The sequence below is a fragment of the Prionailurus bengalensis genome, chromosome B2 (genome assembly GCF_016509475.1).
Source record: "Prionailurus bengalensis isolate Pbe53 chromosome B2, Fcat_Pben_1.1_paternal_pri, whole genome shotgun sequence".
Lineage (NCBI taxonomy): Eukaryota > Metazoa > Chordata > Mammalia > Carnivora > Felidae > Prionailurus > Prionailurus bengalensis.
The window spans coordinates 70,240,272-70,384,450 of record NC_057349.1 but is presented as its reverse complement, the minus strand read 5'-3'; the positions used below and the strand labels follow the sequence as shown (position 1 = coordinate 70,384,450).

Sequence of the window (144,179 nt, the reverse complement as noted above, 5' to 3'; positions counted from 1 at the left end):
AGTATTTTGGGGGCTTGGGTAATAATGAATGCCATGAAATTACACTAGCAATCACTGCCATCTTTTTAGCCATAAAAAGCTTTCCACACAGTCTGACTTTAATCAAAACCTCATCATAACACTATTCCTCAGCTATGATAGGTCCTTATTTTACAGTTGAAAACTACGACTTAGAAGAGCTAAATAACTTCCCTAAGTCATCCACTATCAGAAAGAAGAGGGCTTCATCCCAGCATTGCATGAACTAAAAGCCCATATTCTTAATCCAAGAGTTACATTGAATTCATTGCTTCTCAATATATTTTATGAATGAAAAGTGCCAATTTAAGTTTTAAATAAGTAGCCTAATATATTGATCTAGTATGGGTATTTAAATGACAGCTCTTACTCAGGTATGCTCTTCCTTGGTACAGAGATCCACTTTTCTGTATCTCTGTTCTCCTTTCCCCATCCCTATCTTCTTAATCCAGACTTAAGTAGATAAAATATTTTCTAACCGAAGTTTTGACAAGGCTGTGTAGCATCTATTCAAGATTCTATAATTACCTAAGCTGCGTCTATGTATTATAATTTATGTTTTCATTGATAGGGAAAGCAATGCTTGTTTCTAAAAATTCAGAGGAATATATTTATTGGTTTTTAATGGCCTGCCATACAGATGATCATTGCTTACTTAGCATCTTTTCTATTCAATTATTATTAGGATATTTAGGTAATTTTCAGTGTGATAAATCAATGTTGAAAATATACTTATGTATAATTTTTGCATCTAATTATTTTCTTAGAAGTGGAATCACTTAGAGAATACAAATTCTTGGTGAATAGTTCTGCATACATATTTCCAAGTTGCTTTCAAAAAAGGGTGTACAATTTACATATTTACAGTCACATCATCAGTTGGTAAAAACATGGGTTTTACTATACTGGTACTCCTCCTCCTACTGCTATTACTGTTTAAAGAGGGTTGTTACTTTGATAGGCCACAAATGACATTTAGGTTACTTTATTCTTATAAAAGCAGAACAATTATTCATATGTTTAATGCCATATATGTTTTTTTCTTTTAAGCTATGATTTCATATCTTTGTCACATTTTCCATAGGGGTTTTAATGTCTTTTTTTTTTAACGTTTATTTATTTTTGGGACAGAGAGAGACAGAGCATGAACGGGGGAGGGGCAGAGAGAGAGGGAGACACAGAATCGGAAGCAGGCTCCAGGCTCTAAGCCATCAGCCCAGAGCCTGACGCAGGGCTGGAACTCACGGACCGTGAGATCGTGACCTAAGCTGAAGTTGGACGCTTAACCGACTGAGCCACCCAGGCGCCCCGGTTTTAATGTCTTTTATATTGATCTATAAGAGCTCTTTATATTTAAAAATTCTATTCCTGAGGCACATGGGTGGCTCAGTCAGTTGGGCATCTGACTTCAGCTCAGGTCAGGATTTTGCAGTTCATTATTTTAAGACCTACGTTGGGCTCTGTGCTGACAGCTCAGAGACTGGAGCCTGCTTCAGATTCTGTGTATTCCTCTCCCTCTGTTCCTCCCTCACTCATGCTCTGTCTGTATGTCTGTCTCTCTAAAATAAATCTAAAGAAATTTTAAAAAATAAAAAAAATAAAATGCCATTCCTTTGTTGTATCTGGTATATTCTCCTAGGTCTTTTTCTCAAGTTTCCAGATGATTACATTGGGAACCATTTCTACTCTCTGGAATTCATCTCCCCTCCAGTCTTCCTGTACCTTAGTTTTGGCTTTTATTAATTTTGTTTCATGCCTTCCCGTAATCTAAACCTCAGCATATTTCTTTCATCTGTTTATAACATAGATAGGAATAGGACATACTTTCATTACTTTCATGCAAACATGACCTCAGTTTTTGTCAATAACATTTCATACAAGACAATACTTTATTCATTCAGATTATGTTTTTAAGTTTATTTATTTATTATGAGAGATAGAAAGCACACATGTGCATGTGAGTAGAAGAGGGGCAGAAAGAGAGGTAGAGAGAGAATCCCAAGCAGGCTCCAAGCTGTTAGCACAGAGCCAGATGTAGGGCTTGATCTCACAAACCGTGAGATCATGACCTGTGCCAAAATCAAGAATAGGACACTTAACTGACTGAGCCACCCAGGTGCTCCATTAATTCAGATTATACTTCTTGTAGATTTATGTTAGTTCAGTGATTGGAAACAAGAGGAACTCATGTTTACTTTCTACTGTAACACCAAGAGCTATGCCCTTACCATTATTTTATTTAAACTTCACAGAAATATAATGAATTAGGTATTACTATTCCTTTTTCCCCCCAGATGTAAATGCTGAGTCTCAGAATGTTCAATAGCTTTCTGAGGCCTACAGGACTCCCTTTGAAGTTATCTGTTATCTTTATTATATTGCCTCTTTGCCCTGCAAATGAACAAAAGGCCAACTTTCTAATTAATAGTGTAGAACAATATTGTTCAAAGTATATTTAAATAGCTTTAGACATACCATTTTATTTAGTTTTTGAGCATTTTAAAAATACATTTTTTTCATAGAATTGTGTTAATACAAATATTTTATCGGTCAAATTAAGTCAGTCAAGAAATTAAAAAATATTTTAGTTTTGGGTGTTATATTTGGAAATATTAATATTAATTTACTTGGAAATACTCTGAATTCCAACTGAGTGGCTATAATCTCCTTGTCTAAATTAGTGAGCTCTCCCTCTGCCCCATGACTGAGTAGGAAGATCTGTCAAAACAATGGTTGAAATGTAAGGAAAACAAATATATTTTTGGAGGAGGATTAAATTCAAATTCTATCTCCCAAGCTATAATAAAATAATTGAAAAGTTTGGGAAAATGCTTAAAGGAATATGTCCCACATCCTTTGAGCTATATTCAATTTTTACGTAATTAGATGGCCTGGAGTCTACATTCCCCAGTAAATGGGAAGATGTTTCTTTGGGCTTTTCTCAATAACGTTAATTCTCTGGATTCACTAAGAGTGAAACCTACAAGGACTTAACTTTTCTCCATCTCTGAACCCATTCTCCATGGGAAGGGCATTGAAAATAATCTATGGTATTCCTTAAACTCATTAGAGTCTTTTGAAACTATTTTCAATCACCTTGAGGCACAGAACAATTGTACACGCTTGAAGAACATTGCTGCATCAATAAAAATATATCATTATAGTCCTATTAGGAAATAACTCTCTTTACTAAAATCTGATACAGAATCCCTAAGGATAAAATAGAATTTCAGGTGAGTTAAGATTAGTTTTAGTTAAGTTGGAGTTTTAATAGCTCTTAGTCCTATGCATGCAGGCACACAAGCATTTTCTAATTTTCAATAAGGAAGTTTATTTATATCTAGCTGTTTGGTTTTTTTTTTTTTTTACTGTTCTTGAAAGTTGATATGTTTCCTTAGAAAGCTAATAAAAAGAAACTAATGAGATCCTAATTTTAGAAATACATTTGATTTTTATTGGGTTATTCTGTGAAATATAAATTTGTTTATTCCATATGTTTTAATACTTATTCTCTCCTTTAATACTGAAATACAATGTTATATGAAAATATTTAAATGGTTCACAATATTTCTCTTTTCTCCTTAATACATGCAAATGATGCTATATCTTAGCATCCATGTAAATGACGGTTATAATTTATAAAATATTTTACAATTAAAGTCTCTCCAAGAGCAAAATAAAACACCCCATTAGATTTTATGAAAACATAAAGTGAAGCTAATAAAGTTCATAGATTGGGTCTGGATAAATGCCCATAAAACCATGGCACTTAATTATGGTTCAAATTCTTGTGTTCTGGTGGCAAATTTACCTCATTCTAATCTTAACTTCTTTTATTAATCAACACATCCCTGCCATATGTCAGGGACATTTTGACCCTCAGCATAATTAGGACCTATGAGACTTTAAAGCTTTGGGTTTTAATCTGAAAAGCTATTATCAAATTGCCCACCTGGGTAGCTTTCTGCATCCATTTTTGTTCCCAAAGTCTATTTCCTACATAGCAGATAGAATGAACTTTATAAATTTAAATCAGTCCAAAGCCCTCCCTCCTCAAAATTCTTCCAAGAGATTGCAGTTAGAATAAAATGACAAGTTTTTGCCATGGCCTATTGAATCACATATGATGCTGTTTCTTCCCATACCCCAATCTTCTTTTCCAACCACTCCTTTTGATTCACTCTTCTCCAGACACACTGACGTTCTGGCTCTTCTGCCAAACAGATCAAACTTTAGTCCATTCCTGGCCCTTTACACTTGCTGATGGACCTGATTTTTATCTACAGATAGTAGCTCACTCCCTTTCTTTGTTTAAGTTTCCGCTCCAGTATTACCTCCTTCAGGATGCTTTTCCTAACAACTCCACTGAAAACAGCCCTTGATTCTCCATCATACGTTTCCCCTTTCCCTGATTGATTACTGCCAGAAGTTATAATATTATTTATTTGTTTGCTTACTTATTGTTAGCTTCTCTCACTAGAATGCAGGCATCTTGAGGCAGGATCTTGATGACCACTATATGTCCAGAGCCTAGAACAATGTATGACATAGACACTCAGAGGTATCTGGTGAATGGAGGAATCATTCAATTTGAAATACACTGAGCAATGTTTCACTGTCCTGAATCCTAAACTGGTATTCTGGACCCTATTTCTTATCACTTCTTTAGAATACTCTGTCTCCTAACTACACCTTTAATGTGCCCTTTTTCAATATCTACTTCTTTATGATAAACTTCTTTTATCATTATCAGCTTCAATTATAATACTGTTTCCAGAACTTACTTTTTAAATGATATATTTATAAAAATCTTGTTTTCACAACTTTAGAGATAGTATGAAAAATTACCTCAGGGCTACTGTAAAAAATTATTGTGGATATTTATTTATTCTTATATTACTCAACTGCTCAACAGCATTTGGTATACTACATTCTTTTTGAAAACTTTCTTCCTTTAACTTTGACTTTAAACTACCCTCTTGATTTTCTTTCCATTTATTCAGCCCCTACATCTCTATTTCTGTCCAAATTCTAATGTTAGTGTGTCCCAAAGCTAACTTTGGCTCTCTTATGTTTTATTTTCCCTCTTCCTTCCCCTCATCGTTTCTCCCTTCCTTTCCTTCCACTCCCCTTTCTCTTCTTCTCTCTAATGTCGTTCATAAATAATTTAAACCACTTTCATTCTTTAAATAACTTCTATTTCCCAATATGCTCCAAAAGTTTATCTCTTTTTTTACTTTAGGTTAATAAATCCAACTGCTGACTTGATAGATGCACTTAGATGTATGAATCATTTTACTTATTCAAAATCAGATGCATATCTTGCTTTACTTGCTCAAAACAGTTTTGATTCCTTCCCTTCCTCTAACCCCAGTTATTTCCCTCTATTTTCTATTAGTAAATGACACCATCCTGCTTTCAGTTGCTCAAGCCAAAAATCTAGGTTTTACTCTTGATACCAGTCTTGGTATCAAGACTTGTTACCCATACCCAACTGAGAAGCAAGATTTTCATGTTCTACCTCCAAATTATATCTTCAACCATCCATCTACTTTTCTTCATCCCTTTCCACCCTACTGGAGAGTGAGTCTTCAAACTGGTCCCTCTATGTCCATTAATTTTTATTAATTTTTTTAATGTTTATTTATTTTTTTTTTAAATTTTTTTCAACGTTTATTTATTTTTGGGACAGAGAGAGACAGAGCATGAACGGGGGAGGGGCAGAGAGAGAGGGAGACACAGAATCGGAAACAGGCTCCAGGCTCTGAGCAATCAGCCCAGAGCCTGATGCGGGGCTCGAACTCACGGACCGTGAGATCGTGACCTGGCTGAAGTCGGACGCTTAACCGACTGCGCCACCCAGGTGCCCCGATGTTTATTTATTTTTGAGAGAGAAAGACAGAGCACGAGCAGGGGAGGGGCAGACAGAGAGAGGGAGACATAGAATCTGAAGCAGGTTCCAGGCACGGAGCTGTCAGCACAGAGCCCAACATGGGGCTTGAGTTCACAAAGCATGAGTTCATGACGTGAGCTGAAGTTAGAGGCTTAACTGACTGAGCCACCCAGGTGTCCCCTTCTATGCCCACTATTGGTCTACTATGAACCAACTTTCAAATATATTTTCCATCATGCAGCCAGAGCTTATACTTTTAATCCTGTTACTTTCTTGCCAAAAACATTTCAGTAGTTTCTCATTATAAGTGCAATAATACCAATTTTCTTAACATGGCCTACTAGACCCTTCACAGCTTGGCCTTCCTTACCTTTCTCAACCCATGTCTTACCATTTCCTCCTGGCTAATCATGCTCCAGTCTCTGTCATCTCCCTTCTTTTCTCAGATAAACCAGATTACAACTTTTCTTTCAGACTAGTTTTACTTGCTCTTCCCTTTGCCTGAGACGATTCTTTTTCTAGAACTTTAGATGGCTTGGTCCTTTTCAGCCTCATGTTAGCCTAACTTTCATCTTCTCAAGAGGTCTTTCAACCTAGCCTGTACCTCCTCCACCCAAATTCTTCTGTTATATCTCCCAACTTATTTCCTTTATTCCAATTGCACAATCTGAATTTTGCTTATTTATTACTGGTTACCTTGTTCATTGTCCATATTCTCTATAATCCTCATATCCATGAAGACAGAAAACACGTCTGTTTTGTTCACTATTGTGTCCCTGATGCTTAAAACATTGCCTGGATCATTCATTCAAATAATGAATGAAAGAAATGAGATAATATATATAATGTACTTGATATTGTGTTGGCAAATGGAAAATGGTCAATAAATGTTAACTTTTGTTATTGAAAATATTGTTCCTCTTTTACCCTATGACTTTAGTGTTGTACACTGGAGGATGGAATGTGTGTGTGTGTGTGTGTGTGTGCGTGTGTGTGTGTGTGTGTTTGTGTGTGTATTTGTGTGTGTGTGGTAGGGGAAGAGAGAGAGAGAGAGGAGATATTCTTGCTTTAACAAATGCTTAAAACAATTAATTAGATATCCTTCCCTCTTTGAGATGCCTGGGTGGCTCAGTCAGTTGAGCATCCTACTCTTGATTTTGGCTCAGATCATGATCTCAGGGTTCATGAGATCAAGCTCTGCATCAGGCTCTGCACTGACAGCATGAAGCCTGCTTGTGATTCTCTCTTTCCCTATCTCTCTGTGCCCCCCCCACTCTCTCTTGCTCTCTCAAAATAAATAAACATTAAAAAAATAAAAAAACTATCCTTCTCTTTTTGAAATAAGCCTAAGAGAGAGATGCTTTTAGCAGCTGTCTCAGAAGGAGGGGAACTACCTGGCCTTATTATAGTCTTCAGCCCTGGTAAATGTGGGTTGAGAGACAAGTATTTATGTATTAATTCACATATTTATTCAGTTTTGTTGAGTACCTATTATGGTCTCATGTCTACTTTGGCTCTGTGAAATGTAAAGTGAATCAATGCATCCCAACCTTCCAAGGTCATATTAAGGTGACTTGATAAATCACAAACTTCAGGAGCACGTGGGTGGCTCAGGTGATTAAGCATCTGACTTCAGCTCAGGTCATGAACTCACAGCTCATGAGTTTGAACCCCACATTGGGCTCAGCTGACAGCTCAGAGCCTGGAGCCCGCTATAGATTCTGTGTGTGTGTCTTTCTCTCTGCCCCTGCCCCGCTCATGCTCTATCTCTTTCTCTCTCAAAAATAAGCATTAAAAAATAAATGACAAACTTCAGAACACTAGATGAATAATGCACACAATAAAACAGACAATAAAGTGCAGAGGGAAAATGTGTTTCCCACGAATAATACCTGGCATGAGCTTTAAAGGTAAAGTGGAAAGGTTCTTGTGATGAACTTTTCAGATAATTCAGTAGATGTTTTAGGGAAAATTCTCTCCCAATATGCTCTTTTTTCCCCTGTATTCTCCTTTTTGGGATGATCATAGAACCCATCACCCAAGTGAGAAATCTACTCTCAGACAATGGCCAGACTGGGTTGACTCTATGTCCATTTAATTAATTCCCTTTCTTTGTATTTCTTTTTTTACTTCCTTTATTCAGCACTTGCTTCTCCAGTCAACCCTCCACTTTACTGTCACAGTTATTTTTCTAAAACAAAGACTTAATATGTCACTGTACTACTTAAATTCTTCAATATTGATTTCCTTTTTGTTTGTGTATGTGTTATGGCTTAGTTTGATGTCAGTTTGTACTTGCGTTATACTACTTCCTGTGATAGTAGGTCTTTTTACGCTGCCTTTTTCATCACTCTCTTCCTATGGAATCTTTGTTTTTCATGCCTGCTTTTTAGTACCTGCCACAGTCCATGGTGGTGCATACCAGGTCCCCTAGAGAAACCTTTGCCTTCCACTCTAATGCTCCCTACCCTAATCACTCTCTCTCCCTCACATTATGATGCTTTATGATCATCATAGATCCTAGCATCTTGGAAAATGTTTATTATTTATGCTTAATTATATAAGCTAGACTGGGGAATTGCAATTATGAAATACTATTCATTTCTTTGCTCTCAAATCCTAAAACCCTGTAGGCTCTTTCTGCTCCATCTCAGAGAGATTCCTCATCAAATCTCACAGCTTTTCCCATCTCACATAGGCATTAGAATAGTCTCATTTTTAATTGTCAAAAACCCCAGCGAAATCTTAATTTAAATTTCAGTTGTGTGTCCAGTTCAAAAATTCTCCCCATTTTCTCAGTTCAGACCTGAGCTTGGCTCATAAATATGTGCTTTGAGGGGGTAGGATTAGGATAAGACCTGCTCTTTTGCCATCTATCCTTAATTTGCTCTTATGCTTTCCTTCTCTTCTTGGTGCACTGCTTTGGTTCTGTTAGGACTACAGTTGGGATCATTGTCATTCTCTCTTGCCTGTCATACACACTCTGGATGGGTATGGATGTACTCAACCTGGCTCTTTTTCTGAGGTATATGTTCCATACTAGTTCCCAGAGTTACTCCATAGAATAAGCATTGGTTACCCACAGTTGTGGCTGGCTGGCTGGTCCATACTTTGATGACTGCCTTCTTTTCCCCGTCATCTCTCCTCACTTTTCTACCAGTGTTCTCTACACTTAGACAATCAGCTACTTACTCACATATTTGTCTCAGGATCTTTCTCTAGGGACAATGTTCATTAACCTTTTTTGTAAAAGACAAAATTGTAAATATTTCCAGCTTTGTGGATTATGTCATCTCTGTATCAACCACTCAACTCTGCGACTGTAAGCCCCAGAATAGCCATAGATAATATGAGAACAAGTGAGTGTGCCTGTGTTAAAAATTGTCAGAGAAATTATAAAACCACTTACTATAATGGTAAATTTGTCCTTTTCTTTCTGTAAGTCTATCAAATTTTTCTGTATATATGTTATTTTATTGGACTCATTGAAGTTTAGAACTGTAGTATCTTGTTGAACTAAGCCTCTTTTCATAGTGTAGTGTCCGTATCTATTTCTAATGATGTTTTCTGTCTTAAAGTCTGTATTAGCTGGTAAATACTGACCCCAGCTTTATTGTGCCTAATATTGGCTTGATATGTAAAAGATAATCTTCTGTCTTTTTACATCCATCATTTCTAGATCCTTATGTTTTATATATATGTTATGGACTAAATGTGTTGCTCCCAAATCCGTAATTGAAGCTCTATCCCGCAGTGTCATGGTATTTGGAGATGAGACTTTGTGAGTAATTAGGTTTAAATGAGATCATGAGGGTGTGGCCTTTATGAATGGGATTAATATCTTTGTAAGAAGAGGAAGAGAGACTGGAGCTCTGTCTCTCTCTCTCTTCCTCAGCCAAATGAGGATACAGCAAGAAAGCAGCTGTCTGCAAGTCTGAAAGACAGACTTCACCAGGAACCACATCTGGCAGCACCTTGATCTTAGACTTAGCCTCTAGAACTGTGAGATATAAATGTCTATTGTATATACCACTCAGTCTATGCATCCTTAGCTGACTAAGACAGTGTGCCCCTTATACACTACATATAATTGAGTGAAAAATTGTTTGAAATTCTCTGTAGTTTACTTGGCAAGACTTTTTAAAAATTTATTTTGATTACTGAAATACTTGCACACATTTTATTTTGTGATTTTCATTTTAATCCACTTCTTTATGCTTGTTTTCTCTTGCCTCTATAATTTTTTGATAGGCTACCTTTGTTTTCTTATTCATTTTTCTTATTCTGTTTCATAACTATATATATTTCTCTAAATAGTTATTTTTGAAATATTACCATACATATTTGAGTCTAAGTATTATATCAAAATCCTTCTCCCAAAGACACTTACACCCTGGAATATATAGACTCCAATCATCCTGTCCTGACTTATGTGGTATTACTGTCCATTATTTTTTGATAGTAAACAGTCTCAGTTTTTGACTATTTTATTCCAAATAATAGTTTCACAGGTTCACAGTTCTAGGTCAATTTATGTTTTTGATATTCCAGCGATATCATTCAACTGTCTTCTGATTCTGAGTAAGTAATTTAATCTCCCTAAAACTCAATATCTGTGATTCAATTAACAAAATAATCCAAACATAACCAGGGGTATTCATTCTAGGTCTCTCGGACAAAGAGTTTGCTAAGACCCAGGTCTCTCTTTATGTCAGTAGGAGCAGATACTCTGGGGACTAATGACAGGAGAGGCTGAGATATTTTAGGCCTCAAGATTTCTAGGGCCTGGAAGCTAAATTTCCAGACAACTTCTAAAAGCTGCTGGTACCCCAAATCAGACTGCACTTAAAACACAGTCTGATGATTTCCCCCTGACCCAACTGCTATATCATACATATCCTGTTAAAAGTAAAGAATGTGGAATCACACTTAGAGTTCAGCAGGGAATCCTGCTTGACAAGCCTTACCAAGAGGTAATGAACATATGGGAACCCATGCCTTTTTGTGCTAATTCTGGTCTTTTACATTTTCCCTTCACCCAATAAAGCATACTGCTTAGCCAATGCTGTATGGTTTTGCACAACTCATCTGAAACCCTAGTACATGATAAGTGGTCTAGTGGCACAACAGTTTCCTAATTTATATCATGGTAGTACCAATGCCATTTAGTTGGTGTAAAAGTTAAATGGCATGATACATGTTAAGTACTTGGTACATAGAAAGACTTAATAGTTGTTGGGTGTTATTTTTGTTATCAAAAATATGAAAGACCCTTTTATTGAATCCTCTTTAAAAGGTTTCTTCATTAATCATATATGGGAGTCTTTCCAAGGTGAATTTTTTTCTCCCCAGATATTCATATGTTGCTTAGAAACAATCACTGGTTTATTAGAGTAAAAAAGAAAATCAGCAATAGTTTCTAGACAACAGAGTCTGCTAACACTCTGCTGGATGAAAACACTTGCTTAAGAATTAATCTCTAATATTAATTATGAAATGCTTTAACAAACACAAAATGTGTAATAATTGTTTATTGTTTTTCATTTGAGAGAGTGCACCCACATCACAGAAGCAGAAAGAATCCGGAATTAATTAGCAATTGATCATGACAGCATGTCATCCTATACAACTTATACAACACCTGCCCTGATTATTTGTGAATCCGTGAAGGAGAACAAGCATAGCAAACTGGCATTTGACAAACAAGCCACCTAATTAAAAGGCTATCAGGGACAGCAAATGGAACAAAAACTAATCAGAAAAATACTGTTTGCTAAAAGTTGACAGATTATTACTACAAAGCAAAAATACTGGTGCATAAAATAACTTTATCTTTCAAACATTTGTTGTAGGGATAGCTTTCAGTGGAGGGCTCAGGGGCTAGTTCAGCAACTTAACCTATTCTTTTTAGTTCCTTGGGGTACATATGGAAGACCAGATGTCATTGCTGTCTCCAATTAATTTATAGGGTATCAGGGAGGCATGACTGAATATTAAGCAGTTAAAGATGTTATAGGAATGACGGGGTTCTTCAGGAAAACTTTTACAGTATTGATGACCCTTAAGATGCCTTTAAAAAAAAAGTATAGGAAAGATAAGTAGAAAGTAGATGGCAACTGTATATCGGAGTCTTTGTACATTTTTGTGATAGATGTTGTCTGATATTTGTGTGACGATGTGGGTGGGGCAGAGAAAGCCATAATCCTATCAGGGGTTTCAAAGCTTCCAGGATATGTATATTATATATATTTAATATATATATTTATATATATATTTAATATATATAAATGTATATAAATATATAATATATTTATAAATATATTATATATAAATATATATAACTATATAAAAATAAATATATATTATATATATTTTTTATATATATTAAAAAGGACATAATTTAATTCCAGTATAGGTAACATATGGTGTTAAACTAGTTTCAGGTGTACAATGTAGCAATTTAACAATTCTATATATTACTCAGTGCTCATCAGGGTAAGTGTGCTCTTATTCTCCTTCACCTATTTCACCCATCCTTCACCCACCTCCCTCTGGTAACTACCTGTTTGTTCTCTATATTTAGGAGTCTGTTTTTTGGTTTGTGACTCTTGGTTTGTGACTCTTTTTTTTCCCTTTTTCCATTTGTTTCTTAAATTACATATGAGTGATATCATATGGTATTCATCTTTCTCTGACTGACTTATTTTGCTTAGCATTATACTCTCTAGCTCCATCCATGTCATTGCAAATGGCAAGATTTCATTCTTTTTTGTGGCTGAGTAATATTCCGTTGTGTATATATATATATATATATATATATATATATATATACTATATCTTTCTTATTCATTCATCAGTTTATGGATACATGGGCTACTTCCATAATTTGGCTATTGTAAATAATGCTACCATAAACATATGGGTGCACAGATCCTTTTGAACAAGTGTTTTCATAGTCTTTGGGTAAATACCCAGTAGTGAAATTACTGGATTATAGAGTAGCTCTATTTTTTATTTTTTTAGGAACCTCCATACTGCCTTCCACAGTGGCTTCACCAGTTTGTATTTGCACCAACAGTGCACAAAGGTTCTTTTTTCCTCCACATCCTTACCAATATTTGTTTCTTGAGTTTTTATTTTATCCATTCTGACAGGTGTGAGGTGACATCTCACTGTGGTTTTGATTTGCATTTCCCTGATGATTACTGATGTTGAGTATCTTTTCATGTGTCTGTTGGTCATCTGTATGTCTTCTTTGGAGAAATGTCTGTTCATATCTTGTGCCTATTTTTAATTGGATTATTTGTTCTGTGTGTGTGTTGAGTTGTATAAGTTCTTTATATATTTTGGATACTAACCCTTTATTGGATGTGTCATTTGCCATTTGTCATTTGTCATGTCCCATTCTGTACATTGTCTTTTAATTTTGTTGATAGTTTCCTTTGCTGTGAAGAATCTTTTTATTTTGATATAATTTAAATAGTTCATTTTTGCTTTTGTTTCTCTTGCCTCAGGAGACATATATAGAAAAATGTTACAACAGATGTCAGAAATTACTGCCTGTGCTGTCTTCTAGGATTTTTTCTTTAGTTTTATCTCAGATCTCATGTAAGTCCTTAATCAATTTTGAATTTCTTTTTGTGAATGATGTAAGAAAGTGGTCCAGTTTCATTCTTTTACATGTAGCTAGCTGTCCAGTTTTCCCAACATCATTTGTTGAAAGGAGTTTTTCCCATTGCATATTCTTGCCTCTTTTGTCAAAGATTGATTGACCATGTAATAGTGGATTTTTTTCTGGGCTTCCTATCCTGTTCCATTGATATATGTGCCAATACCATACTGTTTTAATTACTACAGTTTGGTAGTATAAATTGAAATCTGAACCTGTGATACTTCAGCTTTGCTTCCTTTTTTTCAAGATGACATTGGCTATTCAGTGTCTTTGTGGTTCCATACAATTTTGTTTGTTCTAGTTCTGTGAAAAATGTTGTTGGTATTTTGATAAAGATTGCATTAATTTGTAGATTGTTTTGAGGAAGTATGAACATTTAATATTATTTGTTCTTTCAACCCTTGAGCGTGGAATATCTTTCCAGTTGTTTGTGTCATCTTGAATTTCTTTCATCAGTATTTTACAGTTTTCAGAGTACAGGGCTTTCACTTCTTTGGATAAGTTTATTCCTAGGTATCTTATTGTTTTTGGTCCAAGTGTAAATGGAATTGTTTTCTTAATTTCTCTTTTTGCTGCTTCATTATTAGTGTATAGAAATGTGACAGATCTGTACATTGATTTTGTATTATTTCCAGGTTATTTAATTTTTTCTATTGATAAAGCTCTTGATTCTGGTAATTTTTCCTAGGAAATTATTCTAAAGACTTCTTCTAAAAAATTTCTGGTAAACTAGTGCAAAATTTTAAGTTTATATATTTTAGTAGGTGAAGACAAAGCCAGTTATTCAGTATATTTTTGCAATCCTGGAAGTTTATATCATGGTTAGGTTCTTGAACAACTTCTTCCTTATTTTGAGCAGTGTGCCAAACCCAACATTCCCCAAGACATCTTGTGTCAAACATGATCTTGAATGGAGTTCAGAAATTAAGCCTCAGAAAAAATGAGAACATAAAAAGACACTTTAATGTCCTATATTGGCAATAGAACAAACAGATAAAGAGTATATGTGCTACTTGACATCAATGGTATACTTTTTTTAATAATAAAAAATGGATATTTGCCTTTGTCTTTTATATCAAGATGAATTCTCTTCTAAAAGAGAATTCTTAGTAACCCTTATCTGGTCTATGTTTGAATAAGCCCATTGGTGGCAAGGTCACTCCCTCTTCAAGAAGTTCATTCATTTTTATAGAAAATATATTGTAGAAGGTGGCCATGAAAGAAGGTGAATATGTATGTTAATGTAAATAGCAGTATGAGGTGATAGGAGAGAGGAACAGGCAAACTGTTACATCTTTCTAAAAGCATAAAAATGCAGAGTTCATAACTATAAACTTGGGAGTTCAATGTTAACCCTAAATAAAAATCTAGAAAATATTACTATAGAGATTCACTGGTATGAAAGTAAATTTAAGATTCTGAGCTTGGATCTAAATACTAGCTTTACAAATAAAGATAGAAAGATCTTTGGCAGCATATATATATGAAGGGGAAATTTTCTACTTGAAACTGAGAATAAGTTCAATATGATTTAACAGTATGGTTATCTGACAAAAGAGATGAAGCACTTTTAAATTTTTCTTTCAAGAGATAATTTTCCTTCTTAGAGAAGACAGAAACAATGGAATCTCTGTTTTCTTTATTATTCATCAAAATTATACCACTGACTTCAAGAAATTACTCTATCCTTTTCTCTATTAGCTTTGTTGTTATACACATCCATCTTAGGATGCATTAAAAGAAATATATCTAGAAAGGGGACATGATGGTCCCTCTGCTATCTGCTCTTACAGTATAGCGTTCAAATCATGCTTGGAGTACGGCATTCAATTTTGGAAACCAAATTATAAAAGCTACATGAACAAACTGTAAATATTTCAGAGAATGGTCAGGAATATGGAAGGACTTAAAATCCTGCTACACAAAAGATGGTGTAAAGAATTCTAGGTATTTAACTAAAAATTGTAGATATTGGGGAAATATATTAAATACATACAAATATGTTATATTCTGTCATGTGGGAAGCTATTTTGATTTGTTTGAGTAACCCACTGGATCAATGGTTGGAAGCTAAAAGTGATCGTTTTTCCTCAATTTAAGGAATAAAAATCTAAAATTCCAAATCATCTAGAAAGCAATGGCTTCTTTTATCAGTGGAGATGTTCAAGCACTGGGTTGACTGTAACTCACTAAGGATATTGTGTTAAAGATGGCCAACAGACACATGAAAAGATGCTTAACATCACTAATCATCAGGAAAGTACAAATCAAATGAGATATCACCTCACACCTATCAGAATAGCTAAAATCAACAACACAAAAAAGCACAGATATTGGCGAGGATATGGAGAAAGGGGAACCCTCTTGCACTGTTGGTGGAAATGAAAACTGGTGCAGCTACTCTGGAAAGCAGTATGGAAGTTCTTCAAAAAGTTAAAAATAAAACTACCTTATGTTCCAGCAATTGTACTACTTGGTATTTACCCAAAAGAATACAAAAATACTAATTTGAAGGAATATATGTACCCCAACGTTTATGGCAATATTCTCTACAATAGCAAAATTATGGAAACAGCCCAAGTGTCCACCAACTGACTGGTGATGGATAAGGAAGATATGGTATACATGTATTTCATTATGTTGCTCAGCCATAGAAAAGAATGAAATCTTGCCATTTGCAATGACATGGATGGAGCTAGAGAGTACTATGCTAAATTAAGTAAGTCAGAGAAATACAAATACCATATGATTTCACTTATATGTGGAATTTAAGAAACAAAGCAAATGAGCAAAGGGAAAAAAGAGAGAGGCAAACCAAGAAAGAGACTCTTAACTGTAGAGAACAAACTGATGGTTACCAGAGGGAGGTGGTAGGGGGATGGGTGAAATAGGTGATAGGGATTAAGGAGTGCACTTGTGATGAGCACTGAGTGTTGTATGGAGGTGTTGTATCACATATATTGTACACTTGAAATTAATATTACACTGGATGCTAACCAATTGGAATTTAAATAAAAACTTAAAAAAATAAGTGTTATGTTCAGAAGTGATGAATAGTTATCTTTTCTAATCTTGAAATTCTGTAGATGGTAAACAGCTTCATATATTAGTGTTCTTTTTTTTTTTAAACTGGACTACTACTGTCCAGATAATTGGACTACTCTCTTTAGTAAATCACATGATTTATTCCATAATTTATTCTCAGAGAGCTACCATTCTAAATAGAATAATCCCCTAATGTTTTGCTTTGGGATATAGTAACTTTAATTTAATAACCTAAACAAATACTAGGGTAATGTTTGCTAAAGCAAAAGAAGAAATGCATTTCCATTATGGCCGCTTACTAGGCCATGGTTGAAGCCTATTATGAATTTGATGCCATAGTTGGTGACATTTAATACGTCTGTATCAGTAGTTCTCAACCAGGGGTGACTTTGCACTCCTGGAGGCATTTGGCAACATCTGGAGATATTTTTGGTTGTCTCAATTGGAGGGGAGCTATTGACAACTGGTGGGTAAAGGCCAAGGGTGCTACTAAACATTTACAGTGCATAGATTGGTTTTCCACAACAGAGAATTAACTGGCTCAAAATGTCAGTGCCAGAATTTATAAATTCTGATCTATATAAGAGGGTTCTTCCTTCTGCCATCAAATTAGTTTCATTTCTTTATCCATAGATTCTTTTTATATCTGTCATATATTATTGTCTATATTTATTTATTCATTTATCCTGACAGGATGCATGGGTGGTCCAATGGTAGAATTTTCACCTGCCATTCATCCTGACAGGAAACACAAGTTTTCTGGATCAGAAAATAGACAAACTACTTCTCACAGAGCATCTTAGTGCCAGTTCCCCCACTTCCCCAGAGTGACATAATTAAGACCTGATGTACTTGCACATGCACTATAGGAGAGGAACACCAAAATTATGAATCTTAGAGCTTATGTAGAGTGACTGACACTCTATTTGTCCTCCCTCTGAAGATGCAGTGAGATTTGAGACAACAAAAGGAAATCAAAGGCATTCAAAATTGGCAAAGATGAAATCAAGCTTTCGCTTTTTGCAGATGACATGATATTATACATGGAAAATCCGATAGACTCCACCAAAAGTCTGCTAGAACTGATACAGGAATTCAGCAAAGTTGCAGGATACAAAATCAATGTACAGAAATCAGTTGCATTCTTATACACTAACAATGAAGCAACAGAAAGACAAATAAGGAAACTGATCCCATTCACAATTGCACCAAGAAGCATAAAATACCTAGGAATAAATCTAACCAAAGATGTAAAGGATCTGTATGCTGAAAACTATAGAAAGCTTCTGAAGGAAATTGAAGAAGATTTAAAGAAATGGAAAGACATTCCCTGCTCATGGATTGGAAGAATAAATATTGTCAAAATGTCAATACTACCCAAAGCTATCTACACCTTCAATGCAATCCCAATCAAAATTGCACCAGCATTCTTCTTGAAGCTAGAACAAGCAATCCTAAAATTGATATGGAACCACAAAAGGCCCCGAATAGCCAAAGGAATTTTGAAGAAGAAGACCAAAGCAGGAGGCATCACAATCCCAGACTTTAGCCTCTACTACAAAGCTGTCATCATCAAGACAGCATGGTACTGGCACCAAAACAGACACATAGACCAATGGAATAGAATAGAAACCCAGAACTAGACCCACAAACGTATGGCCAACTCATCTTTGACAAAGCAGGAAAGAACATCCAATGGAAAAAAGACAGCCTCTTTAACAAATGGTGCTGGGAGAACTGGACAGCAACATGCAGAAGGTTGAAACTAGACCACTTTCTCACACCATTCACAAAAATAAACTCAAAATGGATAAAGGACCTAAATGTGAGACAGGAAACCATCAAAACCTTAGAGGAGAAAGCAGGAAAAGACCTCTCTGACCTCAGCCGTAGCAATCTCTTACTCGACACATCCCCAAAGGCAAGGGAATTAAAAGCAAAAGTGAATTACTGGGACCTTATGAAGATCAAAAGCTTCTGCACAGCAAAGGAAACAACCAACAAAACTAAAAGGCAACCAACGGAATGGGAAAAGATATTCGCAAATGACATATCGGACAAAGGGCTAGTGTCCAAAATCTATAAAGAACTCACCAAACTCCACACCCGAAAAACAAATAACCCAGTGAAGAAATGGGCAGAAAACATGAATAGACACTTTTCTAAAGAAGACATCCGGATGGCCAACAGGCACATGAAAAGATGTTCAGCGTCGCTCCTTATCAGGGAAATACAAATCAAAACCACACTCAGGTATCACCTCACGCCAGTCAGAGTGGCCAAAATGAACAAATCAGGAGACTGTAGATGCTGACGAGGATGTGGAGAAACGGGAACCCTCTTGCACTGTTGGTGGGAATGCAAATTGGTACAGCTGCTCTGGAAAGCAGTGTGGAGGTTCCTCAGAAAATTAAAAATAGACCTACCCTATGACCCAGCAGTAGCACTGCTAGGAATTTACCCAAGGGATACACGAGTACTGATGCATAGGGCCACTTGTACCCCAATGTTCATAGCAGCACTCTCAACAATAGCCAAATTATGGAAAGAGCCTAAATGTCCATCAACTGATGAATGGATAAAGAAATTGTGGTTTATATACACAATGGAATACTACGTGGCAATGAGAAAAAATGAAATATGGCCTTTTGTAGCAACGTGGATGGAACTGGAGAGTGTGATGCTAAGTGAAATAAGCCATACAGAGAAAGACAGATACCATATGGTTTCACTCTTATGTGGATCCTGAGAAACTTAACAGGAACCCATGGGGGAGGGGAAGGAAAAAAAAAAGAGGTTAGAGTGGGAGAGAGCCAAAGCATAAGAGACTGTTAAAAACTGAGAACAAACTGAGGGTTGATGGGGGGTGGGAGGGAGGAGAGGGTGGGTGATGGGTATTGAGGAGGGCACCTTTTGGGATGAGCACTGGGTGTTGTATGGAAACCAATTTGTCAATAAATTTCATATATTAAAAAAAAAGATGCAGTGAGATTTTGCTGTAGAATGTAAACAATTCCTCTCTGGAGAGAGGAGGGGAAGATCTTATTTCACACTCCAAAAGGCAAATAAATGGCTTCAAGGAGAATTAACCAGAGGTCTCTATTTTTAAGGTCTCTATTCAGTTACCCTTTAATACAAGTTGCTAGCAATCTTTGCTCAGAAAGTTCTACTCATGGAGAAACATGAGAATATTTGTGAAGCATTGAACCCTGACATTATCCAGGAGTTTATTCCTTTTCTTGCCCTTCCTCATGTAATTCTCCTGGCACCCTCCACCAACCATGTCTCATTAGGGGGTTAGCATTATCTTGACCTCCTTTCTCATGATATTAAGGCATCTTGTGATGCTTAAATGGAACTATGGACTCTTGAATTTCCTTAACAAACAAAAACCATCCAAGCTAAGTTTGTGACTGTATTTATTATTTTATTTATTTATGTATGTATTTATTTATTTTAAAAATTTTAATGTTTATTTTTGAGAGGGAGAGAGAGAGAGAGAGAGAGCAGAGAGAGAGGGAGACACAGAATTGAAGCAGGCTCCATGCTCTGGGCTGTTAGCACAGAGCCTGATGTGGGGCTTGAACTCATGAACCATGAGATCATGACCTGAGCTGAAGTTGGACACTTAGCTGTGTGTCTGTCTGTATTTAATAGAAATCTGTGTGGCTTATTTCATTTGATCCATCAGGAAATGTAGTGAGTTTCATACATTTTGTTTTACTTCACTTTGGGCAATAGATACATTCCTGAAAAGTGTGAAAAATCAATTTTGTAAATTGAATAGTATAATTGCATGAAAAGAGCACTATGTTTAATGGAAATCTATGATGAATTCTTTTATGAAGTGATTTCCAATGTGAATAATGAATTCTCATTGCTATTCTTTTATGTTTTTGTGTAAGTTGGAATAAATTTTAAAAGTACTGTCTGTAAATATATCATAATAGTGGTGAGAGTAGGGTTTTTGTGGGATGTCATAGAATTTTTGAACCAACAGAAACAAATTATAACTTTAGAAATGGAAAAGGATTAGAAAGAGCATCATTTTTAGCAAGGTTGTTTGAATTTTCCTTCAAGTTTCATTATTTGTCTAAATATTGATGTTCAGGTCTAAAATCAACGAGTGAAAACTATTAAGCCAAATTTGAAAGCTTAAAAATTTTGTGAACTTTAAACTGAGTGATGTCTTGGGAATCACAAAGCACATAATGGAGAAGCAGGCATAAGCATTAACTGAACTGAATTAAGAAAAGTATTTAGATAATTTTTCAGAGGTATAACTGGTATACCCACTTATCTCTGTTTTTGTTGATTGTCTAATTTACATGTTGGCCTACATTAAACTTTTGTCACAAGAACACTTGGAACGAAATTCAGAGACTTGTCTCTGAATTTCTTTCCATTTGTCTGTCTTGGATGCTCTTAGTTTGGTACACTGAAAATGGTTCCATATCTTGTAATAGTTTTAATTGCTGTAGAACTGATAATATTTATAATTAAAGCAAAAGCTTTCTAACTTTGGGCAACTGTGCTACTCCATTGAAGAGAATCTTACTGCCTATGCATATCATTGTTCCAATCTTGCCTTATTTGCTACCTTATCTGTTTGATGGGGTGGGGGTTGGGGGGAGGCCTCTGCTGCTCAGCTTCATTCAGCAGTGTGTTCTGAAGGGCCCATGTTGTGTGGAGATTTATTTAAGACGGTCTCTTTGCAAGTTGTTGGATGTTTTGGAATAACACTAAAATACATACCTTTTAAAGATACAACCTTATGCTGTTTTGTTCCTTATATTACAGCAGTAATTTATTGCTATAGGACAGGATTCCTCTCTTAGCAATAAGCAAATAGCTATAAGGTTAATTATTTATTAAAGCACCCTAGGCAGGGAAAATTTGTGTGTTCCACAGAACTCTTTGCAGTTTTGGAAATTTAAGAAGTGGAGTTTCTGATGTTTTTCTCTTTCTTGACATTCATCTGTTCATCTCTTTCCAAACACATACAGAATATGCACAATTTAGGGTTCACAGGCACCTTGTATGCATTGTGTCATTTCATTCCCATTATAACCCAGTAGAATGAATATTCTTATCTCAGGGGGAAACATTACAGAGGCATTACCAGCTGGTTGCACACATTGCTATCTAGAACTGGGAAGTTCAGGAACAGCACAAAGAGCCTAGGGTGGTATCTTGGTTGCTGTTAGTGTTGGGTGTCCTCCTGGTGCAGACCTTAAAGGGGCAGAGTGGTGCATGGAGGCAGCTGAAGTGGTCAGGTCCATGGTGGGTGGGGGGAGGAGAGGAGGGCAGGATTAAAAAATACCCTTGACATAAACCAAGACTGGAATAGATGTAACTGAAGCCAATATACTACAACTAACTTAGTCATAGCTGAGGCCTTCAGCTTAGGGAATCTACACAGAGAGAACAAGCTTGTTGAGTTTGGAAACATGGGGTGTGGTGTGCACTGGTGAAGGGTGAGGATGTGGTAGTAGATTAGTAAAGGGCCAGCTCTTATAGGGCTTGGTGAGCCAGGGTAAGTGGTCAGGATTTTGTTCCAGATGTGACAAACCTCTGGAGGCTTTAGGTAGGTCATGAAAAGTTGTGATTTTCTTAGTATCCTTATCTATAAGGTAATAAGATATCCCATCTCAACATATATTCTATTTTTGTGAAAAATAATAATCTAGCATATAATAAATGCTCAATAAATGTATGTTTAATAATGGTAATGACCCTTTTTCTTAACAGTAACATACCAAAGAAGGTATAGAGCTAGTATTTTTGAGATTTAGAGAATGGGAAAAATATCAACTACTTTTAATATTCTACTGTATGTCTATATTATATAATTTAAGCTGCACTTCAACTTTCTGCAGTGGAAACTAACTTTTAAAGAAGTTAAGAAACTTGCCCACAAGGTCACAGTTGGTAAGGAGAGAGCAAGAATTTCAATTTCACTATTGGTCTTTCTGACTCCAAAGTTAATGCTCTTTCCTCTATGCCATGCTGCCACATGGAAAATGTATACCCTGTATTCTCTTGATGGTCTGAGGTTGTAGCAGATGATCCCTTATCAAGGGCCTTCTGGCTTTTATTGAGCCTGGATTTTATGAGCAGTTTGGCACATAAACTATAAATTACAAAACGGTCTGCAGTAATTTGTTCTGGGCATTGCCATATTTTACTAAATTATCCTATAAAGTGATATTTATAATTCTGTCCTCTACATCTTTCCATTTTATATGTAAGCATTGAGAGGAAAACCATCAAAGAAACAGAAACTGACTGATGAGAAAGTAGTGCTGAAGGCGCTGTTTAAATTCCAGATGTTATTATAATTGTTATTATCAAATGGATTACTGGGAGATGAATGCAATAATAGCAAGAACATTTCTCTAGCTACATAAACTGATGTTTTCTGCATGAAAGACAACTTTCATGAGGCATTAGGACACAGAAAATGATTGAATGAAGGGCTTTGTAGTGGAGAATTGAAACAAGGCTGGGACAGGAAGACTGTGTACTTAAGTTTCATCGATTGGAGAAGCCAACACAGACAATGATGGTCCTGCTCAGTTACTTGTGGTGCAGGTGAGATGAGCTTCCACTGCCTAGAGCTCGCTTCCACTTTTTCCTCTACCATTACCTTTTTGTGGATCTGTGAGAGCCCTTGGTGACACTAGGATTTGCTTTGTCAGTATTTGAAAGGCTATCACAATTCTGTTGTCTTCAGAGATGGAGAAACACTAACAAACAGAATAAGGCAGATGTATGTAGTTAATATGGGAAAAATTAAAGATTTGCCTTCATCAGCACCTGGCCCTCTATCGTTAAATTAGTTACTATAAACTGCTTTATTTCAAATATTGCTGTTTCTTTATGTTTGAATTATAAATATCTTTTCAATGAAACAATTAACATTTGTTAATAAAAGTAAAGCTTTTTCAGTAAAACTCTGAAGTAAAGTAAAAAGTAAAGTTTTTCAGTAAAACTCTGAAGCCTTTTAATCATCCAGAATGTATAATACATATTATAAATATTTAACCTATATGCACAAATGTGTCTCTCCTTTCCTCTTTGTATCCATCTTTCTTTCTTCCTATGAGATTAAGTCTGGGGTTTGGATTTAGAAGATTTTAGGTGGTTTAGGGTTTTTTGTTTTGTTTTGTTTTGTTTTTAATGTTTTCTATATACCAAACACTCTTCTCCATTTTTCAGTAAACAATGAGAAAAAGAGCTCCCTGCCACTGTGAGGTGGAGGCCTACTTTGCCAGAGTGATAGGAAATAAACTATAAACATAAGAAATATCTAAATTACATATTCTGCTAGATGATGGTTTTTACTGGGGAAAAAAAGGAGAGTGAAGACTTGAAGGAGGTAAAGATAAGATGTTGGGTATATTTAGACAGATATCTTTTGTTGTTGTTGTTCAAAATGAATATACACTAGTATCCAAGGTAAAAAAGGAAAAGTTTTGTCTACACCATAGAAAATGGATAAATTCATATGACTGTGCAGAATTTTTATTTTTAAAACATTTTTTTAACGTTTATTGATTTTTGAGACAGAGAGACACAGAGCATGAACAGGGGTGGGTCAGAGAGAGAGAGGGAGACACAGAATATGAAACAGGCTCCAGTCTCTGAGCTGTCAGCACAGAGCCTGATGCGGGGCTCAAACCCACGAACTGTGGGATCATGACCTGAGCTGAAGTCAGACGCTTAACCGACGGAGCCACCCAGGCGCCCCTGTGCAGAATTTTTAAAGCTGACTTTGCTGGAGGTTGTTTTTCCCTTGGTTAACTGCATACCATATTTAAATTTGTTATAATCAGGAGTTGTAACAAGGGGTGCTGTCTCCTCCACTAAAAGATGAGCGTGTTGTATTGATATCCCCCTTTTGTTCTGAGTAGTGTGAATTAACTCCGATTAAAATAAACATTAACTAGGGGCACCTGGGTGGCTGAGTCAGTTAAGCATCTGACTTTGGCTCAGCTCATGATCTTATGGCTTGTGGGTTCGAGCCCTGCATCCAGCTCTGTGCTGACAGCTCAGAGCCTGCTTTGGATTTTGTGTCTCCCTCTCTCCCTGCTCCTCCCCTGCTCATTCTCTCTCTCTCTCTCTCTCTCTCTCTCTCTCTCTCTCTCAAAATAAATAAATAAATAAATAAATAAATAAATTTAAACAAGTAGCTAAAACAAAAACTCCCCATACTTTGATGGGAGAAACCAGAACCTAGAATCATGTCTCTTTAGAGCAGAATGAGTCCTTAGATATGATTGTCAAACCCATTATGTCACAGCTGGATATGCTAGTTCCAGCCAGGTGGTTGATTTGACCACTGGGGTTGGTCTGACTCTTCTGAACTGTAAAAAATAGAGACAGGATCCCACAGGGAGAACTGTAACATGCCTAGAAGACACACCCTAAAGAGCTCTTGGGTCTTCAGTGAGTAGGGCTCTCAGAAAGAACTGCAGGGGAGCCTAACATCTTAATTCTCAATACACAACTTTTTGAAAGAATGAGAATGGTTTACCCATTCCCTAGAGACTGAAACTGAGCAAACCCTTTCAACCTTTAGAGAGTTCTAAAGAGATCTAGCAAGATAATCAATGAGCTTGTAGCTCTTTTAAAAGCTCTCAGATTGAGGCCACTCACTGTCAAAGCCTCTCTGAGGGACTTACTCAGAGAACTAGACCCCTGCTCCACAAAGTCTGACCCTTGGAGCAGCAACAGGAACAGCAACATCACTTGGGAGATTGTTGAAGTATTCACTCTCAGGCTTCATTCAGACCTACTGAACAGGAATCTGTATTTTAACAAGAAATAGGTGAAATAGCTGAACAGTAAGACTGAGATGTACTGGAATAAAAAACTTCTGCCAAAAGTGATCCTAACCAGGGCAGAGCAGCACCCCCCCACCCCCTGCTTTGAACTTGACCTTTGAATCCTGAATAATGCCTGTTAGCAGCCAACCTCATTCATGTTCTGTCAAAACGAATTCTATGTTAATGAATATTAGACCATCTTGACTAATTCCTGTGTCTAATGCTCAAATTTGGTAGGGCCCTTTGGTCAGCTCCTGAATGTGTTGCCCTTAGAGGGAGGGATGGATGAGGATTCAAATGGGACAAGACAGGATGGTGCCAGTTCATCTAGACATTTTGCACTGTGGCAAAACCCTCCAATTTGCCCTCTTTCTTATGGGAAGCCCTAATGTATCAATCTCCTTTCTTTCTCCATTAGAGAACCAACCTCTTCTTAAGATGGCATTCAATTATTCATCCTGTCACACATTTGTATAACATAATTGGAAAGATTGGATATTGTATGCTAGAGAGACCTTTTTTGAGGACAAAAAAATATGGAAATATTCTCCTATTTGCTTCAATACATTATTCTTCTGTATTCTGTTCCTCTCTGACCTATATTGACTTCAATTTTCCAACTATTTCTGTGTCTGCCTTTTGGAGATCCAATGCTAGACCTTGTTCACTTGATCATTAATACTGTGGCCTTGCAAAGAACAACCCTGTCTGCTCTAGATTACCTGACTTCACTTGTCAGACATTATTCTTCTGGCTTTGGGCTAGGTGACAGGCCTCCGAATTTCACCACACAGGTTCCCATTCTTGGCCTCATTTGCTGGACAGCAATCCCATGAAGTAAGCATCACTATTATCTCCATTTTACAGACTTAGAAACCAAAACTCAAGAAAGAAAATTAAAGGGTTTTCTCAAGGTGATACATATGGAGCTTATTGCTGAGGTAGACACATACTGATGATAGTTAACTGCAGAGTAAAAATTCAGAGTTTATCCTCATTTTGGATTTTTAAGTCATATCTTTTTGATACTGAACTGGGCCCTTGGGTTCTTTAAACAATAGAAACTGAGAAGTTGGGGTGCCTGAGTGGCTCAGTTGGTTAAGCGTCAGACTCTTGGTTTTGTGATTGAGCCCCATATCACACTCTGAGCACAGCACAGAGCCTGCTTGGGATTCTCTCTCTCTCTCTCTCTCTCTCTCTCTGCCCTCCCCACCACTCCCCACTCATGCTCTCCCTCCCTGAAAATAAATAAATAAACTTAGAAAAAAAGTACATAGCACAATTCATGGGGTACCTGGGTGGCTCAGTCAGTTGAGTGTCTGACTCTTGACTTTGGTTCAGGTCATCATCTCAAGGTTTGTGAGTTCAAGTTCTGCATTGGGCTCTACACTGATAGTGAGGAGCCTGCTTGGTATTCTCTCTCTTCCTCTCTCTGCCCCTCCTTCACTTATACTCTCTCTCTCTCTCAAAATAAATAAACATTAAAAAAAAAAAGAAATTGGTAAGAGCCCAACTGGAAGTTCCCGGCAAGGCTTTATCAGGGCTTATGCTTGAGCACATGGGAGGCAGAACAAAGAAGAGAATACTCAGGCTGACTCCCCAGAGGAAAGGTCAGGGAGCATTTTTTAAAGAAGCTTAGGTGTGAAAAAGGTGACATCTAAGCATGTAGAGGTGGGGATTTATCAGCAGTTGCTCATTTAAAGGTTATGGTTCTTCATGTGTTGCATGTCTAAATCTCCACCCTGGGCATGATTTTTAGTATTATAATGAGGGAAAAAGTTGGTGAAATGTCAGTACTGGAGTTCATCTTGGTACATACTGGTCTCGTTTTTGCCAGTCTTTGTAGTAAGCATCTTCCTTTCAGTTAGGAAAGTAATCAGTAATCCCTCCACATTCCTGCAACATATACTAAAAAGGACAGAGACTTTTAGTTATCCTGGAATGCTGCATTTGGCCTTTAGGGTTTACGGGATCCAAGTCCAGGCCCTGCTCTGTCTGCATTTTAGACAGATTTTTTTGAGAAACCACAGCTACCATTATAGACCCCAAACCAGTGTCAGCTACTCTTCCAATGTTTTACATATACTAACTCATTCTGTACAACAATCTTATTAAAGAAGCACTATTAAATGTCCATTTTATAGATAAGCAGATGGGAGCACAGAAAGACTAAGAAACCTAGAAATTACCAAAGTTGGGATATGAGCCCAGGCAATCTATCTCCATTTTACTATACTGTCTTGTAATACTATGTGGAAAGCACTTAGGAAGACACAAATATGGTGTTTTCAATTATTCATAAAGCCTAAAGGAGGCAAAAGTTTTGTAAAGGGCAGAAAGCTTGGTTTTAGAAGGGTCAGATGCAATAATATGTTATGTTTGTACAGAGCTTTTCTCCAAAGAGATCAGTAATTCACTTCATATCCCTGCCAACCTCCTGACCTAAGGCCTTTTTTCTTAATAAGGAGAAGATTAAAGGAGTCAAGAGAAAAAAAAATCATTCCTCTATTTAAGTGATCAAATGAAGTGGTGATTGCAGCTGAATACTCAACTTAAAACTTCATCAGTCAAACGTGAACCATCCTGAGATTAGGAGGGTTTAAAGCTCTCAAGCAAATCCATGACAGGTGGATCAAGGTCCATTCTGCATCAGAGCTGATTGTAGATGGGTGTCTAATGAGCAAATGATATGTCATCCCAAGACAGGTAAAAACACCTTTGAAATATAAATTGACATTTACTTACCTCTCCAAGTCTCAGCCTTCTAAATCTATGTAATTGTATCCTTCATACTCATGTGCCAGGAAGAGGAAGAGTCTGGGAGCAGTGGAAGATTCCAGGGTTCTGTGAGATGGGCTTGTGCCTTGGGCTGCAATAGATTCGATACAAACTTGACAGCTCAGCTCCTCCCATTTGCTTTGATACGCATAGGAGAATGCCTTCAGGAAATGCACTGGAGCCTGATGCACTAATTCAGATCTTGTACTTATCAAACCACATATATGTGCTTAAAAAGTAAGCCAAGCAGGAGATATGTTCCCCAGTAAAGATGGTAAAGCACCTGGAAAATTCCCCTGGGCCACCAGTCCTGCTGATGTTCTGCTGTAGCATCTGGGGACAGAGGCGTTGTAGGGACCCAGGCAACATCCCCCAAGGAAAACTTTTCTAATTTTGCCTGAGAGTCCTATGTTTGCTCAGGGTTTGGAAAAGGAGAAAGGAATTGGTGCAGGTCATCTAAGGATGATCCCAGAGTCACTCTGAGCTCCAGGCTGTGCTACTGAAGGATACGCATTAGTGCTGATACAATTACTCAGGTGGTTTTTTTTTGTTTTTTTGTTTTTTTGGTTTTTTTTTGGCCAGTGACACTCAGTGTAGATCTGACTTTCAGTGAACTCTCTGAGGGTGAATGAAGCTGAGAGGAAAGGAAAGGAGTAGGGAAGGAGCATGGGAAATCATAGGCCAGCCCTCCTGGTACCTTTTGGGGTCCTCTGGTTCTGCTGATCCTCTCCAGATCTGGCACTTGAGGGTGCCAGTGGTCCAAACAGGTCTTCAAATGATGCCCCTAGGACATGCTCAGTACCACCAAAGCTGCTTAAGGTGAGGTGTTAACAGCCAAAGGGCTTTGCCCTTTGATTATTGGAATACAAATGGCTACTCGGTATGTTGGTTCTTATTTGCACCATTCCTATGGGGTATGTATTTATAGAACACTCAGATTTTAAAGAAATCAGGGGTTAGAGATGGACTATGTGCACTTTAGCTGTATGAGGTACCAACTGAAACATTTCTAGTTATTCCTAACCTACTGTTAATTTTTTCTGCGTCATGTTATTCCTCTTCTGAACCCTTTGCGTGAGATAAAACAATTCTTTATTTAACACCCTTTAAGATTTCTTCGTATTAGCTGTCATGAAGGCAAATATATGTTTCTTGTTCTTTGGATCTTTTTAAATTAAGAAATTTTTTTTTCAGAAAAATTATTTTATTTTATTTTATTTTTGAGAGAAAGAGACAGAGCGTGAGTAGGGGAAGGGCAGAGAGAGAGAGGGAGACACAGAGTCTGAATCAGGCTCCAGGCTCAGAGCTGTTAGCACAGAACCTGACTTGGAGCTCAAACTCGTGAACTATGAAATCATTATCTGAGCTGATTTCAGATCCTTAACAGACTGAGCCACCCAGGTGCCCCTAAGTTTTTTTGTTTTGTTTTGTTGTTGTTGTTGTTGTTGTTGTTTTAACATTGATTCGTTTTGGAGAGACAGAGAGAGACAGAGCATGAGAGGGGCAGGGACAGAGAGAGACAGAGACACAGAATCAGAAGCAGGCTCCAGGCTGTGAGCTGTCAGCACAGAGCCTGATGTGGGGCTGGAACCCATGAACTGAGATCATGACCTGAGCCGAAGTTGAACACTTAACTGACAGAGCCACCCAGGCGTCCCACTTGTTCTTTGTATCTTGATGGGAATACAGGATATATACATATTTACCACAAAAGGCAGAAGGCATTTTGTTACCCCTTGATATAAACATGTAAAATATAGCAAGACAACATACACATAAAAATATTACCTCCTAAAATCCTTTCTCCATTTTCCTAACTAAAGTACAATTTCTATTAGAAATGTAAAACAAAATAAAACTGCACTGCCCCACATAGTAGCAAATATTCAGTGTAATAAATAGAACCAATATTTTAAGCTACTAGCTTAAAATAATGTTATTCACCAAAGGTTCCTTGAAGACTGATAAAGGTATGTTTAAAAGATCATTTTCATTTATTCTTTGCTTTAGGGTATCTCAATATGGCCCCTCATATTTAGGTAGTAATTGCCAGTAAGGAAACAGCTGAAACAAGCACACATACCTTTTTATATCACAAATATAAAACATGTTTTCTTTAAGGTACTAGAAATAGCAGTATAAAAATCAAAACTCAGGATATACTGCATTCTATTAAGAGGCATTTTGGTGTAAAGCTTAAAAACCTGGACTGGACCACTGTGTATCTGTATGTTTTTGAATAAGTCATTTATAATTGCTAAACTGTTTCATCTCCTTGAAATAAAAAAAGAATAGATTCTGGGTTATTGTCGGTATACGAAGTATATAGAAAGTGCAAACTGTATAAAGTGCTTAGCTCAGTGCCTGCCTGGTTCATGATAAACATTCAATAAAGGTGTGCTTTAATCTGAAAAGTTAGAACCTTTTCACTTTGATTTGTGTCAGACTCAGATTGTGAATTTCACACAGGTGTTACATAATACAATTTAGTTTGGTATCACCACAAATTAGAATACGTTTATTTTCTCTTATTAGCTTTGCCCATAGAATAGGTAATTTATAAAGAGCTGTCTTACTATTTGAGTCTTCTTAGAGTAGGTCAGAAGAAGACATAATGGGGTCTAAATTGCCAGAAACTTGGGTAATGGGATTGCATCATTAGGTAACATTAGGTGTTCATAGCAAAAAGGGAAGTAGGGAGTAGAGCTACTAATCAGGTGACTTCAGATAGATTATTCACTCTAGTCCAAAAGTGTCATTTCATCAAAGGTGCTAAGTCTATTCTTATAAGCAGTTTTCTAAAAAGCCATCAAGTAAGGTTGTGGGAGCTGTTTCTGCCCCTCAGAGGAGAGACCCTTTTCCCCTTCTTTCCAAAACCTGCCCTTATACAAGGGGCAACTGGTACCTGTTGGTACCTGCTCAGATTTGTCAGACACAGGGCAATATTTTTCTACTAAGGGGGGTGTGGGGAAGTGTCACCATATTAAAGGGTGAAGTACGTCTCAAAGCAGGCACTCCTTCCACCTCCTGAGGAGCCTGAGATAGGAGTTGACTTCTCAGGACTCCTAGGCTCCACCAGTCCTGTGAGTTGGCCTTCGCTTGCTGCCCTTTATCCCAGGACCCCTATGTCTCCTACAAGAAGATCCTCAGTTCCTTCTCATCCATATGACTCTTTTTACTGGGCTGTTTCCCAGACAGAGACCAAATAACACATTCTGTGTAGTGCTGGATGTTGGGGGAAAATATGGTTCTTCCTGCTGTCTCTCTTCTTGCTTTTGTTGCTGCACTGGTGTGCGTGTTTTATGTTGGATTTTCCTTAGATTGCAGAGTAAGAATCCACCCTCACATTTGTAGGTGATGTACTCACAGACTCGTTGGAGAGGTGGGGAAGAAATAAGAAACTTTATTTAGAGATTCCAATGCAAGGAATGGTCTCCATCCAGCTTTCATTAGACCATTGTTTTGAGGTATTTAATGGGCTTCATCAACATGTTAACAAAGCTGGTACTTTGTTTCCTATATGGCCTTGTATCTTTTGTTTGGCTCTCTTTCCCGTTTACTTTCAGGTATTAATAAATAGAACTATTTCATTTTTTCAGGAGTTGAAAAGTCTAGTCTTGTCTAATATCTAAGTTTCACAATCTCATGTAATCCAACTTCTCAATTCCAGGTGAGGCTTGGCTCAGGCTCCAAGCTCTGCAGTGGGATGAGGAGTTCAATCTGTCTTTTTCATTCCCGCCTCTGGGACTTTCTTCCTTCCTCTAGTCAGTTCTTTCAGCTTTGGGGTAGGGGAGAGTGGAGAAAGGATGAGACAGGTAAAGGAAGCAAAAGAGCTGTAAATAACTGAGGTGACTTCAAAAGTGTCTCTTGGCTATTAAAATGCTCTCAATTGGGGCAGGTGTGCAAATACTTTCTCTTGTGCAGTGTTTTTGTTTGTTTGGTTGGTTGTTTTTTTTTTTTTTTTGGTTGCTCTATTTGTAGATCTTTATTCTAGATAATGTCCCCATTGCTTGCTCCTCTTTCTAGAGATTCATCCTACCAGACTCTTCGTTGGAATCATTTTGGGGACGTTTTCTGCCTCTCGATGTGCTTTTTTTTGTCAGACCTATATCTCACCCATGAGACAACGAACATTTACCTTGCTGTTAGTGGTAGTGCAACTCACACCTATTCCTACCCTAGCCATCTCTTCTCTTATCTTCAGGGGAAGCTGCGGCCATTCTCCTGGCTATAGAATTTTATAGGTGACAGTCATAAGACTGTATACCCCTTCCTTAGATTTAGATGGTATTTTAGCATGTCTTCCATAAGTGATATTCCACTGATTATTGTTCAGAAACTGAGAAAACAGGAAAAGTTAAATTTAACATCTTGTTATAATTACATATAGATACATAGTATGTGGTTATTCAATGAACATTTTATTCAGGTAACACTCTTGAGCTCTTAAACTTGGATATATCCCAATTCTCCAGCAGAACTGTATAGTTATAACCATTACCTGATTCTCAAAAAATGGACACTCACTGACATGGTCATAAATCATATGAGAGATAATTAGAATTCAGTCAGGGTAACTACTTTTTGTCAGTTTATTCAAAAGAGCCTGGAGTTTGAATAGTAGAGATTAACATACCTATAGATTAGAGTCTAAATAGCATATTCTTCCCCAGCTACATGGTTACAGTTTGAACTGCACACATGGCATAACTAATCAAAATGTATGTTCTTTGCCTGTAAAGCTTCATTAATTGTTAGTTGTTTCAGGTATTTGCACAAGGAGGGGTTCCTGGGGCTGTAAGAAAATGGAGGTTCTGACAACTGTTTAATAAATTAACAGTCAAAAATATAAAAATTTTCAAACTGAGGGCATAATTTATTAACTTTCACCAAGTTTTTTCAGGCCTTCCCTGGGCAGTAAAAGCAATTTATCAAACCTGTTTTCAAGAGAAATTGAAATCTCCCTCCACAACGGTGGCTGGCTAATCTAAGTGAAAATTGTTTTAAAACAAATACATTTAGAAATGCACTAAGGGGATACTTGAGGAAGCATGGTATAACCAGGAGTAGTTCAGAAAATTCAAGATGGGAGCTTAATTTTTATTAACTAATTTTTTTTCTTTCAAGATGCTATTCACTCATAGAGGGGAAACACTTCACTTTACACTCTAATATTTCCATAAATTTTATTGGAGTTCTTTACTCAGGTCATGTCATAGAAGAATATTTAATAGGTTTTATGACTCTGGCTTTCTGGGTCCTCCTATATTTCAAGAGTTACAAGGTAATATGAAGGATTTCTTTCTTATTTACTTCTTTTAGGGAAAGATGGATAGATGTACACATTCTAGAGCTGGTTTATCATAAAGGGTAAACATTGACTCCTTTTATTTCCCTCTTTTATGCTTAAACTTTTGAAGCAGTCTTGCAATTGTCAGAAATTGTCATTTTCAGGAAAGGCAATGGCTGTGCATGAAAGATTAAACTGACTTCCTGAGGAGCCTGTTTCTAAGATCTGGAGATGAGCAGAATTTCTAGAAATGAGGATGTTTGGATTGCTTCCCTAATAATTTAAGATATATAGAAACTCACTGGAGAGTTTGCCAATACTTGATGGATTATAATGCTTTTTATTGTTTGGAGGTATGTATATTTTGTATATGTCTAAGAATCAAAGGATCCTTTGACCTAAGTGTCAAAACAACGAGGGCTGGTTTTTACACTGCAATGGAGGTAGCAAGTACAGTAAAACCTTGGTTTGTGAGCATATTTCATTCCGGAAATATGCTTGTAATCCAAAGCACTTGTATATCAAAGTGAATTTCAAGAACCATTGGATCAGTTGTAATTGTGTGACATTACACATCAGGTACTACTCATATTGCAAGACATTGCTCATTTATCAAGTTAAAATTTATTAGAAATGTTTGCTTGTCTTGCGTAACACTCGCAGAACAAATTACTTGCAATCCAAGGCTTTAATGTAATTTGGTATGATATATATGAGACTTTCATTGGTGAAGAACAAAATTGAGTTATTGACATGTTGTGTAATTTTAGTTATAAACAAAACAACCCCAACAACATCTCCTTGATAATTTCAGGGTGGGCATAACTGTCAGGATCAGGAGAATGAGAATGGATTGATTCTCTATAATTGTAACCGTTATACTGTTGGAAAAGTCTTGTTGCTATTGAGGACAATTGATTATTATAGGGTTCTGTCTGGATATATTTCAGGAGAAATGTGTTTCCAAACCTGATTTGGTTATAAGTTTATGCCTGCCTTCAATTTGAGAGTTTACTTTGAGGTAACCTCAGGGGAGATGTCTGTTCTAGGAAGCAGCTTTCTGGAGGTTGCCTTATGCCCAAATTGGGACTTATGTTTGTACATGTCGACTGGCTCATGCACAAAAGAAGCACACAATGTTATTTTTTGAAATGTAACAGTCGGTGCCATTATTAATTTATTGCATTTCAGCTCCAAATTTACTCTTTAATATATGCCCTGAGATAATAGAAAGGATTCTTTTAGCCATCTCTCTTTCACAGTAAGCATGATATTAACTTTTCTCAGTAAAGGGCTCTGGAGGGGCATTGCAGGGAAGGGGGTCTCCTATTGTAGCAAATGGAAGTGGGGGTGGGCAGTCTTAGTGATGTCAGAGTGCAACCATCTGTGGCTCTCCATCCCAGCCATGGGCTCTGTATCCTCAGCCGCCTTTCAGACTTTGTCTGGTGGTAACCTTTCTATACCCCTGTTGAAATGGGAACTGGTCTCCCAAAGGCTTCCTGCCTGCACCAGTGTCCAAAGGCCTCTGAACTCCATGGGCTCCCAGATTCCCTTTGAATCCTGGAGGGGTCTCACCCCTTTTGCATGCCCACGTCCCTGGTGCTGATCATCTGTTCTGTTCCTCCATTCTGGAGGAAAACTTGCACATGAGACTGCAGACTAGCTCCAGGCTGTTTTCTGCTCTTTGGGCTGAAATATACCTTTTTCAATGAGGAATGAACCCCAGACTTGGGAAGGGGACCCCTCCTTCCAAGTTTGTTCTTTAGGTATTTTCCCTCAGCCCTAGAGTACCAAATAGAGTTTCCTTGTATTTTTAAAGTCACTCTTTTATCATAGTTTATTCTTTATATTAATCTTTCTCTGTTTAACCCACCCTGTGGTTCTATCTCCACTATACATCATATCTCAATTGTTCCCATGGGCATTAAAAAAGTGACTTCTAGGTAGCATCTGAATTGAAATGGGGGACACTTTTATGGAAGCCAGCATAGTATACTGAGTACAGTGTATTTTGGGCTAACAGATATTTCATGTTGTAGTGATACTAGAAATGGCCTGTAGGTGAGTGCTCGTGAGACCATCCTGTGGGGTTGATGCCTCCCTGAGTGTGTCTGGTAGGGAAGGCTAATGGAGTTTGAAAGGCAATAGATGGGACCATGTGACAAGTATGAGTGATAAAAGACAAGAGAGTTATTCATTCAAAAAAATGTTTTAAGTTTTAATGTTCATTTATTTTTAAGAGAGAATGAAAGAGAGAGAGAGAGAGAGAGAGAGAGAGAGAGAGTTGGGGAAGGGCAGAGAGAGAGGGAGACACAGAATCTGAAGGAGGCTTCAGGCTCTGAGCAATCAGCACAGAGCCCTATATGGGGCTCGAATTCACAGACTGTGAGATCATGACCTGACCTGAAGTTGGACACTTAACAAACTGACCCATCCAGGTGCCCCTTCACTCAAAAAAATTTTTACAGAGTGCCTAGTGTGTGCCAGCTACTGTCCTAGGAATTGAAGGCACAGCAGAGGAAAAAACAACATAAAAATCCTTGCATTTTTTTAACTTTGTTCTTTTCTTTACATTATCTTCGCCTACTTGACACTTGAAGTTAGTGCTTCCTACTTTGAGCTGGCTAGTCTTGTAATCAGTAGAATAAATAATTTCATATAATGTGGTTACAGAGGTACTTGATGTGTGTGTATGTTGGGGGAGGGTGGAAAAATCAGTTATATGCCAATAGCCGTGTTTAAGATAAATTTAAGTAAAAACATCTTACTTTTGGCCAAACCTCTCAGGGTGATTTTACTGCCTGCAAGTTATTAGCAACAGGTGAATGGAAAATTAAACCTAGGTGGTGTATGAAATTGGCTTTGAATTTCTCATTAATTAAGAGTGCTCAGTGACCTGGTTGTTCTAATTACATTGGTTGGGAAATTTGATCATCAGTCAAATGAAAACATGCAGCTATACCATTCTCTTAAGAAACCCAAATGAGACTTGGTGTGGTTATGAAAGAATCAATGCTATGATTACCTCTTGCCCACAGGAGGCTCAGTGGGGCAAGACCTTACTTCTTCAATTCTTATAATATTTTCTTTCAGGTATTTTTATTCCATCCATTTGAGCTCTGCTTTGAAGGGTATAAGAGGGACTGAATCTGTTGACAGTGGTTTGATGATAGGACATTTTAACAGGGTATTTTAAGATGGTTAATTGTTTATTTTACTTCCAATCAACAGTTTGTTCATCTGCTTTCACTAGGGATAATCATTGCTTTTTTTTTAACAAAGAAACTGATGAGAGAATTCTTTTGTTTGTAATCCAAATGGTCTAAGGTAGAGAGAAATTGATGTTTTAAACTTAATTTTTTAAGTTTATTTATTTGTTTTGAGAGGGAGAGAGCAAGCATGAGTGGGGGAGGAGCAGAGAGAGGGAGAGAGAGAGAATCCCAAGCGGGCTATGTGCTGACAGTGCAATGCTGATCTCAAAGCCACGAAATGAAATCAGGAGCTGGATGCTTAACTGATTGAGCCATCAAGGAGCCCCACAAACATCATTTCTTTATTATCACATCCCCTGTGTGTTCACATTCTCCAGGCAGGTGTGAGCCCACACTACACTTTTGTCCTTTTTCTTTACACTTTTCCCAAAATAGGAAGCAAGAGGGTGGCCAGTGGAGGAGGAAATCCTCTCTGGATACTATGATGTGATAGGAAACAGAGATGCAAAGTTCTTTTTTTTTTTTTTTCCTGTTACTGCAACTTTTTCTGTAGATAAATCTCATCTGAAAAAATTATGTCTTTTTGAATAAAGTTTATGAAATGTAACTGTGCCTAATGCTTGGGGAAATACTTGCTCCTCCTTAAATAAGGTGATGATATTTAAAATCATGTTCAAGTTTTATGGTACATGCATTAAAATACTATTTCCTTGAACTGATCTTTTCATGTTTAAATTTCATCATTAGAGTTTAATTCAAAAATCTCTATTTAAGTGATACTATAGAGATAGCAAATTAAAATGTGTATAGCATTTAAATGCATTATTTCATTGACATTATTCCAATAAAGTAATTATAAGGGTCTTAAACTCTGGAATCATTAAGAATCTGACTAATAAGCCTAGTGTGTTTTATTTCATTGTAAGGATAACTTTAAAAAATCTAAGAATATTTTCAAAAATAATTTTATTAAGACTTTTAATGTATGCCGGTTAGAACCACAATCGTTCATGGTAATATTGTCTTCCATTTATAAATTCCTTTTATTAGGCACCAAGTGGAGACCTTGACATACTATATAGGCTCAGTGAAGAGAAAGCTACTATTATCACTTTTTCAGATGACAGTCTTGTGTGCAGAATCAGGAAGTGTACGTGCATGCAATGCAGTTTTTCAGAGAGTAGAATAGGATATCTGTTCTTTTGGAATAGCAGGCTGAAAGGATCAGGGCCAGAGGAGAATTCTTATTTTATTGAGATAAAATAGTATGGAGAAAAGGGGACTCATGCTAGAGATTTTGATTCTAATTTCTGCTTTGCTACTAACCTACTATGTGAACCCAAGAAAGTCAATTAACATCTCTGAGCCTTTGTTCCATCATTTATAAAATGAAGGGATTGAATTAGGTGCCCTCTAAAATGCTTCCAGCCATCAAATGTGATTCCATCTCTTTGGGGGATTTAGTTTTCATGTCTGTGAGATTATTATTAGCCTAGTACAAAGCAAGAGAAAGGCATGTTTAAGCAATTTGCTGGCCTCAGATTTTGTAGTCAAATTAGTCATATTCCAAGGTTCTTCAATTTTTATACATTGACATAGAAGACCATGCTTCACAGGTCTGATATTCAGAGAAGCAGCAAAACAGTATAATCTGTTTCTCCAGGGATTGGGTAAGGAAATCTGGTGATTCGGGTAGTTCATCTTGGCTTTTGCTAAAAAGCAATTGTATCCAGGAGCTTTAAAAAAGCTGTTCTGGGGGTGCCTGGGTGACTCAGTCAGTTAAGCATCTGGCTCTTGATTTCGGTTCAGTTCATGATCTCACAGTTATGATATTGAGCCCCACGTCAGACTCTGTGTTGACAGCATGGAGGCTGCTTGGGATTCTCTCTCTCTCTCTCTCTCTCTCGCTCTCTCTCTCTCGCTCTCTCTCTCTCTGCCCTCACCCACTCATTCTCTCTCTCTCTCAAAATAAATAAATTTAAAACTATTTAAAAAGCTGTTCTTAATAAGTTTAAATGTGAGGGAAATGTAATGGAAACAGCAATGAGAGGATGTCTTCTTGGGTCAAGTTCAATAAGCACATACTGAGCTTCTATTAAAGGTCTACAACCTCTTATTTATAAAGCTTAAATAAAAAAAAAAACTCTTAATAAACCTGAGTTCATTTAGTTGCAAAACATTACCTGAATGGATATGAGGCTATGTGCATTTTTTATTTATCCCATTTAGTGTAAGTATTCATTTCTCTCCCTGAAGAAACTGATGTATTCAGCTTTGAGGTGCCACCCCAGAACCTGCTAGAAATGCTCTGTAAGGTGTGATGTGTGGCCTCTAATACCATTCTTAGTGCTGAAAGTTTTGAATTCCCAAACTCATCTGTTTGTATGGTTTGGGTAAAGGATCTTGGACATGTATGTGACGAGGATGAAGGTGGTTGGTAGGATGGCTGGAGAGGAACTGGGTGAAATTCAAAAGTAAATGAATTGATGAAGTCATCATTATCAGAGTTCCCAGACATACTCACCAATACAAAGTGGTGTATTTTATAGAAGATATATGGATAAAATTTAAAGACACTTGCTAAGGGAGTAATTTTTTTCTGGTAGAATTTCAGGTTGTATCACAGAAGAGGGAACATTTCAAGTGGGTCTTGAAGGATGACTAGGTATTTCTCACAGAGAAAAAGCATTCTAAAAAAGAGGGGCGCCTGGGTGGCTCAGTCAATTAAGCATCCAACGTCTGCCCAGGTCATCATCTCACAGTTCGTGGTTTGAGCCCTGTGGTGGGCTCTGTGCTGACAGCTCAGAGCCTGGAGCCTGCTTTGGACTCTGTGTCTCCCTCTCTCTCTTCCCCTCCTCCACTCATGCTCTTTCTCTCTCTGTCGCAAAAATAAATAAACATTTAAAAAAATTTAAACAGAAAAAAATAGAGACATGTACATTCATGGTGTATTGGGAGCCCCAAGACTTCTCTGGCTGAGTTAGAGAACCCATGGAGAAGAATGTCTGAAAATGAGAGTGAGATTATTCAGTATTTTGTATGCCATGCTAATAAACATATATCAATCCCCATTTAGGTTGTATTGCTCAGAGTTGGCCCTAAAAAGGATATTCATGTGTAAATGCTTTGTTAAAGAACCACACCCAGGAAGATCTATAAGGGAGTAGGGCAGCAGGAAAGGGAAAAACGAGAAGACAAGTAGGGGGAGTAATTTCTTTTTTTTAGGCAAAGTGCTAGAGATGGCTTTAGCTTGATCCTGAAGTGGGGTAGTATAATGGAAAGTAAGCCCTTAATGGTATAATGGAAAGTACTCCTTTATGTACATTTCAGTCATTGAGTAAGGGCCATGATGTATGGACAGAAGGGGTTGGTGATGTAAATTTCCAGGCACTTCACCTGTCCCTGCCTGGGTTCTACCAAAAGCAAGTGTTAAGTGCTGACTGAAGGGTCAGAGGTGGGTGAAGTGCACTAAAGTGGTGGCTAGAGATCTAAGGAGAGGGGTAGGGTGCCAACATTTTCTGCCATGATACCATTTGGTGACCTCTTATTGCATCTCAGGCTATATGCTGAGTACTTCAAACAATCATCCCATTTAATTCTCATAACAATTCCATAAGATATGTCATATTTTCCATTTTACAGATGAGAATTGTGAAGTTGGAAGGTCACCTGGGCATTCTAGTTAATGGAGTTCTGTGCTTAGAACCAAGTTCTTTTTAGTCCTAAATTCCCAGTGCGTGGCAGGATTCCTTAGATCCTTATGACTTCCCACCTACTCCTACTTTCCTCTTGAGCAACTCTAATAATCTGTTTTATATACTGCTTCTTTGCAAACCCTTTTTTCTGAAGTAATTGTTCCAAAGTCTAAAAAGTTTCCAAATTGCAGCATATAGTAGATAGCCAACAAAAGTTTTTATGAGATTTGTGATGAAACACTTCTGAAAAAGTACTCTCTCATTTTGTTTGGGTTTCAGTTCCTTTTTTTTTTTTTTAAGAAATAAGAGACTTTATTTATTTATTTATTTATTTATTTATTTATTTATTTTTGAGAGAGAGAACATGAGTAAGCATAGGGGAGGAGCAGAGAGAAAGAGAGATAGAATATTAAGAGAAGGGGCTTGATCCCATGACCATGACCTGAGCCAAAATCAGGAGTTAGACACTCAACTGACTGGGCCACCCAGGCACTCCTGGATTTCAGTTCTAATTGATGTATTCAATGGATCCTTAATAAAGTTTTGTTTTAATTTTAGAGAGAGAGAGTGAGCATGAGCAGGGGAGAGGGGCAGAGAGAGAGGGAGAGAGAGGCTTAAGCAGACTCCATGCCCAACAAGGGGCTGGATCCCATGACCCGAGGATCATGACCTGAGCCAAAATCAAGAGTCAGAGGCTCAACTGACTGTACCACCTAGGCATCCCCTGAATAAGGTTTTAATATTCCAATAGAGCAGAATATAGTCTCTCTTACTTAAGTTTGACTTAACTGAAGAATATTAAGTTAGGACTGATGCTTATTTTGTTGTGGCTATGTTTTTTTTTCTTTTTAATTTGGAATTCCTTCAGAAATTTTTAGAAACTACGTTAAGTTTTCAATGGTTAATAAATGCAATTAGTTGATACATGTAATTCCTGATAATTCTGAATTGTATCCATTCCATCTCAAATTAGATATATCCTAATTCTGTTCATTTCTGGTAGTTAAAAAACATCATTTTGAGTAGTTCTAAGCAGTTCTAGGCCAGAACTGATGACTCAAAGAAATTATAAGTACAATCTATATGAGAGGTAAATGTGTACATGTATTAAAGTTACTAGGAATATTTCTTTCTCTCTCCCTATCTCTCTCACCAACATAGGTATCAAGGAGGTCAATTTTGTTTGTTCATTCGTTTAACGAATATTTGCTACATATCTATTACATGTGAGGCAGCAAACAAAACAGTCAAGATTTCTCTTCTTATAGAATTTACAATCAAAAGAGAGCAGAATAAGTTATTATGATTATGTCTTACAGTAATTGTTGCAAATAAAGGAAACAAAACACATTTTAGACCCTCAGAGTATGGAAAATTTGATTTGAGAGTATGGAAAAAAAGTTGTTTCTCTAGGAATTAGTCATTTTATATTACATGTTTAGCTGCAAAGCAAATAAATCTTCTCAGGATTTAACTCAACAAATATATGTGGAATATCTACTATATGCCAAGCACTGCTAGCAATGTTCAAATGAAAGGCAGTAATTTCTTTGTTGGCTGCAATGAGTATGGTAGACTCCAACCCTGTGAAAAATATATTCATGTGAATGATGATCTCTTAAAATTCCAATAACTGCCAGAAATGAAATTCAAAGATGAGCCTTCAAAATAGAACAAATACTCATAAACACTGTAAATAGCACAATTAAGATTTTGTTACATTATTATGGAATGAGTTTTTTTTCTTAATTAGATATACTTGGGGAAGAACATTGACATTTAGTGACTTCTCTATTCATGTGCAGTTACTCCTGTTATTATTTCAGAAATATTCTATTGTCTGTAGGAAACGAGTTACCAGTATTGCAAGCTTCCACTTTAAATACTTTCAACCTTTTGCTCAGTTTTATTCCATCCCATCTCTTCCACTTGGTGAGAAGAGAAGCTTTTCTGTCTTTTCATGTTGTGTTTTATCAGTCATATCAATACTGATGAGCCGAGAGAAAATAAGTGTTACTAAAAAAAAATGTTTCTGTGTGTTTCTCCTAGACTGCCTTCCATATTCATTGCAGCATCTGAATGTTTGGGAAAATCATGAGGCCCCTGCCAGGTCTCTTGCACTAGCTCTATCATGACACTCTAAGGAGGAACTTGGTTTTCAAACAAGTGAATGGTAGGTATGAAGTATTTTCTCTACATGTGTTCAACAGAAAGGAATATGGGCTTGAAATATATTCATAGAGCCTATTTCATCTTTTCCTACCTCTCCAAAAAAGAGAAGAGCTTCCATTTTTGTTCACGCTGCCATTACCTTCCCTGTCCCATTTACCTTGGGCTCCCCCTGCCCTCTCCATCATGTTATGCTGGGTAATCCTGGATTCTCTTGCAGTTTGGCACTGTCAACCCAGATATTGGATTTGTATTCTCTTCACTTTAAGCCAATCCCTTCTTAAAGGGTCAAATAAAATTTACCTCTTCTTAATTTTTTTTGCCAGTTCTAGGGCATAGGTCTCTAATCTCCATGAGTATTTTTATGGCCAAAACCAGTGTTAACATTTTCTCCAAACTTTTTCATGTATGTTAGTTTAGTTCTTCCAATTATTCAAGAGCAGGAACTATTTTATTGTTTTGATGTATGTGTCACAGTGCTGAGTACTCCCTCTTCTGTTTTACATAATTCTGTGTGAGTTCATTCAACCACTGAAAAAAATTCTTTAACTACCTAGTTTGCAGTTGGGTGCTATCTAAGGCACCAAAAATGCTACAAAACATAAGGCTATTCCTGCTTTCTAGGATTTCATAATCTAGACAAGAAAAGAAACATGAAAATGTATGTAACAAGAGTGACATCAGAGATGCATTATTCATTCACTTATTCATTACTAAGTAGTTTTCAGTTGGTGAGGAACATATTCATAGCCCCTGAAGACATTGGGCTCATTGTCTATGTGTCAGGGAGAGTCAGAGTGTCAGAAGGACTGCGGAGGAGCCAAAGAGAAGAAAGGTTCTCTCTCTCTCTCTCTTTTTTCTCTCTCTGTGTCTCTTTCTCTCTGAATGACAAGAAAAACAAGACATAAGGAAACAAGATGATGAGTAACTATGAAAGTGTCTGAGTTCTATTTTCTCCACAAAAATCTGAGAGGCTTTGCTATGGAAATATCTTTTATATATTGGCAGATAAAAGATTGTGTGTTATCTGCTGTCTCCCAGAAAGTCAATGAACAAACTTATAGGCGGGTAACTAGAGGTGTGGAGAATAAAATAAGAAACAGAGACCATCACCACCACCACCACCATCTCCACCACTACAATCACCATTACTACCACTGTCATCATCACCATCACCACCACCACCATCACCCCCATGCCCACCACCATTACCACTGTCACCTTCACCATCACCACTGTCATAGACTCTAAGTCTAAAGTTCTCCCTTGATAAGAAGAGAGCGGGACACAGGATTAAAATGCGAGAGATGGCTAATGTCTGGGAGAAGACAAGAGCCCCGAATAAGGGTCCTTGCCCCATATTTATTAATATCAGAATGTTTACAAACGTGATGGGCATGCACAAAGAGACAATGAACTGGTGAACATTAACGCATGGGCATGAGAGAAAAGGGGGTTTTGAAGATATAGGTGTTTGGGGTTTAGGTCAATATAAAACAAAATCCTGGCTCCTGGCAGATGGGCAGATGGTTGTTAACAGCATATAAGAAGCGCCTTGTCTGTTTATCTTAGCTAGCCTAGGGGATAAGACAGAACAAATAACCTCAGGGTTAACAAGGCACCTTTTCTTTTGCTAATCACCTTAACTCTGGGCAGCAGCATCTACAGCTCAGTGATTTATAGCCCTATTTACCTGTTTACCTAACTTGGTCCTTCCCTCCTATGAAAGCAGCTTTATGCTATAGTACTAAATTGGGGGGCACTTTTGCCCTGAATGCCTAATCTTGCCTACCTCATATACCTTTGTATTGGGGGCCTTTTGGGGCCCCCTGTCTATTCTGGGCCTTTGCCCCTCCCTCTCTATTCTGGGGGCTCTAGCCCCTCCCTATTTTATTCTGGGGCCTTTGCCAGGCAACTTCATTCTGGGGGTCTACTTCATTCTTAGGGTCTCATCTTGCTCTACTTCATTCTGGGGGTCTTGTTCACCCAAGTCTGGGTGAGAACACCCTATAGCTTTATAATTCTTTATGCCTTGTTAACCCATTGGTATAAGCCAAGGGAATTTCTAAGCTTATTCCCCACACACCACCACCACCACGACAAGGTATCTGTAAGACTCAGCCTCTGCGTTGGACACCTTAGAATATTGTATTGCTGAAATTGGAAGAACAAAGCTCGACATTCTCACATACCAGCGGAAGAAAAGTTATCTCTATTCCTTCACTTTCCATGTGCTCTACTCTCAATGAAAGTACTCTCCATGTGCTCTACTCCAAGTACTCTTCCATGTGCTCTACTCTCAATGAAAATTGGCTTCTGCCTCCACCAGTTTCCAGAAATTGTTTTTTTAAAAGGCAAGCAGCTGCCAAATGAGCATTTTCAGTATACATACTATTCAACTTCTCTGCTGAATTTGATTCCGCTGATCTCTTTTGTCGTTAGACTATCAGTTTCAAAACTTGAATTCTGTAATACTGGGGTGTTTTGTATTTCTCTTCTATACTCTTAATCTTCTTTTTGTCTGTCTTCCTAGAGTACATTTTTTTATCTTCAACTAATATGTCCCCTCCATCTATGTACTTTCCTTGGCTGATCTCATCAGGCCCCAAGGTTTTAACCATCTATATGCTTATTTCTGGCAAATCCTTCTTATGTCTAGATTCTTCACCCAACACCTTCAGCTGTATGTCTTATATTCCCTTAAAAGTCAGCACAACCCACACAGAGCTCTTAATTTCCCCTATAAAATATTTCCTTTTCCAGTCTTTATTTCAGTTGATGATAAGACCATCCACCTCATTCTTCTAGCCAAACCAAAAACTTAGGAGCAATTCTTGAGACTTTTTCTCCCTCACCAACCACCCAGTCAACCCCTAAGTATTTTTTTAATATGTCCCCATTTCTCTGTTTCTATTGCCTCTATTCTAGTTTGCTTGAACTCTTGTGGTCTTTCTAAGTGGTCTCTGGGCATTTAGTCTTTATTTCCCTTCAATTCCATTTTCTAAACAACTAAAAGACTAAATAAACTCTTTAAACATAGATATGATGTTCACTACCCTTGTGAAAGCCTTCAATGTGATTTAAGTGTCAAGAGCATCAGTTTTCTTACTGTGGAATAAAAGGCCCCCATGAGCCTCTACCTGGTTCCGGTTGCATGATTTTTCTGACCAGCACCTGCCATGCAGTGTGTAGCTGGATGTGTGATTCCACACCTTTATGTCTTTGCCCTGTCTGAAATACTCTCACCCCTTCACCTTCTTGCCTGACAGATTACTATTTGTCATGGCTACTAAGTACTATCTCTAAATATTTAATGGTTGTGACCCTTTGGGGCTCTGGGTTAACAAAAGAATATAAAAGAAGTCAAAGGGCATTTTTAGGCAGAGTATATGAGAAGATTATAGTAGCTACATGATATTCCACATAACATGCCCTACATGTCAGCAAAGTCTGGATTCAAACTTGATATAAACAGAGACACATTAACAAAAGTTTCATCAGAATGCTTCTTCTATTTTACCTCAATGGCTACCTTTTCATTATCATGAAAATTCATTTGGTGAAAATGGGCAGGAGAGGATTGTGTTCCTAACCTTTTCGGGGCATTGTTTTGTCCCTTTCTATCCCAAATAAACCATGGCCAAATTTTATAGTGTCTTATGCTGACATTTGAGTCCCAAATTACCTAAATTTTATATACTGGAAGTGTATGTACTCTTACTTTTCTACCCTTGTTATTGGTAAAAGGGGGCTAAGAGTAAATAAATGCCTTCAAACCGCAAAAGATCAATTTGCTAAAAATGAGGAAAACATGGTGTCCTCCATTTATGTCTATTCTGCTATAAGATCTCTGGGCAGAGACTAGGGTATGGGTGATAGGTAAAATGCTTCTACTCAAATTATTAGAATTCTTTGTGATTAATGCTAGGCCTCAATATGGTTCTTTGTTTTATACTACCATTCATTCTTGAAGATTCAGTTTATGAATTAAGGTATTTTAATTAAGGGACAATTCCAGGCTGTGTTTTGTTCATCAACCCTAACTCCACCCAATATTTTGTGAACAACTCTGTCATTTCACTTAAAACATTGAATTGCATATCTTTATAGCTCTACTTCTTCTATTACCTGGGTTCTTTGACAGCAGGAACCATGTCATATTAATTTTTATTGCCCCCAAATTTAGAATGGTGCCTAGTAGGTGCTTAATAAAATGTTTGTTGAATGAGTAAACAAATTGTTATTGGTTGCAATGAAGGTTAGGTTTTAAAGAATGCACAAATTTTTTTAAGTGTATTTATTTTTGAGAGAGAGAGAGCATGAGCAAGTGGGGGATGGGTAGAGAGAGAGGGAGAGAGAGAACCCTAAGCAGGCTACTCAATGTCAGCGCATATCCTGATGAACCATGAGATCATGACCTTAGTTGAAATCAAGAATTGGACCCTTAACTGGCTAAGCCACCCAGGCACCCCAGAATCCACTAATTCTTAGTGCCTACATAGTAATGAATAAATTCTCTATTTTTTTCTGATAAGACGTTTTTCACTATCACACCGAGGCAAGAGTTTCTGTACTTTAGCTATTCCCCAGAGGTACTGGGATTAAGGAAATAAATCACCCGGCAAAGTTCCATTAAGCTAATAACCCAGGAGAATTTGTATGGGAGCATTTATTAAATATTGCATAGGCTAGGATGTTGCATTGTGTGGCAGTGAACTGACGTGAAAGGATAGGTAGAGTTGCCCTCAGAAAGTGAAAATGGCAATCAACACCTAATGAACCAGAACGCAAATACACAAGTCAACTAAGGAGAGAGAGAAAGAGAGCAAGAGAGAGAGAGAGACAGAGAGTGAGCAGACTTACTCCCAAGGGAGAGAAGCATATCACTAAAACTTGACTAAAGAAATGATATCTGAAGGAAGGCAATACCAAGCAGCTGAAGAATTGGACTGAAATGGAAATGTAAAAATGGTAATATCATGATAGTTGCTCTTCATAGCAAGAAGGCCTTTGGTTAGGAGAAAACCTGTTAGGGCCAAGTGCCACAGATAGGCCTCCTGTGGAGATGGCTGTTTCTGGCTGCCTTAGACTGATGCCATCATAAGGGGAATATTGTAGGGAAAAGAGATATTTCACATAAGCAAATGGCATGAATGGAGAAGGCAGGGCAACAACTAGTCCAGATTGGCAGGAACATGGTAGTGACAAGTAGGAGGCTGGTGCTAATAGTCAAGCAATAGACTGAGTGTATGGGAAGAATTAGACATTGTCGTAAGGTATCTGATGGTTAATATTCAGGTTACAGGGGCCATTGAAGGTAATTAAGGCAGAAATTAGAGTTAAGATATAAGATCAAACTTGTGATTTTGTTCACAATACAATGAATAATGAATAACTGGGAGATCTATTAGAGGTTTTTGCAGTATAGAACAGATAGGAAATGATTAAAGCCTACACTAAGCAATGGACAAGAAAAAGTGTTGAGTATGTATTGTAAAAAAGAACATGAGACAAAAAAACACAAAACACTTCTAGCATTGACAAATAGTAGCCAATGTGCAACACCACTCAACTGTCTCCACCTTACTTTGGATCAGTAAAACACGTGAATGATATTGTCATGAAAGCCCTGAACCACTATTTTTTTTAAAATTATTTTTTAGATATCTTGAGGGAAGATGGCGGCGTAGGAGGACGCTGGGCTCACTGCGCGTCCTGCTGATCACTTAGATTCCACCTCCACCTGCCTAAATAACCCAGAAAACCGCCAGAGGATTAGCAGAACAGAGTCACCGGAGCCAAGCACAGATGAGAGGCCCACGGAAGAGGGTAGGAAGGGCGGCGAGGCGGTGCACGCTCCACGGACTGGCGGGAGGGAGCCGGGGCAGAGGGGTGGCTTGCCAGCCAAGCAGAGCCCCCAAGTCTGGCTTGCAAAAGCGGAGGGGCCTGAAGGACTGTGTTCTGACAGCAAGCGCGACTTAGCGTCTGGGAGGTCATAAGTTAACAGCTCTGCTCGGAAAGCAGGAAGGCTGTTGGACAAAGGGAGGGAGAGCTGCTGAGCCCCCCGGATGACAGAGCTCAGTTTGGTGGGGGACAAAGGCACTCGCCAGCGCCATCTCCCTCACCCATCCCCCAGCCAAAATCCCAAAGGGAACCAGTTCCTGCCAGGGAACTTGCTCGCTCCGCACAAACACCCAACTCTGTGCTTCTGTGGAGCCGAACCTCCGGCAGCGGATCTGACTCCCTCCTGCTGCCACAGGGCCCCTCCTGAAGTGGATCACCTAAGGAGAAGCGAGCTAAGTCTGCCCCTCCTGCCCCCGTGCACCTTGCCTACCCACCCTAGCTAATACGCCATATCCCCAGCATCACAAGCCTGGCAGTGTGCAAGTGGCCCAGATGGGCCAAGACACCCCACAGTGAATCCCACCCCTAGGAGAGGGGAAGAAAAGGCACACACCAGTCTGGCTGTGGCCCCAGTGGTGGGCTGGGGGCAGACATCAGGTCGGACTGCGGCCCCACCCACCAACTCCAGTTATACACCACAGTACAGGGGAAGTGCCCTGCAGGTCCTCACCACGCCAGGGACTATCCAAAATGACCAAACGGAAGAATTCCCCTCAGAACACTCTCCAGAAAATAACAACAGCTAATGAACTGATCAAAAAGGATTTAAATAATATAACAGAAAGTGAATTTAGAATAATAGTCATAAAATTAATCGCTGGGCTTGAAAACAGTATAGAGGACAGCAGAGAATCTCTTGCTACAGAGATCAAGGGACTAAGGAACAGTCACGAGGAGCTGAAAAGCGCTTTAAACGAAATGCAAAACAAAATGGAAACGACAGCTCGGATTGAAGAGGCAGAGGAGAGAATAGGTGAACTAGAAGATAAAGTTATGGAAAAAGAGGAAGCTGAGAGAAAGAGAGATAAAAAAAATCCAGGAGTATGAGGGGAAAATTAGAGAACTAAGTGATACACTAAAAAGAAATAATATACGCATAATTGGTATCCCAGAGGAGGAAGAGAGAGGGAAAGGTGCTGAAGGGGTACTTGAAGAAATTATAGCTGAGAACTTCCCTGAACTGGGAAAGGAAAAAGGCATTGAAATCCAAGAGGCACAGAGAACTCCCTTCAGACGTCACTTGAATCGATCTTCTGCACGACATATCATAGTGAAACTGGCAAAATACAAGGATAAAGAGAAAATTCTGAAAGCAGCAAGGGGTAAACGTGCCCTCACATATAAAGGGAGACCTATAAGACTCGTGACTGATCTCTCTTTTGAAACTTGGCAGGCCAGAAAGAATTGGCACGATATTTTGAGTGTGCTAAACAGGAAAAAATATGCAGCCGAGAATCCTTTATCCAGCAAGTCTGTCATTTAGAATAGAAGGAGAGATAAAGGTCTTCCCAAACAAAAACTGAAGGAATTTGTCACCACTAAACCAGCCCTACAAGAGATCCTAAGGGGGATCCTGTGAGACAAAGTACCAGAGACATCACTACAAGCACAAAACATACAGACATCACAATGACTCTAAACCCGTATCTTTCTCTAATAACACTGAATGTAAATGGATTAAATGCGCCAACCAAAAGACATAGGGTATCAGAATGGATAAAAAAACAAGACCCATCTATTTGCTGTCTACAAGAGACTCATTTTAGACCTGAGGACACCTTTAGATTGAGAGTGAGGGGATGGAGAACTATTTATCATGCGACTGGAAGCCAAAAGAAAGCTGGAGTAGCCATACTTATATCAGACAAACTAGACTTTAAATTAAAGGCTGTAACAAGAAATGAAGAAGGGCATTATATAAAATTACAGGGTCTATCCATCAGGAAGAGCTAACAATTATAAATGTCTATGCGCCGAATACCGGAGCCCCCAAATATATAAAACAATTACTCATACACATAAGCAACCTTATTGATAAGAATGTGGTAATTGCAGGGGACTTTAACTACCCCACTTACAGAAATGGATAGATCATCTAGACACACAGTCAATGAAGACACAAGGGCCCTGAAGGAGAAATTGGATCAGATGGACTTGACAGATCTATTTAGAACTCTGCATCCCAAAGCAACAGAATATACTTTCTTCTCGAGTGCACATGGAACATTCTCCAAGATAGACCATATACTGGGTCACAAAACAGCCCTGCATAAGTTTACAAGAATTGAAATCATACCATGCATACTTTCAGACCACAATGCTATGAAACTAGAAATCAACCACAGGAAAAAGTCTGGAAAACCTCCAAAAGCATGGAGGTTAAAGAACACCCTACTAACGAATGAGTGGGTCAACCAGGCAATTAGAGAGGAAATTAAAAAATATATGGAAACAAACGAAAATGAAAATACAACAATCCAAATGCTTTGGGACGCAGCGAAGGCAGTCCTGAGAGGAAAATACATTGCCATCCAGGCCTATCTCAAGAAACAAGAAAAATCCCAAATACAAAATCTAACAGCACACCTAAAGGAACTAGAAGCAGAAGAGCAAAGGCAGCCTAAACCCAGCAGAGGAAGAGAAATAATAAACATCAGAGCAGAAATAAACAATATAGAATCTAAAAAAACTGTAGAGCAGATCAATGAAACCAAGAGTTGGTTTTTGAGAAAATAAACAAAATTGACAAACCTCTAGCCAGGCTTCTCAAAAAGAAAAGGGAGATGACCCAAATAGATAAAATCATGAATGAAAATGGAATTATTACAACCAATCCCTCAGAGATACAAACAATTATCAGGGAATACTATGAAAAATTATATGCCAACAAATTGGACAACCTGGAAGAAATGGACAAATTCCTAAACCCCTACACTCTTCCAAAACTCAATCAGGAGGAAATAGAAAGCTTGAACAGACCCATAACCAGCGAAGAAATTGAATCGGTTATCAAAAATCTCCCAACAAATAAGAGTCCAGGACCAGATGGCTTCCCAGGGGAGTTCTACCAGACGTTTAAAGCAGAGATAATACCTATCCTTCTCAAGCTATTCCAAGAAATAGAAAGGGAAGGAAAACTTCCAGACTCATTCTATGAAGCCAGTGTTACTTTGATTCCTAAACCAGACAGAGACCCAGTAAAAAAAGAGAACTACAGGCCAATATCCCTGATGAATATGGATGCAAAAATTCTCAATAAGATACTAGCAAATCGAATTCAACGGCATATAAAAAGAATTATTCACCATGATCAAGTGGGATTCATTCCTGGGATGCAGGGCTGGTTCAACATTCGCAAATCAATCAACGTGATACATCACATTAACAACAAAAAAGAGAAGAACCATATGATCCTGTCAATCGATGCTGGATCCTTCGACAAAATCCAGCACCCTTTCTTAATAAAAACCCTTGAGAAAGTTGGGATAGAAGGAACATACTTAAAGATCATAAAAGCCATTTATGAAAAGCCCACAGCTAACATCATCCTCAACGTGGAAAAACTGAGAGCTTTTTCCCTGAGATCAGGAACACGACAGGGATGCCCACTCTCACCGCTGTTGTTTAACATAGTGCTGGAAGTTCTAGCATCAGCAATCAGACAACAAAAGGAAATCAAAGGCATCAAAATTGGCAAAGATGAAATCAAGCTTTCGCTTTTTGCAGATGCCATGGTATTATACATGGAAAATCCGATAGACTCCACCAAAAGTCTGCTAGAACTGATACATGAATTCAGCAAAGTTGCAGGATACAAAATCAATGTACAGAAATCAGTTGCATTCTTATACACTAACAATGAAGCAACAGAAAGACAAATAAAGAAACTGATCCCATTCACAATTGCACCAAGAAGCATAAAATACCTAGGAATAAATCTAACCAAAGATGTAAAAGATCTGTATGCTGAAAACTATAGAAACTTGTGAAGGTAATTGAAGAAGCTTTAAAGAAATGGAAAGACATTCCCTGCTCATGGATTGGAAGAATAAATATTGTCAAAATGTCAACACTACCCAAAGCTATCTACACATTCAATGCAATCCCAATCAAAATTGCACCAGCATTCTTCTTGAAACTAGAACAAGCAATCCTAAAATTCATATGGAACCACAAAAGGCCCCGAATAGCCAAAGGAATTTTGAAGAAGAAGACCAAAGCAGGAGGCATCACAATCCCAGACTTTAGCCTCTACTACAAAGCTGTCATCATCAAGACAGCATGGTACTGGCACCAAAACAGACACATAGACCAATGGAATAGAATAGAAACCCAGAACTAGACCCACAAACGTATGGCCAACTCATCTTTGACAAAGCAGGAAAGAACATCCAATGGAAAAAAGACAGTCTCTTTAACAAATGGTGCTGGGAGAACTGGACAGCAACATGCAGAAGGTTGAAACTAGACCACTTTCTCACACCATTCACAAAAATAAACTCAAACTGGATAAAGGACCTGAATGTGAGACAGGAAACCATCAAAACCTTAGAGGAGAAAGCAGGAAAAGACCTCCCTGACCTCAGCCGTAGCAATCTCTTACTCGACACATCCCCAAAGGCAAGGGAATTAAAAGCAAAAGTGAATTACTGGGACCTTATGAGGGTAAAAAGCTTCTGCACAGCAAAGGAAACAACCAACAAAACTAAAAGGCAACCAACAGAATGGGAAAAGATATTTGCAAATGACATATCGGACAAAGGGCTAGTATCCAAAATCTATCAAGAGCTCACCAAACTCCACACCCGAAAAACAAATAACCCAGTGAAGAAATGGGCAGAAAACATGAATAGACACTTCTCTCAAGAAGACATCCGGATGGCCAACAGGCACATGAAAAGATGTTCAGCGTCGCTCCTTATCAGGGAAATACAAATCAAAACCACACTCAGATATCACCTCACGCCAGTCAGAGTGGCCAAAATGAACAAATCAGGAGACTGTAGATGCTGACGAGGATGTGGAGAAACGGGAACCCTCTTGCACTGTTGGTGGGAATGCAAATTGTTGAAGCCGCTCTGGAAAGCAGTGTGGAGGTTCCTCAGAAAATTAAAAATAGACCTACCCTATGACCCAGCAATAGCACTGCTAGGAATTTATCCAAGGGATACAGAAGTGCTGATGCATAGGGGCACTTGTACCCCAATGTTTATAGCAGCACTCTCAACAATAGCCAAATTATGGAAAGAGCCTAAATGTCCATCAACTGATGAATGGATAAAGAAAATGTGGTTTATATACACAATGGAATACTACCTGGCAATGAGAAAGAATGAAATATGGCCTTTTGTAGCAACATGGATGGAACTGGAGAGTGTGATGCTAAGTGAAATAAGCCATACAGAGAAAGACAGATACCATATGGTTTCACTCTTATGTGGATCCTGAGAAACTTAACAGGAACCCATGGGGGAGGGGAAGGAAAAAAAAAAGAGGTTAGAGTGGGAGAGAGCCAAAGCATAAGAGACTGTTAAAAACTGAGAACAAACTGAGGGTTGATGGGGGGTGGGAGGGAGGGGAGGGTGGCTGATGGGTATTGAGGAGGGCACCTTTTGGGATGAGCACTGGGTGTTGTATGGAAGCCAATTTGTCAATAAATTTCATATATTAAAAAAAATATTTTTTATATTGTGGTAAGTATACAAACGTAAAATTTACCATTTTAACACTTTTTAGGTATACAATATGGTTGCATTAAATACATTGATAATGTTACGTAATCATCACCACTATCCTTCTCCAGAACGTTTTCATCCTTCCTAACTGAATCTCTGAATCCACTAAACATAAACTCCTGGTTTCCTCTCTCCTTGGTAATTTGCTTTCCTGGTAACCTCTATTCTACTTTCTGTCTCTGTAAGTTTTCCTGTTCTAAAAACCTTGCAGAGGTAGAATCATATAATACTTGTCTTGTTTTATGTGGCTTATTTCACTTAGTGTACTTTCAAGTTTTGTTATTGTAACATGTCATTCCTTTCTCTGACTGAATGATATTCCATTGTATGCCCGTATCACATTTTGTTTATTCATTCATCCATTGATGGACCTTTGGGTTGTTTTTACTTTTTAGCTATTGTAAATAATGCTGCTATAAACACTGGCATACAAGTATCTGGTCAAGTCCAGATACTTGTAAGTTTGCAATTATTTTGGAAATATTCTTAGAAGTCTTAAAGCCTTCCTTCACTGTGGTAATGTGTAGGAATGAAATGCCAGATGTGTACACTATGCCATCTAGAACTCTGAATTACTGTCCCCACTACTCAAAAGAGGGTCAAACGTTGAACCATTCATTATGGGAAGCCCTGAATTTTAAGGAAATGATACTTTTGTTTCTCAGTATCCAGGAGAACAACTTTTTTTCCCCCTCACTCAATAGGATGTACGTGTCACCAGAGGCTCTTCGTGAAAACACATGGCATGGCATTTCCTAGCAGCACACAAACATGGAAACACAAAAGGTTCTGGGCTGTGGGACTGAGTGCCCCAATGTGAGAGCCTGGGGAGAATTAAATCACACCACTGAAATCTACTTTTTCTTGAAGATTCACCTCACCTTTGTTAACAGCATCTAAAGCTGATGCTGAATTTGACTCCCATGAGAACACAGTACTGAGGCTGAGAGGTAGTAAAACTGAATCTCAAACATCAGTATATTCTGAATCAAGGCATAAATTTGTGTGCAATAGTAACACATATTGAGATCATACCATTTGCCGGGTGCCTTTCTTTTCCTTCAAATTTTTATTTAAATTCTGGTTAGTTTCAGGAGAATTTAGTGATTCATTACTTACATATAACACCAAGTGCTCATCATAGCAAGTGCCGTCCTTAATGCCCATCCCCCATTAGGCCCATCCTCACCCACCTTTCCCCCATCAACCCTCCCCCATCAGTTTGTTCTCTATCATTAAGAATCTCTTATGGTTTGCTTCCCTTTCTTTTTTATCCCCCTTCCCATATGTTCATCTGTTTTGTTTCTTAAATTCCACATGACTGAAATCATATGGTATTTGTCTTTCTCTGACTTATTTTGCCTAGCATAATACACTATAGCTCCATCCACATCATTCCAAATGGCAAGATTTCATTCTTTTTGATGGCTGAGTAATATTTCTGTACAGATATGTTTATATTTAAAATAAATATTATGTTTATATACATTATATTTTAGTATACTATAGAAATACATTTATAATATAAACAATAATATATATTTATAATATATAAATATATAAGTATATTAAATATTTATATATTTATATATAGATACCACATCTTCTTTATCCACTCATCATTGATGAACATTTAGGCTCTTTCCATAGCTTGGCTATTGTTGATAGCGCTAGTAGTATCCTTTCTAAGTCTTTCACATGTGAAGTGTTGGGCACATAATGGAAGCTAAGCACCTGTTTTTCAAGTTGAATTGCCTTGTGTTAATATATAGCCGTAAGCGGTACCTGGTTTGTAGCAGCTCTAAAGACCGATGGAATTAGAACTCTACCTAGCAATCAGGACCTGGGCTGCACACCCCAGTTTAGTAATCACTTAATCAGCATCCCCTTTGGACACGTTGAATCTGCCAGAAGACAGCCTAGAGTAAGGTTGAGATGAACCTAGATTCTGGTAGGTTCAGGGTTTGTTGTTGTTTATTTTTGAGAAAGAGAGCATGCGTGCAGGCGAGCAGGGGAGGGGCAGAGAGATAGAATCCCAAGCAGGCTCTGTGGTGTCAGCACAGAGCCCAACCCAGGGCTCAATCTTGTGAACCCTGAGATCATGACCTGAGCCAAAATCAAAATTCGAACGCTTCACCGACTGACCCACCCAGGCGCCCCCAGGTTTTTCTTTTTTAAAGAATATTTCAAATATTAACAAGTTTATGTGAAGCTAAGACGCAGAAAAATACATTGAAGGTAAGGAAAATTCATCAAAAATAGTTTCTACATTATAGAGTTCTCTGGGGATAAAAACAGAAAGAATATTTTTAACTCCGTTTTTGTAAGTCATTAGCAGAAAGGCAATTTTAGTAACTCTTACCTGTTTCATTTATGGTTACCGTCTCCTCAGTGGGGAGTCACAGACATCTACATCATTTTTGGAGTTAAAGTTTAACCCCCAAATCCCTAGAAGAAGTAGCACAGTGACCTGGACTTATACGAAAGTATAAATGTGTGGGTTTGCATGAGGAAGGGCATGGGAAGTGGGCAGAGGAAGAGAAAAGAGTCACTGAGTCCATGTGGGGAAAACTGTTGCAAACAATTGAGAAAAGCAGGCTTTTTCTCACTCGCATCTCCTCTTGCGGTGTGTCTGTGTGTGCTGCTTGAGGTGTGTGTGGCTAGGCAAGGAGACAGAAGAGCAAATTGAAAGTCAAATTTTGCAAATTTGTCCCTAAACGTTCGGGGGATTCATTCAGACAGAATTTCTTGTAGAGTACTTTCTGCCTTAAATGAGGAGACATTGGTCCATGGGACTTAAAATTGCTCCTTTTGCTGAGGCTCTATTCCTTGGTTTCCTTGAGGAAACAAAAAAATCATTTATTGTCACAAATGTCACAAAGGGTTGCTGGCTTGGCGACTTCCTTTCCTGCCATTGTATCATTCTCTTATTGTCTATCCACCGGATTGGTATGAGGAAGAAAGGTGGATCCTAAAAATTACTGACCTTGTTCTTGCTTTGGCATGGCTTTGAGAGCCAAAAGTTATTTTTGGGCACCCCTTATCCTTACCTGAAATTAATATGCAAAGAAGAGTGAAAGGGAGCAAGTTTTGTTCAGATTTTTACAGGGAATGGTATTTTCCTTTATTCTGTCCCCCCCCAAGTTTTCTTTAAATTCCAGATACTTAACATACAGTGTAAAATTAGTTTCAGGTGTAGAATTTAGTGATTCATCACTGACATACATCCCTCCTGCTCATCACAACAAGTGCCTCTTAATGCCCATCACCTGTTTAACCCATCGCCCGGCCATCTCCCCTCCAGTTACCATAAGTTTGTTCTCTATAGTTAAGAGTCTATTTCTTGACCCAGCAATTGCACTACTAGATATTTATCCAAAGGATACAAAAATACTGATTCAAAAGAATACACGCACCTGATGTTTATAGCAGCATTATCAACAATAGCCAAATTATGGAAAGAGCCCAAATTTCCATCAACTGATGAATGTATGAAGATGTAGTATATGTATATAAATATAAACACACAATAGGATATTACTCAGCCATAAAAAAGAATGAAATCTTGCCATTTGCAACAACATAGATGGAGCTAGAGAGTATTATGCTAAGTGAAAAAAGTCAGAGAAAGACAAATAATATATTCTGTTTTTCTTTTGAGATTATAATAATAACAATACTCCAGTGCATTTGAATGTGTCCCACGGATATAACAGGGCCCTGCTTTGCTCATTGAGGTTTGACAAACTACAGTTATTGCTCTATTGTCAACCCAAAACAGGAGCTCCTTGTACAAAAGCTCTGATTTCTTTTTTGTTTGTTTATTTGTTTTGGAAATGAAGCATCATTTTGGAAGCTCCTCTCCACTTACCTGAATTTCTTACAAGGAAAGCAGAATATAGACAGAGTAATTAGGAACCTCCCTGCAAGAATTTAACTTATTTACACCTTCACTAGAATGTTTTTGATTAACAAAATGTAGTTCTCTATATGCTTAAAAACATAGGGGTCCTGGGTGGTTCAGTTGGTTGGACACCCAACTTAAGCTCAGTTGTTGATGTCACGGTTCGTGAGATTGAGCCCTGCATCAGGCTCTCTACTGTCGGCATGGAGCCTGCTTTAGATCCTTTGCCCCCTCTCTCTCTGCCCCTCCTCTGCTCATTCTGTCTCTCAAAATAAATAAATAAAATTAAAAAATAATTATTTTGTGTGTGTGTGAGGGAAGCAAAATTCAGAGAATATTCAGAAAATAATACTGTTTTTTAAAGTTAATTTATCTATTTCAAGAGAGACAGAAAGAGTGTGAGCCAGGGAGAGGGGCAGAAAGAGGAGAGAGAATTCCAAGCAGGCTCCACGCTGTCAGCACAGAGCCCAACATGGGGCTTGAACTCATGAACCATGAGATCATTACCTGAGCCAAAACCAAGAGTTGGATGCTTAGCCTTCTGAGCCACCCAGGTGCCCCAGAAAATTATAATATTAAAGATAATTTGAACTTGTATCCAGGAGGCTCCTAGAAAAACAAAATGTGAGCTACAACAAGGTGAAGTATTACCTGGACTTATATGACAGACCGTCACTTGGTTCTAGTAGAAGAGTTGAATGATCCAGAACTGAATTTAGACTCTGTGAAAGAAATTAATCATTTTTATGAAAGCTCTTGGAATGGGTAAGAAGCAAAGCAAGAAAGCTAGAGAAAGTAGGACTGGTCATTCATGTGTTTGCTTCTCTCAAAGCTGAAAAAGCATATTTGAAAGTTTCATAAATTTAATGTAAGCAGAATAGGTGGTATGTGTCTATTTCTTTGCTGAAAATTCTGCTATTAACTTGGATTAGATACCTACTTCAGAAATAATGACCATTCCTGTGTGCATTTATGCTTGGAAGGTTTAACCAATTACAAATGAGCTGCCAGGGCATTAGAACTACTAATGTAATCAAATTGCTAATCAGTGTACTTCTAGTCCTGTAACAATGCCTATAACATATCTGCTATTCAATAAATTATTTGTTGAATGAATGAATTAAATTGACAGAGAGAGGAAGCTCCATCTTTAGTGTGTATAAGTTTAATCTTCCTAATAATTAAAATGAGAACTTTCCTCAGGATAGGGAAAGATCTGTGCATCTAGAAATTCATATGAAGACATTCAAAGGAAGAGAGAAGCCCATAGAAATATTGGTAGGGTTGAAGTTTGGAAAGAGGTACAAAGTCAATTTCACCCTAGAATTAGGGAATCTTTCTTTAAATTCTGCACAGTCACACCTTGCACAGAGAATAGGTTAGGGGAAAGGCTCCTAAACTTTGCTCACTTTCAGTGCCCCTAGTATCTTGGTGATTTTTAAAATGATACTCCTAGGCCAGAAAAAAAAAAGTGAATAGTTTCATTTATTAAGTGGTTATGTCTAAACACTTAATAAATATTTAAGTCCTAACAACTTAATATCCATTTGAATAAATAATGCACATACATTGAAAAAAAAGTTGAGTGGTCCTAAGAAGGGAGGTAATTAGGGGTTGTTAAAAGTTTGGATATATGGGGGCGCCTAGGTGGTGCAGTCAGTTGAGCGTCCGACTTCAGCCAGGTCACGATCTCGCGGTCCGTGAGTTTGAGCCCCGCGTCAGGCTCTGGGCTGATGGCTCAGAGCCTGGAGCCTGTTTCCGATTCTGTGTCTCCCTCTCTCTCTGCCCCTCCCCCGTTCATGCTCTGTCTCTCTCTGTCCCAAAAATAAATAAACGTTGAAAAAAAATTAAAAAAAAAGTTTGGATATATGGATTTGGAGGAAATTTCTGAAATTAAATAAGTGTTTTTTGGTACTTTTCCCTTCTTGGGCAAGAGTTTCTTGGAAGGGTAAAAACATGATAATGCAAACATTAGACTGTGTATTTTTAGTTCTTGAAAAAAATGATAAAAATAACAATAGTTATCAACCTCTTGTTAGCCATGGTTCTTAGCACTCTACGTGCATTTCATTTAAAATATTCTCAATAATTTTATGAGGTAGGAATTATCTTCATTTTTACAGGAAAAGGATATGAAAGGAAGACAGTTTGCTCTGGTCATGAGCTGAGCACAAGACAGAGCATAAGTCTTTTTGGTTTTTGTTTTTTCTTTCTTTTTCTATTTTTCTTAAGCCTTCCAGTGTTTTTTGTTTGCTTGTTTGTTTTGTTTTTAATATAATTTATTATCATGTTGGCTAATGTAGAGTGTACATACAGTGTGCTCTTGGTTTTGGGGGTAGATTCGTGATTCATCGCTTACGTACAACACCAAGCACCCATCCCAACAAGTGCCCTCTTCAATGTCCATCACCCATTTTCCCCTCTCCCCGCCCCTCCTCCCCCCCCCCCATCAATCCTCAGTTTGGTTCTCTGTATTTAACAGTCTCTTTCTGTTTTTTTTCCCCTTCCCTTCCCCCATTGTCTTCTGTTAAGTTTCTCAAGTTCCACATATGAGTGAAAACATATGATATCTGTCTTTCTCTGACTGACTTATTTCACTTTGCATAATACCCTCCAGTTCCATCCATGTTGCTGCAAATGGCAGGATCTCATTCTTTCTCATTGCCAAGTAGTATGCCATTGTATATATAAACCACATCTTTATCAGTTCATCAGTTGATGGACATTTAGGTTCTTTCCATAATTTGGCTATTGTTGAAAGTGCTGCTATAAACATTGGGGTACATGTGCCCCTATGAATTAGTACTTCTGTATCCTTTGGATAAATCCCTAGTAGTGCTATTGCTGGGTTGTAGGGTAATTCTATTTTTAATATTTTCAGGAACCTCCACCAACAGTGCAGGAGGGTTCCCATTTCTCCACATCCTCACCAGCATCTGTTGTTTCTGGAGTTGTTAATCATAGCCACTCTGACTGGTGTGAAGTGGTATCTCAATGAGGTTTTGATTTATATTTCCCTGATGAGGAGTGATGTTGAGTATCTTTTCATGTGGCTGTTAGCCATCTGGATGTCTTCTTTGGAAAAGTATCTATTCATGTCTTCTGTCCATTTTTTCACTGGATTATTTGTTTTTCAGGTGTTGAGTTTGATAAGTTCTTTATAGATTTTGGGTACTAACTCCTTATCCAACATTCCATTTGCAGATATCTTTCCCCAATCTGTTGGCTGACTTTTAGTTTTGTTGATTGTTTCCTTTGCAGTGCGGAAGATTTTTATCTTGATGAGGCTCCAGTAGTTCATTTTTCCTTTAAATCCCTTGCCTTTGGAGACATGTCAAGCAAGAAATTGCTGCAGCTGAGGTCACAGAGTTTGTTACCTGTTTTCTCCCTTAGGGTTTTGATGGTTTCCCTCTCACATTTAGGTCCTTCATCCATTTTGAGTTTATTTTTGTGTATGGTGTAAGAAAGTGGTCTAGTTTCATTCTTCTGTATGTTGCTGTCCAGTTCTCCCAGCACATTTGCTAATGTATACTCTTTCCTGCTTTATCAAGGATTAGTTGGCCATACATGTATGGATCCAGTTCTGGTTTCTCTATTCTATTCCATTGATCTATATGTCTGTTTTTGTGCCAATACTGTACTGTCTTGATGATTACAGCTTTGTAGGAGAGGCTAAAGTCTGGGATTGTGATGCCTCTCTCTTTGGTCTTCTTTTTCAACATTACTTTGGCTATTTGGGTTCTTTCAAGATTCTATACAAGTTTTAGGATTGTGCTAGCTTTGAGAAGAATGTTGGTGCAATTTTGATTGGGATTGCATTGAATGTGTAGATTGCTTCGTGTAGTATTGACATTTTAACAATATTTATCCTTCCAATCCATGAGCATGGAATATTTTTCCATATCTTTGTGTCTTCTTCAATTTCCTTTAAGGTTTCTATAATTTTCAGCCTACAGATCTTTTACATCTTTGTTTAGGTTTATTCCTAGGTATTTTATCGTTCTTGGTGTAATTGTAAATGGGATTGATTTCCTGATTTCTCTCTCTGTTGCTTCATTATTGGTGTATAGAAATGCAACTGACTTCTGTACATTGATTTTGTACCCTGCGACTTTTCTGAATTCATGTATCAGTTCTAGCAGCTTTTTGGTAGACTCTTTTAGGTTTTCCATGTAGAGTATCATGTCGTCTGCAAAAGTGAAAGTTTGACTTCTTCTTTGCCAATTTTGATGCCTTTGATTTCCTTTTGTTGTCTGATTGCTGAGGCTAGGACTTCCAACACTATGTTAAACAAATAACAGTGGTGAGAGTGGACATCCCTGTTGTGTTCCTGATCTCAGGGGGAAAGCTCTTAGTTTTTCCCCTTGAGGATGATATTAGCAGTGGGCTTTTCATATATGGCTTTTATGATGTTTAGGTATGTTCCTTCTATCCCGACTTTCTTGAGGGTTTTTATTAAGAAAGAATGCTGCATTTTGTCAAATTCTTTTTCTGCATCTATTGACAAGATCATATGGTTCTTATCCTTTCTTTTATTAATGTGATGTATCACATTGATTGATTTGCAAATATTGAACCAGCCCTGCAGCCCAGGAATGAATCCCACTTGATCATGGTGAATAATTCTTTTAATGTACTGTTGAATCTGATTTGCTAGTATCTTGTTGAGAATTTTTGCATCCATGTTCATCAGGAATATTGGCATGTAATTCTCCTTTTTTGTGGGGTCTCTGTCTGGTTTGGGAATCAAGAAAATGCCGGCTTCATAGAATGAGTCTGGAAGCTTTCCTTCTGTTTCTATTTTTTGGAACAACTTGAGAAGGATGGGTATTAACTCTACTTTAAATATCTGGTAGGACTCCCCAGGGAAGCCATCTGGCCCAGGACTCATATTTGTTGGGAGATTTTTGATAACTGATTCAATTTCTTCACTAGTTATGGGTCTGTTCAAATTTTCTATTTCTTCTTCTTTGAATTTTGGTAGTGTGTGGGTATCTGGGAATTTGTCCATTTCCAGGTTTTTCCAGTTGGTTGGCATATAATTTGTCATAGTATTCTCTGATAATTGTTTGTATTTCTGAGGGGTTGGTTGTGGTGTGTCCAATTTAATTCATGATTTTATCTATTTGGGTTCTCTCTTCTCTTTGAGAAGTCTGGCTAGGGGTTTATCAATTTTGTTTATTTTTTCAAAAAACCAGCTCTTAGTTTCATTGATCTATTCTACTGGTTTTTTTTTTTTTTAATTCTATGCTGTTTCTTTCTGCTCTAATCTTTATTATTTCTCTTCTTCTGCTGGTCTTGGGGTTTCTTTGCTGTTTGGCTTCTAGTTTCTTTAGGTGTGCTGTTATTTCTTGTATTTGGGATTTTTCTTTTTCTTGAGATAGGCCTGGATTGCAATGTATTTTCCTCTTAGGACTGCCTTTGCTGCATCCCAAAGGGTTTGGACTGTTGTGTTTTCATTTTAATTTGTTTCCATATATTTTAAATGTTTTCTTTAATTGTCTCATTGACCCATTCATTCTTTAGTAGGATGTTCTTTAACCTCCATGCATTTGGAGGTTTTCCAAACTTTTTCCTGTCGTTGATTTCAAGTTTTAAGCATTGTGATCTAAATATATGCATGGTATGATCTCAGTTCTTTTATATTTATTGAGGGATGTTTTGTGACCCAGTATGTGATCTATCTTGGAGAAGGTCCCATGTGCACATGAGAAGAATGTGTATTCTGCTGCTTTTGGATGAACAGTTATGAATATATCTATCAAGTCCAAATGGTCCAGAGTGTCATTCAGGGCTTCTGTTTCTTTATTGATTTTCTGCATGGATGATCTGTCCATTGTTGTAAGTGGAATATTAAAGTCACCTGCAATTACCATATTGTTGTCAATAAGATTGATTATGTTTGTGATTAGTTGATTTATATATTTGGGTACTTTCAAATTAGGTGCCTAAACATTTATAATTGTTAGCTCTTCTTGATGGATAGACCCTGTAATTATGATATAATACCTTCTTCATCTCTTGTTACAGCCGTTAGTTTAATATCCAGTTTATCTAAGTATGGCTACTGCAGATTTCTTTTGACTTCCAGTATCATGATAGGTGGTTCTCCATCCCCTCACTTTCAATCTGAAGATGTCCTAAGGTCTAAAATAGGTCTCTTGTAGATAGCAAATAGATGGGTCTCTCTTTTTTAATCCATTCTGATACCCTGTGTCTTTTGATTGGAGCATTTAGCCCATTTACATTCAGCGTTATTATTGAAGGATATAGATTTAGTGTCATTGTGTTATCTGTAGGTCTCATGCTTATGGTGATATCTCTGGTCCTTTGTAGTCTTTGCAACATTCCACACCCAGAGTTCCCCTTAGGATCTCTTGCAGGGCTGGTTTAGTGATGATGAACTCCTTCAGTTTTTCTTTGGGAAAACCTTTCTCTCTCCTTCTCTTCTGAATGACAGGCTTGCTGGATAAAGGATTCATGGCTGCATATTTTTCCTATTCAGCACTTTGAATATTTCCTGCCACTCCCTTCTGGCCTGCCAAATTTCAGTGTACAGGTCTGCTACTACCCTTATGTATCTATCCTTGTAGGTTAAGGCCCATTTGTCCTTAGCTGCTTTCAGAATTCTCTCTTTATCTTTGTATTTTGCCATTTCATTATGACATGTCATGCAGATCGATTCCTGTTATATCTGAAGGGAGTTCTCTGTGCCTCCTGGAATTTAATATCTGCTTCCTTCCCCAGTTTGGGGAAGTTCTCATCTATGATTTGTTCAAGTACGCCTTCAGTCCCTTTCTTTCTTCTTCTAGAACTCCTATGATACGGATATTATTACATTTAATTGAATCACTTAGTTCTCTAATTCTCCCCTTGTGGTCTAGAATTTTTTTTATCTCTCTTTTTTCTCAGCTTCATCTTTTCCCATAATTTTTCTTCTATTTCACTTATTTCCCCCCTTGCGTCTTCAATCCTCGCTGTCACTGCATCTAGTTTATTTTGCACCTTATTTACATCATTTCTTAATTCATTATGACTATTTTCTCGTTCCTTGATCTCTGCAGCAATAGACTCACTGCTGTCTTCTATGTTTTTTTCATGCCCAGAGATTAATCTTATGACTACTCTTCTAAAGTTTTGATCAGATATATTGTTTATATCTGTTTTGAGCAATTCTTTAGCTGTCATTTCTTCCTGGAATTTCTTTTTAGGAGAATTCTTCTGTTTCATCATTTTGGCTAGTTTTCTGCCCCTTAGGTGTTTTAAAAGCTTGTTATGTGTCCTGCACCAGTGAGAGCTACTATATTAAAGAGAGTTCATATATTCTCCAGGGCCTGGCCCTTCAGGAAGTGTTTTTGGAGTGTTACTTGCTCTGTTGTTGTGACTCTGGTTGCTTTATCTCCCTACTCGTAGTGATGGCTTGGACCCTCCACAAGGTGTGCTTTGATTTGTTCATTGAAGCAACCCTGGAAAATTTTTTTCTTTTAAAAAGGGGGCTGGGCAGTGGTGGTGGAAGAGGCCTTATCCCATACAAAGAGAGAAATGACAGAGGCTGGGGAAAAAAAATTGACCAGTCAGAGAAACTATAGAGCTTAATCCAGAGAGAGAGAGGAAAATAAAGAAGGAGATATAGAACAGGTGTAAAGAGAATAGATTAAATATGTCTCCTTAAACAAATGAACAACCAGAATAACCAGACTAGAGGAGGGAAGAAATAAGAAGGAGAAAATGTGTGTGTGTGCGTGTATACACACACACATGCTAAGAATTGTCCTAGAATTAAATCAGAAAGTGAAAAAACCACTGGGTGCCTTGGAACCAGTGGCAGTGCTGGTCTGGAGGAGGGGCCATCTGGTTGGTCAGCATCAATCTTGCTCTGCAGATGCAGTTACCATGCACGAACGGTTGTGGCTTGGTATAGGTGGTTCCGCCTCCACTGTTTCCCCTTGTACGTTCCCTGAAGCCCCCCATTGTTGGTGATGGGGAGAAAAATGGCAACACCCCAGTCTCTCCTCCCCTGACCGGGTGTCCCAATCCACTTTGTTTAGGCTACCCTCACAGTGCTGAGGGCGCAAACAAGGCGGTTTGTCCCCTTCTGCCAACTCCTGTGGCTCCCTGGCACTCGTCTGGGATTCAAACCCTGACATCTTAAAGGATCCTGCTCCATGAACCCTGGTTCCAGAGAAGTGCCACTCTGCCTTGCTGATAAAGGGCCTCTGGCTGGCAGGTGCAGGTAGGATCTTTGTCCTTGGAATGGCTATATACCTTCTTCCCACAGCACTTGAGGGAGGAGATTGCTTTCTACTGTGGACTGTGCCTTTGAGCTAGTTACCAAGCCCGGGCTGGCTCCCTTCCTTCCCAGGTGCATGAACTTGTCAGCTGACCCCAGTCTGGAGAAAGCTCCACAGTTATAAATTGGATCTTTCTCTGTTTTTTTTTTTTTTTTCCTATCTCCGGTCCATGGTTTTTCTCTTGTCCAAATACAATCCTACACTTCCACAGCCTTTATCTTCCTTTTGTCTCTCCACAGAAGGGGCTCCCTCCCCTCCATGCCTGTGCCACCCATTTTATCTCTCACAGTTTGCAATCATGCACCTATGGCCCGCCAGGGTGTCCCTGTGGGCCCCTCCTCTGTCACTCTGCAGCCTGGACTCTTGGAATTCCAAGTCCTCTGGATTTAACACTGCTATGTTTGAGTGACAAAGGAACTTTGGGTCCCCCTACTTCTCTGCCATGTTGGATCTCCCCAAGCCTTCCAGTTTTTAGAAACTGTTTTTTTTTTGTGTGTGTCTTTTCAAATAGTAAAAAGGCATGGCAAGTATGATGAGAATAATTCACAGGTTTGTGCATTGAGTATTTATTTTCAAAGTGTTCTTTAAGCATTCATATTACTCTTGCTATGGCCTTATAATGGTCTGTGGGCCTCCCTGACCATGCTGTGGATACAGCCTATTGTAGCTTTCCTGTTTATTAATCCAGGTTGTCAGTGACCAACCTCCCTGGAGCTGACCTCATGCCTTACACTGCTACTGACTCTGGAAGAAACCTGAAAGATAGCACTGCCTTTGGACATGTAGAACAGGTCTTCATCTGGGCAGTGCAGGGAGTAGTGCACAAAATCTCATACTTTATGGTATGTTGGTGGTTTAGTTATGGAGCCATGTTGCAGATAGTTACTTCATTCTGAAAAAATATAAAAAGCAGTATTAAAGTGATTTGCATCCTTGCTAGCTTAAAAAAATTTTTTACTTTAGATGGCAGTATTAGATAGTAAAGAAACAACAGATTTTGATACAATAATTTTGGGGTTGAATTCAGGCTCTTCCATTTCCAAGCCATGTTACCTTAAGCAAGTTACCTAGCATCTCTGAACTTCAGGTGCTTCTTTAGTAAGTTACAGTGAATATGAACTGCACAGAGTTGTTGGGAAATTCTAATAAAGCAATATTAAAGTATATTAAAGAGATTTTTAGCACAATAGCATGTTATATATATTATCATTATTATTGTTGTTATTATGTGGTTCAGTGAACTTATGTTATACATAGTCAATTACTAGATAGCCCTTTAACTCTATTTTGTGCTACTTTATGCTAATATGTTTATTCCTTGAAGCACAAGTGTTCATATGAATCATTCTCTACTTCTGCCTGTTGTAATATAACATCCTGGCAGCCCATCTACAATACAGTAAACATTTCTAAGCACAAATGCATACTGGATTGATAATTACTTCTTCAAGCTACATTTTGAGTTAGTAATTTAATTTCCATGCAGGCTCTTAAATTTATCTTATAAATACTTTAATTTATATTATATGTGTCAGCTTAAACACATGCCCATAGACACACTCACACCATGACAGAATTGCCCACACTCAGTAATTAATCTTTAGAAAGCTTCCCCACTCCAAAGGCAAAGCTCAAGGGGACTCACCAGACCAGATGTTTTCTAAGAGAGAGATGTACTCTTAGATTTCCTTTTAGTCCTTGGAGAGGTATAACTCCCATTTGCATCAAAATAAATTGTGGACGTGAAAGAGAAAATGAAGAAACACATGAAAAACAAATATATTTGGTTCTCCCACATTACTAAATTCCACTGAATTTATTCAGCATTTTAAAAGGTCAGGTTGTCATTCCATTTATCAAATCAAAACACAGTTCCTTAGTTTATCCCATAGATTTTGACCATGAATTGAAGATATAAAATATATAATTTACCAAATAAAGGTTGACTTCAGATTTTATATTTTATTAAGTGTAAAAGGACACCTAATTTGCAATGTGACCCTGGTATTCCATTCAACACTAATTATAATATTTATATGTCAGTTGTCAGGCATGTCTTGGAATCAGTAGAATAATAATAATGCCTTTGTATAAAATAATTTATTTTATTTTTATAAAAAAGAACTCAGTTAGAAGGATATGGGATTTCCCTATGGATTCAAGGATAGAAAGGTAGTGATGGCATCATGATGGAAACTAGAACTGAAAATTCACCAGGACCTAGGCAGATTTTCTTAGCATATGCCTCTTGCAAGTAATACACATGGCTGTTTCTAGGCATCTCTTATTGTCCTTTTATTCCTAAAAAGTGGTCTTCTGTGCTCTACTTACATACCTCTATCATGGCTTCATCAGAGTGGGATCCTTTACCTAGGAGTCTATATCAGGAGACAAAGAACCAACCTGCATTGACTGACCTTTCTGCTCTTTGGTCCAATTCCAAACTCCTGGGAGAAAAACTCTCATTACCCCAGCCCAGACTTTTCATTGTTAGCTTTTATATAAACTATCCAATGGGCTACTGCCATAGAACAGGGATCTGAATTACAAACATGTCTCCAGGAGTAGGTAGCAGCAACTCTCAGAAAAGGGAACTTGGGCAGGATAATCACCCCCAAGTCACAATAACATAAAAATATTTTTATCATAGAAACACTTTACTATTGTCACAGACATATAATGGTGCAAAGATCCAGGTCTATAAAAAATCTGGATTTAGTTTATGTTCTTAGTTTTTCTCAATATTCTAGTTTGTGAACATTGCTTTAGCCAATTCTTTATAGTGTTTGGTACAGGTATTTAAAGGAATTCTATGGATGTATCCTTTTAAAAAACATCCAATCAATCAATATGCCTTTATGCAGCAACCCTGTCTGAGTATACTCTTATACTTACATAATTTCCTATGGTAGATTGGTATAACAGTCAACAAAGAATTGATTTACTTTAAATTACTAGAATAGATACTTTATGAAATTTTATGGTTCCTTAAGCCATGAGGTTCTGTCCATTTGGTCATAAATTTTTGGTTGTTTCTCCTTCCTTAAGTCTATCTCCTTAGTGTATAGTCTATATACAGAATTATTATCTTCATCCTAAAATAAGCATAGGACAGAACTTGAAGTGTAATGAGCACTAAAAGAAGGTGAATGTGACTGGAATCTAGTGATCAAGGGGAGAATGATGCATGTGCATAAACACCAAGAAAGAACCAAGACAGATATCAAAAAAGCATTTTAAGGATTTCGTGTGTGAATCTGCTATTTACAGAAGACCAGTGCAGCTTACAAAACTCACTCTCAAGGTGTTCCATGACTCCTTAAGTTAGTAGTGCTATCTTAGAATGGAGAAAAACCTACATAAGGTGCAGTTGTACCCTCAGATTTCCTTCCCTCCCTGGAGATCAAGTGACTCTCCTCTAAGTAAGAGGCTAGCTATTAATGTTCAGGGAAAACTGAATCTGCAAAGCTCTGGACTTCTATACACAAGAAACAGCAACACATTGGTGTGAAAAAAATTTTTTAAGTAAAATTAAAAATAAAAACAGAGACAATTCAGGGGGGATTAGCAGACACTTAAACAAAAGCAGCTGTTACAACTGAAATCCTCAGAATGATAAGGAGCGCATCCCTTACAAACAAACAAAAAAGCTAAAGTATGATGTTTATGTAAGAAACAGAATCAGAAAAACTTCCTATAAATGAAAATAAAATCATTTAGAAAAATCCAATAGATGTTTAGAAAATCCCTAGGAAAATAGAATCAAAAGATAAAGAAATGGAAAATAGAAGAAAGGTAAGAAAATTGGATGATCAATCTAAGAGTTTCAGCATTATAGATAATGCATAAATAGAAAGTAGAGAAAGCAGACATTAAGAAATTGCTCAAGAAAGAACACAAAAATATTTCCAGAACTGAACTACAAAGGACTCCAGGTGACAAGGAGCGAGCAAGAACCCAGCAAAAAAATATTAACATCAAAGCACATTTTTATGATCTTTCAGAAAAAAAAGAGGATTTCAAAACTTTCCAAAGAGAGAATTAAAATGAAAACAAAACAATTTTACCTACAAAGATTCTAGAATCAGAATGGCATTAGAATTGTGTAAAGTAACACTAACACTGAAGTCAGGATATTATGGAAAGATAGCTTAAAATGTAGAAGAAACATAGTTCTCAATTTAAAATTATATAACCCAGCAAACTATCATTCAAATATTTGTGTAGAATATATTTCAAGATGTAAAAAAAAATCATTCTTGATTTCTATGCTCTTCCCCCCCCCCCAGCCTTATTAAAGTATGATTAACAAAAATGATGTATTTTTAGGTTGTACCACGTGATTTTTAAAAAGGTCTGTAATGTGATGATTTAACATACATATATATGAGTTCCTACAGAATAAGCTTCAGGAACTTGAGAGGATACAAAAAGATAAATGACAACCTGGAACCAGGGGAAGGAGGTCCAATTCTTGAAGTGAAATCCTTTCTTACTGCCTGCCTGCCTACATTTTCTCATTCTTTCCTTCCTCTTTTTCTTTTTCTTTCTTAACTTGAAATTGGTACATTTTAAATTCTGTAACCTGGAATCTGTAGATGTTTACAAATCTTAATGAGATAAAAATACCATTTGTCCAAAATAACTTTTGGCATCTTATCTTTTAATGAGTCCTGTGGTTATTGACAGTGATAAAGAGATAATCCCAAGAGTAGCATGGCTAGGGGGAGAAATTCAGAAGAGAACACAGGAATTAATGAAGAATATAAGGAAAGCAAATTGAGAACTTTAAGAAGCAGAATGAAAATTAGAACAATATGTTTTCCCTTGGACAGATAGAAATGGAATTAAAGCTTCATGGGAAAGTTTGAAGTCTTAGCTTGCAAAACATCCTGAAAGCTATCAAAATATTTTATGCTTTTATTAGAATTTCTGCATCATCCTTTCAGAACCATGAGTACAATTTAGTTACAGATATACTGAGGAGCAGTTGAAGAAAATTTCTTATAACAGACAACTTTACTGCATACCAGAGAAATAATTTAGAAATTGACAGTTATTTTATCATATTTTACCACTCAAATCTATGTTTAGCTTGTTTTTATATGTATGCATTATGCTATAGTTCATATTGAATGAAATAGTAAAATAAATTTTTTAGCATACTGTATCAGATATTATATTTTTATCAATAATCTTTCCATTAGGGAACTATCACTTAGATGAAATCATTTATTTTATTTCACTGTTTTTTTTAAACCAGTATTTTGATGAAAAGGACAAAATGGGAGAAATTGATTGGTACTACCAGAAACTGAAGCAAAGAGTCTGTTGACTAATTGTTGTCCCTATAATAACATTATGATATGTATTACCTGTCTCTGTTGATATAATAGAGTATATGAGAATTAATGTTAAATACACTTAAAAAGTTAGGCATTTGAAAGGTGCTTGGGTGTCTCAATAGGTTAAACATCTGACTCTTGATTTCTGCTCAGGTCATGATCTCACCGTGGTGAGATTAAGTCCTGCCTGGGGCTCCACACTGAGCGTGGAGCCTGCTTAAGATTCTGTTCTTCTCTTTCTGCCCCTTCGCCACTTCTGCATGTGTGTAGCACATGCTCATGCTCTCTCCCTCTCTCAAAATATTTTATTAAATGGGGCGCCTGGGTGGCGCAGTCGGTTAAGCGTCCGACTTCAGCCAGGTCACGATCTCGCGGTCCGGGGGTTCGAGCCCCGAATCGGGCTCTGGGCTGATGGCTCAGAGCCTGGAGCCTGTTTCTGATTCTGTGTCTCCCTCTCTCTCTGCCCCTCCCCCATTCATGCTCTGTCTCTCTCTGTCCCAAAAATAAATAAAAACATGGAAAAAAATTAAAAAAAATTTTTATTAAAACATTATATATTTGAGAGACAATTTTGCCTGTCAGAATTTGCCTGCTTTAGCCACAGCTCCATGGAAGGGACAGAGCCATGTTTGATTCCTTGGTGACAGCTGGAAGAATTCTGACGTCTTTCTACTCTCTTCCTTTCCCATCTCTCCTGGTATTCCTTGTCTGTCTTTTCCTGTCGTCTTCCCTCTAGTTTAACAACTAAAGTATGTTTTTAGGTCTCTATGTGTTCTGGACACCACATTTAATGCTTAGCTAAATTTTGCCTTCACTTAAGACTGCAAGGAAATTACACTTGCAAGATGGTGGATTTTGAGCCAAATTACACAGTGAGTACCATTATTCTTAAAGAAACAAAGCTTGAGAGATTTATGTGAGTTAATCTCTCTGAGCCAGCCGCTAAAGTTACTTGGAGTGCTCTGGAAAGTCTTGCTTCTTTTCCTTCTTCAGTGAAAGGCTATTAAAGAGATTAATAAACAGTGGTGAATGTTATTCTGTTGAGAAAATTTATTCAATTATACTCTATTTTTCTTCTTTTTTTCCACCTGGATGAGCTGGCAGTTTTTGTATTTACTTTTCTGAGTCTAAGTATGCAATGCACAAGAAAGCACACACTAGTAGAAGGAAAGATGAAAAATATCTATTGGGCATTTGTGAATATGCACACAAAGTTAAAACTGAGCTAGTAGTTGTGATTGTCCAAGATTCTGTACATTTTTTATTATATTATTAGAGAGAATTTTATGCATTTTTTTTCTTTCACAGGTTGGGTTTAAGTATGGATCATTTATGTATGATGTAAGATGTGGCATGAGGCTGTATGTTGTGTACCAATGTATGAATGAAGAGATCAACCCGCTTGAATGTTTAATTTCCCATTGGCTGTGTACTATTTAAAACATTTTGATTTTTGACTGCATATGGTTTAGGTCTGCTATTTTTGTCTGCCTTTCAAATTCCTCAAAGTTGGTATCTTTCAGAAGTTCTCTTTCCAATTTTTCCCTATTTTATTCATTGCATTTGTTACTAGTGCAGAGTGTCCTGTTTCCATGGCTAATATGTCTTTATTTTGGAAGTTTACTTATTAATTTGAGGGAGAGAGAGAGAAAGAGAGAAAACACAGGAGGGACAGACACAGGGAGAGAGAGAATCCCAAGTAGGCTCTGTGGTGACAGAGTGGGGCTAATCCCACGAACCACAGGATCATGACTCAAGAGTGGGACACTCAACTGACTTAACCACCCAAGTGCCCCCACTAATATATCTTTCAAGTGGTCAACTTTATTATTGGTTTAGATTACAAAATCCTTTAAATATAATTGATACATTATGAAAGAAAAGAGGTACTGAATTTCAACTTTATAGATTTACTACAGGATAGTACACAATAATTTCCATAACTCATTATAATTATAGGCTCATTGAAAAAAATATTGTTAAAAGAAAGTAAATATATGATATTATAACGAAAAGTTGGTGAAAAGATATAAAATAAACTCAACAAGGATTGATTTTGAACAAAGAATGATAAAAACCTTATTCTTATAGAGGAGGAAAATTGGAAGAGCAGCAGGAAATTGAGAAAAAATTTAAAGTCTGGAGGCACCAATTTGAAGAAGTTTATATTTATGGCTCTTATCTATTCATAATCATTTACTCCCTCCCCCAACTGTCGTTTTTACTCTACCAACCTGGTTATTTTCTTCATAATGTCTCCTACTACCTAAAATTATTTTGTTCTCAGTATTTCTTTAGTTTCATATTCACCAGCACCTCTAGAAAGTAAACTCCCTGAGATTATGACACTTGTCTATTTTGTTTATACTTTATACTTAGCATTGCCTGGAATATAGTAGGTGCTCAATAAATATTTAATGAATGGACATTGCCAGTAAATCTTCATATGAAAACAAGGGAGGAGTATGTTAAGTGAATAAAATGCTTTGGGACATACACTGCAGTGAATGATCTACCTAATATTTATAGTATTAATTACAACTACTCTTTATTGAGTAACTATTATGTGTTATGAACCAGTAATAGCAATTTGTATATATCTAGTCTAACATTGACAATCACCTTTATTTTATTTAAAAAAAATTTTTTTTTCAACGTTTATTTATTTTTGGGACAGAGAGAGACAGAGCATGAACGGGGGAGGGGCAGAGAGAGAGGGAGACACAGAATCGGAAACAGGCTCCAGGCTCTGAGCCATCAGCCCAGAGCCTGACGCAGGGCTGGAACTCACAGACCGCGAGATCGTGACCTGGCTGAAGTCGGATGCTTAACCGACTGCGCCACCCAGGTGCCCCGACAATCACCTTTAGAAAAATGGTTACTATGCCCTGCTTAGAATGAGGAAACTGGAACTTAGAAGTGTTTTTAAAATCAGGAAGATGGTAATTAGTTTGTCGATATGTTGTTTTTCATTCAGCTAGGGATAAGTAAACAGATTTTTAATAGTACTTATGACTTGGTTTTTGTTAAAAAATAAACTTATAAAGGATCCACTTGTATGGTAAAATAGTTTTCTCCACTTATTTTAGGTAGTATAGGAGCTGAAGTGGAGAAAACAATCTTCCCAGGATTTCAGATAAGCAAGAATAAGATTTGGTGGGGGACTCTGGGGACCAGCTGAGAGGGTAAAAATTTCAAGCATGACTGCAAACAGTTATAGTGACTGGACCTTGTAGGAAGACAGATAAACCTAGGAATGGACCAATAGACTGGTGCTATTTGAGAATATTTCTGTGGGAAGGAGTAATCAAGTGAGTTTAACTCATTGTTTCCTCACATCTCACGGACTTTCTAGCTTGTCTTCAGTCCTTAAAACCCTACTGAAACAATGCTTTCCACTATTTCTGTTATGACATAGTAAGAACATTTCCTCATAATTTGCTTTTCTCCCCATTATGCTCACATGGAATCTTTCTACAGCATTAAACCCTGTTGATTTTACACTTCCCAAAAGTATTTCCTTGATTTATGTGATGATGTACTCTGTTGACTTGGTTCTTGTTTCTGACTACTTGCTTCAACTTAGCCTCTCTTTCTGCATCACCTCTTAAGATTTAAGCATTCTGCAAGAGTTGGTGATTTTTTTTCTGGTTCTGTGCTCATTCTCTGGGAGTTATCTAGTCTCAAGATCATACCACATCAGACATGGTCCTTCCAATGTCCAAGTGCCACTAAACATCTCCTTCTGGATATCCTGCTAATAATGCAAACTCAATACACCCAACACAAATCCATTGTTTTCTTGATTTTCATGCTCCCACCTCCCAAGCCAGTTCTTCCTACATACTCTGGGTGGGTGGTTCCCAAGAGAGTGTAGGACAGAAAACAGAATACCTCTGGACTTTTCTTGCCTTCCCTATCCAATCTCTCACTGAGGTTACATGAGTCCTCCCTGAAGTATCTCTCACATGCACTTCCTTTCTTCTGCTTTTAAAGACCACCTGTTTTGTACTATTGCATTAGCTTCCTAATTCATCTCCTTGTTTCCGAAGTTTTCCCTCTTCAATCCATTATTTCTGACCCCTTGCATACACACACAGAGACATCTTACTTACAAATATAAGTCTTAAATACTTCCCATTGCTTACCAAATAAAGCAAAAGTTCCCCAACATTTTATTCAAGACCTTAAACTAATTTTCTATGACTTTCCCTTTTAGGCTCATTTTCCCACCCACTATATCCTTTGTCTTAGACTCTCCTTTTAAACACTCCAACAACCATACTATAGTTAGTCTTTAATATGTCTTGCATTTTTCTTCAGTTGAACATTTGCTCTTGAGTTTCCTTTCACAGTATTGTTCCTAGACTTTTCCTGTGAAACACCACTACACATTATTCCAAATGTAGGTTAATGATTAGTTCTTCCATGAAGATTCTCCACCCTTGTTCTCATCAGTGACATCACCACCCTATCCAAATGCCATGGCATTTTGTTTATGCATTTTATGGTGCTTCTATTAGAGAGGTATTCAGTTTAGTAATGAAAAATAAAGTATGCTCAAGGATCAGACTTACTTCCTGTACAGCCTCTGGCAAACCACTTAAGTTCCCTTAGTTTCTTTATCTGTAAAAGTAAAATTATTAACATCTACTTCATTGAATAGGTAATAAATGCAAAACTCACAGAGGAATGTCTAGGTCAGAGTATGTGTTCAGCCAATGATGTTTATCATCATCATCATCATCTCTTGTATTAGTCATTTGAATAGATGAGCATCTGTTTTTCCCCATAGACTTTGATCTCCTTGAAGCTAAAGAATATATTTTTTTATTTTATGTCCTAAATTATAGCACAGAGACAAGAGACAAACATTTAAAAAGGTTTAATTGAAATAATACAAGCAAGGATCTCAAAGAGAAGCTAATGTGAGGTTTATCTATGTGACTTTTTTTTCTTTGAGTATAGTTGATACACAATGTTACATTAGTTTCAGGTATACAACATAGTGATTCAACAACTATATGTTATGCTGTGTTTACCACAAGAGTAGCTCTCATCTGTCATGCAACACTTTTTAAAAAAATGTTTATTCATTTCTGAGAGGTGGGGGGAGCGAGAGAGAGAGAGAGAGCATGTGTGAGTCAGGGAGAGGCAAAGAGAGGAGGACAGAGGATCAAAAGTGGTCTCTGAGCTGATAGCAGAGAACCCATCATTGCCAGACTCAAACTCACAGACCAAGAGATCATGACTTGATCCAAAGTCAGACGCTTAACCAACTGAAGTACCCAGTATAACACTTTTATAACACTATTGACCATATTCCCTATCCTGTACCTTTTAGTCCCATAAATTATTTGAATTCCATAACTATGTGACTTTTTAATCCATGATGCTGCCAACTTGGATGATTAGCAAAATGAGGTTATATTCCATTATTAGAAGCTGAGAGGTCATGGGGTTAATCAGGATCAGAAACATGATTGATTTCAAGGATGTAACATCTAAGGACTAGGAATTTATATTTGATAAATACCTCCAACTCCCCTTCTTCCCCCCAAAAGTTTATAGATTTGAATGTGTGAAAGTTTTGACTTCACTTGGGTAAAAAATGATGCTAAAAAGATATTACAAAGTAACTTTCCCTTAAGGTATAAAATGTTGGATGTCTGCATGTTTTCTTTTTACAGATCCAAAATGTCATAAAAGCCAAACATAAATCTGTTGTGGGATGAGTCTGGGCATAAATAAATAGTGAAATAGGCTTGAATTAAAATATCTCAAAGACAAGTATGCTGATGGCAATCATCTAGGACATATGCTCCTATTATAGTGAGTGTGATAATTATAAAAATGTCACTAAAATTCTATATAACCTAGAATAGAGGTAAAAAATATCCCTTTCTTCTGTGTCATTGTGGCTTTCCTCTTCTTTTTATATTTTATTGAAGAAAGATCGTACTATTTTTTTGAGACATCTATTAAAAACGTGAGCACATTTTTCTAAAACAGAGAGTTGTAATATAGACATCTAATCTCCTTTCCATGGCAATAACCCAAATTACATTAAAGTGACATTGTAATGCCTCTCATCCTAACTTCAATTAAGACAGTATAATCTATGAAAATTCATAACAAAATGAAAACTTATTTCTTGAATTATGTGCTCCTAGAACTTCTTCTTGACATCTTATCCCAGGCATTAAATTTGTAAATATTTGAGTTGTACTATTGTCTATATTGTTTTTTATAAAGTTTGTGACTCTATCAAAAGCGTTATTCATTAGATAATTGATAATCCAAGTATGTTTTTTAGTATTTTTTCTATTGTTATTAAAATCACTGATAATTAGCTTATCAAAGGTCATGCTTTATGAATGAAGTCAAACATCAATGAAAAAGACTAATAGTGAATTATAAATGGAACAATCTCAACATAAATTAATAAGCGGTAGGAAATTGAATTTTCATTTATTTTGTTACTTCATTACACACATTTATGCCTTAGATGAAAAGCTATTCCATGTTCCATAAGATCTGTTTATATCATTTGTCAGAACAGATCATATTAAAAAAATCTGTTGAGATCTTCACTAGTCTTGTTTTAATATAATTTTGGCCAGACATCACTTAAAATTTTCCCCCATATTTGAATTCTGGCTTAATAATTCAATGTCTTTTGAACAATACATAACTCAGCTCATATTCAGCTAATGTGTTCTTTCTTGTTTTTATTGAAGGTGGTCCCTGGGGGCAACTGTAATATACCCCTGAGAACTGGTAAATAGGGGTAATGAGATTGTTCTTTGAGAATTAAATTACAAAATCAATGGTAGTCATATGAAAAAAAATTAGATTTGCTGGTAGGGTCAGAGCAAGACTTGGTTGAATACATAAATAATTCTAAAAGAAAAATAATAGTCAATGAGGTTGTTATTCAGCAATAAAGCCAGGAAAAGTTGACCCAGGGGAGAAAACTTTGGCTATGTCCATTCTAAACACAAAGCATATTGTCCAATGGCTTTATTGTGAAGATCCATGCTTTAGGCAATTACTTGAATTATATATAACTTACTTTTGTTGTGATTATGTCCTCACCAAAGAGCTAGCCCATTAAACTTAGACTTTCCTTGAGGGGATACCTTTGTGGAAAGAACTGATTATGCTGATGTGAGTGTTTAAGAAGGTAGGACATCCATATTTCTATTTATGTAATGGAATTATAATTTTAAACATCATTCTCTCCCTATTAAGTGGCTGAGGTCTACTTCCTGAAAGATAGATTCATTCTCAATGTGCTGACATTTAACGTTTTTTTCCAGTTTTACTGAGATATAATTGACATATAACATTGTGTAAGATTAACATGTATACAGTGATTTGATATACATATATATTGCAAAATTATTACCACAATAAAGTTAGCTACCACCCATTGTGTGTGTGTGTGTGTGTGTGTGTGTGTGTGTGTATGGTAAGAACTTTTAAGATTTACTCTTAGCAAATATCAACTATACAATACAGTATTGTTAAAAAATAGTCACCAAGCTGTGCATTAAATTTTCAGAATGTATTCATCTTATCACATAAAGCTTTGTACTATTTTACCACCTTCACCTGTTTCTCCCACTTCTACCCATCTGCCCCTTGCAATAACCTACCTATTCTCTATTTCTGTAAGTTTGGTATTTTAGATTCCACATATAAGTGAGATCATATAGTACTTATCTTTATATGACTTATTTCACTTAGCACAATGCCCTCAGGGTTCATCTATGTTGTTGCAAATGGCAAGATTTCCTTTTTATGGCTGACTACTATTCCATAGTATATGTGCACCAAATTTTCTTTTCTTTTCTTCTTTTCTTTTCTTACTTTCTTTCTTGAAAGAGAGAGAGAGAGAGAGAAGGAGTGGGGGAGCGACAGAGGGAGAGAGAGAATCTCAAGTAGGCCCTACATCCAGCATAAAGCCCAATATGGGGCTCCATCTTATGACCGTGAGATCATGACCTAGGCCGAAATCAAGGGTTAGACACTTAATCAACTGAGCCACCCAGGTGCCCCTACATTTTCCTCATCCATTGATAGACATCTTGGCTCCTTCCATGTCTTGGTTATTGTGAATTATGTTGCTGTGAACATGGGGGTGCAGATATCTCCTTAGGATCCTGATTTAGAGTAGGGGGGGAAGATGGCGGCGTAGGAGGACACTGGGCTCACCGCGTCCTGCTGATCACTTACACCTGCCTAAATACCCAGAAAACAACCAGAAGACTAGCAGAATGGACTCTCCAGAGCCAAGCGTAGACAAGCAGAGCCAAGTGGAAGAGGGTAGGAAGGGCGGAGAGGCAGTGTGCACTACATGGACTGGCGGGAGGGAGCCAGGGCAGTGGAGGGGCCTGCAAGGCAGAGCCCCCGAGTCTGGCTTGCAAAAGCAGAGGGGCCAGATGGAGTGTGTTCTGACAGCCAGCAGGACTGAACATCTGGAATGTTATAAGTCAACAGCTCTGCTTGGAGAGTAGGAGGGCTAGAGGACAAGGGAGGGAGAGTTGGTGAGCCCTGGAGGACAAAGCTCAGCTTGGTGGGGTACAAAGGCGCTGAGAAGCACCATCTCCCTCACCCACACCCCAGCCAAAATCCCAAAGGGAACCAGTTCCAAGCATGGAACTTGCTTTCACCAGGTAAACACCCAACACTGTGCTTCTGGGGATCCATCCCTCCGACAGGTCTGCCTCCCTCCCAGTGCTGCAGGGCCTCTCCTGAAGTGGATCACTGAAGGCAAGATGAGTCTGCCCCTCCTGCCCCTGTGCACCTTGCATTTCCATCCCGGCCAATATGCCAGGTCCCATCAAAGCAGCACCACAAACCTGGCAGTGTGCAAGTAACCCAGACAGGGGCCACACCACTCAACAGTGAGTCCTGCCTCTGGGAGAGGGGAAGATAAGGTACACACCAGTCTGACTGTGGCCCCAGTGCTGGGCTGGGGGCAGACATCAGGTCTGACTGTGGCCCCACCCACCAATGCAAGTTACTCCAGACAGCACAGAGGAAGAGCCCTGCAGTTCTGCACCACTCCAGGGACTATCCAAAATGACAAAAGGGAAAAATTCTCCTCAAAAGAAACTCCAGGAAGTAGCGACAGCTTACCACCTGATCAAAAACGATTTAAACAATATAACAGAAAATGAATTTAAGATAGTAGTCATAAAATTAATTGCTGGGCTTGAAAAAAGTATAGAGGACAGCAGAGAATCTATTGTTACAGAGATCAAAGAACTAAGAAACAGGGGGAGCTAAAAAATGCTATAAATGAGCTGCAAAATAAAATGGAGGCGACCACAGTTCGGATTGAAGAGGCAGAGGAGAGAATAGGTGAATTAGAAGATAAATTTATGGAAAAAGAGGAAGCTGAGAAGAAGAGAGATAAAAAAAAATCCAGGAGTATGAGGGGAGAATTAGAGAACTAAGTGATGCGATAAAATGCAATAGTATATGCATAATTGGGATTCCAGAGGAGGAAGAGAGAGAGAAAGGGGCTGAAGTTGTATTGAACAAATCATAGCTGAGAACTTCCCTGATCTGGGGAAGGAAAGAGGCATTGAAATCCAAGAGGCACAGAGAACTCCCTTCAGACGTAACTTGAATCAATCTTCTGCACCACATATCATGGCGAAACTGGCAAAATACGAGGGTAAAGAGAAGATTCTGAAAACAGCTAGGGATAAACATGCTCTAACATATAAAGGAAGACCGATAAGATTAGTGATGGATCTATCTACTGAAACTTGGCAGGCCAGAAAGGAATGGCAGGAGTCTTCAATGTGATGAACAGAAAAAATATGCAGCCAAGAATGCTTTATCCAGCAAGTCTGTCATTTAGAATAGAAGGAGAGAGAAACGTCTTTCCAAGCAAACAAAAACTGAAGGAATTCATCACCAGCCCTACAAAAGATCCTAAGGGGGATCCTGTGAGAAAAAGTTCCAGAGACACCACTATAAGCATGAAACCTATAGACATCACAATGACTCTAAACCCATATCTTTCTATAATAACACTGAATGTAAATGGACTAAATGCTCCAACCAAAAGACATAGGGTATCAGAATGGATAAAAAAACAAGACCCATCTATTTGCTGTCTACAAGAGATTCGTTTTAGACCTGAGGACACCTTCAGATTAAAAGTGAGGGGATGAGGAACCATCTATCATGCTACTGGAAATTAAAAGAAAGCTGGAGTAGCCATACTTATATCAGACAAACTAGACTTTAAATTAAAGGTTGTAACAGATGAAGAAAGGCATTATATAATAATTAGAGGGTCTATCCATCAGAAATAGCTAACAATTATAAATGTCTATGCACCGAATACAGGAACCCCCAAATATATAAAACAATTAATCACAAACATAAGCAACCTTATTGATAAGAATGTGGTAATTGCAGGGGACTTTAATACTACACTTACCACAATGGATAGATCACCTAGACACAGGATCAATAAAGAAACAAGGGCCCTGAATGATACATTGCATCAGATGGACTTGACAGATATATTTAGAACTCTGGATCCCAAAGCAACAGAATATACTTTCTTCTTGAGCGCACATGGAACTTTCTCCAAGATAGATCACATACTGGGTCACAAAACAGCCCTTCTTAAGTATACAAGAATTGAAATCATACCATGCATACTTTCAGACCACAATGCTATGAAGCTTGAAATCAACCATAGGAAAAAGTCTGGAAAACCTCCAAAAGCATGGAGGTTAAAGAACACCCTCCTAAAGAATGAATGGGTCAACCAGGCAATTAGAGAAGAAATTAAAAAATATATGGAAACAAACGAAAATGAAAAGACAACAATCCAAACGCTTTGGGATGCAGTGAAGGCAGTCCTGAGAGGAAAATACATTGCAATCCAGGCCTATCTCAAGAAACAAGAAAAATCCCAAATACAAAATCTAACAGCACACCTAAATCAAATAGAAGCAGAACAGCAAAGACCCCAAATCCAGCAGAAGAAGAGAAATAATAAAGATCAGAGCATAAATAAACATATAGAATCTAAAAAAACTGTAGAGCAGATCAATGAAACCAAGAGTTGGTTTTTTGAAAAAATAAACAAAATTGATAAACCTGTAGCCAGGCTTCTCAAAAAGAAAAGGGAGATGACCCAAATAGATAAAATCATGAATGAAAATGGAATTCTTACAACCAATCCCTCAGAAATACAAGCAATTATCAGGGAATACTATGAAAAATTATATGCCAACAAACTGGACAACCTGGAAGAAATGGACAAATTCCTAAACACCCACACACTTCCAAAACTCAAACAGGAAGAAATAGAAAGCTTGAACAGACCCATAACCAGTGAAGAAATTGAATCAGTCATCAAAAATCTCCCAACAAATAAGAGTCCAGGACCAGATGGCTTCCCAGGGGAATTCTACCAGACATTTAAAGCAGAGATAATACCTGTCCTTCTCAAGCTGTACCAAAAAATAGAATGGGAAGGAAGACTTCCAGACTCATTCTATGAAGCCAGCATTACTTTGATTCCTAAACCAGACAGAGACCCAGTAAAAAAAGAGAACTACAGGCCAATATCCCTGATGAATATGGATGCAAAAATTCTCAATAAGATACTAGCAAATCGAATTCAACAGCATATAAAAAGAATTATTCACCATGATCAAGTGGGATTCATTCCTGGGATGCAGGGCTGGTTCAACATTCGCAAATCAATGTGATACATCACATTAATAAAAGAAAAGAGAAGAACCATATGATCCTGTCAATTGATGCAGAAAAAGCATTTGACAAAATTCAGCATCCTTTCTTAATAAAAACCCTCAAGAAAGTCGGGATAGAAGGAACATACATAAACATCATAAAAGGCATTTATGAAGAGCCCACAGCTAATATTATCCTCAATGATGAAAAACTGAGAACTTTCTCCCTGAGATCAGGAACACGACAGGGATGTCCACTCTCACCGCTGTTGTTTAACATAGTGTTGGAAGTGCTAGCATCAGCAATCAGACAACAAAAGGAAATCAAAGGCATTCAAAATTGGCAAAGATTAAGTTAAGCTTTCACCTTTTGCAGATGCCATGGTATTATACATGGAAAATCCGATAGACTCCGCCCAAAGTCTGCTAGAACTGATACATGAATTCAGCAAAGTTGCAGGATACAAAATCAATGTACAGAAATCAGTTGCATTCTTATACACTAATAATGAAGCAACAAAAAGACAAATAAAGATACTGATCCCATTCACAATTGCACCAAGAAGCATAAAATACCTAGGAATAAATCTAACCAAAGATGTAAAAGATCTGTATGCTGAAAACTATAGAAAGCTTATGAAGGAAATTGAAGGAGATACAAAGAAATGGAAAAACATTCCGTGCTCATGGATTGGAATAATAAATATTGTTAAATGTCAATACTACCCAAAGCTATCTACACCTTCAATGCAATCCCAATCAAAATTGCACCAGCATTCTTCTCGAAGCTAGAACAAGCAATCCTAAAATTTGTATGGAACCACAAAAGGCCCCGAATAGCCAAAGGAATTTTGAAGAAGAAGACCAAGCAGGAGGCATCACAATCCCAGACTTTAGCCTCTACTATAAAGCTGTCATCATCAAGACAGCATGGTATTGGCACAAAAACAGACACATAGACCAATGGAATAGAATAGAAACCCCAGAACTAGACCCAGAAAAGTATGGCCACCTAATCTTTGACAAAGCAGGAAAGAATATCCAATGGAAAAAATACAGTCTCTTTAACAAATGCTGCTGGGAGAACTGGACAGCAACATGCAGAAGAATGAAACTAGACCACTTTCTTTCACCATTCACAAAAACAAACTCAAAATGGATAAAGGACCTGAATGTGAGACTGGAAACCATCAAAACCTTAGAGGAGAAAGCAGGAAAAAGCTTCTCTGACCTCAGCCGCAGCAATTTCTTACTTGACACATCCCCAAAGGCAAGGGAATTAAAAGCAAAAATGAACTATTGGGACCTCATGAAGATAAAAACCTTCTGCACAGCAATGGAAGCAATCAACAAAACTATAAGGCAACCAACAGATGGGAAAAGATATTTGCAAATGACATATCGGACAAAGGGCTAGTATCCAAAATCTATAAAGAGCTCACCAAACTCCACACCCGAAAAACAAATAACCCAGTGAAGAAATGGGCAGAAAACATGAATAGACATTTCTCTAAAGAAGACATCCAGATGGCCAACAGGCACATGAAAAGATGCTCAACATCACTCCTAATCAGGGAAATACAAATCAAAACCACACTCAGATATCACCTCTCGCCAGTCAGAATGGCTAACATGAACAAATCAGGAGACTATAGATACTGGAGAGAATGTGGAGAAACGGGAACCCTCTTGCACTGTTGGTGGGAATGCAAATTGGTGCAGCCACTCTGGAAAACAGTGTGGAGGTTCCTCAAAAAATTAAAAATAGACCTACCCTATGACCCAGCAGTAGCACTCCTGGGAATTTACCCAAGGGATACAGGAGTACTGATGCATAGGGGCACTTGTACTCCAATGTTTATAGCAGCACTCTCAACAATAGCCAAATTATGGAAAGAGCCTAAGTGTCCATCAACTGATGAATGGGTAAAAAAATTGTGGTTTATATACACAATGGAATACTACCTGGCAATGAGAAAGAATGATATATGGCCTTTTGTAGCAATGTGGATGGAGAGTGTTATGCTAAGTGAAATAAGTCATACAGAGAAAGACAGACACCATATGTTTCCACTCTTACGTGGATCCTGAGAAACTTAACAGAAGTCCATGGGGGAGGGGGAAAAAAAAGAGGTTAGAGAGGAAGAGAGCCAAAGCATAAGAGACTTTTAAAGACTGAGAACAAACTGAGGGTTGAGGAGGGGTGGGAGGGAGGGGAGTTTGGGTGATGGGTATTGAGGTGGGCACCTTTTAGGATGAGCACTGGGTGTTGTATGGAACCCAATTTCATAAAAAAAAAGATCCTGATTTAATTGCCTTTGGATATAAACCCAGAAGCATAAATGCTGGATAATATGATAGTTCTGATTTTAATTTTTTGAGGAGCTTCTATATTGTCTTCCATAGTGGCTGTACCAATTTACATCCTTATTAGTAGTGCACAAATGTTCCCCTTTTCCACATCTATACTGGCACTTATTCTCTCACTCTCTCTCTGTCCATCTCTTGGGTAATATTCACCGTAACAGGTGTGAGGTGACATCTCATCATGGTTTTGATTTGTAATTTTTTTGTGATTAGTGATGTTGAGCAACTTTTCATGTATGTGTTGGGCACTTTTGTGTCTTCTTTGGAAAAATGTCTATTTAGAGGAAGGTTCAATATAGTGACATAGGAAGACCCTGAGCTCACCTCTTCCACAAATATACCAAATCTACACCAACATATAGAACAATTACTCCTGAAAAAAAGAACTGAGGGCTGAATGAACAGATTCTAAACAATAAAGGATAGAGGGACCACATAGAGAATGGCAGAGAGATAGAGACACAGTAATGATAGGAACCCCACTCCTGATGCTGTATGCCACAGTGGGGGGAGAGATGATACTGAAGGACTAGAGTTAATGTGAGTTCAGAGAGGCTGCTGAGTGCCACTGTTTATGTTCCCCCTGTACCTTGACAGTGCAGATGGGAGTACCATCTCGGCAACCTAGCCAGCCCAGTAAGCTCTGGGCCCCTTGACCTGCCAGCCCCAGCCATCCCTCTGAAGGAGGCACCACTAAGTGGCACCAGTGTGGCATATACTAGGACACCCCTGGTCAGAGCCCACTATAGCTCCAGACACCTCACCAAGGAGACAAAGGCACAGAGGATCCTGTAACACTTCAGGAATGCACCCACTTCAGCTCCAGTTGTCCCTTTTATTGTAAGATTAGGTTAAATTCCTTCAAACCATTTAAATTTTTAAAAATGTTAATAAACTATCCAATCCTATAGTATTTTCCTTCTATACAATTATTCCCACTCTAAAAGCAATTAGAAACCTCTTTGAATATATTATAGTATATAAATACATATGCATATATATAAATATAAATATATGTATATATACATATACAAGATAACACCTCAGGGAAAAAAACTAAATGAAACAGAGATAAGCAACCTACTTAATAAAGACTTCAAAGTAATGATCATAAAGATACTCACTTGACTTGAGAGAATACTAGATGTACTCAATGAGAACTTGAACAAAGATATAGAAAATATAAAAAAGAGCCAAGCAGAGTTGAAGAATGCAATAACTGAAATGAAAATACACTAGAGAAAATAAGCCACAGATTAGAAGATGCAGAAGACTGGATCAGCTATCTGGAAGACAGGATAGTGGAAAGATTTCAATCTGAACAACGAAAAGAAAAAAAGAATTAAAACAAAATTAGGATAGGTTAAGATATCTCTGGGAAAACATCAAGCATGCTAACATTCATATTATAGGGGGTCTCAGAAGGAGAAGAGGGAGAGAAAGGGGTGGAAAACCTATTTGAAGAAATAATAGCTAAAAACTTCTCTAACCTGAGGAAGGAAGCAGACATCTGAGTTCAGAAAGCACAGAGAATCCTAAACAAGATGAACCTAAGAAGGCCCACACCAAGACACATAACAATTAAAATGTCAAAGATTAACAATAAAGACAAAATGTCAGAAAAAGAAAAAGAGAAAATCTTAAAAGTATCAAGAGAGAAACAACTAGTTATGTACAAGGGAAACCCCATAAAACTATCAGGTGATTTTCCAGCAGAAACTTTGCAGGCCAGAAGGGAGTGACATGATATATTTAAAGTGCTGAAAGGAAAAAAATTACAACCAAGAACATTCTATCTGGTAAGGTTATCATTTGGAATTGAAGGAGAGCTGGAGTTTCCCAGACAGAAAGACCAAATAAAGTCATCACCATTAAACCAGCCTTACAAATAATGTTAAAGAAACTTCTTTAAGTGATAAAGAAAGAGCTATAATTAGAAGAAAATTTTGAATAGAAGAAAATTTTGAAAGGAAAAACAATACATGAGTAAAAACAAACAGTACAGGTAGTAAATTAATCACTTATAAAAAAAGTTTAAAAATTAAAAGATGAACATAGTTAAATCAATTATATCTAAAAAATTAGTTAAGAAATTCACAAAATAAAATGTTGTAAAATATGACAGATACATAAAATATGGAGGTTGGCAGTAAAGATGTCGTTCTTTTACAATGTGATCAAACTTAAGCAACCATCAACTTCATATAGACTGCTATATATCTAGGATATTATATATGAACCTCATGGTAATCACAAACCAAAAACATAACAGATGAATAAAAAATAAAGAGAAATAAATCAAAGCATAACACTAAAGAAAGTCATCAATCACAAGGGAAAAAGGCAAGAGAAGAAGAAAGAAACAGAGAACTACAAAAACAACCAGAAAACAATTAACAAAATAACAAGTACGTACCTATTAACAATTACTTCTTTTTTAAAAAAATTTTTAATGTTTATTTATTATTGAGAGACAGAGAGACACAGACCATGAGCAGGGGAGGGGCAGAGGGGGGGGGACACAGAATCTGAAGCAGGCTCCAGGCTCTGAGCTGTCAGCGCAGAGCCCAATGTGGGTCTCGAACTCACAAACCATATCATGACCTGAGCCAAAGTCAGTTGCCTAACCAACTGAGCCACCCAGGTGCTCCTATTAACAATTACTTTTAATATAAATCATTTAAATGCTCCAATCAAAAGACATAGATGACTGAATGGAGTAAAAAAAAAAAAAAAAGACCCATCTTTATGCTGCCTTCAAGAGACTCACTTCAGACTTAAAGAGACATGCAGACTGAAAGTGAAGGGATGGAAAATGATATTCCATGCAAATGAAAGTTAAAAAAAAACTGAGGTAGTAATAGTTGTATCAGACAAAATATACTTTAAAACGAAGACTATAGCAAGAGACAAAGAAGGGGATTACATAATGATAAAGGGATAAATTCAATAAGATGTAGCAATTGTAAATATCTATACACCCAACAGAGGAGTACTTAAATACATAAAGAAAATATTAACAGACATAAAGGGAGAAATTGACAGAATAGTAGGGGATTTTAACAACCCACTTACATCAATGGATAGACAATCTAGACAAAAATAAATAAGGAAACAGTGGCTTTGAATGATACATTAAACCATATGGACTTAACAGATGTATGCAGAGCATTCCATCTAAGAACAGCAGAATATAAATTCTTTCCAAGCACACATAGAACATTCTCCAGGATCAATCACAAGTTAGACCACAAAAGAAGTCTTAGTAAATGTAAGAAAACTGAAATCTTATCAAGTATCTTTCCGGACCATAATTGCATGAAGTTAGAAAGCAAACACAAGAAAAACTGGAGAAACAAAAACATGGTGAAGGCTGAAAAATATGCTACTAAACACCCACTGGGTTAATGAATAAATCAAAGAGAAAAAAACATACATGGAGATAATGAAAATGTAAACACAATGGTCCAAAATCTTTGGGGCACAGCAAAAGCAGTCTAAGAGGGAAACTTATAGCAATACATCAAGAAACAAAAATCTCAGATAAATAAACTAACTTTACACCTAAAGGAACTAGAAAAAGAAGAACAAATAAAGCCCAAAGTTAGTAGAAGGAAGGAAATAAAGATCAGAGCATAAATAAATGAAATAGACACTTATAAAACAATAGAAAAGATCAATGAAACCACGAGCTGCTTCTTTGAAAAGATACAAAATTGATAACCTTTATCCAGACTCATCAAGAAAAAAAGAGGACTCAAATAACCTTAGAAATGAAAGAGAAGTAAAAACTGACACCATTGAAATACAGGGTTTATAAGAGACTACTATGAGAAATTATATACCAACAAATTGGACAACCTAAAAGAAATATATATATTTCTAGAAATATAAAATCTCCCAAAACTGAATCAAGAAATAAGAAATAGAAAATCTGAACAGAATGATTGCTAATAACAAAATTGAATCAGTAATCAAAAAACTGCCAACAAACAAAAGTCCAGGAGCAGATGGCTTCACAGTGAATTCTACCAAACATTTAAAGAAGAGTTAATACCTATTCTTTTCAAACTATTCCAAAAAACAGAAAAGGAAGAACAGCTTCCAAATTCATTTTACAAAAAATGAAATTTTACAAATTCACGTTACAAAAAGAACTACAGGCCAACATCTCTGATGAATATGGATGCAACAATACTCAACAACATATTAAAAAACTGATTTTAACAATACATTAAAAAGATCATTCACCATGATCAAGTGGAATTTATTCTAAGGGTGCAAGTATGGTTCAGTCCACAAATCAATCAACATGATACATCACATTAACAAAATGAAGGATAAAAGCCATGATCACAGAAAAAGCAGTTGACAACATTCAACCTCTCTTCATGATTAAAACTCTCAACAAAGTGGTTTGAGGGTACATACCTCAGCATGATTAAAACCATATATCAAAAACCCAAAGCTAATAACATCAGTCAATGGCGAAAAGAGAGCTTTTTCTCTAATATCAGAAACCAGACAAGAACATCTACTCTTGCTGGAAATCCTAGCCTCAGCAGTCAGAGAAGAAAATGAAATAGAAAGCATGTAAATTGTTCCCTAAGCAATCTACAAATTCAATGCAATACCTATCAAAATGCCAATTTTTCACAGAACTGGAACAAATAATTTATATGAAACCACAAAAGACCTCCAACAGCCAAAGCAATCTTGAAAATAAAGAACAGAGCTGGAGATACCACAATCTCAGATTTCAATATATATTACAAAGCTATAGTAATTAAAATACTATGGTACTAGCAAAAAATAGACACATAGATCAGTAGAATAGGAGAGAGGACTCTCAAAATACTCCCACTTGTATAGTCAATTAATCTATAATAAATGAGGCAAAAATATAAAATGGGAAAAAGCAGTTTATTCAAAAAAGAGTGTTGGGGAAACTGGACAGCTACATACTGAAGAATGAAACTGGACTACTTTCTTATACCGTACACACAAACAAAACTCAAAGTGGATTAAAGACCTAAATGTGAGACCTGAAACCATAAAACTCCTAAAAGAAAACATAGACAATCCCTTAGACATCAAACTTACCACTATTTTTCTAGATATGTGTCCTCAAAAAAATGAAACAAAAACAAAAACAAACTATTGGGACCCATGAAAATAAAATAAAACTTTTGTACAGTGAAGGAAACATCAGCAACATGAAAACTAGAACCTACTGAATGATAGAAGATATTTTCAAATGATATATCCAATAAAGTGTTAATGTCCAAACTATATAAAGAACACATACAACAAAATACCAAAAAACCCCCCACAAATATTCCAATTAAAAATGGGCAGAGGACCTAAATAGACATTTTTCCAAAGAAGCCACATGGAAAGATGATCAATATCTTTTACAGGACAATGCAAATCAAAACCACAGTGAGATTCTACCTTATACCTGTCAGAATTACTAGTATCAAAAAGACAAGAAATAACAAGTGTTGGTGAGGATGTGGAAAAAAGGAAATCCTTGTACACTATTTGTGGAAATTGGTGCGCCAATTGGTGGGTTGATAAACTGTTGGTAAACTGATGCAACCACTGTGGAAAACATTATAGAGTTTCCTGAAAAAATTAAATAGAAATACCATACAATCCAGTAATTTTACTGTGGGTATTTACCCAAAGTAAGTGAAAACACTAATTTGAAAAGATATATGCATCCTTATATTTATTGCTGTCTTATTACAGTAGCCAAGTTATGGAAGGAACGTAAATATTTATCGATAGATGAGTAGTAAATAAAGAAGATGTAGCACATGCGCACACACACGCACGCGCACACACACACAGGAATAGGAATATCACTCAGCTGTAAAAAAAAAAAAAGAGATTTTTCCATTTGTGAAAACATGGATAGACCTAAAGGGTATTATGCTAAATGAATTAAGTCAGGGAAAGATATATATCATGTGATTTCATTCATATGTGCAATCTAAAAGCAAAACAAACAAAGCAGAAACAGAATCGTATATACAGAGAACAAACTGGTGATTTCCAGAAGGGATTGGGGGGATGGGTGAAATAAGTGAAGGGGATTAAGAGGTACAAACTTCCAGTTATAAAATAAAAAGTTACAGAGATGAAAGTACAACATAGGGAATATAATCAATAATATTGTAATAATGTTGTATGGTGACGGATGGTAACTCTTATGATGAATATAATGTAATGTATAGAATTATTCAATTAACTATGTTGTTCCCCTGAAACTAATATAACATTGTATGTGAAATATACTTCAGTTAAAAAAAGAAAAAAAAGAAAAATGTCTGTTTAGATAATTTTCCTGTTTTTAGTTGAGCTTATTATGATTTTGCAATTGAGTTGTAAGAGTTTTTATTTATTTATTGGATATAACCCCTTTATTGGATATATGATTTAAAGATATTTCCCCTCATTCTATAGATTTCCTTTTCATTTTTTTTGATGGTTCTTTTGCTGTTCAGAAACTTTTTAGTTTGATGTAATCCCACTTATTTATTTTTTCTTTGTTGCTTGTGCTTTTGGTGTCCTATCCAATACTTCGTGACCAAAAACAATGTCAAGGAGATTTTCTTCTACATTTTCTTCTAGGAGTTTTATGGTTTCAGGTTGTACACTTAAGTCTTTAATCTATTTTGAGTTATTTTTTGTGATTGGTGTAAGATAAAGATATAGTTTTCCTTTTTGCATGTGAATATCTAATTTTTCAAACATCACTTTTTTTCCCCCGCCCTGGCTTTGTCATTTTTTAAAAATTTTTTAAAATTTATATTCAAGTTAGTTAGCAAATAGTGCAACAATGATTCCAGGAGTAGATTCCTTAATGCCCCTTACCCATTTAGCCCATCCCCCTTCCAACAATCCTTCCAGTAACCCTCTGTTTGTTCTCTATATTTAAGAGTCTCATGTTTTGTCCCCCTCCTTGTGTTTATATTATTTTTGTTTCCCTTCTCTTCTGTTCATCTGTTAAGTGTCTTGAAATCCTCGTATGAGTGAAGTCATATATTTGTCTTTCTCTGACTAATTTCACTTAGCATGATAGCCTCTAGTTCCATCCACGTAGTTGCAAATGGCAAGATTTCATTCTTTTAGATTGCTGAGTAGTACTCCATTGTATATATATATACCACATCTTCTTTATCCATTCATCCATCTATGGACATTTGGACTCTTTCTATACTTTGGCTATTGTTGACAGTGCTGTTATAAACACTGGGGTGCATGTGGCCCTTAGAAACAGCATACCTGTATCCCTTGGATAAATACCTAGTAGCGCAATTTCTGAGCCATAGGGTAGTTCTATTTTTAATTTTTTGAGGAACCTCCATATTGTTTTCCAGAGTGGCTGCACTAGTTTGCATTCCCACCAGCAGTGCAAAAGAGTCATCTGTCTCCCTATCCTCACCAACATCTGTTGTTACCTGCTTTGTTAATGTTAGCCATTCTGACAGGTGTAAGCTGGTATCTTATTGTGGTTTTCATTTGTATTTACCTGATGATGAGTGACGACAAGCATTTTTTCATATGTTGGATGTCTTCTTTGGAGAAGTGTCTATTCATATCTTTGCCCATTTCTTCACTGGATTATTTGTTTTTTGGGTGTTGAGTTTGATAAGTTCTTCATAGATTTTGGATACTGACCCTTTATCTAATATGTCATTTGCAAATATCTGCTCCCATTCTGTCAGTTGCCTTTTAGTTTTGCTGATTGTTTCCTTCACTGTGCAGAAGCTTTTTATTTTGATGAGGTCCCAATAGTTCATTTTTGCTTTTGCTTTTGTTTCCCTTGCTTCTGGAGACGTGTTGAGTAAGAACTTGCTGTGGCCAAGATCAAAGAGGTTTTTTACCTGCTTTTTCCTCAAGATTTTATGGCTTCCTGTCCTCTATTTTGAGTTTATTTTTGTGTATGGTGTAAGAAAGTGGTCCGGGTTTATTTTTTTCTGCATGTCGCTGTCCAGTTTTCCCAGCACCACTTGCTGAAGAGACTGTTGTTATTCCACTGGATATTCTTTCCTGCTTTGTCAAAGATTAGTTGGCCATACGTTTATGGGTCCATTTCTGGGTTTTCTATTCTGTTCCATTGATCTGAGTATCTGGTTTTGTGCCAGTACCATACTGTCTTGATGTTTACAGCTTTGTAATACAGCTTGAAGTCTGGGATTGTGATGCCTCCTGCTTTGGTTTCCTTTTTCAAGATTGCTTTGGCTATTTGGGGTCTTTTCTGGTTCCATACAAATTTTAGGATTGCTTGTTCTAGCTCTGTGAAGAATGCTGGTGATATTTTGATAGATATTGCATTGAATATGTAGATTGCGTTGGGTAGTATTGACATTTTAACAACATTTCTTCTTCCTATCCAAGAGCATGGAATCTTTCTCCATTTTTTGTGTGTCTCTTCTTCAGTTTCTTTCACAAGCTTTCTATAGTTTTCAGTGTATAGATTTTTCACCTCTGGTTAAGTTTATTCCTAGGTATTTTATGGCTTTTGGTGCAATTGTAAATGGGATCCTTCCTTGATTTCTTTCTCTTGCTTCATTGTTGGTGTATAGGAATGCAACCGATTTCTCTGCATTGATTTTATATCCTGCAACTTTGCTGAATTCATGAATCAGTTCTAGCAGTTTTTTGGTGGAATCTTTTGGGTTTTCCATATAGAGTATCATGTCAAGCCCTGTCTTGTCCCGGATCTTAGGGAGAAAGCTCTCCATTTTCCCCATTAAGGATGATATTAGCATTGGGTCATTCATATATGGCTGTTGTGATCTCGAGATATGTTCCTTCTATCCTTACTTTCTTCAGGGTTTTTATCAAGAAAGCATACTGCATTTTGTCAAATGCTTTCTCTGCATCTATTGAGAGGATCATATGCTTGTTGTCTTTTCTTTTATTGATGTGATGAATCACATTGATTGTTTAGTGGATATTGAACCAGCCCTGCATCCCAGGTAGAAATCCCACTTGGTCCTGGTGAATAATTTTTTAAATGTATTGTTGAATCGGTTGGCTAGTATCTTGTTAAGGATTTTTGCATCCATGTTCATCAGGGAAATTGGTCTATCACTCTCCTTTTTAGTGGGATATTTGGTTTTGAATAATGCTGGCTTCATAGAAAGAGTTTGGAACTTTTCCTTCCATTTCTATTTTTTGGAACACCTTCAAGAGAATAGGTGTTAACTCTTCTTTAAATGTTTGGTAGAATTCCCCTGGAAAGCCATCTGGCTTTGGACTCTTTTTTTTGGCAGATTTTTGATTACTAATTCGATTTCTTTACTGGTTATGGGTCTGTTAAAATTTTCTATTTCTTCCTGTTTCAGTTTTGATGGTTTATATGTTTCTAGGAATTTGTCCATTTCTTCCAGATTGCCCATTTTATTGGCATATATTTGCTCATAATATTCTCTTATTATCATTTTTATTTCTGCTGTGTTGGTTGTGGTCTCTCCTCTCACATTCTTGATTTTATTTATTTGGGTCCTTTCCTTTTTCTTTTTGATCAAACTGGTTAGTGGTTTATCAATTCTGTTAATTCTTTCAGAGAACCAGCTTCTGGTTTCATTGATCTGTTCTACTGTTTTTTTGGGTCTTTTTGGTTTTGATATCATTAATTTCTTCTGTAATCTTTATTATTTCCTGTCTTCTGCTGTTTTTGGGTTTTATTTGCTGTCTTTTTCCAGTGCTTTAAGGTGTAAGGTTGGGTTGTGTATCTGAGACCTTTCTTCCTTCTTTAGGAAGGCCTAGATTGCTATATACTTTCCTCTTAAGACTGCCTTTATTGCATCCCAGAGTTTTGGGCTGTGGTGTTATCATTTTAATTGGCTTCCATGTACTTTTTAATTTCCTCTTTAACTTCCTTGTTAGCCCATTCATTCTTTAGTAGGATGTTCTTTAGTCTCCAAGTGTTTGTTACCTTTCCAATTTTTTTCTTGTGATTTATTTCGAGTTTCATAGTGTTGTGGCTTGAAATATGTGTGGTATGATCTTGATCCTTTTGTACTTGTTGAGGGCTGATTTGTGTCCCAGTATGTGGTCTATTCTGGAGAACATTCCATGTTCACTGGAGAAGAATGTGTATTCTGCTGCTTTAGGATGAAATGTTCTGAATATATCTGTTAAGTCCATCTGGTCCAGTGTGTCTTTCAAAGCCATTGTTTCCTTGTTGATTTTCTGATTAGATGATGTGTCCATTGTTTTAAGTGGGGTGTTGAAGTCTGTTACTCTTATGTCATTATTATCAGTGAGTTTTTTTATGTTTGTGATTAATTAATTTATATATTTGGGTTCTCTCACATTTGGAGCATAAATGTTTACAATTGTTAGGTCTTCTTGGTGGATATACCCCTTAATTATGATATAATGCCCTTCTTCATCTCTTGTTACAGTCTTTATTTTATAATCTAGATCATCTTATATAAGTATGGCTACTCCGGCTTTCTTTTGTTGACCATTAGCATGATGGATAGTTCTCCATCCCCTTACTTTCAATCTGAAGGTGTCTTTAGGTCCAAAGTAGGTCTCTTTAAACTGTATATAGATGCATCTTGTTTTCTTATCTATCTGTTACCCTATGTCTTTTGATTGGAGCATTTAGTCCATTGACATTTACAGTGAGGACTGAAAGATATTAATTTATTGCCATTATGTTGCTTGTAGAGTTGGAGTTTCTGGTGGTGTTCTCTGGTCCTTTCTAGTCTTTGTTGCTTTTGGTATGTATGTATGTATGTATGTATGTATGTATGTATATTTTCACCTTTTCTCCCCTCAGAGAGTCCCCCTTAAAATTTCTTTCAGGGCTAGTTTAGTGGTCACAAACTCCTTTAAGTTTTATTTGTCTGGGAAATTTTTTATCTCTCCTATTTTGAACGACAGCCTTGCTGTGTAAAGAATTCTTGGCTGCATATTTTTCTGATTAAGCACATTAAATGTATCCTGCCACTCATTACTCGCCTGCCAACTTTCTGTGGATAGGTCTGCTGCAAACCTGATCTGTCTTCCCTTGTAGGTTAAGGAGTTTTTCTCCTTGCTGCTTTCATGATTCCTTGCCTGAGTATTTGTGAATTTGACTATGATATGCTTTGTTGATGGTCAGTTTCTGTTGAATCTAATGGGAATCCTCTGTGCTTCCTGGATTTTGATGTCTGTGTCTTTTCCCAGGTTAGGAATGTTTTCCACATGATTTGTTCACATAACCCTCTACCCCTTTTTCTCTCTCTTCATCTTCTGGGACCCCTGTGATTCTGATGTTGTTCCTTTTTAATGAGTCAGTGATTTCTCTAATTCTTAAATCATGCTCTTTTGCCTTAGTCTCCCTCTTTTTTTCTGCTTCATTATTCTCCATAAGTTTGTTCTCTATATCGCTGATTCTCTGCTCTGCCTCATCCATTCTTGCCGTTGTGGCATCCATTCAAGATTGCAGCTAAGTTCCAACAGTTTTTGTTTCATCCTGACTAGCTTTTACTTCTTTTATCTCTGCAGAATGGGGTTCTAATCTATTTTTGAGTCCAGCTAGTATTCTTATTATCATGATTCTAAATTCTGGTTTGGACATCTTGCTTTTATCTGTGTTGGTTGAATCCCTGGCTGTTGTTTTTTTTCCTGCTATTTCTTTTGGGGTGAATTCCTACTGAGTTCTGTGGTTCAGGTTGTGCAGATTGTTGCATTAATCCTTGAATCAGTTTTCTAGGCTTGTAGGATGGTTTAGTGTTGATCTGGCTGTATTTCATGGATGTGAGACACAAAAAAAGTCCATGCTGTTCTGCCATCTTGGCTCCTCCTTCCCAACATCATTTTTTGAAGAGCTTATCTTTTCCACATTAAATGCTCTTGGTACCCTGATCAAAAATTAGTTGACCATATATGTGTGGATTTGCTTCTAGACTCTTAATTCTATATTATTGGTCTATGTTTTTATGCCAATACCCATACTGTTTTGATTAATATAGCTTTGTAGTATAATTTGAAATCAGGATATATGATGACTCGTTTTTTTTTTCCCCTTTCTCAAGATTATTTTGGCTATTCAAGGTCTTTTGTGGTTCCATACAAATTTTGGGATTTTTTTGTTATTCTGTAAAAACTGCTTGGAATTTTGATAGGGACTTTATTGAACCTATAAATGGCTTTCAGTAGTACGGTCATTTAAATAATACTAATATCTCTGATCAATGAACAAAAGATATCTTTCCCTTTATTTATGTCTTTTTCAGTTGCTTTCATCAGTATCTTATAGTTTGCAGTGTATAGATCTTTCATCTTTTTCATTAAATTTATTCCTTTTTTATTCTGTTTGATGCTATTGTAAATGGGAATGTTTTCCTCATTTCTTTTTTCAGATAGTTCATTTTTAGTGTATGGATATGCAACTGATATTTGTATGTTGATTTTGTGTCCTGCAACTTTACTGAATTTGTTTATTAGTTCTAACAGTTTTCTGATGGAGTCTTTAACGGTTTCTCTGTAGAAGATCATATAATCTGCATAGAAAGACAGTTTTACTCCTTCCTTTTTGATTTGGGAGACTTTTATTTGTTTTTTTTTTTTTTTTGCTTGATTGTTCTGGCTATGACTTCCAGTACTATGCTGAATAGGAATGCTTAGAGTGGGCACCCTTTTATTGTTCCTGATCTTAGAAGAACATTTCATTATGAGTATGATGTTAGTTGTAGGTTATCTCTATGATGGCCAGAACTCATACTTGATGATTTTACCACTATAAGTTTAATTCTGAAATCTCTGAGATAAGAGAGAGGGATAAGGGGTTAGGAGAAAAGAAAGAGAGAGAACACTTTTTGTATAGTAAGGCTCAGTTTTGCTATCCTTCAAAACTTCTCCATATAAAATCACAATGGAACTTCTTGCTCTGGCTTGGGAACCATTGCTCAAAATTTAGTCTAAACTCTATGTCATATTATGGTTTTGTTGTAATCAATTCTTTTATCTAGATTATAGATTAGTGGTTTATTCAGTGATGTAATAATGAAGTGGGCTATAATAGACTACTATAATGGTTTTAATTTTTACCTGAAAGCATTTTTTTGTACATATGTTGAGAGATAATGAATAAAAATAAAGAGACTCCATATATAATAATTATTAGAAGGACAGTCTTAGTATTTTAGAGCTGGTAATTTCAAATTACTTCTCTCTTGATCCTTTCAATAACTGTGTGAAACATGCAGGGAAGTATTATTTTCAATTTATAGCTTAGGAAATTTTGGCTCAGAAAGTTTAACTGACTAGCCAAAATCATGTGACTAAGAAGTGACAACAAGCACATGCTGATATGCCTCTAAACACTAATCCAGTGCTTTTCCAATTATGTTACTCTGTCTTGCATATAGAATTAAAGAAATTTTTTAAAAACTCCAAAAGCTAAAGATTGAATAAAATTTTTTAAATGTTTCCCCATATTTGACTAAACTGTGATAAGATGAAAATGATGAATTATGATTAACCCATTCATAGCATTTTTATTATGCACTTGCCATGTGTCAGACACTGAGCTAGGTACTAGAAGTTCAATGGGATGCAAGGTAAGTAGGGTTCCTTGTTTCATAGAACCAACAGTTTGAGGAATACCATCATTTTGCACATAAACAAATGACTATGTCAGTGTGATTGTGATAACAAATTGGAGCTTATGAGAACTTCTCCTGGGAATGACATTTACTCTGAGGTCCCTTAGACAGGAAGTTAGCCAGACACAAGACATGGATGAGGAGGGAATTTCTTTATCCAGAAATAATATCAAGTTTAATTTAATCATCTTAAAAGCAGAGAAAATTAAGTTCTTACTACAGCTCTTTGTCTACATTCAGATTCTGACATTAGAGAGAGAGAGAGAGAGGGTGGGAGGAAGAAGGAAAGAGATGGTGCTTCAAATGAGCTGGTGCCTGATAATTAATTACCATGGCTTCTTGATTTTCATTATTATAGTTTAGTTGAAACTTTGAAGAAAAAAAGCCCCACAAGGTTTGGGGGATGTCTAATAAGATATTGTGTCACAGAAAAAATGATTAGTTAGAGGTTCAAATTTAATTGTCTTAATAAGGCACTTAATCATTCATGACAGACAAGAGAAGCCACAAAGGACTGCAATTCTAAGGCCTTCAGTTTTAAGTGTTCAAAAGCTCATTAGTAAAAACTAGGGTGTAAAATTATTTTATGCAGAGGTCTCAGTTATTGTTAATCTCCATTTGTGGAGTTTCTTTGTATTCATCCTTTGCAGTAGCATGAAAAAAATTTTGAAGGAGTCCCCATGCAGAGGTAATAATAAGCATCATCATGACAAAATAGAATGAACCAGAAATTACTTTGAAAATAAAATTTTGTCCATGAGGGACTGAATAGCTTTCATTATAACTAAAACAATAAATAGAGCACAGACTTTGATTAACTGGAAGCTTGGAGAATGGATTTGTTTGGCAAATTATTAAAAATCTTTTAAAAGTAAACTCACCTTTTAAAAGGGGATTTTTTTCATGCTTGTTTTTTTTTCTGATTATAATAATATGTGCTAATGTTAGAAACTTGGAAAATAATTTTTTTTAAGTTTTATATAAGACAATAATATCCAGTCATTAAGTTAAAGTAATTCAACAACTAGACACCAGTTACATTTTAATGTATTTCCTTCAGGTCCTTTAAGAGTTTGTATACATAATTAAATATATGAAAAAACTGACACAGTACTGTGTAACATTTCATATTTTTGTCAGTTATATTATGAAGATTCTCACATAACTATTTCTAATTTTTAAATTTTTATTTCTGTCTACTATTTTAACATGTAGATGTGCCACACATTATTTAATTATTGTTCTTATGCTAGATACCTTGGATGTATGTGTTGTTGTTTTTTCTTTTTTTTTTTGCATTCATAAAAATGCTTGAATAAATAGCCTTGCTCAGGGTCTGTTTTTTTTCCTTTTTGCATAGATTCCAATGAAGGAATATTTAAAGTGTATATTAATACTTATATTTAAAGAGCGTGAATGTTTAAAATGTATTTATATGTGTTATAAAATTGCATGCTCAGTATGTCTCATTTGTTTTTTTGTGACAATTTGTACAAAATATACATTCATTTGTTTTTATGCCTAATAATGTTAGTAAAGTACACGTTCCACGACATCTTATAAACCTTGAAAATTACTCATTAAATTATTGTATCAAGTGATAATGGTAGACTGAGCTGATATGTGTGCATCCCTCCTAACCTAAAATCTTTAAACTTACAGAAAATTTATTAAAAAAAAAATAACCTATCACAGTCTGGTGTAAAAGAAAAAAATAAAATCAAGATATTTGTAGGAATTACTGAAAATAAGAAAGCAGATGGCATTGGGATCTCAGAGATACAAGAGAAGAGAAAAAGTGTGGGAAATCAAATAGCTATGTCCTGGTTAAGGAGATTATAGGGAATGCATTACATTGCTTTCTCACCATGCTGAAAATAGCTGACCAGTATCTAGCTAACGTGCATTTAGGGGTTGGATCCTGCCTGTGCTCATGAATTCCTTAGACCATGTTATCTGTGAAATATCTTATCCTGTTCTCTACCCTGCTTTGGCATCTGCTCTTTTGTAGTCTTGGGGTTTTTTTTGCAAGCTTTCTATACTTTCTGTAAGTTCTTTCTGGCACATAGTCACTGACATATTGCACAATGTTTTCCCTATAAGGTATGCCTAATAAATACGGAAGCTTGAGAGCAACTCGGAGAGACTTCCCTTAGCCTCCCTCTCACCTCTCTTGACTTGTAAAGTCTTGGGCAATCCTTTCTACTGTCCTCGGCTTTGTTGGACAAAACCAAAAGCCGAACCCACACATAGCCCAAAACAAATGGGAAAACTGTTGCGGAGAAGCAAGTCCAGGGATATTACAAGCTAAGAGTCAACACACACAAAGGCAAATGTTGTGTATGGTTGAGTTATCAACTTAAAAGATTGCTTGTGTGTCTGCACTCCTATCCCTTGGAGTTCTCCCTAAATGAATTAATGTGTCTGGAGAGAACATTTAGAGTGAATGCTTTGGTCAGACAGAGAGGTAGAAGTGAAAGGACATCTTGTCATCAGGGAAACAGTTAAAATTGCTCTCCATGCCCACCCTGAGTGAAGTTCTCCTTGTTTTAGGACTCATAGATATTGGTCTATAGCTTGCCTGTCTGCTTCCCCCATGTTCTTGTATAAGCATGCTCAACTTAGATAACACAGAGACAGCATTCATCTCCTCATTTAGAGGGAGGTCTGTTGGAGAGCTAGAATATTACAAGTACAGGAGACAAGTTACTCATGCCAATCCATGTGTTCCTTCATTCATAAGTATGCACCACCAACCAAGGATCAGTAGATATTGGAGGAAAACAAATAGCATTTCCTTTTACCATTGAATTATCTTGTTACCTTTGTAGAAAATCATTTGACCTTATTTCTCAATTCTATATTATATTCCATTGATCTTTATGTCTACTCACTCACTAATACCAAACTATCTTGATATCTGTGGCTTGAAATCATGTAGGCCAAGAGTTCCAACTTTTTCCTTCTTTTAAAAGATTAATTGGCTAAGAATTATTCATTTACATACAAATTTTAAAAATCAGATTGTTAATTTCTACAAAATGCTGCTGGAATATTTTATTGGGAATACATCAAATCTACAAATTAATTTGAGAAGAATTGACATATACTGAGTCTTTTAATCCATGAACATGGTGTATCTCTTCATTTATTTAAATCTTTAATTTTTCTCAATAATGTTTTAAAGTTTTCACCATAGGAGTTTTGGCCTCCTTTGGTTAGGTTTATTTCTACGTATTTCCTGATTTAGATGCTATTGCAAATGAAGTTGATTGCCATTTTTTTACTGTTGATTTTTTTACTGCTGATTTTTACAATTGATTTTTTGTATATTAACATTATCTTGCACCCTTCCAAATCTAACTTATTAATTTTAGTAATTATTTTTTGCATAGTTTTTGTATTTTGTGTACATATGCAATCATAGGGACTTAGGGACACTATTTTTTTTTCTTTTCTGTTCCTTGTGCCTTTTCTTTTCCTTTCCTTTCCTTTTCTATTATTTGCTTTGCTTTCTTCTTTGTTAAAATTTCCAGGACATTAACACAAGAGGCAAAGTTTATCTTTGACCATATTACGTTAGTTTTAGATGTTTTATATGCTGTCTATCAAAATGAGGACGTTTCCTGCTATTCTTAGGTTTTTTTTGAGAGTTTTATTATGATTGGGTATTGAATTTGTCAAATTTCATCCATTGAAATGATTATATTATTTATCTTAGTCTGTTAATATGGTGGACTATGATGATTAATTTTTGAATGTTAAGACAACTTTGCATTTGTGACATAAACCTTACATGGTTTTGTTGTATGTATTTGTACATATTGATGGATTGGGTTTGTTAATATTTACTGAAGGATAGTTGCATCTGTGTTCAGAAGAGATATTGGTCTATTAAAGTCTTCATTAGGTTTGGTGTTACAGTTTGTCCATATAAAATGAGTTGGGCAGTGTTCTCTAATTTTTTTAAACAAAAAGTTCTCTCTCTTTAGCAGTCAAGCTAATGGTTGATCAATTTGTTGATATTTGCAAAAATATAGATTTAGGTTTTGTTAATTTTCTGTATTCTCTGTTTTCTATTTTAGTAATTTATTTTTTAAATCTTTATTGTTCCCTTTCTTCTACTTACTTTGGATATATTTTACTCATAGATTCTGAAAGTAAAACCATTGGACATTGTCTTAGACACTTTTTTTAAACAAGCATTTTATATACTTCTTTAGCTTCATCCCACAAATTGACATACTATATTTTCACTATTATTTGATTAAAAATATTTGCTAATTTGTTTTGTGAGGTCTTAACTGATGCTTGGTAAGCATCTTTATGACTTATTTTGAACTCTCTATTGGATAAATAACTTATTTACATTTTTATTAAGATAGATACTTGGAGATTTACCTTATTCTTTTGTTTGGAACCTATTCACTTTTTCTTCATTTCCACTGACTCTCTATATTGGTTTCTGTGCATTGGGTAAAACAACCATTTCTCCCTGTCTTTAGAGACTGGTCTCTTGTAGGAGATAAACCTTGTCTATCAGCCTAACCCAAGATCCTTGTTACTTCTCAAACCTTTGTGATTGTCCAAGCCACTTTGTTTTTAGTGGCTCCCAGTACTTGAAGTTATGCCAGTACCCATCAGTGTGCAAAGAGGGGATTATAGTCAGCACCTAGATACAGACTTATTGGAAGCCAGACCCTCAAGCAATAGCTGAGAAAGTATGGAAGATGGGCATTTTTGCCTTATTCCTCTGCACTGAGCCTGCGTTTGTAACTGATGAGGGTGCTCTTGTGCCCATTTAAAAACTGTCTTTTTTCTTATTATAGTTCTGTGGGACTCATAAATTCAAGTCCCATTATGTATCAGAGCCAGGTGATTTGGGGGCCCATCCCCAGGAAGACACCCATGAAAGCTGAGGTGCTAGTGTGTGGACAAATTCCTTCCAGGGAGATGTTGATGACTTGTTTTTGTTGTTGGAGCAAGCCAGGGTAGAAGAAATGTCCATTGGCTCTTTAAGGCTCTGGGTATGCTTCCAGTCAGCACCAAGATGTGTGCTCAATAGAAGTCATATCAGGCAGTAGCTTGTGAAGTGTACAGTCAAACTCTTTCCAGGGAAGGACTTAAGATAGATATTTTTCCTTTCTCTCTCTGTGCTGAGCCTGGGGGGATATATATTCAGCTCAAGTCTTCAATCACCTGTTTAGTATTACTTCCTTGTTTGCTATAGCCTTGTGCAACTCATGAACACAAGCCCTATTGGTTTTCAGAACTGGGCAATTTGGTAGTTCATCTTGACAGTGGTAGTGTTAAAGGTTGGAGCACTACAGGTGTGGTGTAAACCCTTTGCTCCTTAGGGAGAAGGTGGTAGTTGGGGGCTCTCTCCCAATTGTTTGGTGCCATACCAAGGGTGAGGTTTTTGATGAGAGTGTTTCCCAGCCTTTTCTACCAGTTTTGACATGGGTATTTTCTGAGTCATCTGATGTATAGGAGTCACTTGACTAGTTCCTGGATTTCTTTCAAAGGGAATCGCTCCATGTATAGCAGTATATTCAGTGCATCTATGTGATGAGAGAAATTCAGGAGCCTCCTATGTTGGAATTTTGGTCGACAGTAGTGCATTTCTTGTGCAGGTCTGCTGGAGACAAATCTTCCTTTCTTCTTTCATTTTTTCTGAAAATGTCTTTATTTTGTTTTCCCAATCGACAAATATGTAACTATTCTTCCCCTTATTTAATTGCCTGCACTGTCCCTTCTACCTTCAGGGAAAAGCCACAAAGACACCGAGGAGGGAGATTCTGGTTATTTCTCAATTCGACTACCTTCCATTGTATGCCTACTTTTGTTTATTTTTTGAAACCCTTAAGTAGTTGTTTTTTTTAGAGTTTGCCCAGAGTTTACAATTTTTAGTGTGAACCAGAGGGTTGATTTGGACAGGAGTCATGTTACCATACCAGACACAAAATTCTGTTCTTTAGTTTTTATATCTAGCACAATAGTATAACTATTGTATGCTTACTACTTTTTAATTTTTTTAAAATTTTTTAAAATGTTTATTTATTTCTGAGACAGAGACAGAGCATGAATGGGGGAGGGGCAGAGAGAGAAGGAGACACGGGATCCAAAGCAGGCTCCAGACTCTGAGCTGTCAGCACAGAGCCCAATGCGGGGCTCGATCTCATAAACCATGAGATCATGACCTGAGCTGAAGTTGGTTGCTCAACCAACTAAGCCACCCAGGCACCCCTGTATGCTTACTACTTTTTAATATTTTTAAGTGAAATTTATTGTAAAAGATAATTAATTGAATTATATACTATGCAAAAGAGTGAGGTTGTTATATATTGAAATGTAATTATACATAAACAAGTATAATTTGTTTCAGAACAAAAAGTAGAGAATATGCATTTGAGTATGTTATCCATTTTAAAATTTTAGAATAATTTTAATCCCATATAAGACAAATATCATCTCATTGTTGTTCTCTTTCTTATTTTTTTCTTGAATATGCTAGCATATTGTTTTCTTCTAAATGAAATTTAATAGCACATTGTTATGTGACCATTGTTTAATTCTTTATACAGTTTTTTAAAAAAATATCACTGGATGTTGTCACTACTTGACTTAAGACTCTTTAGTAATGTCCTTTAGAGTTCATTATAATGGGGTGTCCGGGAGGCTCAGTTGGTTAAGCGTCTGACTTCGGCTCAGGTCATGATCTCATGGCTCGTGAGTTTGAGCCCCGCATCAGGCTCTGTGCTAGCAGCTCAGAGTCTGAATCCTGCTTCTGCTTCAAATTATGTATCCCTCTCTTGCTCTGCCCCTCCCCACTCATGCTCTCTCTCTCTCAAGAATAAAATTAAAAAATAAAAAAAATAAAGTTCATTATAATTATGATAGGAAATAATTTTAGAACTATTTTTAATGTTTATTTTTTTATTTTGAGAAAGAGCATGAGCAGGGGAGGGGGAAGAGAGAGAGGGAGAGAGAATCCCAAGTAGGCTCCACACTGTCAGTTTAGAGCCTGTTATGGGGCTCCATCCCAGGAACTGTGAGATTATGACCTGAACTGAAATCAAGAGTCAGATGCTTAACTGACTGAGCCACCCAGGTGCCCCAGAATGATTAAGTGGTAAGACACATGTCAACATTTTATTTCATCTATTCCTATAAACCTAAGTCATAGAAATGTTAAATACATACTTAGAGAAGATGACAGTATCTGAACTTTTAGCTATTGTATAATGAATGAGTCTTCTCATTGCACTTAGGAGAAATATAGCCTCAGTCAAAGTAGTGGTTAGAATAAGTTACATTTTGCTGGATTGACAAGCAGCCACAAGTTCTTTATTCACAAAATTTAATGTATATTTAGAGCCAGATTATTACTTAAGTAATGTCATCATTAAATAGTTTGGGAGCTGACTTGTGTGAGAGGAACACGATGGCACTGAACAGCGGGAAAGTGGTTAGAGAGATACATGAAGAAGGTCACTGGGAGAAATACTACTTACCGGCTACGTTTTATGATTAATTAATTTAACATTATTATTATTATTTTATTACTTTACTAAGAATGGCTCTGTACCCCAAATATAAAAGCAAGGACATTTTCTTTCCTTTCTTCCTAACTGCCCTAAAGTTCTAGCATCTGGGACTCTCCTGAGTATGTAAGTATAATAACTCTGCCGTTTTATGGGTAACTGCCTTTTTCAATCTACTCTTTGACCCTAAGCAATATTTTTATTTCCTAAGTAGTATTTCTAATACGATTTTCACATTTTAAGATTTTACTTGAAACAAATTAGAGTTGAACATTTGAGAGTTGAGGAGAGTCTACACAGAACTAGCATCCAGGTGACTTCTGGCATTTTTCTTTTTAGTGTATATAATTTATTAAATCTCTCTCTTTTTCATGAGTCCACTGTAAATTTTTCTACATTCTAAATGTTTTGGCTTAATGACATGGGACTCAGTTCTCCATGTACTTGCTCCTATAAAAGAGAGAAAATAGTTATTTTATTAACAACTATTTAGTATACCAACAACTATTAAGAGTTTAGAAAAATATTACTTTAAAAAGTATTTGAAGCTCAAACTATTATATGTGGAATAATCTTTGTGATTCTTTCTATTTAGTGGAAGATGTTATAACATATTAAGAAGTTTAAAAGAGTTCTGTTTCATTGTTTAGGTAACAGAGCATGAATAAACTTCTATCTCCAAAGTCCTACAATGTTATGGTTCTGTGACCTTTGGTTATTTAAATGATATTATTGTTAGCATACAACAATAATAGCACAATGCCAGTCGTGAACTTCATGATACACATTCATAGAATCTACCACTCTGACTAAAACACATATGGCCTCAAACTGAAGAAGACAGTTAATGCCAGAGAAAAATGACAGATGTCCCTCAAGACTTATGCTCAAATAATGGTAGATTCAAAGCCAGGTCAGCATTTCCCAGAGCCTGATATTTCATCATGGCTCTGCCAACACAGCTTGATCAATGTCTTCAAAGGAAAGGGAGAGGCAAACAGATGATTAACTTCAAGCATTTGTCATTGAGACCAAGCATGGGGCAGTCATAGGCAGTGTGATGGATGTCACAGAGAAGCCTCTTTGTATCTGCCAGTCAAATGGAGTAATCGTGAATGTATTTAATAATATAGGAGAATCCTCATTTCTCACCTTCTACTTCCCTGAATTTTCCTGGACATTGTTAATATTCTACAGTACCAAGATGATATAGCCAGAAAAGGGGAGTTAGGGACACAGAAGGAGAAAGGAAAGACCCCTATGTTTGGATTTTCCAGAGACCATTTTCTCTTCCTTTTTCATTTCACAAAATAAAATACCTACATATATATGATTAGATAACATACATGGTGGAAAAAAATAAGGATTTGGATTCAGAAGACATGAATTTGGGGCCCCATTCTGCCACTCACTAGATGTGAGACCTTTGGCAAGTTTTCTACATATTCCAAGTTTCATCATTCTCATCAATTAAAATAGGAATAATAAAGCCTGCTTCATAGGATTTCATTGGGATTATTGTATATGCAAGTACCTGGCACATAGAAGGAAAGGCTTTATAAAGATTTAAGAGGGAAAAAAACCAACATAAAAATGTATATTTGTATATGTATACATTTACATAGAAAGAAGGACAGGGGATTTGTGTATATCACTTTTTCTAATATAAGTCAAGCCAAAAGCAGGCTATTTTCAGTGGTGTTTTTATTAGTAAAATTCAAACAGTCAACAATAACTACACACACACACACATACAGACACACACACACACACACACACACACACACCATACATATATGTATATTTTTGGTAGTGTATCTTCACTGTTATACAAATGCTGCATTAACTAGTACTCTAGCAGAAAGAGTGTCAAAACTAATAGTCTTTGTTTTATTTAAGAAAACATGCTGCTAAAAAAAAAGAGAGAACATGCTGCTGCTATACTGTCTAGACTTTACCATCCTTTTGGAGTAATTAGTTGACTTTTAAAATAGTATATTATAATAATGACACTTATAAACCATAATTCTTTTAACAAATAATCTTTAGTTCCGTTAGTGACTAAAAATATTACTTGATATATCTGGCAAGATGACTAGTTTCTTCTTTGATAATTTAATGGATGTTTGAGAATAATTTTATTTCTAAGATTCTAATTTGCTTCTAAATTTTTAAATACTTTTCTGTAAGACCCCCCCCCCCCCCAGATGAAGAGGATGATTCCTTTAATAAAGATGCTGGCCTATGTAAGATTCATTCAATTCAGGAGTATTGGGTTTCTTATCTCATCCCTAGGAAGTGGTGTGTTACTAGATGTCAGGAAGCGTAGTCTTTGTGAGTATGGAAAATGAATCCCTTAACCCTGGAATTAGCTGACTACAGTGTTCAGCAGGTCATGGGTAAAAGAGAAAGGGACAAGGAGAATGAAAATATAGGAAAGAACAAGAGTGTGTATGCACCCATACAGCCACACACACACTGTGAAAGACAAAGATGAACACAAAGATGCAAATAGTGGGTAGTAAGAACAAGCATTGATGTTTGAAATATACTGTTAGAATATTAAGCTTTCTTAAATACCACCTACTCTTCTCATAATCTTTTTTCTTTTGAGAAAAACATTGTATTTAAAGGAAAATTAAAGTGGAGATCTTCAAACGCAATAACTCTTCAGGTCCCACTTCTCAGATGGGACTTGGGGAAGTTGATTGGATGTATAATGATGTATCACTTCCTTTCAGGCTGCAGTGCAGGGAATCATGGTAGTGATGTGGAGGGAGCCTCTCCTAAAGAAGGAACCGAGACCATCCAAAGTCTCCATCAGACACTTCTTGTGATGTGGTCATGCAGATGAGATGATTCCAGATGTGAAGGCACTGGATAGAAGGGGGAGACACCTTCAGAAAGTAGAAATGCGAAGCAAAGTATGGAGTGTAGAGCCTGAAGGAATGCCTTATACATAAGGAATGTAGTGTAAGTGGCTGTTCTGGTTGGAACAGTGGCCATAAGGTGCCACAAATGTGCCTGTATAAACTTGACAGTTGTCCTGTCTTTCTTTCTGTTCCTGTGGTGTCCTATGCTTCCTGGGAACAAAACAGGGAGAAACTGGCTTTTCTTTTCAGGCTTACTGTGCAGGATTGGTGATTTCATTTCTCTTTCACCATGGTTTGTAGGCTGCACCTATGCTGAGGGAGTTTTATCCTGGGACACATCTATGACCTAGAGCTGGGTGAATGACAAAGATCTGTGTTGTTTGACTGCATTCATGGATAAGAGAATTCCTTTCATTGCAAACAATCATCTTTTATCACTCAAACTCCCATTTGTTGATTAATTCTTGAAGTCAATTATCTTAAATAGCTTTGTGCATCTTAGGGCTTAGTGTGAGACTACAATATGTTTTCTAAGAATTTTATCTTTCTTTTTTTCATACACATGTTTAGATTTCTGTTTTTTTTCTGGCAAAACTAGCTTGAATATTTTGTGAGATGTGGAGTAAAGAAAGCTTGCATCTGAAATCAGTGGTTTGAGGAGTCAGCTCTTGCCTCAATTTCATATAAAATTTCTAAGAGACAGTGTTAGGGCATCACCCAATCTGCTGCCTTCAGTGGCACATTTATTGTTTATTGCCTTCCTAGATTAGTTTAAACATATGAAACCTAGAACTAAAATGTTTGGCAAAATATTTTTATTATAAAGTTTAGGTTAAATTCCTTCAAACCATATATATTTACATAGGAAAAAATCTTTGATAAACTACTCAAGCCTATAATTCTTTCCTTCTATAATTCCATTCCCACTCAAAAAGCAATTAGAAACCTCTTTGAATGTATTATGGTATATGATTACATATGTGCATATAAAATATGTATGTATTTCATATATACATACATGTATGTATGTATAAAGTTATCTTTTATTGAATATGTGTGTTTGTATAGAAGATATTAAAACAGGGCTTTTCTTCTTTAAAAAAATTTTTTTTTAATGTTTATTTATTTTTTGAGAGAGAGAGACAGAGTGTGAGCGGAGGAGGGGCAGAGAGAGAGAGGGAGACACAGAATCTGAAGCAGTCTCCAGGCTCCGAGCTGTCAGCACAGAGCCTGACGTGGGGCTTGAAATCACAAGCTGTGAGATCAGGATGTGAGCCGAAGTCAAACGCTTAACCAACTGAGCCACCCAGGTGCCCCAGGGCTTTTCTTTTCCTGTGAGCTGAAGCCCCAATGCAAAATGCTGAAATCCAACCACAAACTTTGTATTGACAACTGTTGGTTGCCACAGCAGATTTGCACTGGCAGAAAGACAAACACACCAGTTGGGTGAATCAAATTAGATTTCCTTTTCCCAATAATACAGAGGGAAGCTGGTGCAGTCAGCAAGAGTCCTCAGGACATTTATGGAGGTGTTAGCTTCCATAAATAGCAGGGTAGACATTTGTGGATGTCAATGTCTGAGTCAGCAGGAACCCGTTGGAACCTCAGGAAGCACAACTGCGGAACCCACTCCCCAAGTTAGCATTATACATATACATATGAAGCGGGGGCATGTCTGTAGACTATGCCTAACGTAGTCTGGCTGTGTGTTGAGAAGACCACCTCATCTGAGCTAAGTATTTTTATCTCACAGACCTCAGGATCATACAAGGTGACTGCTAAGTAAAACAGAAAGCAGAACACTCACACATGAACACATCTCTCATTTATCACCCTTGTCCTCCCCAAGCTGAGTAATCCTGGTCCAGGTAAGCTCCTAAACCTAAAAGTGGCAGAATAGGACCAGGCTGGTTATCCAGAGCTCTCTGGAAGTTAGATCAGTAACAGAGCTTATGCTTCAGCCACTAATGAGGCTATATTTATTTCTTCTACTCTTTCTCTAACTTGATGGCTTAGTCTTAGAGTTCACTAGTTATTTTCTTCAGGTGTATAAACATTTTTTTTGTGTGTGGGAACAATTCAGAGCCTATGCCATAGTAGGACTAAACGATATCTAACATGTTCCTATTGTTTCTCTAGCCCTTCACTATCCAAGGGGATTTATCCAGCTGAGACAGGCCAGTGTGGGCTGGCACAGTGAGAGGCCTGGGACGGTCCCATCAGTCCCCATAGTTAAACTGAAATGAAGGAGCAAATATTGGGGAATTAAAAGTACTTTTGGATAAATTTGAGACCTAAACTTTTAACAAAAATCTCTAATGGTATAGAATCAAAACTATGAAAGTGGTCTTATTGATACAATCTAGACATTTTTACAATTTTAGCTCTAAGTATTGGTCTGTGTTTTTCAGCACAACATCTCAGTGGGATAATAATAGCACTTATTTCCAGGGCAGTTTTCAGGCATGAATGTTGGCTTGTATTTTCAACATTACTCCTATCTCTATGCATTCTCACAGTTTGCTGATGTAGTCCTTGGACTCATCTCCCTTCCAAAGTAATTTCCTCCCAATTTCAACCTCTGAATATCTCACATGGGTTGCTTATTCATTATCCATACCAAACAGGTTGGTGAAATATTTGTACTCTTCCAATGAAGTGACTCAAGCTACAAGGCCTGCGGAGAAAGGGAAGGGAAAAAAATGAGACAAGTTGGCATGCACAGCTCTTCCTTTGTATGAATTTCATTTTAGACACTCAACATAAACACTGAATAGGTCAAAGGCTGTTAATATTTGAAAATATTTTCAGCTCTTTCAATATCTTCTGATTTTTTTTATATTAAAAAAGAAACATAAAGGCAGTTATTCACATGATATTTTCTCTTCTGTTTAGCAATGGACAATTTTGCAGAACTGGCCCAAGCCAAATTGGAAAAAGGGAGAAAACTTTCTTTACTAGGCTTCTGGGTTTTTCCAATGCATACTGTGTGACTTTGATCAGTTGTATAAATTCCCAGAGCCTCAGGTTTTCTCATCGATAAAATGAATGTGATATTGGCTGTCCCTTGGGATTACAAATTCACTGGATAATTTATGTCCTTCTACTCTGTGCTGTATTCTGGGGAGAGGAATGAATAAGAGATAAGGGTCTTGGCCTCCTCATGCTTATATTCCAATGAGAAGAGATAGGATATAAATAAATAAAATGTATTGTTTATCAGATGATGATAAGCCCTTTGAGAGAAAAATTAATTGGGAGGGGGGGAATGAGGTGGGACACCATTGTGCAATGTCAAATACCCATATCAGAGATGCCTTCTTTGATGATGTGATCAAGAGATATTTGAGCAGATACTGAAGAAGTAAGGAATCAAACCATGGATGAAGTCCTTAAACTATCTACTTGGTTTAGCATGACATCATTTTGAATTCTTTCCCTGTCAGTTATGTCATTAGAATGTAAGCTCCATAAAATCATTTGTTTTTGTTTGTTTTGTTTATTGTTGTATTTTCAGCATCTAGAATGGTGTCTGGTATTCAGGGAAGGTACACAAATATTTGTTGAATAATGAATAAATGGACAAGCCAGTAAACTAGGAATAAGTAACAAGGGTTTAAATAACCAGGAAGTAACTGTGAATAAGTAACTAGTAGGAAAAGAGAGCCATTTGTCCTAGAAGGAAATTAAAGAGAGTATTTGAAGGGATAGTGATAAACTGTGTGAAATAGTGCTCATAGGTTGGATAAGACAAGTTCTGAAAACAGTACTGCTGTAAAAGAATTCTTGAGTTTGTTTGCCTTCTCTGAGTCATGCAACTCACCAGACTGAATGCTAACAGCCTTCCTTTGGCTTTCCCAAGCGTGGTATCAAAGCTCAAGTGTGTACTCTCCCTAGCCTACAGATTTAGGCCAGCTTTTTTTCTTGTGCACTAGCCAGTGCTCACTCCTGTCACATTGGGAACATGCACAGGGAGCCAGCCACAGGGTGGAAGGGTGTGTTGGTGAGGCATGTAGAATGCTGGGAGTGCCCATTGGCCAGTTGGGATCTGTGCATAAGGCATCCGCAGTGACTTGTGGGCAAGCTTCTTAATGGAGTCCATGGATATAGTTGGTAGGATCTGGTTCCCTTTAATGCCCTCTGAGAGTCCTGTCACTCTCCCAGCCTCTACCTGCCCCTTAATTGTCCAGCTCACGACTTAGTACTTTGGATCCAGTGAGAGAAAATGGGCCTCCTTGCCAGCATCCTTCACAGCTCAGGAAGCCAGATACTCATTCACATACTTTCACTTTACCCTGCAGGTGAAATCAGAAACCAAGAAGGTCTCTCTTGGCACTGAGCTCTTCTGCCTTGGGGGAGGGGTGATGTCGGTAAAACCAAACTGTTCCTCTTATCCTCTCCAATGTATCACCAAACTCATATATATATGAGCACACACACACACACACACACACGCACACACACATAATGTGTGCTGGAACTTCTTCCCTGGTTCTTGAATTTTCACAAAGACTCTCTCATTGATGGGTGTTTGTCTAAGACAGTGTTCTCCAGGGGCTCTCAGATCATGGCTGGTAGGGGACAGAACTTGTTTACTGGTTTCTGCAGGGTCCACAGCCTGGAATGAGATCTGTTTGCTTATTACCCAATGTGTGGGTTAGTTAGACTCTTCCTGAGTCCCTTGGTATATGGTGCTGGATCCCACAGCTCCCACAAAGAGACTTTTGTCCATGGATGAATGCCAAATTGTTGTTATAATTGAGTGGCATATAAGTTTGGGATGCCTGTTTGGGTATGTTTTTGCACCCTATTTTCTAAAATTTAGAAAATATTTATGCTCCTTTGCACCCTGTTTTCTAAAATTTAGTCATTTTTTACTGTCATCACGGAGACTGAGAAATCCCACAATCTTGTGCCTATAAGCTAGAGAACCAGGAAAGCCAGTGGTATAATTCAGTTCAAGTCTGAAGTTCTGAGAACCAGGGGAGCCAATGCTATATATCTCAGCCTAAGGGCAAGAGAAGTTGAGATGAGTTGTCTCTACTCAACAAGTAAAACAGGAAAAAAGGGATTATCCATTTTAGTATCGGACAAGGAAGAGTATTAATATGGATATAAGTGTGGATAAGTAATTGGATTCAGTGATGGAGATGTGAAGTAATATTTTTTTCATTTTATTTTTAAATTCACATACACTAAAGTTCATTCCTCTGATACACAGTTCTAAGTCTTTAACAAATGAATAGGTTTTACATCTGTCATGACCATCCTGATGCACTCAAAAATTCTGTTGTACCACTCCTTTCTAGTTACCTCTTCAGCCCCCCTATGATCCCTGGTTGCCACTGATCTGTTCTCCATTCCTATAGTATTGTCTTTTCCAAGATGTCATAAAAATGGAATCCTGGTTTGTAGTTTTTTTGGTCCAACTCTTTACACTTAGAAAAATGCGTGGGAGATTCATCCATGCTGTACCATGTTATCAATATATTGTTGCTTTTCATTGCTGACTAGTGTTTCATTATACCAATGTACTACTGTTTGTTTATTCTTTCACTGGCTGAATATATCTAGATTGTTGTAAACAAAGTTGCTATAAACAGCTATATGCAGATTTTTGTGTGTTCACAAGTTTTCATTTCTTTTGGATAAATATCTAGGCGCGGGATTACTGAGCCTTCTGCTAGGTGTATATTTAATTTATTAAGAAACTGCCAGGTGCACCTGGGTATCTGAGTTGCTCAGTTGGTTATGTCTGACTTTTGATTTCAGCCCAGGTCGTGATTTCAGGGTCATGGGATTGAGCCCCAAATCAGGCTCTGCGTTAAGCATGGAGCCTGCTTAAGGTTCTTTTCCCCCTCTTCCTCTACCCCTTCCCCATAGGCACATGCTTGCTCTCTCTCTCTTTCACTCTTTCTCTCAAAAAAAAAAAAAAAAGGAAAATTCCATACCTCCCCATACTCCTTCACTCTGCCCAGTGAGTATGGCTCCTCATCACCACCTCATGGCAGATAGTCTCTCCTTCGCTGTCCTGCCCACCTTTCCCTTTCAGTGTATTCAATAAATTTCTATCTCTTAAAAAAGAAAGGAAGGAAGGAAGGAAGGAAGGAAGGAAGGAAGGAAGGAAAGAAGGAAGGAAGGAAGGAAGAAAGAAAGGAAGGAAAGAAAGAGAAAGAAACTGCCAAATTGTTTTCCAAGGTAAAATCAAAATGTAAGAGCAATTCAACTACTCCATATCCTCACAGCACTCAATATTGTCCAAAATTTAGTCATTCTAAAAGGTATGCAGGGATTTCTCATTGTGTTTTAATTTGTATTTTGATAATATTTGACGATGATAAACATATTTTAAAATGTTTAGTTGCCATCTGTATGTCTTCTCTGGTGAAGTGTCTGTTTAACTTTTTTTGCTCATTTAAAAAATGTCTTCTTATTGTTGAGTTTTAAACATTTCTTTATATATTTTAGATTCAAGTCCTTGTTAGAAGTATGATTTGAAAATATTTTCTCTAGTCTGTGGCTTGTCTTTTCCTTCTTCTAACAGAATTTTCACAAAGCAAAGGTTTTAAATTTTGATAAAGTCCAATTTATTCATTCATTTTTTTTCATGGATTTTTTTTTTGGTGCTATACCTAAGAAATCTTTGCCTAGTCCAATATCAAAATACTTTTCTCCTATATTTTCTTCTATAAGTGTTTTGTCTCATGTTTTCATTAGATATATGATTTATTTTGTGTTAATTTTTTTAGGTGTGAGGTATAAGTAGAATTTCTTTTTTCTTTTCCCTTTCTTTCTTTCTTTCTTTCTTTCTTTCTTTCTTTCTTTCTTTCTTTCTTTCTTTTTCCTTACCCCCCTTTTCTTTTCTTTCCATATATATGTTCAATTTTTCCAGCACCATGTGTTTAAGAGATTCCTTTCCCTATTACATTGTCCTTGCAATTTTGTAAAAAAATGATTTGTAAAAATTAATATAATTATATTGGTGTTGGTCTTCTTTTCTGAGTGCTTTGATTTTCTTGGTAAAATAAGCAAAATCACAACCTGAAAATTAGGAAGGTAGAATAACTGTTGGAATTTAAGTATAAAGAAAAGAGATATAAAATTAATTTATTAATTCAACAACTTATAAGTATGCCTATTGTGTACCAGGCACTATTTTAATTTCTGGGCATACATTGGTAAGAAAAATAGACAAATCTTCTGTCCTGAGAGGATTCTCATTTTAGTGTGTTGAAATATACCTGTAGGAAAATGAGTGATTAAAGTAAAATGTAAGTAGAATTCCAACCAACCTTAAAGGCCCACTTGAGGATAGTGGGCATACATTTAATTGAGAACAGTCAGCAAATGTCTATTCTCCAGATTTATTTATTTATTCATTCATTCATTCATTCTCCAGCTGCTCATATGCCAGACTGTAGACTGGTCAGATATTGACTTAACTGGGTTAGGAATTTCACCAAGAGGATATGGTAGAGAGAGAATATGGCAAGGGTATTGAGAGTGTATGTGATTATGATCAATGATCTTGAAACCTCAGGAGAAATAGAAAACATGAGACAAGCTAGAGAAGTGAAAAAATGATAAAGTAAATTAATTGAAAGTTATGGCGATCAAAGGATTGTTGAGGAGGGTGCAAGGAATGAGATGGAAAGACAGAAGGTAGTGGTTGGTCAATAAGGTCCTAGAAATTGAGATTATAGATGGTGAGAGGTCCTGTTCTTGGTAATGACAGGGAATGATGAGTTATTTGCTAAAATAGTTTGGGGGTAAGATATTAGTGTAAGGGGTAAGCAGGTACTGTAATCTTCGAGGAATGAGGTGAGATTGAATGGCCTAGACATCTGTAGATATCTGCATCTAAACGGGGTATATTAGTTTCATAATCCTTCTGTAAAGAATTAGCACAAAATTGCAGTTCTGGAAGTCAGAATTCTAAAATCACTTACACTGGGCTAATGTCAAGGTGTCAACAAGGCTGGTTCCTTTTGGAGGCTTTGAACAAAAAGATCTATTTCCTAGTCTTTTAGGCTTTCTGTGGCTTCCTTCATTCCTTGGCTTGTTTCCTTTTCCATCTTTAAAGCACATCACTCAACTCTCTGCTTCTATGGTCCTACCAACCCTCTCCTCTTCTTTTGTCAAATCTCTCTCTGCCTTCCTCTTATAAGGCCATTTATTATATTTAGGATGTACTTGACCTGGATAATCCAGGATACTCTCCCCATATCAAGACCCTTAACTTAATCAAATCTTTGCCATATAAGATAACATTCACAGGTTCTAGGAATTAAGACCTGGATATTTTGGGGGACCAGTATTTAGCCCACTACATGATGGTATAGACTGATGGAATGAGCTTCAAAGGAGCCTGGAGGTTTAGTAGGAAAGAAATTTAATGGTCTAGAAGTATCAATGAGGCAAAGGAGGACACCCATTTCTATATCATAAAGGACAAGGAGAGAAAATAGGCTCCCCTTAAGAGGGACTAAAGAAAAACAGTAGTATCAGAGACTAGTCAGATTTCCACTGGAGCATAAAGGTAGAGGGAACTTTCAGAAAGTTAATGATAGTGAAGATTTTGCTGATCACCTATCTTGAACTCTGGGCATAAAGGAAGTATTTGAGGAGAGGGAAAGTGTGAGATTGAGTACAATTTGTAGATATGCTCTATTTTCTGAGGTTATAAAATGTTGTTGAAAAATATGGGACCAATCTAACATATTTTCCCCTTATTGGTCACTTAGTGTTTCTGTCTGAATGTTTTACTCCATATCTTTAAAGTACAAAGTAACTTTACTAGATATGAGCGTTGACTACTCTTGGGTTTACTTTCCAAGTACTCAGTGTGCCCAATTCAATATGTAGAAACAATGTTGTTGTTGTTGTTTTTCAGAAGAAAAAATGCTTTGTATTGCGCTTTAAATTTTTATTTTTTTCAATTGTTATGTTTTCCTTCTTTAGGTATTTCAACTACACCTAAGTTTTCTTTGAATGTCTTTTATATCTTTCACTTGAAAATCCTTTGTATCTTTATTTCTGTTTCATTATAGTCCCCTTTTCCCTCTTCTTTCCTCTGTTTCTCCTACTTTGCTTTGAATTTATATATTCTTGTATTTCTTCACATTTTGTCTTTAATTTTTTTCACTTTCTTTTTATTTATCCGTGACTTCTTTTAAAAAAATATATATGTTTGTCTAGTCATTTTATCTGAGATGTTCTAATTTTGACTTACACTCTTCTTTCAGAGCTTTGATAATCTTATTTGATTATAATTTTGTTTCATATGTTTGAATGCAATAGCATTTCCTGGATTATTAGTAGGATGTTTCTATATGGGAGTATGGCTGGGCTATGGTAGCTCTTGCCCCAAAGCTCAAGAGCTTTGCTATCTATCTAATCTCTATATCTATCATCTATCTATCTATCTATCTATCTATCTATCTATCTATCTATCATCTGTCTGCCTATCATCTGTCTACATGTTTTAGCCACTTACACATCTTTCAGGGCTGGCCCAATATGATTCAGGTAGGTTTCCTGCCTCTATTTCTGTAATGTCTAGAGCTCTACTAGCCTTGCTTTTTGTGGTGATCTCATCGTTAACATTCTTCATTGCTATTACAGTACTCTATGCACTACTGATTTCTTCTGCCACAGAGTATCTGAGCTTTATCTCTCCCTGGGATCCCCAGTGTTCTCCCCCTTCCCAATGTGATTTCTGTTTCTGTAGTTTTACTTCAGAGTGGACCTTTCCTTCTACAAGGGAAGGTTTATTAGACATTTTTGTATTCCACTAGTGATTTGGTCTCTTCTACATTATTTGAATTTCTTGTTTCTCCATTAGTTGGTGTCCTGGAATCTTTGTGCACTAACCTCTTATTTGAAGCCTAGAGGGACTTCTTTAAAATTTATTAGTTGTCCTCAAATTTACTCACATAGGGTTACATTCAGTCTGTGGTCCTCTCCTTATGGGGTTAAGTATTTATTGGTGACTATTTACACATCCTTCCACTTACTTTCTTTTTACCACTAACACTGTATAGCTAGCTGTTGGAGTTGGAAGACCTATGTTATTACTGGTATTTTGGCTTCACCTGAATACTCAGGAGTGTTCCTTATTACCTAGTTTTATTGAAGATATCATTGGCCATTTTAATTTTCTTCAAGTACCTTAATTGTACTTTTAGCATTTTTTTGTGTGAGGGGATTTGAGGAGATTATAAAAAATTTAATAAGTCTCTTTTCACTGCCTTCATATTGCCTCTAGAAGCCTGTCCTTGCTCTTTTAAAAATTTTTTTAATCTTGAAGGATGTCTTTGTTTCCAGCATTATTAAATTTCATGATGGCATGCCTTTGAGTCTATTTTTATACTTTCACTGGGTACTTTTTTGACTCTCTCAAAGTGGGCACTCAGGTCTTTAAGTACTTTGAAAATCTCTTAAATAATTTATTTGATTTTTTCACTCTATTTTTTTCTTTTATTTCTTTCTGGAACGTCTTTAATTGGATATTGAGTATAATGAAGGCCTTCTACTATATTTTTTACTTTACTCTCCTATTTTCCATTTTCTTGTCTTTTTGGCATACTGTGTAGGAAATTTTTTCAATTCCTTCTTCCAAACTGCCCACTGAGTTTTTCATGTCTACTCTTCTTTTTGAAAACCTGAGAGCTTTTACTTTTTGTCTTCTGAGTGTTTTTTTTCTTTATTTTTTATAGCATCCTATGATGGCTCTTGGATGCAATAACTTATTTCTCTCAGGACATTAATGATAGTTAAGGTTTATTATTTTTAAAGTTTTTTTCTCCTTATGTAGTTATTTTTTCTTTTAATCCAAATTGCTACTTTTCTATTGGGTTGGTTTTTTCTTTGATTTTAAATTTTTTTTTTTCAACGTTTATTTATTTTTGGGACAGAGAGAGACAGAGCATGAACGGGGGAGGGGCAGAGAGAGAGGGAGACACAGAATCGGAAACAGGCTCCAGGCTCTGAGCCATCAGCCCAGAGCCTGACGCGGGGCTCGAACTCACAGACCGTGAGATTGTGACCTGGCTGAAGTCGGACGCTTAACCGACTGCGCCACCCAGGCGCCCCAGTTTTTCTTTGATTTTATAAGCCTTCTTAAAATGGTAATCTTTGGTTGAAAGCTCATATATAAAATTAGAGCAAGTTATGGAGTGTGTGATAAAATTCTGATTAATCTTAATTAATTTAAAATTTAATTTTATTAATAATTTCTTACAGCTGGAAAGAAGGGGATTGGAGGGTGATAGCTAATGGGTATGGAGTTTCTTTTTGGGGTAATTAAAAGTCAATTGTGATGACAATTACACAGCTCTATGAATATATTACAAATCATTGAATTATACTTTAAATGGGTACATTTTATGATATGTGAATTATATCTCGATAAAGCTGTCAAAAATATACTTGTAATTCTCTGCTAATGTAAGAGAGAAACAGTAACCTACAGACTTTGGAACAAAGAGGGAGATCTAAGTCTTAATGTATGAGTAAATTTTCAACAAATTCTCATGCTTTTAGCGCTCATTGAATCCATTTCCAAAAATATTATTCTGCCAATTCTTCAGGTATTTAGGTATTTATTTTAAATCAAGAGTTCAAGAGATTGCATCTTCAACTGTTTTTTATAAATGTTTATTTATTTTTGAGAGAGACAGAGAGAAAGACAGACCATGAATGGGGGAGGAGTAGAGAGAGACAGAGACACAGAATCTGAAGCAGGTTCCAGGCTCTGAGCTGTCAGCACAGAGCCCGATACATGGCTTGAACTCACAAACTGCGAGATCATGACCGGAACTGAAGTTGGATGCTTAACAGACTGAGCTACCCAGGCGACCTTGAACTTTTTATACTGTAGGTTTAAGATTAACCTTTCTCAATGTGCTCTAGTTACCATTTTTCTGCTTACCTTCCAGCTTTTAAAATAGTTGCTGTTTTCTTCTCTCACTCTGCTTTAATGGGTTTATATCTTAAGAGACTTTCATTACATTTTTTTAACAACTGATAATCAATTTATTAAAAAGGATGTTTTCTGCATCTGCAATGGTGACTTCAACCTCAACTCCTGGCTCAATAGTGATGGAAGTAATCTGTTTAATAATGTCAGAAGGACTGCAAATCAGTGAAAATGATCCCAAGTCTTAGAACCTTCACCACAAGCAATTTTTCTTGTAGTGATTCTCAGAATCACAGGTCCTTTCACTTTGGGATTCTTTTCCCTTGCATCTCTGATCAAGTCAGCACATACCTTCTCCAAAGGGTTTACACTGTGGCTAGTTAGAGTAATTCTAATTTGGTGAATCGCCACCTTTGGTTCCGTGGGTGCCTTCCTAGTGTCTTTAAAAGCCATGGCTGCAGCATGGCTTCCTAACCAACTTGCTCCTCAGCAGAAGCAAACAGCAGGGAGTCAGAAATAGGAGCAGGGTGCCCAGAGCTCTGCTGGATCTGCCACCATATTCCTCAAACAGCTTAAGAGACTTTCACTGAAGTTTTAATCAAGTTTTAGGAGGAAATAAAAATAATGCATGTTTTTATTCAAGAACCTTTATCTGGAAGTCAATAGGCTACATTTGTTTACTTTTTAAAATTCGTATTAGAAGGAGGTTTAAATTGTTAAAATCCATCTGCTTTTACAACTGGAAATATTCTGATATATGTTCAATTGTCAGGATTGGCTTTGGTAGTTTACAAGTAACTGCTTAGGCAAGATGGCAATTATACCAGGACTGAGTTACAATTGGATATATTCCAACAAGATGTTGTTTGGGGGTTAACATAAAAATACATAAATTATTAGCTAATTTGCCAAATTGTTTGTCAATTCACTAAAATTATTAGCTAATTTAAGTGAAAACACCTAAAAATGTCTTTTTAATTAACTTGAAAACTCCTAGCAAGCTACATTACTGCACATAAACTTAGATACTGAGGAATTAGCTTTTGATTTTAAGAAGTTCTCTTTTCCTCTGGTTAGCACTTTTAGCTATCTGTATCATAATTTCTATTTTGAAATGCATTATACTGTGTATAATTTCTTCTACTTATTTTTTAAAAGATTGTGAGTGCAATTTTTAGGACTTCTTTTTATATTCTTAGGTTTGAGAGTTTTCCTGCCCTAAATTTGTGAGACACAATGGAGTGGAGAACTAAGATAAGTATCCAAATTATGTTTCTATATTCTATGCTTGTATTTTATAGCTATTTGATTTCAAAATATTTTTCCTTGGTTCACTTTTACAGTCTTTGCTATTTCTTTGTATTTATTGACACCTCTGTATTGCTATCTGTGTATTTTCCATCAGTTTATAATTCATATATTTCATTTAAAGAATTACCTCATTTTAGAATCAAAGATGCAAAAGGTCCTTCAGTAATAGCTAAAATTCCAAATTTCCATTCTCAAAATCTATATGATGAAAAAAATTTAAATAGTTAAACAAAAATTGAATTTGAGGCAAACATATCAGGTGGAAACACTCATGCAAGCTTTTATAGTTATTTTTTTTAGAAAGGATCACAGATTAGTTCTATTAAGTTTAGAAAAGATTATTATTCACATGTCTACGATAAATGGTAAAGTTAAGGATAAGTGATTATTTGCAGGTAAGAGACATAGATGACAATAATTCTTTTTTCATTTGCTGTAATACATAATACAAGAACAAAGCTCTCTGTGGAATGCCTTTTATGTACTTAGAAGAAATAATGAAAGTCGATTTGATGTATTACAAAATTCATATTTGGAATTCACTACCATTTGGTTGTTATTGAAACAAATTTTTCCTCTGCGTTTTTAAAAAGTTGAATAATGTTTTTTCATTAATCATCTTTTGAAGTTATTTTGAAGTTATGTTTCTATAGGGCTGTATATATACATGATGCCATATCATGGAGAAATTATAATCCTGAACAAATGAAGCCCATACCCAGGAGAGCCTAAAGTTTATCTTTATACATATTAGAATAAAAAAATCAAATTTCATGGTTCAGTATAGAACCTAATCTCTGCATGGTCTGGAAAGAAAACTGCTTTTATAAGAGCAATACTAAGCATTTAGTCAGTGCTATGGGGAGGAAATCTTCCTGAACCATATGGCTTAGGGTGTCACATGGCATTGTTGTCTCACCTCTGTAATGAATTTCTTTTCATAAAGCAGTATTTTGAGTCTCAGACCTATAAGAAACATTTCTGATGGTTATAGCTGCTATGTGAAAAGATGGATATTAACAACAGCGTTTCTAAAATGCCTCTTTATTGAACTCCTTCATTAAAATCAGAACTCTTTTTAAAAAACATTCATATTCTCATTTTGCTATTATTATTTATAGCCCACATAATATTATCTTACCTTATTATTATGAACAATTGGCCTAATTAACCACAATAGTGTAATGGATTTGGGATTTTATATGTTTGTATATTTCTCCGATTAATCTCACGAGCAATTTGAATCTATCAATGAATGATGAAGTATTTGTTGAGTGTCCCTCTTCTCTGTACATCATTCTACTTGGTTCTGTAGAAATAAAGAAATACCCAACTGAGATATATATAATATAGTTATATGATATATGATCTATATGATTATATATATATATATATATATAATCAAGAATCAAAACTGGTAAGAAATGTTAAACTATGTGGTTGTGATTCCAGATGCTAAGAAATTTAGAGAAGGAAGAAATCAGATCACGTGAGTGAAACAGTAGAGAAAGATTCAAGGAAGTGTCAAGAATTTGGATAGTACTGGAATAGGTAGAAGATCAAAAAGGAAGATATTTCAGGTAAAGAGAAGAAATACAGGAAATACAGGAAAGACAGTATGAGAAATTGACCATAATGGTACATCAGGACAAAAAGAATGGGTGAAAATAAAGTTGTTAATCCTATGTTTACCTGGACACCCAGATCATACAGAGTAATCATGATATGGATGGACAGACACATTGCTAAATATTCCTGCCACTGACATTGGCTACTTTTTGTCCCTTTATTTATTTTTTATTTTTTTAATGTTTATTTATTTTTGAGAGAGAGAGAGAGAGAGAGAGTGAGTGCAGGAGGGACGGAGAGAGGAGGGGCAGAGGACCCGAAGCAGGCTCCGTGCTGACAGCAGAGAGCCAGATGTGGGGCTTGAAATCACAAAGCATGAGATCATGACCTGAGCCGAAGTTGGACGTTTAACAGACTGAACCACCCAGGGCCCCCCCTTTTTGTCCCTTTAGTACCTCACAATGTCCTACTATGCCAACATCATTTGGAAACTGTCTTCCTAGCTGTGCTGTTTTACTGCCATTGACACAGAAGATGTTTCCTGATGATTCCTATGAATACCATGTTGTGCTTGGGGGCATTTAGCCTGTGGCAGGCTGAATGATTGACTCCCCAAAATATCCACATCTTAATCCTCAGAACCTATGAATGGTTACTTTGTATGGCAAGATTGATTTTGTAGATGTGATTATGTTAAGCACTTTGAGAAAGGGAGATTACATTGGATTATCTGGGTGGGCCATTCCTATAATCACAAGTGTCCTTTTTTTTAAATGTTTATTTATTTTTGAGAGAGAGACAGAGCACAAGTGGGGGAAGTACAGAGAAAGAGAGAGGGAGAAACAGAATCTGAAGTAGGCTCCAGGCTCTGGGCTGTCAGCTCAGAGCCTGATGTGGGGCTCAAACTCACGAACTGTGAGATCACAACCTGAGCCGAAGTCAGACACTTAACTGACTGAGCCACACACAAGTGTCCTTATAAAACACAGGCAAAACTAGTTTTGGTGATAGAAGAAGAAAAGGCAATGTGGTGACAGAAGCAGCAAGTGGTGTTATGTAGCCCTAGCTAAGTGATCTGGAAGGAATCAAGGTATTGATTGATACCTTGGTTTTAGACTCATGAGGCCATTTTAGACTTATGGCCTCCAGAACTGCAAGAGAATAAGTTCCAGTTGTTTAAGCCATTAAGTTTGTGGTCATTTATCACAGCAGCAACAGAAAACAAATGCACAACTGAAACTTCCCAGCTTGGCCAAAATATATTTAAATATAAGAATAGCAGAAGTAACTGCCAACTTATGTAGGTATCTCTGATATCTAGGAGATATGATGTCTAAGAGAGTGAAAGAGTCTCGGGAATTACTGATACAGCTGTTGAAATCACTGTGTTGATGGCAGAGCATTCTTCAGAGATGCTCATGAGCTGAGAAGGTGGAAATGGGTCTTCAGGACAATAGATATATAAAGTGATGACCAGAAATTTAGGAGAATAGCAGACAATAGATTAAATGGTCTATAGTGGTAATATTGGCTTACTGAACGGGGACAATGGAAGAAGTAATCATCTGGGGAGAGGGCTATGGAGTGATGCATCATTAGGTTTTAAGTTCAGTGCATTTAAAGAAATAAAGAGAAGTAAAAACTCTTTAGAAAAAAGAACCATTTACCAAAAGAGATGAAGGGATACTGATTCTCTGAGGATGGAGGCTGTTAGTAAGGGTGAAAGGGGGAAAAATTATGGAGAAAATTAGGTGAGAATGTAATGAGAGAAAATTTGAACTGAGTTACAAGTGACAAGGTATTGATGCCGTAGGAGAAAAATGAGAGGATAGGAGCGTTACAGTGAGAGAAAGTGATGATGGGATGATAGGAGATAATTATTTATGGACTAAGAGCAAATTCTCTCTTCAAATTCTCAAGCAATGCCCTTGAGAATATGAAGTCTCTGTATAGATGCGTGAATAGTAAGACTCCCATGGACACATGGCCACACACCTACAGAGTCAACGACAGGGTCCTGGCCTTGGCGGCTAAGTAGAGGTGTGGGTATGTGTTCAAAAAGCAGTGGGATTTCATGACATATGAAGGGTAGGTGTGCTATTGAAATGGAAATAGCTTCTAATATACTTCTTTGAGAAAACTTTCTCTTCACTGTGACCAAGTGGGATTTACTCCTGGGCTGCAGAGGTGGTTCAATATCTGCAAATAAATAACATGACATACCACGTTAGTACAAGAAAGGATAAGAACCATATGATCCTCTCAATAAATGCAAAAAAAAAAGCATTTGACAAAATACAGCATCCGTTATTGAATAAAAACCCTCAAAAAAGTAGGGATAGATGGAACATACTTCAACATCATAAAGACCCACAGCTAATATTATCCTCAACTGGGAAAAACTGAGAGCTTTTCTCCTAAGGTGGGGAATATGATAGAGATGTCCACTCTTACCATTGTTGTTCAACATAGCACTGGAAGTCCTAGCCTGAGCAATCAGACAACAAAAAGAAATAAAAGGCATCCAAATTGGCAAGGAAGAAGTCAAACTCTTTGCAGACGACATGATACTTTATGTGGGAAACCCAAAAGACTCTACCAAAAAAACTGCTAGAGCTGATACATGAATTTAGCAAGGTCACAGAAGATAAAATCAATGCACAGAAATTGGATGCATTCTTATACACCAATAATGAAGCAGCAGAAAGAGAAATCAAGGAACCGATCCCATTTACAATTGCACCAAAAACCATAAGATAACTAGGAATAAACCTACCAAAGAGGTAAAAGATTTGTACTCTGAAAACTGTAGAACACTTATGAAAGAAATTGAGGAAGACAAAGAGAAATGGAAAAATATTCCATGGAATAACAAATATCTCATTGGAAGAACAAATACTGTTGCAATGTCTCTACTACCCAAAGCAGTCTACACGTTCAATGCAATCCCTATCAAAATAGCATGAACATTTTTCACAGAGCTATAGAAAAAACAATTATAAAATTTTTATGGAAACAGAAAAGACTCTATATAGACAAAGTAATGTTGAAAAAGAAAACCAAAGCTGGATGCATCACAATTCCAGACTTTAAGCTGTAATAAGCTGTATTAGAAGCTGTAGTCATCAAGACAGTGTGGTACTGGCACAAAAATAGACACATAGATGGGACAGTGGAACAGAATAGAAAACCCAGAAGTGGATCCACAACTATGTGGTCAACTCATCTTCAACAAAGCAGGAAAGAGTATCCAACAGAAAAAAGACAGTCCCTTCAACAAATAGTGCTGGGAAAATTGGACACCAACATGTGGAATAATGAAACTGGACCACCTTCTTACACCATATACAATATAAATTCAAAATTGATGAAAGACCTGAATGTGAGACAGGAATCCATCAAAATCCTGGAAGAGAACATAGGCAGCAACCTTTTTGATCTCTGCTGTGGCAACCTCTTACTAGGTATGCCTTTGGAGGCAAGAGAAACAAAAGCAAAAATGAATTCTTGGGATTTCATCAAGATAAAAAGCTTCTGCACAGCAAAGGAAACAATCAACAAAACTAAATGGCAACCGACAGAATGGAAGAAGATATTTGCAAATGACATATTGGGTAAAGGGCTGGTATCCAAAATCTATAAAGAACTTATCAAACCCAACACCCAAAAAATAAAAAAAAAATCAGTTAAGAAATGGGAAAAAGACATGAATAGACACTTTTCCAAGGAAGACATCCAGATGGAAAGCAGATACATTAAAAGATGCTCAACATCACTCATCATAGGAAAATGCAAATCAAAATCACAATGAGATACCACGTCACACAGGTCAGAATGGCTAAAATTAACAACCCAGGAAACAACAGATGTTGATGAGGATGCAGAGAAAGGGGAACCCTCTTACTCTGTTGGTGGGAATGCAAACTGATGTAGCCACTCTGAAAAATAGTATAGAGATTCTTCAAACAGTTAATAATAGAACTACCCTATGACCCAGCAATTGCACTACTAGGTATTTATCCAAAGGATATAAAGATAGTGATTTGAAAGGGCACACACATCCCATTGTTTATAACAGCACTATTTGCAATAGCCAAAATACATAAAGAGCCTAAATGTCCACCGACTGATGAACAGATAAAGAATATGTGGTGTGTGTGTGTGTATGTATGTATGTGTGTGTATATGTATATATATATATATATATATATATATATATATATATATAATGGAATATTACTCAACCATCAAGAAGAATGAAATCTTGCCATTTGCAATGACATGGATGGAACTGGAGTGTATTATGCTGAGTGAAATAAGTTAGTCAGAGAAAGATAAATACCATATGATTTCACACATATGTGGAATTTAAGAAGGAAAACAGATGAACATAGGGGAAGGGAAGGAAAAATAAAATAGGATAAAAACAGAGAAGGAGACAAACCATAAGAGACTAATAACTATAGACAACAAACTGAGGGTTGCTGGAGGGGAGGGGGGTGGGAGGATGGGTTAAATATATAATGGGAATTAAGGAAGGCACTTGTAATGAATGATCACTGGATGTTATATGCTAGTGATGGATCACTAAATTCTACCCCTGAAACTAAAACTACACTACATGTTAACTAACTTGAATTTAAATAAAATCTTGAAAGTAAAGAAAAAAACTTTCCCTTCACTTATGTCTATGAAATTATGCTTAAGAATTTAATTTGCAACATCATTTGTTGTTTTCTCTGTGCATCAACCTTCTTGTTATAGTTTTGTTTATGATAAAAATTATGCTGTAAACTATCTTTTAATAATATATACCTTATTGATTCATTTGTAATAGTTTGTTTCTGAAGTTGAAATGTCCTAGTCAGTGGAAAAATGTTAGCTGTAGCTTTCTCTCTACAGAAACTGTGACTCTGGACCCCAAATGTAAGTTGGGCCCTCAGGATGAAAATACATAATTATTTTTTATTGTATTTATTTCGTCCATTTTATTTACTCTTTAAAGTAAGGATTTACTGTTTTTGCTCATAAGAACAGCCATTCTGGTACAGGAGTATGCCCTGCTGTAATGCAATTCCATACTCATATTAAATCCAGGTACCCCCTAAAGTGTTACAAGTCTTTCCCAGTTATCCTTGTCAAAAGCAGAAAGCACATATATTTACAGTGTTATTAACAGTCTCTCAAAGTGTAGGTGTAAATGCCCATATCTACCCTGCCTTGCATTGGTTACCTCTGTTTTTTTATTTTTTATTTTTAAAAAAAAATTTTTTTTTCAACGTTTATTTATTTATTTTTTTGGGACAGAGAGAGACAGAGCATGAACGGGGGAGGGGCAGAGAGAGAGGGAGACACAGAATCTGAAACAGGCTCCAGGCTCTGAGCCATCAGCCCAGAGCCTGACGCGGGGCTCGAACTCACGGACCGCGAGATCGTGACCTGGCTGAAGTCAGACGCTTAACCGACTGCACCACCCAGGCACCCCGGTTACCTCTGTTAATATTAATAGCACATAATCATAAGCAACTTGATTTCCAAATCATATGTAATCTTCAAAAATATAAAACCACACAATAAAATAAACCAATACTCCCAATTTTTTTCTATTCCTCCTTTAATGGTCACCAAGTCTGTAGATAATAAAAGCAAGAAGAGAACAATGTGATATGATTTAATATAATAAATATAATATTGTGTACATATAACTATATTAATACAATTCAGTGTTTAGTAAATATGTTTAGTAAAGACAAATGTCTTTACCAGAAGAGCATGTTTCATGAGGTATTTAGAAAATATGGTAGGGGCAGCTGAGTGGCTCAGTCAGTTAAGTGTCCAACTTTGTCTCAGGTCATGATTTCATGGTTCATGATTTCGAGCCCTACATTGGTCTCTCTGCTGTCAGCACAGAGCCTGCTTTGGATTCTCTGTCCCCCTCTCTGTCTGCCCCTCCTCTGCCCATTAATACTCTCTCACTCTGTTTCTCAAAAATAAACATTTTGAAAAAAAGAAAATATGATAGTGACTTGCCCAATGAACCTATGAGAAATTATTAAATTGCTAATGTGAGTGGTTTTATATTTATGTTTGTTTTTTCCACTGTTTTTTTTTTTTTTGGCAACTCTTCTAGAAAGTGGTACTCATTTTGTTTTATGAGATGTTTCTACTATAAATTACTGTGTCATCTTTACCTGTTTGTTAAAATAACCAAGAATCTGTTTTAAGCCCACAGATTTATTGCTAAATTATAACTCTATCCCTGTGTCTCTTATATGTAAAACACATTAGGTTTCTACATAACATTTCTCTATCAATCCACATTAGAAGGCTCACTATTGTGTCAAATTTTAGTGTGGTTATTATACCTGATATAGTAATCCACAGAAGCGGAGTGTGAACTTTGAGTTGTTTCTATCATTTTACTAGATGCTGTAGACACAATCCCCAATCACTCAAAACCTACACAATCATCTTAACCTATGTCAGTCAGTTTATCACACAAGATCAACTACTTGATAGACTTTTGCTATGAATTACATATAATATTTTACTTGAATTTAGCCAAGTTAATAAAATAGTTCCCACAAAACTTTTGGATTCCAAAGTAGTTAGGATGATGGGACAGAGTCTATTGACCTGCTTGGGCTGAATATCAACCAAATTCATGTGTTGAAGCCCTAATCCCCAATTTCTGCCTTTGGAGATAGAGCCTTTAGGAGATAATTAAGGTTCAATTAGGTCATAAAGGTGAGGCTCTAATGTGACAAGACTGATGGCCTTATAAGAAGAAAAGAGAAGTCTCTCTCCACATCCATGTGCTCAGAGGAAAGGCGGTGTGAGTACCGCAGCAAGAAGGCAGCTATCTGAAAGTGAGGAAAAGAGTTATCAGCAGAAACTAAACCCTGCCAGAAAGTAATCTGAACTTCCAGCCTCCAGAATTGTGAGAAATAAGTTTTTTGGTTTTTTTTTTTTAAATGCCACCCAGCCCATGATATTTTGTAATGGTGGTCTTAGCAGACTAATACATGATTTATACCCAATAATGCCAAAATTCTGTAAAGTTGGTGATTTGTATTACCTAGTTGACACACACTGAAATAAAGTTGACAATGAAAATGGTCTTTCAATTTTTAAATCTCTCAGAAATTTGAATTATTGATCTTATCACAGATTTTTATGTCTGATTTATATTTAAGTAATGCATTTCCATAAATTGCTATTTTAGTCACTGCAAACAATGTACATTGTTTACAATAGTACAGATGTACAGAAATAATATATGAAACATTTATCAACCTCATGTATGGCATGCGCATTAGTCAATTAAAATGGATGTCCAACCAATGAGAACAGAAAATAGCTGCTATTTTAAGCTTACCCATTGAGTAGGCAGATCTGCCTACTCATACATCATATGATGTGGACCAAACTTGATTTTTTAAATGAGTGATAGTACCAACAATAGTTGATGCAGTGAGTCTTCTGAGTCATTTCTTTGAAATAATTTTATAGTTCTTCTTCTATAAATGGTTTGTGAATAAACCTGACTTGTTTATGGAATATAGTGCATTATAAGAGTTACAACAAGGTAAGTTTGAGATGAGGTGCCTCTTTTTAAAAAATTTTTTAATGTTTATTTATTTTTGAGAGAGAGAGAGAGTACAAGTGGGGGAGAGGCAGAGAGAGAGCGAGGCACAGACTCTGAAGCAGGCTCCAGGATCTGAGCTGTCAGCACAGAGCCCGATGTGGGACTCAATCCCACAAACTGTGAGATCATGACCTGAGCCAAGTCTGATGCTTAACCAACTGAGCCACCCAGGCACCCTAAGATGAGGCGCCTCTTGAAGAGGTCAGTTTCGTTATTATTAAATTAAAGGCTAAAACCTCTCTCACATTATTGGCTTCATGTGTTATCTTTGAATTTACAGAGTTTTCGTTTTTGTATTACTTCCTTGCTCCTGGAATAGAGACTACTTTCCTCTGATTGACTTCTAACTTTTGTTAATTGTAGTTATACTTATTTTAAGAACTTTTACATAATCATATGACTTTTTTTGTTAGATGGTATTTAGGTGAGATGATTCCACCACCTATAACATGCAGGTATGTTGGAATCTTGCAGTTTACGGAAAAGTGAAGGTTGAAAAGGCCCATGGAAACCATTCTGTGCAAATCCCACCTGTCCCTGTGCACTGATTTTAAAGATAATAATTTTCTCCCTTTCCACATGATATCTTTAAGAATGATTGTTGCTGCTCTGGACAATTTTGCTTTGTTAATTTCTAGTGGGTATCAATGAAATGAAATTTAAGAACTTCCAAAACATTAAAAAAGCGGACTCAAAATTTTGTTTACCTCATTAAAGGAATGAATTTTATATTGGTTCCCCAGTTGCTAATTGTATTATTTTTTAGCTTTTAGTTTCACAAAGCCAAATTATTATTATAATTATTTGCTTTTCAAAGGAGACTTTCATTTTTCTTATTAGATATACTGTTTGTCTTCAACATATAGATTCTTGGAATAAATCATAATATGAACATTGGTTCTGATGTTCTTAACTGCATGCTAGGCTGGGAAAAAGTATACAGCACTTTGGGCAAATATCTTAATTTCTGTGAGCTAAGACTCTTTATTTATAAGATGACGTTCATAGTATTAACCTCCTGAAGTTTCTATAAGGGTTAAATGAAATAATAACATATACTGAGAGTCAACTACATAATAGATATTTTTAAAAAAGGATGATCTTAACCATGCCACCTTCTGTCCTCTTCTACCATCACTTTTGTTATTATATGACAGTGACAGAAAACATATGGCAACAAAGGAGTTACACATGGTACAAGCTTATAGCTCACTAATGTTTCAAAGTAAAACCATTAACCTTCTTTTCTTAGGTTACTGTGTGACACCTTTGGATTCCTTCCAGCTCTCTCTGCCTTGACCAGGAGTTACACAAAAGATGAGTGTGGTTGACCATAGCATGAGGGAATCCTTACTGGAATCCAAGTTTGGTCCACAAGTACATAGCACAGAGTATTATTTTAGTGCTCTAGATGAACAAATAAATGAAATGCTCTATCCTCAAAAAACAACTTAACATTTTCATTCAAATGTTGCTTTCCTCTGATGGGAGTCAAGATTTTGTGGAAACAGAGGCAAAATTACTTTGGCATGATTGTGAAATCACTTTATAAGTGGAATCAGCAACACTTGGCTCAGATCCAGTTACTCTAATGCATTATGAGTGACTCAATTTAATTGAAAATCACCACCCGACATTATTATTAGATAAAGTTATGAAATGATCTGCTGTAGCAGCAGGGACTTATAGGTCTTCTGTGCAATATAAAATTTTAATGAAATGGACATTTAAAGATTACCATTATAGTATATCATGTAGTCTATAGTTAAAACATTAAATTATTTTTACATAATAAACCAAGATAAATGCAAGGTCTGGGATTTTAAAATGACAAAGCAAATGAGCTTAAATTTTATTAATAACATATTGTCACATAAAATAAACAAATATGTCTGGTAATGACTATGTAGGATACACCATTGAACAACTATTTTTTTTTGTCTGAGAAGCAGAAAATAAGGCAGATGCTTAGGAAAAGGGCATGGTTTTTCTATGCAATACACTATAAGGTACTTGGAGATTTGATGTCTACATGAGATACCAAGAATATATTTTAAAACATTTTGAGCCAATGTGGTAGACTCCCCAGTATTTATTCCACTGCAACTCGTTAGCCTCTAACCATTGTAATCTCATTGTTCTGGCCAGTGGTTTGTTTAGTTGTGGCAGCAACTTGGCTCCACTAGAATGTAAGTTATATGAGGGCAAGATTTTTGACAGTTGTGTGCATTGATGTATCCCTGTAACTTAGTGACAGGCCTATGGTAGACACTCATAAATAGTTGTTGAAAAAAGAATGATAGAGCAGAAAAAAAAGATGAAGGAAGGAAAGAAATAAGGGAGAAGGGGAGGAAGAGAGAAAAATGGACAGACAGAATAAATGGAAGAAGAAAGAAAAGGAGAAAAAAAAGAACAGAGAATGACCCAAAGGGAGAGGATTGTTTGGGTTCCTGGAATCAATCAATTGATCTCTCTCTGTCACTTTCTTCCTACTTGAGCAAGGGTAATTTTGCTTTATTTTTTTTTCTGACAGCCATTCTAAAAAAATAAAGACAGCCATAGGACAGTATAGATCTCATGTAGGGTAGAGTAGGGCAATGGAAAGAACCTGAGTTGTTTCTTTTCTCCCAGTCTCACTGGGGCATAACTGAACACATATCAGTGTAGAAGTTTAAGGTGTATAGCATAATGGTCTGCATTACATATATTGTGAAATAATTACTTCAGTAATTTTAGTTAGCATCAGATAGATACAATAAAAAATTTAAAAAAAGAAAAAAATTGTGTTGAGAACTCTTAAGATTTATTCTCTTACAACTTTACTATGTCATAAAAGTGTTAGCTATAGTCATCATGTTGTATATTACATCCTTAGTACTTACTTATTTTATAACTGAAAGTTTATACCTTTTGACCACCTTCTTCCATTGCCCTCCTCCACTGCCTACCACCACTTATTTGCTTGGTGTCTGGCTTTTCCCCACCTTAGCTTCCACATATAAGTGAGATCATACCAGTATTTGTCTTTCTCTGTTTGACTTATATTACTTAGCATAACATTCCACCCCTCTGGTAATCAGTGGTTGTTTCCTGTATGTGTGAGCTTGTTTCTGTTTTGTTTTGTAGGTTCATTTGATTTTAGATTCTACATGTTAGTGGAATAATATGGTATTTTTCTTTCTCTGTCTAACTTATTTCACTTATCATAATATCCTCTAGGTTCATTCATGTTGTCTCAAATGGCAAGATTTCATTCTTTTTCATGGCTGATAAATATACCATTGTGTCTGAAATCAGGAAGTGTGATGCTTTCCACTTTTTTCTTTCTTAGGATTGCATTGGTTATTCAGGGTATTTTGTAGTTCCATATAAATTTTAGGATTTTTTTTCCTACTTCTGTTAAAATGCCATTGGAATCTATATAGGGATTGCATTGAATTTTTGGATAGCTTTTGGTAGTATTAGCATTTTAACAGTATTAATTCTTTCAACCCATAAACACAAGATACCTTTCCATTTTTTGTGTGTCTTCTTCAATTTCTTTCATCAATGTTTTATATTTTTCCAAGTCGAGATTTTTCACCCTATTTTTTACGTTTATTCCTAAGTGTTTATTAATTTTTACTGCTGTTGTAAATGGGATTGTTTTCTTTAATTATTTTTTGGATAATTCATTGTTAGCACATAGAAATGCTACTGATTTTTGTATGTTAATTTTGCATCCTTCAAATTTACTGAATTTGTTGATTAGCTCTAACAGGATTTTTTTGGTGAAACATTTCAGATTTTCTATATACAAAATAATTTCATCTGCAAATAGAGATAATTTTACCTCTTTCTTTCCAATTCTGATGCCTTTATTTCTTTTTCTTATCTGATTACTCTGGCAAGGACTTCCGGTATCATGTTGAATAGGAGTGGTAAGAATGAACACCCTTATCTTGTTCTTGATCTTAGAGAAAAAGATTTCAATTTTTCATCTTTGGTATTATATTAGCTGTGGGCTTGTGTTGAGGTACATCCATTTTATACATAATTTGTTAAGTTATCGTCATGAATGTAACTGATTTTGTCAAATTCATTTTTGGCATATGTTTTTTAGAAATATACAATGTATCAAGACTGAAATCAGAAAGAAATAGAAAGTCTGAATAGGTCACTTACTAGTAAGAAGATTGAATCAGTAATAAAAAATCTCATAATGCAGAAAATCCCAGAACTACATGGTGAAGTTTACTAAACATTTAAAGAAGAATTAATGCCAATGCTCCTCAAACCATTTCAAAAACTAAAGAGGAGGAAACACTCTCAACTTCATTTTATAGGTCAGCATCACCCTGATACGAAAGTCAGAAAAGGACATTATCAGAAAAACAAAACAAAACAAAAAACAATAATCCAATATTCCTGATGAATATAGTTACAAAAATTTGCAAACACTGGCCAGCCAGGGTCACCTGGGTAGCTCAGTCAGTTGAGTATCCACCTCTTGATATCAACTCAGGTCATGATCTCAGGGTTGTGAGATTGAGCCCTGCATCAGGCTCTATGCTAAGTGTGGAGCCTGCTTAAGATTATCTCTTTCTCCTTTTGCCCCTCCCCTTCATTCATGTATGCTCTCTCTGCCTCTAAAATAAAATAAAATAATTAATAATAATAATAATAATAATAATAATAATAATACCAACCAGCCAAATTCAGGAGCACATTAGAAAGATCATTCACCATGATCAAGTGGGATTTATGCCAAGTGGGATGCAAGGATTGAGCAACATACACAGATCAATCAATGTGAATATATCACATTAATAGAATGAGAGAAAAAAATGATTATCTCAATAGGAACCTGAGTTCTTGATGATAAAGTTGAGCATCTTAATTAATCAAGCCCCAAACAGTTCTACCTCTGAACTTAATTATGATGCAGCAAAATATTTATTTTATTTATTTTATTTTATCTGAATTGAGTCAGAAGTTTCATTTTTGTTGCTGAACACTTCCTAATAGACAACGTCTGGATTCCAGAGTCTGCCGATAGTAGACTCAGGTTTAAAACCATTTTACCAGTCAGAACCTGGTATGTGACTGGTAATGAGGCTCTCTGTAATCAGTAATAACAACAGCAACAACAGTATTATTCTCTGATACTATGTTCAAGCCCTGCGCTAATGTTTTACTAGGTGGGTATTCTTGCTGCCAGCTTACAGATGCAAAAGTTAAGGACATTTCACAGGATACATAGTGAATAAGGGAGGTTGATATAGGATATTAATCCATGTCTGTTAGACTCTAGAGTTCAAGCTTTGTATCCCTAGATTGCATTTTCATGTTAGCCTGATTTGAGAGAGCTCCCTTTTAAAATTCATATGCTGTTCTTAGAACAAAATACAAACTAAAGCTTTAGTTTCTCTTCAGGTAATTCTCAATTCCCAGCCTTCCCTGACAAGCCAAGTATATGCTTAATTACCCAAAATGTCTAGTTTTTTTCATTGCCTGTGAGTATTTGAATTTGAGAACAAAATGGTGCTTAAACATATATGTACAACATTATTGATTTGGAAAACATGATATAAACAAAATGTCCAAAATGTTAGCAGAATCATAGATGAAGGAAACTTCAGAGCCAAACACAGCGATATAGTGGTCACCTAGAAAATACATGTTTTAAGGTACCCAATTTCCATCTGCTCTTTAGAAGCTGAAAAGAATTTGGTGCACCTGGGTGGCTCAGTCAAAGTGTCCACTTTCAGCTCAGGTCATGATCTCACAGTTCATGAGTTCGAGCCCTGCGTGGTGCTCTGTGCTGACAGCTCAGAGCCTGGAGCCTGCTTTGGATTATGTCCTCCTTCTCTCTCTGCCCCTCCCCCACTTGTGCATGTGCTCTCTCTCCCTCTCAAAAATAAACATTAAAACAAAAGAAGCTAAAAAGAATACAGAGGTTAAAAACTGCCTTCCACAGCAAAATGTCTCTTTAGTTTTTCTGAAAACTTAAATGTTTTTTGAATAAGTAATAATAGTAAACTTAGAATCAGAGTGTGCTTAGGTTAATTGCTTTTAGCACTCAATATTTGTATTTTGCTTGTCATTCCTTTGAGTCTCATTCCGTGCTATCCATGGATGAAAAATATGAAACTACAATACTAAGAATCTCTTCCAAGTAAGCATTCATAGAAAGTTTCTTTGAAGTAATTTCTTATTCTGAAAAAGATATCATTTATACCACTTGGGAAATCTTTGGAAAAAAGCCAAACTCATTCTGATAATAATCTCTGAAATCTACATTTTCACTATTACCACAATTGTCCTTTTTATACTATTTCTCAATTCTTCCAGGATCTGAAACTCATTGAATTTTTATTAGGTCTAATATTTCATCAAAAAACTAGATGGATAGTACCAAAGCTCTGTTTATTCATTTATTCGGGTAACATTTATTGGTAACCTACCAGGCAATATGAAAGACATGGTATGAAATAGAGAGATAAAGAAGGTACAGTTCTTGAGATAGGAATGTGATAGATATTGAAAGTGCAACTAAGTCCTATAAGAGTGGTAGATTAGAAGAATGTTAAACCCATAGAACACTAAACCTGCCTAGAGAAGTTGGCAAAACCTTACTTGAATCGATAATTCCTCAGCTGAGCCTTAAAAAATGAACAAAAATTTTGTATGTAGGAAAAAAGTATAATAAAGAAAGCACTGGCGTCAGAGACAGATGAAACAATGTGTAGGGAAGCATGAGAGAAGAGAAGGACAAATGAGAATTTTCTAGAATGATGCATTTTAATAAACTAAATCCTCATAGTAGTCCTATGAGTTTTTATATTTATCCTCATATTATTGATGAAAGACCTGTGACTTGGGAAATTTAAGTTTTTACCATTTGCTCAATTCTGTTTCTTACTCTTCTTTAGTTCAAGTCTTTTTATCCTTATGAACTTATATAAGACCTATCAGCAATCCAACTCTCACAATTTATCAGTAAATATATGTTGATTAAATACATGAATCAAGGGAACAAAGGAATTTCTCTTTATTTGTAATTTTTAAAAAATGTGTGATTTAATATTGGCCCAATTATGATTAGAATTCATGTCAAAGCTTGTGAGAACAATTTTGAAAACAAAACTTCCCTTGGGATTTCAAGTAGGATATTGGTTACAGAAGAGTTAAAGGGTCTAGGAGAGCAAAAGGGAAAAACAAGGTGACCTGGAGAAGGAGAAGGGGAAGAGAAGAAGGAGGTAAAGGAGAGGAGGAGAGAGTTCTCAATGTACTATATGGAGAAGGGGCAGGAAGTATGTTTTCATCATATGTGCCATAGCAAATGGTTTCCTGTCACTAGCCAAATATTTATAGGAGATTTCTACATAGAGAAGAATATTCAAAGTGGCAGAATGATATTGAAATCTAGGTCTGTCTATACCTAAGGCTAGGCACTTTGGAACTTCTTGTTACTATAGTCTGTTCTTTGAGTGTTTTCATTGAAGAGTGTTCCATATGGTAAATGAACAATTTTCCTGGTCCTTCCTGTCTCTCATAAAATTCAAGTTTAACAGTTGTTCTGTTGAATAGGCTCAATATCAACTCTTGTGTTACACATATGTGGTAAGGAACATACTGAAGTTTTGGAATTGAAGTAAACATAACTATACTTTTTAAAGATAAAGATTTTAAAAATAGTTTCAAATAAGAAAAATGAGAAAAAGATCATGTTATTTCTACTAGCTTTTCTAGGAATAATTATGCTATAAATGGGAGAAATACAAGAAGCTTCCTATTACTAACTCAGAATAAGTCTGTCTTTCTGCTTTGAGCTTTGCTGACTTACACTCTGTATTTTGTCAGGGAGTTTTCTGTCTCTGAAATCTAATTTTCCCATTGAGAGAATCCTTGATTCCTAAGTCCAGTCAACTCTATTGTTTGTGTATATTGATTATAGGTTTCTTTCCTTTTTGGATATGCATGCTAAAATCTTAGATGCTGCTTTGGTATCTGCTTATTTGTTCTTTTCTATTCTTTTAAGCTGATCTGTCACAAACCCAATTTTTATAGTTATACCTCAGTGGCCTTTCTTTGGAATAGCAGTCTTCTACGCTTACTTTTTTGCTGTGTATACATTTAGTATCTTGTGCCCAAACACACACATTTCCTATCCATAGTCCATATTGGATCTTTTGCCAATGGAATATTTACTAAAATTAATCAGGTACTACGTCAAAAAAGCATTATGATAAATTACCAAAGTAGGACTTTCACAAGTCATAGTCTCTGGTCACAATAATTCAGTTAGTACAAAGAATGAATAAATTAGAAAATATTAACCCCTTTAAAATTAAATCTGTGGATCAAAAATCAACTGAAATGAAATGTCAATTATATAGAAATTAATGAAAATATGAATAATTTGATGAATACCAATATAACATAGATAATGCTTGTATTTAGGTTAAAATGTATGACTTTAAAAGTTTTAATTAAGGGGCACCTTGGTGGCTCAGTCAATTAAGTGTCCCACTCTTGATTTCAACTCAGGTCAGAATCTCATGGTTTGGGAGATTGAGCACCATGTCCGGCTCTGCACTGACAGCACAGAGCCTGACTGGGATTCTCTCTCTCTCCCCCCCGCCCCCGACTTTCCCTCCCTTACTTGTGCTCTCTGTCTCTCTCTCTCAAAATAAATAAACATTAAAACATAAAAACTTTAATTAAAAAACAAGATTGAAAACAAAGATTGAAAACAAAATTGAAAACAAGATTGAAACAAACCTTAAGAAATTAGAAACATTAAATGTAGTACAACTAAAATTTGGAGAACAGAATCAGTAAAGATAAATGCTGAAATTAATGGAACATAAAGTGAAAGAGTAAGAATTATTGGCTAAACAAAAACAATATTTCTCTCAAGAAAGACAAAGAATGTGAATAGGCAATCAAAAGAGAATATACAGAGCATGAGCAGGGGAGGAGCAGAGAAAGAGGGAGACACAGAATCCAAAGCAGGCTCCAGGCTCTGAGCTGTCAGCACAGAGCCCAACGCAGAGCTCGAAGTTACGGACTGTGAGATCATGACCTGAGCCGAAGTCGGATGCCCAACTGACTGAGCCACCCAGGGACCCTGGAAAAAAACAAAAATAAAAACAAAAAACAAATTCTTATACATTGTCAGTTGAATATAAATAACCAGCAATGCTTGATGCATCTGATAGGATTTTTTTTCAAATAAAAAATGATATTATTTTTTACCCAGCAATTCCACTTTTAGGGATCCATGTTCTAGAAATGAAAATGTATGACTTTGCAGTCAGTACTGCCCTTGGATTTGGGTCACAGCAGGCTCTGCTCTGGGCTCTGTTCTTCAGAGCACTCGACCCTGATTACCTTTCCCTATGGGCTGGAGAGTTGTTGGAGTCAGGAAGTCATGTCATTTTGGAACCTGTGATCTCCTGCCTCAACTCTGGGTCACATTCCATATGCTCAGGATTCTGAATTCTCTGCTAAGTGACCCAAATCAGTATAGGTCCTGAATGTGCTTTTTTCCCACTTTATTTTTTTTCTCAGCACCTCTAGGCTGAAGGAGGGGTCAATTGGAGACTATGAGGGGAAGAGAGTAGTTCATTGAATTATTGGTTGTTTTGTTTGTTTGTTTGTTTTGTTTTGCTGTTTTTTTTGTTTGTTTAAGCACTAATCTTCATTGGTTTTTATGGTGATTTTATATTTTTTCTTTGTTCCTCATACTCTCTCTCACTTTTACCAACCTCTGCAGGTGACTTTGTTTTGTTGCCTTTAAGAAAGTAGAAAACATTCAATGGTAGCTCCAAAAGGTGTTCCAATTGCAAACTCACAAATGTAATGATGCCACAAGTTTCTTTGTCCTCCCCTAAAATTACAGGGAACTCCTTTTTTCCTACCCAAGACCTGCTCTTCCATTTGTGTCCTGGGTAAATCTGATCCTTTCTTGTTTTCAGAAAGACTTTTCTCTTTCATAGATTTCCTATCACCTTTGTATTATCATCTTTTCTCTACTGGATTTTTATTATACACATATGTTCAAAAGCTATCATCTTAAAGAATCTCAGCCCCTTCAACCCTCTCCAGCTCTTTTCTCCATTTCTCCACTCAATTTTTCCAGTAGGTTTCATAGTCCTGCTTCTTGAAAGTGTTGTCTACTCATCTGTTTCTACTTCCCCAATCTTCATTCACTTCACACTTCCCCTCCCTCTGGCTTCTCTACCATCATTCTTTGAAAGAGCTTTTGCCATTAGTTACAAACTAATCCCCTGTTGCCAAATCCAGAGAACACATTTCTGTTCTTAGCTTTCTTGACTGTTTAACAACATTTGACACAGTTTTCCACTCTGTTCTCCTTGAAGCAAATACTTTCTCTTTTGGCTTTCCTTTTCTCTTTGAAAATTTCTTTTCAGGGAAATACAAATGAAAACCATACTGAGATACCACCTCACTCCAGTCAGAGTGGCTAAAATGAACAAATCAGGAGACTATAGATGCTGGAGAGGATGTGGAGAAATGGGAACCCTCTTGCACTGTTGGTAGGAATGCAAACTGGTGCAGCCGCTCTGGAAAACAGGGTGGAGGTTCTTCAAAAAATTAAAAATAGAACTACTCCATGACCCAGTAATAGCCCTGCTAGGAATTTACCCAAGGGATACAGGAGTGCTGATGCATAGGGGCACATGTACCCCAATGTTTATAGCAGCACTTTCAACAATATCCAAATTATGGAAATAGTCTAAATGTCCATCAACTGATGAATGGATAAAGAAGATGTGGCTTATATATACAATGGAATACTACTTGGCAATGAGAATGAATGAAATCTTGCCATTTGCAGCAATGTGGATGGAACTGGAGGGTATTATGCTAAGTGAAATAAGTCAGTCAGAGAAAGACAGATACCATATGTTTTCACTCATATGTGGATCTTGAGAAACTTAACAGAAGACCATGGAGGAGGGTAAGGGGAAAAAAAAGTTACAAACAGAGAAGGAGGGAGGCAAACCATAAGATACTCTTAAATACAGAGAACAACTGAAGGTTGATGATGGGTGGTGGGGGAGTGGGTGGTGGGCATTGAGGAGGGCACTTATTGGGATGAGCATGGGTGTTGTATGGAAGCCAATTTGACAATGAGTTATATTTAAAAAAAAGAACATTTCTTTTCCTTTCCTTTGCCAGCTTATCTTCCTGTATCTGATATCTAAATGTTAACATTCTTTGTTACTTAGTTACTTGGTGTTCCATTTTTTTAAGCTGCTATTCATTCTATATATATACTTCCTGGTCAAGTCTCGTCCATCCTCACTTCTTCTAAGTAATATTAATATGCTAATATGTCTAAATTTGGATCTTCAGCACAGACCTCTATTTAAGAGGTCAACTGACATTTGACAATTTCACTTGTGGTCAAAGTCACCTAGCACTTCAGTACCTAAGATTAAAATTAAATTATGGGGACATGGAATACAAGGAAGCTCTACCTCACATATATCTCTAATAATGGTTTATCTTGATGAAAATTAAGTTTCACTAAATGTGAGCTTTATTTCAGGAGAAAACCTTAAAGACAAAACCATTTTGACAAAATTTGAAATCGCTTTTTCTTAGGACTGTTATAATCGAGTTTAAGATTTAGTTGAATGTCAAAAGAAAAGTGAAAAACGGTCTACTGATATTATAGAATCAGCAACAATGGCAGGAGGCTTCAATCACAAGAACACAGTTCCTCTCATTATTGCAGCTTTAGGAATTATTACTGACATATCCATTTTTCTATATTACTTCAACATC

General features: G+C 36.7%; 1 protein-coding gene across 1 annotated transcript; it reads right to left on the bottom strand.

Annotated features, from left to right (window-relative positions):
• Positions 1 to 35,098: 35,098 nt before the first annotated feature.
• Positions 35,099 to 122,299, bottom strand: LOC122490489 (40S ribosomal protein S20-like). The gene is given in 4 exon segments (XM_043593179.1): positions 35,099 to 35,227; positions 43,717 to 43,868; positions 121,952 to 122,071; positions 122,074 to 122,299. Coding segments are annotated over 4 exon segments (627 nt in total).
• Between the last annotated feature and the right edge of the window lie 21,880 nt (positions 122,300 to 144,179).